General features: G+C 42.6%; 2 protein-coding genes across 2 annotated transcripts; one reads left to right on the top strand and one right to left on the bottom strand.

The window, feature by feature from the left end:
• Positions 1-14,490: 14,490 nt before the first annotated feature.
• On the top strand, positions 14,491-69,831 carry LOC142657901 (complement factor H-like). Its single transcript, XM_075833424.1, has 13 exons — positions 14,491-14,735; positions 25,742-25,924; positions 32,506-32,611; positions 35,533-35,609; positions 37,683-37,868; positions 39,545-39,736; positions 41,548-41,739; positions 47,615-47,806; positions 49,601-49,792; positions 51,587-51,778; positions 59,558-59,737; positions 65,018-65,255; positions 69,020-69,831. The coding sequence occupies exons 1-13, from the start codon at positions 14,660-14,662 to the stop codon at positions 69,054-69,056; spliced, it is 2,043 nt and encodes a 680-aa protein (XP_075689539.1). The 5' UTR covers positions 14,491-14,659; the 3' UTR covers positions 69,057-69,831.
• Positions 69,832-81,693: 11,862 nt separating this feature from the next.
• LOC142657199 (coagulation factor XIII B chain-like) lies at positions 81,694-103,074 on the bottom strand. Its single transcript, XM_075832250.1, has 9 exons — positions 102,970-103,074; positions 100,351-100,527; positions 99,092-99,259; positions 96,294-96,479; positions 95,372-95,551; positions 93,476-93,655; positions 92,731-92,931; positions 90,300-90,485; positions 81,694-81,911 (listed from the first exon to the last, which is right to left on the bottom strand). Coding segments are annotated over exons 1-9 (1,368 nt in total). The 5' UTR covers positions 103,058-103,074; the 3' UTR covers positions 81,694-81,909.
• Positions 103,075-124,269: the final 21,195 nt, after the last annotated feature.

Genomic DNA, 124,269 nt, shown 5'->3' with positions numbered 1-124,269 from the left:
TTAGGCTGGATTCACACACAGTGTTTTGCTGCCTTTTGGCTGCGTTTTTAGTTTTAAGTTTTAAATGTGTCCAGATATTACAATAAAGTATATTGTAAAATATCAAATGCACTACACACGACTGCATTTTGGTATGTGACTTTTTGAGACAATTTTGTGGTCAGTGGTGTTTTTTTTCCATACGCTGCATGCTTTGGGTATGGTATATTTCCCCCAAAAAAAGCATATACAAAATGATACCAAAGAAAAAATGCCACAAAAAAACACCACCAAAGACGCCTAAAAAATGCATGTTACATTTAAAAAATGCTGGAACTTGTGGCCGGATACCCAAGGGTCAGATACGCTGCCCGCATCGTATCAGATCTAGAACCCACAGCACATTCCGTCCGGAAAACCGCACCACATTGAGGTGCAGTTTTTCGGGAGAAATTTCCACTGCGGAAAGCAGAGCTAGAAAAAAAAATACCCTCCGTTGACATTTAGTCTGGCCTCCCGGGATGACGCTGCATCCCATGTGATTGCTGCAGCCTGTGATTGCGATTATGAGTCTCAACATTTGGCTGTTTGTTGCGGGCTTTACATCCCCATGGAATTCAATGAGGAAACCTATAACAGAAAAGCAATGAAAACTCAGCATAATTTGACATGCTGCTGATTTAAAATCTGCACTGCAGGTCAATTTATGAACGTTTTCGATGCATTTTTTCCCCGCAGCGTGGGCATGGATAAACGCCCCCAGGTCTGCCATCTGTGAACTCCTAATTAGTATTGCAGTATGCAAGAGATCCAATGATTACTGGTTCAAGTCCCCTAGGGGGACTAGAAAAAAGTTAAATACAGTTAAATAAAGTTTTTTAATTATTTAAAAAAAACTAAAAATATTAAAAGTTCAGAAAATCTCTCTTATACTATTTTCCCCCAAGCACAATGGGAAAAAAATATTAACATATCTGACATATCATCACCGCATCCCTAAAAGTCCGAACTATCACAATATAACATTATTTAACTCCGTAAAAAAAAAAAAAAACGCCAGAATCGCTGCTTTTTGGTCACTTCATGTTCCACAAAAAATGGAGTAAAAATTGATCAAAAAGTCAAAAAGTCTCATGTCCCTCAAAATTGTACCAATAGAAACTACAGATCTGCAAAAAATAAGCCCTCATATCGCTTAATCGACAAAAAAAAAAAGATATTATGGCTGTCAATATGTATTGACAAAACACAAATTTTATTTTTAACTATCAGTTTTTTTTCTTGTAAAAGTAGTAAAACATCAAAAAAACTTTAAAAATGTGGTTATGCCATAATCATATTGACCCACAGAATGAAGTTAACATAATTTTTACTGCTTGGCAAATGACGTCAAAACTAAACCACCCCCCAAAAAAACCATTGAGGAATCAATGTCTTTGACCCATTCCACCCCACTAAGAAATGTTTTCCAGTTTTGCACTACATTATATGGTACAATAAATGGTGCCATGAAAACCTACAACTTGCAAAAAAAAAAAACAACCCATCATACAGCTATACATACAGAAACATAAAAAAGTTATGGCTTTTGCAAGGTGGGGAGGAAAAGCAAAAGTGAAAATCCAAAACATGGTGACGGCGGGAACGGGTTAAAGAGCCCACACTTCCTCCTCCATGTGTTATGTAAAAGAAAACCACCTGAAGGCCACATGCGTCAGATTTGCTGCAGAATTTTCTGCAATTTAAAATCTGTTCCATTCAACTGAATGGGATGGTTTCTGCAGCAAGCGCATGAATTTGTGCACAATCCATTCAGATGAATTGGACTCTCAGAAATTTTGGAAAACTTTGCAGCTTGCAAGTTCATCCGTATTAGGTGTAAAGTGTTTGTGCTTGGACTACAGAAATGAATAGCGAAGTATATTAATTCTTTCCCAAACATCTATAGGAGCAGCACAGACATATGGGGATGTAGAAACATCCCTGAGGGTAGAAAACAGCAGTTTGGATAACTGGATGTCCATAAGAAGCTTCCCCAGAAGCTCCGACATCCAGTCTATAGCGTCTCACAATGGTTTGAGGAGTACTCCATGAGCTGCTCTGTAGATGTTTTTATCAGAATCTGAGCATGCTCAGCCCAAGATGCATCTGTTGCTCAACGCACATATAGGTATTGCTTCTTTAAGCTATCTTGCAAAATTAGGCTTGAATGTACGGCAGAGGTAGGGTGAGGAAGTATGGAGCAGGCTCACGGGGTGGGCCCGCTCCATAGAATGAGCGTGTCAGCTGTGTGTAATTCCCACTATAGTATTGACACTCCACTATTCCCCAGTACACTAAATGCAACACAGTTTTGGTGCGAGACAATATTATCATTTGTACTAGCTGAAGCTCACAACATAGTTTTTCATTTACCTTCTGGAGTATGAAATACTTTTTGCTGAATCTCGATATCTGTACCTACCAAGTGTGGTGGATGCCAGCTGCATATCACATGTGATTGAATATCAGTCACTGGTCTCCCAGAATGCCACTTTATTTTTTAGTATATTTCCAATAAAAGTTAAATTTTATGTTCACCAACAAAAATATTTTTCTCCACTACGTTCTTAGTGATACTGTTCTTTAATAGTGGAACTCCTTTATCTACTTCCCAGTGATACTGCTATTGTATTATGCTGCAGATTTTTCACAATGAAACACGTTGTGGAAAGTCCGCAGTATTTATCATATGTGTGGACATACCCTTTTTGATCTGACAGTGGGTCAGAAAGAGATTCTCTGACTTCCGAAAACCCTTATGTTTAAATAGTGCCCAAAGTCCAATAAGTGCAGCTTCTTTTCCTCATTTGAAGCAGGATTAGCCCAGAAAGTTGTCAGAACCATCTCCTGGTTGAAATTAGAGAAGAATGGGCGCTTTGATTTTAATGATTGCAGGGACCTCAGTATTACCTGATTAGGCAGGATCACAAGATATGGCTCTTTGCACACCAACAACTATACACAAGGTTTAAAACATATGAAATAGTCAGCTTACTCAGGAGTAGGTAATTGTACACAGATGGCAGCTGGCACACGCTAAAACTAAAATATCAGGGCCATATTTATTTGGTTTGTGCTGCCCTAGGCACTTTTCGTGCTGATGCCTCCTATAACTCCTGAAGTTACAGAAACAGCGTAGCTCACTGACAACACTCGACCCAGGAAAGGTAAGTATAATAATTGCTTTGCTTTTTTATGTTACATTTTTTTTTGTTTGTGTTTTTTTTTACAGGTTTGGTTGTTGGACTACTTTGGATTCTAGGACTACTTTGATGACAGCATTTTTTTATTCTCAATAAAACGGTTAACAAGGGTTGTGTGGGGGTTTTTTATTTCAATAAAATATTTTGTCTATGTCTGTGTTGTTTTTTTTACTGTATTAGGCCCCATGCACACGACCGTAAAAGCACCCGCAATTGTGGCCCGTAATTACGGGCCCATTCTGTTCTATTGGCCGCGAACATGTGCCGGGAATTATGGAGCATGTCAGTTTTTTCATGTTTTATAGACCGTGTTCTCATACTTTGTATGGGAGCATGGCCCAAAAAATGTGGGCGGCTGTCTGCAGATTACGGGCACGCCAACGCGATTACGGGCATGATCATGTGCATGGGACCATACTACTGCCTTAGTAATTGCCGTTATCTGAGTTACAGTGTCCATTACGAAGACGAGGCTTAAGGGCGTTTTACACAGGACAATTATTGGTCAGACGACCGTTAATATAACGTTCGTTGAGAGAGTGGCTACGGCAGCAGAGCGAGCGGACGCTTTTCCATCAAGCTCCTGCTCCATCTGCAAGATCTGCTGCCATCCTTCTATAGGGGGCATTTTGAAAGGCATCCCACCACTTTCCCTCACCTCCCCAGACAGAAACAAGCATTTTCATCTCTTTTGAGCTGAAGTTCAGACGCCATGCGACTGCAGCCTACACACACAGCCAAAGTCGGGGACTAAATTTTCGGACGGCTGGAGGTCCGCTTCCAAACGGCCAGAAAAACATCCCAAAAGCAGGGGATCTCTTCCTCATCTCCCCCTGAGACAGACCGCTGAGGCCCTACAGCTCTCACCCTCATCTGGGCTAGAAAATTTGCCTGAAAGGCGAGGTGCGGCCTCAATTTAATGCGAGACAGGCGGCTGGGTCCGTGTCGACATCTTCCTGCTACCTGGGTATCCGGGACTCCCCCTCCCTCGCTGCAAGACCGGAGGATTAACTCCAGATTAAGGTACCCCATCATCATCTGTTTTAAGCACTGTGAGACACATACTGCATATCCCCTGTGACATACTGCCTACCTAGGTCTCTGGGCCCTACCTGCAAAGCCTCGCGCCTCCCTGGCTGTTAAATGTGCCGTTATTACCACGAACACCTGCACTTTCAAATTTCGTTATACGGTCACCTTACCGTAATTAAAAGAGACACTTCTACTTGCATACCTCTGTTTCATCCATAGCTTTCCTCAGCTTCAAGATGGACATTTGATTCCTACCTATGTTCCAAAAATCTGTGTTCCTTATTGCATGAGCGCTTTAACTTTACAATGTGGACAAACCTAGAAAGGGTACCCAGAGAGACATACCCGAGACTCCTAAGCAGAAAAAGCATCAACCGGAGCTAGATAAATACCTACAAAAGAGATGGGCTACACCCCCACCTAGCCGCTCAAAGCTAGCAATGGAAAACCTTCATGACCAAGACATGCAGGATGGCTCGGATGATAATAGCTCTTATGCTAATTCTGAAGTGGCGGGGCCTTCTTCCACCATCTTTCGCTCTTTCCTGCCGAAAGCTCTTAGTAAGGCTCTAACGCCTGTTTTAAAAGAACTGGCAGACATAAAGGCTGACATTAAACACATCGGTCACCATGTGGAAGACTTAGAGACTACTCAAGCTGCCCATCTACAACAAAATGCAATGCTACAATCTAACCTCACGGCTCAAATAGACCACCTCAATACTACATACTTAATGCTGAAAGATCAGGAGAACAGGAGTCGACTAAAGAATATTCGGCTTCGTGACCTGCAAGAACCAGTTGCTGCGGATGCTCTACTCGCAGCTCGCCAAATATTTGCATCCCTCCTACGTCCTGATAGAGCGGAGCAAGTTGTTGTTGAAAGAATCCACAGGGCCCTCAGACCCAAGTCCAAATTGTCTGACCATCCACAGGATGTCATCTGTAGCTTGCTTAGCTTTGTGGATACAGCTGACATACTGCGTAAAGCAAGGGAATCTGTGGAGATCCTTATTGAAGATACAAGGATACAATTTTACCAAGATATTGCAGCCTCTATGCTTGCTAATATGATATTGATATTACTCCACTAGTCATCCCTTCCTGGCTACCAGTCTCTTGTGATAACTCTATGTCTGAAGTGCCTTCCACTCCACCGTGGACAAGCTGCCCCAGCAGCAGATCACCTAAGTCCAGGAAATCCACATCTGACCTCTCATACACCTGAGCATGCAAGTCCTGAACACAGTGCGGTTTGTTTTCACGGACTGTCATTAGGTGTAGATCTGTTTTTTTATACACTGTTCAAGCAATCGTGAAATGCCTTTGACCTGTAAGTTTTGTTGATTGCTTTGCTCTGAAGTCGTGGGCCCTGTTAACTTTTTCTTTTCAGATCTGAGATGTGAGTCTGGACTGTGATTGCTATATCATCTGGTTATGTTATGTATACACCTCAAACTTTTTGTTCTGCCTTTCATCTTTTCTCCTCTCTAGGAACATGGATGACGTCCATATCCATATGTGGTGCTAAATCTATTTCTCAAATTGTTCCGCCCCTCCCCCTAGTCTTTCTTTTAATTTTATGCTACAGACCTGGCTTATTAGTTAGTGAAAGCCTTTTCTCGTGCTCTTTGTTACTCTAGCTTACATTCTACAAAATAATGGTTATATGGTTACAATTACATCTTTCCCTGTTCACTATGTTATTAGTGGTAACTACTGAGACCAGTTCAAACATATTACTTCCAAATATGCTGTTTATTTATTATGGGTTCTATTAAAATAACGTCCTTTAATGTCTGGGGTTTTAATATGCACCAGAAACGTAGCCAAGTCTTTACCTTGCTGAGGAAGTCCAAGGTGGATTTAATCTACTTACAGGTGATGCATTTCCGGGTTAACCATATGTCTCCCTTATTACAAACTCCTTTTGCTAAATAGTACCATAGTGACTACTCCACTGCTTCTAGACGCACTGCTTTCGCATTTGCCCTCTAACTTTATGACAGCTCAATCAGATCCTGAGGGGCATTATCTTTTCCTCAAAGGCACTGTCGCAAATCAGTTGTTTACAATTTATATGCCCCAAATGTTAGGCCGATTTCCTGGCTGATAAAAGTTTTGGATGCTCTTGCCCCTTTTACAGAAGGTACTTTGGTGTTAGGTGGTGACTTTAGTACAGTCTTGAACCCATGCCTTGGACTCCTCGGCAACCAATCGCTCCCCTCCACATAAATTGCTCCGTAAATTTAAACTTTCCCTGTCATCACTGCACCTCAGGGACATCTAGAGAAGCTTACATGCCGACAAGAAGGACTATACTTTTTACTCAGGAAGGCATCAAACATATTATAGAATAGGTCACTTGTTCTTATGTGAACGAATGATGCCAACTGTCAATGACGCTGATATCTCGGTCTCCGACCACGCCCCTGTATCTATGACCTTTTGCCCCGAGGGTCTCCCGAAACGGGCATTTTAATGGGTCCTTAATGAAACTTTGATACAAGATTCTAGGATCTCCCAAACTATACGCGACTCCCTGACTGACTTCTTCTCTATAACCGTATTTTTCGGACTATAAGACACACCTGACCATAAGACGCACCCAGGTTTTAGACCACAGAAAATAGGAAAAAAAATATTTGTTAAAAAATTATTTATTCTGTTTCACCACATTCTGAGATCTGTTTTTTTATTGATTACACATGTATCCCCTATCCACAGGATAGAGGCTATATGTGGGATCGCGTTGGGTCCGACCACTTAGACCCCCAGCGATAAGGAGAACAGGGGACTGAAAGTCACCCAGAGCGCTACATGAGAAGCTTGAACTTCCGAGTTCTGTGTCCGGCTTATTTGTTCCGCAGTTCCATAGAGATCAATACATAACCCCTCGCGCATGCGCAGAAGAATCCCATTCATCTCTACGAAGCTGCCGGACACAGAATGTGGAAGTCAAAGCTTGTCATGAAGCGCTCTTGGTGAGTTTCACTCCCCGTTCTCCTTATCCTGTGGATAGGGGATACATGTGTTTTATGGCACAACCCCTTTAAACCTCCAGGAACAGCAAAATTGCCGTTCCTGGCCGTTAGAGCAGCATGTCAGCTGCTGACACCTGCAGTGTATGGAACGGGCTCAGAGCGTGAGCCCGCTCCATACATCACCCCCCCCCACGCCATGATGTGCCGGGAACATCATGGGGCGGGAAGGGGTTAAGTAATGAAGCGGTCAGGGGGCACGGCGATGCCGGGTCCCTTGACTGCGGACTATAAGACGCAGGGACTTTTTAGCAAGATTTATTCTTGCTAAAAACTGCGTCTTGTAGTCCGAAAAATACGGTGACTGCACTCCAGACGTCTCTGAGAATATTGTTTGGGAAGCACACAAAGCAGCACTCAGGGGTACTTTTATTAGCATAAGCTCAGGCCTGAAGAAACAAAGGGAGAAACGCATTAACTCACTTCTGTTGTAAATATCCACACTGGAAACTTTGAGTAAACACACTGCTGTACAGAATGCACAGGAAGATCTTTTACTGCTCAGGAAACAAATGAGGGACTTGTTGAATGTTAAGACAGCTAGGGAACTACATCTATGCAAATATAAACATTATGTACAAAGTCTATAGTTCGTATAGGTGTACCTGTGATAGCTTCAGACAGTAGCAATACAGGCTCGGGTGGGACTAGGCAGTAGGCAGGCACCAGGTGTGGTGAAGCAGGACAGGTGAGGTACTCAGCGCAGAAAGACTCCAAGTGAATACGGCACTTGGACCAGGATACAGGTTACAGGTAGCAGGAACAGGGAACACTGGGAACTGGAGACACTTAGGGGACCATTTGAATAGACAAACTTAGGTAACGACAACAACGCTCAGGCAATGCAGGGAGGGGCAGTGCCCTTCTTATAGTCCAGGGTGATCTGGGAGCAACCAGCTCAATCTCACACATGTGTGCGCTCTGGCTCCTTCATGCTGGACTGAGCTCGCGAGCGCACCCTAGTGGTCACTGCGGAACAGAACGGCTGCATGTGCAGTTATCTCTGGAGAGAAGGGCATCGACAGTATGGGAAGAGTTTGTAGTCAGCGACCACAGACGTTACAGTATCTCCCCTCTTACGCCCCCTCCTCTTGGGACAAAAGCGAGAGAGAAACTTCTTCAGGAGGTTAGGAGCATTGAAGTTCTCTTCTGACTCCCAGTACCTCTCTTCAGGACCAAACCCCCTCCAATCCACTAAATAAAAAGTTATTCCTCCTACTCGCTTGGTATCCAAGATCTCCTTCACCTCAAAGGTATCAGAAGAACCGCTGGACGCAACTGCAGGGCTAGGACTCTTGGTGTATAGCGGTTCAGTACCATCGGCTTTCGGAGGGAGACATGAAAGAAGTTAGGGATCTTGAGGGTAGGAGGCAGCCGAAGCTTGCAGAAGACAGGATTGATCTGCTGTAGGATCTCGAAGGGTCCGAGGAACCTGGGAGAAAACTTGTATGATGGCACTCTCATTCAGATATTCCCGGAGGAAGGCCAGACCTTGGTGCCTGGGAGAAATTGAGGAGGTTCTCTTCCCATTGTGTCTACCTACCATTTCATGCGGTCGAACACCAGCAGAATGGAGGATCGAGTCTGCTGCCAGATCTGCAGGAAGTCCCTAAAAGCAGAATCAGCTGCTGGTACCTCTGACATAATGGGCACCGGGAGAGGAATTTGTGGGGGTTGGCCGTAGACAATGAAGAACGGTGTATTTCTTGTGGACTCGCTAGTATGATTATTATACGAGAACTCAGCCCAAGGAAGAAGCTGCACCCAGTCATCATGCTGCTTGGATTTGAAGTGTCGTAGGTAGTTCTCCATGATTTGATTGATCCACTCGACTTGACTATTGGACTGAGGATGGTAGACTGAGGAAAAGTCCAACTTTACATTGAGTTGTTTACAGAGGGCTCTCCAGAACCTTGCGGGTAACTGAACCCCCCGATCAGACATGATATGCCGAGGCAAGCTGTGCAGGTGGAAGATGTGTTGGATGAAGAGGGCGGCCAGTCGAGAAGCAGAAGGTAGACCGGTCAGCGGAACGAAGTGAGCCATCTTTGAAAATCAGTTCACCCCCACCCAGATTGCACTGCATCCTGCAGAGGGAGGAATAACAAAGTCCATAGCTATATGCTGCTAGGGAGCATCGGGCAAATGCAGCGGCTGGCGCAGGCCAGCAGGTTTAGAGTGAGAAACCTTGTTAGCTACGCACACCGAGCAGGAAGAAACAAAGTCCATGATGTCTTAGGGCAGCGTGGGCCACAAGAAATGATGAGCAATCAGGTTTCGGGTCTTATGGGTACCCACGTGACCTGCCAGTCTGTAGCTGTATCCCCAGTGGAGGATTTTCCCTCTGTCTGCCAGGCGCACAAAAGTCCTCCCCGGAGATGTATACATCTCCAGTGAAGACATAAAAGAGAACCTGTCACTTTGACAGACCTATTATATTATACTAGTGGGTACAATTACACCCACTTGAAAACTCTAAAGTGCCAAAAGGGGGGCATGAAAAGAAAGCCCTTCCTGGTTATGTAATTACATGGTGTATACCATGATCCACCTGAAAGACTCAGCAGCTCTGAAAAAACTTTCCCCATGTGGGAGGAGACACGAGAAATCTTAGAGCCACTAGTTAAAAGTTGACAGCTCCTGCAGTACATACAAGGAACACAAGGAAAAAGAGATATGGTGTCAATAGCCATAGAAGGGTACTTGTGAGCTGTAGGAGCCGCACAAGTGATGTGAGGGACTGACAGACAGTCTATTGCATTAGTGGAGACAGCACTCTTTCACTTTAAACTCCTAAGTCCGACCCTGTGTATACGTTATTTGAGCTACGGATGTAGCCATCTTTAGCTTGGCTCTGATACCTTAAGTCAAGATTGTGTATTTAATGTGTTAAAAGTCAAGATAAAGACGGCTACATCTGTATAGCTTCTTTTTCTAAAAATGTATGTATTGTTCTCTTCATTATTACATTCAAGAAAGTTGCAAGACTCCTGAAATCTTAGATGGATTCCTCAAAGTTATGACTCAAGCTCGTATTTGGAATTTGAGTGCAAAGAGGACTATGTAATAAATAGTCCTATAATTGTTACGTGTGAGAATGGTCACAGTAAATAAAACATTAAACTAGACACTTAGAATTATTCAGTGTGTTGTAATGGAATAAATAAAAACTTTTACATTTCTTTCAGGCCATGTAAAATCTCCTCAGAAAATCTTGCAAAACACAACATTCAGCTATACTCATTTGATGATAAAAAATCATAAACATGGCACGGAAGCTAGTGGGACTGGGCCCAGGGCCGTCCCCAGAGGTGCCATGTTCCTGCCTGAACTGTATCTGCGTCCTCAGGACGCAGATACAGCTAAATCCAATGCTGGAGCAGGGAGTCATCTGTGTAACGCCAGCGATTAGCAGCTCGGTTCAGACAGGCACGATGCAGTGATGTCATTGCGCCTGTCTGCGCCGAGCCACACACTACAAATTACGGAGGAGCAGAGTGTTCTCCTCCACTCATCGTGGGAACGAGGTTAGGTGAGCATTATGTTATTTTCATTAGGCACTATGGGATTTATACTGCATGTGGGAAAATTTTGGGGGCATTATACTGTGTGGGGGCAGATGTAGGGGCATTATACTGGCTGTGGGGAAATTATACTGGCTGTGGGGGGCAGCTGTCTATTGCTGTGGGGGGCATTATGTTGGCAGTAGGGGTTTTATACTGGCTGTGGGGGCATTTTCGTTTGGGAGGAGTTATAGGGCCATTATACTATGTGGGAGCAGCTATAGGGAAGTTATACTGTGTGGGAGCAGCTATAGGGGCATTATACTGTGTGGGGCAGCTATAAGGGCATTAGACAAAAGTGTCTAAAGTTGTGCCAAATTTACCATCCAGCATGAGCCACTATGATAAATTTGGTGCATCTAGTCAAATTCTAAGCTGTCTGAATTTTACAGTATTAATAAATCTGCCCAATTATTTTTATTATTTAAGGATTCCTCACAGGAATGGTAAAAATGTACTGGTAAAAAGCTATTGTTATCACATTGACATTAACCCCTTCCCGCACATTGACGTAACTGCACGTTCAGGTGAGCAGTAACTTCGTGCACCTTGATGAGCAGTTACGTCTGTACTTTAACAGTTAACCGCTGGATGGTGCTACACTGCAGCGGCGGTTAACTGTATGGGGTGTCTTCCCTGGTCTCTGTGTTGCCGGCCAGCGGTCCTTTGCCGTTAATTTAGGCAATTAACTCCTTAGATGCGGCGATCAATTGTGATCGCTGCATTAAAGGGGTTTGTTGCACATCGGCAGGGGGAGGTGCCGATGGTTGGCATGGCAACCGGAGGCCAGTCAATGGACTCCGGGACTGCTATGAAGGGAACTCCGGCTGGTCCTGATAGACTTCCTGTTAGTGTGACTGTTAACGTCACACTGACAGTTATAATATATTACACTACATAGGTAGGGTAATATATTATAGCAGCGATCAGTGCTGCTGGTGTTCAAGTCCCCTAGTTTTTAAAAAAAAGCTTTTTCCCTATGGTAAGTCTTTTATTATAGGAAAAAACTTTAAAACGTTAAAAAAAGTACACATATTTGGTATCACCGTGTTTGTAACAACCCAAAGTATAAAATCATAATGCCAGAATTGCTATTTTTTGGTCACCATCCCTCCCAAAATATAAAATAAAAAGTGATCAAAAAGTTGCATGTACCCCACAATAGCACCAATAAAAACTACAACACGTCCCGCAAAAGACAAGACCTTACACAGCTTTTTTTGACTGAAAAATAAAAAAGTTATCGCTCCCAGAATATGGTGACACAAAAAATAAATTATTTGATAAAAATGTGATTTTATTGTGCAAACGCTGCAAAACATTAAAAAAAAACGATATACATATGGTATTGCCGTAATCGTATCGACCTGCAGAATAAAGTAAAATTGTAATTTATAGCCCACGGTGAAAAAATAATAATAAAAACATTGATAAAAGTGATAAAAATACATTGCATGTACCCCAAAATGATACCAATGAAAACAACAGATTGTCCTGCAACAAATAAGCCCTCACACAGCTCCGATAGAGAAAAAAGAAAAAAGTTATGGCTCTCAGAATATAGCGACACAAAATGTGCAGAGCATTCCAAAAGCGGATAAGATTAGGCGCCATTTATCAGTGCGATACTGGCCACATATCTGCGGATTATTACTTATTTACACCATTATTATACCCTCTTTATATGCCCTGATGTACTCCGCACAGCTTACATATGCACCCACATTATAAATTGAAAAGCCAGTAAAACCACAAACAGAACAACTACCAAGCAAATCTGCGCTCCAAGAGCCAAATGGTGCTCCCTTACTTCTGAGCCATACAGTGTGCCCAAACAGCAGTTTACCTCCAAATATATACCCGGGAGAACCCACTTAACATCTAATGAGGTATTTATCTTCAGTGGCACAAACTGGGCGTGCTGAGCCCGATCCATACGCTGCAGGTGTCAGCAGTGTATTACAGATGACACCCGGGGCTAACGGACAGGAACAGCAATCGTGCTGTTACAGAAGCTTGTAAAAAGACAATATACTGCAATACATTGCAGAATATTCAAATCTCATCCACTCTCCTGCTACTGTATTATGCTGGGAATACTGCGGAAAATCTGCAGTATTTACGGTACGTGTGAACTGACCTCAAAGGATGAGTGCTCACTGGAGCGCTCATGAGCCTTATCTACAGCGACGCCAAAAGACGTTGCTGTAGACTAAGGACCTGCACCACCCTCCATCAAAAGACAGTGAGCGGTCATTATAGGGGATGAGCAGAATACTTTAAATAATTATATAGATACCAGTAATCGGCATGGATTTATGAAAGGGAGGTTTTAACAAACAAAATTACATACTTTTTATGAAGTAGTAAGAACCAGGTACTTAGTGTTTGGCCCTGAAAAAATTGGTGATGGTGGGCTTGTGATCCACTAAAACATTAAATGGAATTAATAAGCATGACCACGGGATTACAGAGCTCGTCCACTTCTGAACTACTTTCTACCTAACCTCCTCCTTTCTTACCGTCTAAACCCATTTAACCCCATGGCCCCACCTTATTCCATACCACTTACCCCTCCAAGTAAAACACACGAGACAGTGGGTTAGAAAAATTCGGCCACAGCAGCCATTTTATTAACATATTTACATGAACATACAACATAACTTTATAAATAACATCACTAGGAAAGGGAAGTCCTTGGAGCTACAAAACTTTGGCGCCGAACTGCCCACCTGTATAGCTACTTACCCCCAGCCGTCTCCCTACAGGCTCAGGGGCACCTTTCTAATCCGCAGTTGGCTTGCCAAGTATGAAAAACCACTCCCCGGGACACCACTCAGCAGGAGGCCAAAATACGCCCATACCCATGAGCAATTATGTACTTGTTAGGGACCATACCTCTGATGAATCCCCCACTTCAAATTACCAACTCCAAGGACCCCCAATCCGCCACAACGCCACTGTGACTCCACCTTTACAGGTCACCAACAGCCGTCCCCTGTAAAAGAAAAAACACCAGCAATACCAAGAATACATAAAGTGAAAAACATAATACATAACATAAGGGAGGGAGGGCGGGACAAGGGCTTTTCCGTTATCCCATAGGAATGGCGCGGACCTGGAGCTCATCCCTTATATGCCCTCCATAACCTCGCCCCCTCAAGGCCACCCTCTTTTCCCTCCTCCCTCTCTTCACCTGAAATTTTGACGCTTTCCTTCCTTGCCTTCAACCCTGGTCATGTCTGCCTCCCCCAACCATTTCATGTTGTGTCTGGCCATTTCTTTATAAAAGATTGTGTATAAATGTTGGAATTATATAAGAATTATTTTGTCTGCTAAATTAGTTTTAATCTTCTGATTATCCCATTTGGGGCTTTATTTGTCTACGCAATCAGTTTTCTGAACTGTTCAATTATAATGCTGACTAGTTCAGTGTGGGAAGTTTAAGATTACAGCCGCAGTGTTAAGCTACAAGAGTTTTCCATGAGCACAGCGTATACTAGAAAACAGGAAATCATACTTTCCAAATAACCACACATACAAAGCCATTACTGTCTACTCGCAGATGTAGATCCCACAAGATGAAAATACCCAAAGTATTCAGATCCAGAAAACAGGAACACCCAGCAGACAAACACAGTAAAAGGCCCATTGTATTCAATTATTTATTATAGCTACGATTACAAAATCAATAGAAAAAGAGAACTTATAACAGATGTTAAAGGGCAGAATTTGCGAGGGATTTTGTATTTGATTGCCAACCTAAGGACTGTGATCAACTACCTAAAATCGTGCCAAGATGCATAGACTGGACCTCATTTTTGGCATGGTATCAATTATTTTATGCTGTTATGTTGCATTGCCATTTGATAAAGGTAAGATTGCAATGTGTTTAAAAATGTACAATGTTTGAAATATTTTTGTTTTCATTTGAGCAGGTTACTTGCTATACTTTTTGTTATGATAACTGACCTGCACTGCTGCATATGATATTAGTACAGGTTACCATGAATCTGATGGATACTACAATTTAATTCTTTAGCGTCTATAATTGGCTGCGAACACCAATGCCACCTAAGCCACTAAATATAAATAAATATGCATTACTGCTGAATCTACTTACAATACTGAGGTTCTTAGCGCACATTTTGATCAAATTGTGTGAGCCCACCTGCCACGACAAGGCGCCCTCTATAAGGTGGGTCTGCACGTACACCCAGAACTGGGACTAAACCTACATATATCTGCAAGATCTTAAAATGGAGGCAGTCACTAACCCCACATATATGCAATTCATAAAAAACACAATTTAAATTTGCAGTCAGAGCTGTTCTTGCACCGGTACACATGTTTTGTCTCATTTTGCTGGAATGTGCTGTTCAAACTTTAGTGTTTTTTATGTATTGGATATATATGTGGGGTTAGTGACTGCCTCCATTTTTTGATCTTGCACTCCTCCCATTTTGCCCTGGGTGATTTTAATTAGTTTAATGCTGGTTCCTACCATCCCCAGATATATATAGCCTTAGTCCAAGTACTGGGTGTATATGCAGAACAACGGAAACACTGACGTAGGTGTGAACAGGCCCTTAGTCCTCATGCACACGAGTGTATTAACATTTCATATGCAGTTTGTTTGCTTCTCCTTCATATTACGTGGAAATGTTAGTCAATAGTATTATACAAAAGTTCCTATGTTTAAAAGTTTATTCTTCATAATTCAAAACGCAGCATACTCATTTGGATATCCTTTATCAGACTGATTTTCCCCTCGAAGCACTGTTTTCAGTAACTGTGGAGAAAAACACGATCTGGGAAATGGAACCTCACTTAGTGGCCTTCAATATGATGTTTTGCACATAGTATTTAGGCGTGAAGAAATATAGTGGGGATATAGGCAAATGCTAAATAGAATGTAGTATACATCAAAAAAATAAAACCTTATAAAAATCTAAGTTAATAAAAATTGGTGTCATAACTTTATCTTGGATCAATCCTTTATCCCCTTCCCCACATCCGCCGTATATATACGGCGCACGCTGGGTGGGAGAATATGGAGCGGGCTCATGGGTTGAGACCGCTCTATAGAGCAAGTGTATCGGCTGTATCGGTCCGTCATCTTTGTACTCATATGAAGCCCTGCCTTCGGCAGGGCTTCATAGGAGACTGTCAGAAACGCAATATACTGCAATACATTAGTATTGCAGTATATCGTGCAAGCGATCTAACGATCGCTGGTTAAAGTCCCCTAGGGGGACAAGTAGAAAAAGTAAAAAACAGTAAAATAACGTTTTTTGAACAAATAAAAAAATAATAATAATTAAAAGCTCAAAAAAAAACCTTTTCCCATTTTCCCTCAAGCACAATGTAAAAAAATTAAAAAGCTAACATAACTGGTATTGACGCGTCCGTAAAAGTCTGAACTATTACAATATATCATTATTTAGTCCGCACGGTGAACGCCATAAAAAATTAAAAACATCAGAATTGCTGTTTTTTGGTCCCTTCTTCTCCCACAAAAAATGAAATAAAAAGTTATCAAAAAGTCTCACGTACCCCAAAATGGTACTAATATAAACTGCAGCTCGCCCCGCAAAAAATAAGCCCTCACACGGCTAAATCGACAGAAAAATAAAAACTTTATGGCTCTCAGAATGTGGCAACAAAACTCAAATTTTATTTTTAACAATCAGTTTTTTCCTTGTAAAAGTAGTAAAACATAAAGAAAACGATATATATTTAGTATCACTGTAATCGTATTGACCCGCAGAATAATGTTAACATGCCATTTGTACTGTACGGTGAACGCCGTAAAAACAAAACCACTCAAAAGGTTGAGGAATCGCTGTTTTTTCCTATTCCACCCCACATATATTTTTTCTTCTCATTTCCCACTACATTATTTGGTACAAAAAATGGTGCTGTGAAAATCTACAACTTGTCCAGCAAAAAATAAGCCCTCATACGCCAATATTGATGGAAAAATAAAAGAGTTATGGCTTTTGGAAAGTGGGGAGGAAAAAACAAAAGTGAAAATCCGAAAAATGGCTGCGGCGGGAAAGGGTTAAAATTAGAAAAAAATAAATAAAATACTAAACATAATAGGTATCACCGCACTCATATCGGCCTGAACTTTAAAAATATCACATTATTCATCCTGCAAAGTGAGCACCGTAAAAAAATAACAAAAAACAATGGCAGAATTTCCTTTTTTTGGTCACCTTGTTTCCAAAAAAATAGAATAAAAAGTGATTAAAAGATCGCAAGTACCCCAAAATGGTACAAATGAAGACTACAAGTAAGTAACATTACCTCAATGAAAACATTTAACTTTTAGTTCTAGTTCCATTACTCACATTTAATTTTAATATCTACCTATTCCCTCTCGGCAACACCTTCTCCTTTCGTCTGCCACTGTTCTTGCTGCATAGACCGACGTCCTCTGGCGTTTTGCGGTTCACCGTGCGTTCCATCTTGTTTTGGACCACGTCGGCCACCGTAGCATAGGTGGTCTCCTTGACAACCGATAACAAATCCAATCGGCACACGTAACTTCTCATATCTCAGTCACACAGACGTCCCACGATTAAAGTAAATAAACCACTATAAACAAATCATACACTACTTGTTCACAATCTGTTCCCTTCTGATATCATCAGCTAATCATGCAACGACAAAACATTGCCGTCCCTCACACACAATGTTTTTATCCAATCCCCCGATATTTTACATTCTTTATTTATGAACAAAATAAAAGTTCCCTACAGTGACAACTCACCTTTTACCTTTCCCATGGTTTTTATTGTGTTTTATTTTGTAAATACTATGAAATGTCATCGCAATGGATTGCACCACTTGAACTCTGACCTGCTCGAGTTTTTGGCGGTTTTTTTGCCCAGTCTGAACTGGCTCCAATCAGATGACCTCTTCTGTGTGTATATATACATGTCTTTTTCTTCTGTGTTTACCATGCCTGACGAGCAATAAATACTTTTACGTTCACCCAACGTCTGGATTTATCCTGTCCTCACCACACAGCAGCGCCGATAAAGATCCATATTTTCTCTCCGTGCATTCATCATACCCAAGCGGTCACCTCGGTGACCGGCCCGGATCTGGCAGCAGCTATTTCGTGGACTCCTTCATTCAACTTTCGTAACCTCACGGTGAGCATATATTATTTTCATTTCTCACCTCCACCTTCTTTGATCCACACCAAGTGGCGCCGTGGTTTCTTGCCCTTTTCTCAACTTTAAAAATATCACATTATTCATCCTGCAAAGTGAGCACCGTAAAAAAATAACAAAAAACAATGGCAGAATTTCCTTTTTTTGGTCACCTTGTTTCCAAAAAAATAGAATAAAAAGTGATTAAAAGATCGCAAGTACCCCAAAATGGTACAAATGAAGACTACAGTTTGTCACGCAAAAAAAAAAGCCCTCACTATGCTCCGTCAACCAAAAAATAAAAAACTTATGGCTCTCAGAATATGGTGACACTAAAACACTATTTTATTTATAAAAAAGTGTTTTTATTGTGTAAAAGTAGTAAAACATTTAAATACTGTATAAATTTGGTATTGCCGTAATCATATCAAACCGCAGAATAAAGTAAACATGTTTATACTGCACAGTGAACTCAGTAAAAAAATATATTAAAAACTGTGCTGGAATTTCTGTTTTTTGGTCTCTACACCTCCAAAAAATGTAATAAAAACTGATCAAAAAAATTGCATGTACCCCAAAATAATACTAATGAAAACTGCAGCTCGTGCCATGAAAACCAAGTGCTCACACAGCTTGTCAATGGAAAAATAAAAAGTTATGACTCTCGGAACACAATAATACAAAATTATGGCCCAGACTAATTTATATGTCCAGCAGTTCTTCACCTAAAACCCCACGTCATCATTTGCTACGCCCCACAGGTAGCCCCCATAAATACAGTGGAAACTATGACATTTTAGGGTCTTGTGTTGTATATGGGTCTAGTGAAGAAGTCAAAGATTAGGCAATACCTGAGTGTGGATATATTGTACAATACCACAGACACCCTTTATAAGTGTGAGACTCTCCCCCAAAAAACTGGCCTTGTGCATAAAGGATTGGTTTAAAGCGTACGTCACTATCCATGGATAATTCATTTTAGAATTTATATACCCCATTATTATACACTGATATACTCCACTAAGCTTACATGTGCTCCCACATTATAAACTGAAACACCAGTAAAACTCTAAACAAAACTACTACCAAGAAAAATCTGCTCTTCAAAAGTGTGCCCAAACAGCAGTTTATGACCACATATGGGGTATTGCAAAACATGTGGGGTCAAAATGCTCACTAAACTTCATGATCAATTCCTTAAACGGGTTTAGTTTCCAATTGGAGTCACTTCTCGGGGGTTTTCACTATACTGGTACCTCAACGCAATGCAACATGGCGTCAAAAAACTTTTTTGTAAAATCTTCACTACAAAAACTAAATTGTGCTCTTTCCATTTAGAGCCTTGCCGTGTGTGTCCAAACAGCAGTTTACAACCACTTATGGAGTATTTCCTTACTCAGGAGAAATTCTGTAACCCAATATGGAGTGTCTTTTCTCCTGAATTCCTTGTGGAAATGAAAAACTATAAGCTAAAACTACATATTATTGGAAAAAATATTTTTTTATTTTCACGGCCCAATTCTAATAAAATCTATAAAACACCTGAGGGGTCAAAATGCTCACTACACCCCTAATTTAATTATTTTTTGGGGTATAGTCTCCAAAATGGTATCACACCCGGGGAATTTCCACTGTACTGGTATTTTAGGGACTCTGCAAATGCGACATGGCCCTAGGAAATCAATTATGAAAAATCTGCGCTGCAAAGTCAAATGGCGCTCCTTCCCTTCTGAGCTCAGCAGTGTGCCCAAACAGCAGTTTATGACCACATATGGGTAAATGCTGTACTCAGGAGTAAATGCTGAACAAACATTGGGGTGCTTTTTCTCCTATAGTACTTGGGAAACCGGGGACCAAAAATTGCTTTCCATTCATATTTTTATGTAAAAAGAACTCCAATATTACCAATATACTTTAACTAACAATTCGGTACTAAATGGTGCCGTTCAAACCCGGGAACTGTTCCCGGATGTCCTGGAAATTTTTTAATATTGATGACGGCCCCACGTATTAGACTTTACTTAGTTGCAAAATGTCAGTTACATGTCCACACCAAATGGAGCTACAAGGTCCTGTGATAAAGTCAATCCACAAAACAGCGAAGTGCAAGTATTGGGTTTTCCACGCTATATTAGTCTACTTTGCTGCTACCCATGGTTGATCCCAGGAATATATGCTGTAGAGAGCTTTTCTAACTCAAATCCGTAACTCTTTATCCTGTCAGGCTCTCTGGTTCTGTTCCTGATTCCTGGGGTTACTCAGCTTCACAGATTTTGTGGTCAAAGGCCCTTGTAATGTGATCTCTCTCTCTCTCTTTCCTGCTTTTTCTCCTCAGTGAGCTGCTCCAGTCTGTCTTCAGGGGCTTAAAGAGGCTCTGTCACCAGATTTTGCAGCCCCTATCTGCTATTGCAGCAGATCGGCGCTGCAATGTAGATAACAGTAACGTTTTTATTTTTAAAAAACGAGCATTTTTGGCCAAGTTATGACCATTTTCGTATTTATGCAAATGAGGCTTGCAAAAGTACAACTGGGCGTGTTGAAAAGTAAAAGTCCAAGTGGGCGTGTATTATGTGCGTACATCGGGGTGTGTTTACTACTTTTACTAGCTGGGCGTTGTGTATAGAAGTATCATCCACTTCTCTTCACAACGCCCAGCTTCTGGCAGTGCAGCACTGTGACGTCACTCACAGGTCCTGCATCGTGTCGGCACCAGAGGCTACACTTGATTCTGCAGCAGCATCAGCATTTGCAGGTAAGTAGCTACATCGACTTACCTGCAAACGCCGATGCTGCTGCAGAATCATCTGTAGCCTCTGGTGACGACACGATGCAGGACCTGTGAGTGACGTCACAGTGCTGCACTGCCAGAAGCTGGGCGTTGTGATTTGTGAAGAGAAGTGGATGACACTTCTATACACAACGCCCAGCTAGTAAAAGTAGTAAACACGCCCCGATGTACGCACATAATACACGCCCAGTTGTACTTTTACTTTTCAACACGCCCAGTTGTACTTTTGCAAGCCTCATTTGCATAAATACGAAAATGGTCATAACTTGGCCAAAAATGCTCGTTTTTTAAAAATAAAAACGTTACTGTAATCTACATTGCAGCGCCTATCTGCTGCAATAGCAGATAGGGGTTGCAAAATCTGGTGACAGAGCCTCTTTAACTGCCACGTGCTGATCTTGCAGCAGAACTGCCAACCACTGCTCCAACTGTCAACTGGCACCAACTGCCACTCTGAGGGGGCACGGTCCACTATATATAAACTACCACTTTCTGGAAACTTCCAGGAAAATACCATCTTGCATAACATCATAAAATACAGTTGCAACATATTGTCTCACAAGTAGTGTTTTGGGGGACACTACATATCCAACCTTATGTCTATGTTTTTTGTACCATAGGTGTAAAAAAAAAAACAATTCTGAGGATGGTCTCCTGCTTCATTATTGGATATTTCTCCCACACAAAGGGAGCAATTCCAATAATAGGAGTACATACCTCCCAACTTTTGAATTCGGAAAAGAGGGACATTTTAAGCCACGACCCTAACCACGCCCAATATCCCGTATAAACACATCAAATCAAAGATCCTTCTGCAAATAACATGCGCACATTCTCACTGCGGATCTCTAGACTGTGTGGATATCACAGATATTATGGATCCGGTTATATCGTCTTTATGTTACTTTTCCTAACTTGGGTATAACATTTGCTCAACACGGCAGCAGCAGCTGCAGGACAAACGAAAAGGCTGAGAACAATGAAAGTCAAGAGGGAGACCCTGTGGTGGATGACTTTTCAATTGACAGGTAGCAGAGTTACATGATGGGGATTTTTCTTTCCAGTTGTGTAACTCTGCTACCGGTCAATGGAAAAATCATCCACCAGAGCCCCCCTGTAGATAGCTCCAGATACAGCCCCCCTATACATAGCGCCACACACAGCCCCCCCTGTAGATAGCTCCAGATACAGCCTTCCTGTAGATAGTGCCAGATACAGTCCCCCTGTACATAGCGACACACACAGCCCCCTGTAGATAGCTCCAGATACAGCACCCCTGTAGATAGCTCCAGACACAGCCCCCCTGTACATAGCGCCAGATACAGCCCCCTGTAGATAGCGCCACACACAGGCCCCCTGTATATAGAGCCACAGACAGCCCCCTGTACATAGCGCCAGATACAGCCCCCTGTATATAGCGCCAGATACAGCCCTCCTGTAGATAGTGCCACACACAGCCCCCTGTACACTATGTGCCACACAAAGCCCCCTGTAGATAACTCAAGACACAGCCCCCCTGTAGATAGCGCCACAAACAGCCCCCTGTACATAGTGCCAGATACAGCCCCTCTGTACATAGCGCCAGATACAGCCCCCTGTAGATAGCTCCACACACAGCCCCCCTGTAGATAGCTCCAGCCACAGCCCCCCTGTAGATAGCACCACACACAGCCCCCCTGTAGATAGCACCACACACAGCCCCCCCTGTAGATAGCGCCACACACAGTCCCCCTGTAGATAGCGTCAGACAAAGCCCCCCTGTAGATAGCTACACACACAGCCCCCCTGTAGATAGCTACACACACAGCCCCCCTGTACATAGCTCCACACACAGCCCCCTGTAGATAGCTGCACACAGCCCCCCAGTAGATAGCTCCACACACAGCCCCCTGTAGATAGATCCACACAGAGCCCCCCAGTAGATAGCACCAGACACAGACCCCCTGTATATAGATACACACACAGTCCCCTGTAGATAGCTCCACACACAGCCCCCCAGTAGATAGCTCCACACACAGCCCCTAGTAGATAGCTCCACACACAGTCCCCCTGTAGGTGCCACATTGCCGCCAGAGCGGAAAGCGGTAGAGGTAGCCTACTGCTGCCACTCTCCGCTCTGCTTTGACGTCACTCACCGTCAGAAGAAGGCAGGAGTCTTGCAACGGCGTTCTCACTGGTGTCGATGCCGGCCCCGGGAGTGGACCACTCCAGTCACCTGACCAATGAGGTCAGGTGACAGGTCAGGTGACTGGACCATTCACGGGCCGGCATCGATCCCAGTGAGAACACCGTCGCAAGACTCCTGCCTTCTTCTGATCGCTGCTGCTGTCAGCAGCGATCAGCTGTTTTGATGCAGCGCCCAGCGGGACATTTTGCAGACCGCCCGGGACGGCGGGACATCGGTGAGAAACCGGGACTGTCCGCCGGACCCGGGACGGTTGGTAGGTATGGGAGTATAGTACAGAATTGTAGCATATGAAAAGCCCTAAAGCTGATTTACACAGGTAGATATTCGCCCATATTCACCACCTATTACAATCGCTTGTCCCCATGTGTTTGCATCACATCAGAAGTACATCTCCCTGTTTACACAGGGAGACATGTGCTGCCGACTAGCGACCATTATTTTGGCCACATAAAAGATGCAATCAGACGGTGAACGGGCATTTGCACATTCATCGGTTGATATTTGCCCAGTTTACACAGGACAATGATCGGGAATGAACATTCATATGAACGCTCGTTCACCCGATCATTGGCCCATGTAAAATTGCCAGTGCAGGTTCACCTTTGGAGAGTTATATTAGAAGTGAATTCTCTAAGGACATCATTTAAACACTAAGTCTGAGTGTTTCATGTGCTTATTTAAAAAAATGTAAAAAAAAAAGCTTAGAGAAATTTTTTTACTTCCTCAAGCCTGGTGTCAGACTCCTTTCACACTACCGTTTAGCTCCGTTTAGCTCTCTTCCGTCAGTGGAAGAGATGAACGGAAAATATCGCTTCCATTAGAATTACAATTTATTTTAATGGTAATTCTTTTGTTTCGGATGCATTCCGTTTGCCTCCGTTCGCTAGGTTTCCGTTTTTTTTTCCATGGAAGCAAAAGTGCTGCAGACTGCACTTTTGCTTCCGTAAAAAAAACGGAAATCTAGCGAACGGAGGCAAACTAAATGCATTTGAAACAAGCAATGCTTTCCGTTTAGACTCTCATTCATCACTTCCTCTAAAGGAAGAGAGCTAAATGAAGCCTAATGGTAGTGTGAACGTAGCCTTAAAGAGGCTCTGTCACCAGATTATAAGTGCCCTATCTCCTACATAATCTGATCGGTGCTGTAATGTAGATAACAACAGTGTTTTTTATTTTGAAAAACTATCATTTTCGAACAAATTATGAACTATTTTAGATTTATACTAATTAGTTCTTAATGACCAACTGGGCGTTTTTTAACTTTTCACCAAGTGGGCGTTGTAAAGAGAAGTGTATGACACTGACCAATCAGCGTCATACACTTCTCTTCATTCATGCCCAGCTTGATTCACTGCACAGCGTGATCTCGCGAGATCACGCTGTGACGTCACTTTCTCCCACAGGTCCTTCACTGGAGCAATGGAAGAGACAACAGCTGGAGGTGATGTCTGTTGACTCTTCCATCGCTCCAGTGAAGGACCTGTGGGAGAAAGTGATGTCACAGCGTGATCTCGCGAGATCGCGCTGTGCAGTGAAACAAGCTGGGCATGAATGAAGAGAAGTGTATGACATTGATTGGTCAGCGTCATACACTTCTCTTTACAATGCCCACTTGGTAAAAAGTTAAAAAATGCCCAGTTGGTCATTAAGAACTAATTAGCATAAATCAAATCTAAAATTGTTCATAACTTGCTCAAAAATGATTGTTTTTCAAAATAAAAACCACTGCTGTTATCTACATTACAGCACCAATCAGATTATCTAGGAGATAGGGCACTTATAAACTGGTGACAGAGCCTCTTTAAGCTGGTTATACAGCTGCATGTTAGGCTGGATTCACACGAGCATGTTACGTCCGTAATGGACGGACGTATTTTGGCCGGAAGTCCCGGACCGAACACACTGCAGGGAGCCGGGCTCCTAGCATCATACTTATGTACAATGCTAGGAGTCCCTGCCTCGCTGCCGGACAACTGTCCCGTACTGTAATCATGTTTTCAGTTCGGGACAGTTGTCCGGCAGCGGGGCAGGGACTCCTAGCATCGTACATAACTATGATGCTAGGAGCCCGGCTCCCTGCAGTGTGTTCGGTCCGGGACTTCCGGCCGAAATACGTCCGTCCATTATGGATGTAATGTGCTCGTGTGAATCCAGCTTTATGGTCTGTATTACAGCCTCAACACTTGTACAACCGCAAGGTCAGACTTCCAAACTATAAGTATATATTATGAAAATAAAAAGCACAAATAATTTGACCTATTTTGAGTACTGTTTATTGGGAGCTCTGCTGGTACTATTGTTTAGAGGTGAGCACTGTGCCTGAACTGTTAATGGGGGGCAGACTGATGGCAACGTTAATAGTATTGTTAATGGAAGCACAAAGCCTGATGTTATGGGGATCAGGACTGTGTCCATCACATGACCATGGACATCATTTTATCCACTGGAAGTAAGCAATAAATGTTCCTACTGAAAAATAACAAGCAGAGATCTTGAAAACCATGAGGAGTTAATACAGAAAGAAAATTTGCATTTTTTTTGTACCTTTTAGTTATACAATGAATAATATTAATTTGCTGATACCGCACAACCCCTTTAATGACATTTGGTTGCCAATGCATAATTATTATACAGTATGGTATTCATTGTCAAGGATGTTCAGCAAAATGTGGTACCAAAATCTCATGCAATACATAATGCCAAATTTTAATTTTACTAAATGATCTTTTTATTTTTTAGTTACATGTGGAAAACCACCAGATATAGAAAATGCACAGTTGCTGGGTAACTGGGATGAAGAAACCTACCCACAAGGCCGCACAGTAAATTACAGTTGCCGTCCTGGATTTAGTTTGATTAGGAGATTTAAAAGGGTCTGCCTACAAGGAAACTGGGAGATTTTATCAAATGGGCAATGCAAAAGTAAGTTAACGGTTCAAGTAGAATGGTATCTGTTTTACCACATTGTATACTGATCACATGAGGTCTGAGATTTAGAAAGAATGTTCTTTCACCATTTACAGGACCATTATGCAGCCGCTATTCTGGAGTTCTGTAAAAAGGTGGCACTACAGAATAATACCTGTGAGTGAATGCTGTACAGGGTTAAAAGGAAAGTCTCATGTTTTACATTTTAGTTCCATTAATTACGTGTAAGTCTGAAGAAGAGAAATAATGGGGGGAATCTATTAACTTTTCTACACCACTTTTCTGTGTGCAGCTTAGCAGAATGGGTGGGGCTTGACACATTTACTATAATTTTTGCCAGAAACTGCAAGCGCCTCTTACAAATTTGCTGCATCCTTTTTTTGTGGCTATAAAATGACTTAGTAAATCTGTCCCATAGTGTTTGTTCTTTTTTTATATAATATATATATATATATTTTTTTTTTTAATAACTTCCCTGAGGCAGCTATATTGGAGGCACACACTTCCTTCCTCTATTGTCTGTATAGAGTGACAAGTGAGCTACAGAAAACAGGAAGTGTCCGACTATTGTGTTTGCTCTAGAAAGTATGAAAACTGGAATATTGAAAGTTTGTTTTATGATGTAAATAATGTTTATAATAATTTCCAAAGTTAAACTCTTGGTGACAGCCGACAAATGGGAATATGGGGAGGGCTCACTATTAAGCCCTGCCAAGCCAATAAAAATTATAATATACTGAAATACATAAGTATTGCAGTATATTGTGTGTAAAAAAAACAACTTTCAGATATTTATTTTAAAGTAATGTAAAAAAAAATTTACATAATTGGTATCGCCATGTCTGAAAAAGTAAAACTCCTGTTTTTCTGTCACCTAAACCCTATAAAAAATGGAATAAACAGTAATCAAAAAGTTGGATGTGCCCCAAAATATTTACTAATTAAAACTACAGCTCACCCCGCAAAAAAACAAGTCCTCATAACATTAAATCGATGGAAAAAGTTTTGACTGTCAGAATATGGTGACACAAATTATTTTTTTCAATACAAATCGTTTTTTTTTTTGCAATAGTGGTAAACATAAAAATACTCTATAAATTTGATATTGCTATAGTCATAGCAGAGAAAAGATAATATGTCGTTTCAACCACACAGTGAACACCATAAAGATAAAATAAAAAAAACAATGGTGGAATCGTTGTTTTTTTCCCGTTTCAACCCACAAGAATGTTGTTTTAGTTTCCCAGTACTTTATATAGTACAATAAATAGAGCCATTAAAAAATACAATTTATTCCGCAAAAAACTAGGCCCTCATACGCCTGTGTCGACAAAAAATTAAAAAAGTTATGGCTTCTGGTATGCGGGGGTGGGGGAGTGGCTATGTCTCCAAGGGGTTAAATAATATGTCATTTTCTAATGATACACTCCGTTAAAAGGGGTAATATCCTCTTATACTGTTATGGCATATGGCTAGGATATGGTAAAAAAAAATTGCATTTAATTGTGATGTGGTAAATCTTGCAAATTATCTTAATACTCCCTAGTACCACCCTAGCTAATCAGAGCACCCGCCTCAAAGGAGGTGACCCCCAATCTCCAACCTGACCCTAAAAAGCCCTTTTTTCCACCCTATACATGTAGGAGCTGATTTGGCAATATAGAGAAATAAGGGTGTGGGGAACAACCAATATAGTGAAAAAGTAGCAAATACAGTGAAGTAAAAAAATAAAAATAAAAAGAGACACAGCAAGCTAGACAGATTTGTCTACTCGTACCGTTACTTGAATTTGGTTAAGGACTTCAATTTATAATGAGAAAAATGTAATACAATATGGCAACATGCTATAAACAATTGACAGGCCGCAATTAGCATTACAACCACTGGGTGGCCACACATAAATACAAATAGCATAGACATCTCATGATAGAGTGTTGAAAATCTTGATTATTTTTAAGCTTATCATCTCGCGCCACACATTTAAAGGTATGTTGAGACAACAGGAAAGTTGAGGAAGTAAAACTATTTTTTAATAGAAAGCATTTATAAAGTTGCACCAAACACACTAAACTTTTTATTTAAAAAAAAAAAAATTCCCTTTCAAAGGTGTACTATAGCCTTTAATATTACCACCATACTGTGAATTTTACCACCAAACAGTGACCGATTAATATCACCATATTTGACTGGAAAATACCACTATGTCGTGACTGGATAATACCACCATACTGTGACTGGATATTACCACCATACTGTGACTGGATAATACCACCATACTGTGACTGGATATTACCACCATACTGTGACTGGATATTACCACCATACTGTGACTGGATAATACCACCATACTGTGACTGCATAATACCACCATACTGTGACTGGATAATACCACCATACAGTGACTGGGTAATACCACCATACTGTGACTGGATATTACCACCATACTGTGACTGGATAATACCACCATACTGTGACTGGATAATACCACCATATAGTGACTGGATAATACCACCATACAGTCACTGGATAATACCACCATACTGTGACTGGATAATACCACCATACTGTGACTGGATATTACCACCATATAGTGACTGGATAATACCACCATACAGTGACTGGATAATACCACCATACTGTGACTGGATAATACCACCATACAGTGACTGGATAATACCACCATACTGTGACTGGATATTACCAACATACTGTGACTGGATAATACCACCATACAGTGACTGGATAATACCACTATACTATGACTGGATAATACCACCATATAGTGACTGGATAATACCACCATACAGTGACTGGATAATACCACCATACTGTGACTGGATAATACCACCATGCTGTGACTGGATAATACCACCATGCTGTGGCTGGATAATACCACCATACTGTGACTGGATAATACCACCATATAGTGACTGGATAATACCACCATACAGTCACTGGATAATACCACCATACTGTGACTGGATAATACCACCATACTGTTACTGGATAACACCATTATACCATGACTGGATAATACCACCATACTGTGACTGGATAATACCACCATACTGTGACTGGATAATACCACCATACTGTGACTGGATATTACCACTATGCTGTGACTGGATAATACCACCATACTGTGACTGGATAATACCACCATACAGTCACTGGATAATACCACCATACTGTGACTGGATAATACCACCATATAGTGACTGGATAATACCACCATACAGTGACTGGATAATACCACCATACTGTGACTGGATAATACCACCATGCTGTGACTGGATAATACCACCATGCTGTGACTGGATAATATCACCATACTGTTACTGGATAACACCACCATACTGTTACTGGATAATACCACCATACTGTTACTGGATAACACCATTATACCATGACTGGATAATACCACCATACTGTGACTGGATAATACCACCATACTGTGACTGGATAATACCACCATACTGTGACTGGATAATACCACCATACAGTCACTGGATAATACCACCATACAGTCACTGGATAATACCACCATACAGTGACTGGATAATACCATCATACTGTGACTGGTTATTACCACCATACTGTGACTGGATAATACCACCATGCTGTGACTGGATAATACCACCATACAGTGACTGGATAATACCACCATGCTGTGACTGGATAATACCACCATATAGTGACTGGATAATACCACCATACAGTCACTGGACAATACCACCATACAGTGACTGGATAATACCATCATACTGTGACTGGATAATACCACCATGCTGTGACTGGATAATACCACCATGCTGTGACTGGATAATAACACCATTCAGTGATTGTATAACACCACCATACTGTGACTGGATAATACCACAATACTGTGACTGGATAATACCACTTATACTGTGACTGGATAATACCACCATACTGTGACTGGATAATACCACCATACCATGACTGGATAACACCACCATTGACCCCTAAATAAAATTCAATTAAATCAGACCACAGATCAGACAAATAAAAAAATATATAATAATCAGACCCCTCTATATACTTTCCTCTTCCCACTCCTGGCTTCTCTCTACCTTAGGGCAGCGGAGCAGGCAAGATTCTGACGCTGGCACCGCATACAATGTCCTAATGCTGGAAAGCGTCAAGACCTTGTGCTTTGGCCCCTTCTATTTTTCCTGCATAATCACCGACCTTGGCACTGGAGCTCTAATGCACAAAATAGAATTGCTCCCACTTTATATAGTGATCTATACGTCTAATAAGTATTAGTATGAGAGAATTGCTAAAATAGCAAATCTTTTTTGTACAAATGGAAGCTCAATAAATGTTCATTTTTGCTTTAAAGGGAACCTGTCACCAGCATTTCACCTATTAAACCAGCAATACCTGGTGGTAGTGGGTGAAAAATCATTTTTATGTAACCTATAATTGTCTTCTTAGTCGGCTCTGTAGCTTTAGTATTCAGTTTTTTAGTGTTTCTGCACTGTATGCTAATGAGCATAAAAGAGTCATGTCTTTATTTGAAAAGAGTCACATCTTCATTCCTCAAGCCTTACCGAGTTAACCACGCCTCTTTACTTTTGAGTGACAGCTTACTTTTGATTGACAGCATTCAGGTTGGGCCAGTTTTTGGTGGTGGGCGGGCATAAGAAGCGTAACGAACGAGATTGCCCGATTATTACCATGAAAGATGCAAAATGTTTGCAGACAGTTATTTACGGTCAGACGAGGAGTTTAAGAGCAGGGATAATGCCAATTAACTTTTGACAGCAGCGGCCAGCGAGGGGTGAGCAGAGTTCAATAGGTGAAATGCTGGTGACAGGTTCCCTTTAAGTATAGTTTAATTATAGAACAGTTTGATTGTGGTGAGGAAGTTGTACAATACATGCTAATATTATTATGGCCAAAGCTGAACATTTTGTGGTGAACAAATGCAGTTGCTGGAAAATATTAAGAACCACAAATGAACTTTGGTTACAATAATTGAGGAGAAAATCATGGAAATTAACTATTTAAGAACAAATGATCACTTGTTGTCTGTTTGAAAGCTGTTTATCTCTGTTCCTCTGTAAAATAGAACAGTTTCTGTTAATGGGATGAAAATATTCAGCTTCACCATAGGCTGCATAAAAGTAGATATTTTTCTCAGTCTGGAGCGAGTCTCCTTAGTGCTGCCATCTAGGGGCTATTAATGAAAACTGCAGTATTTGATAATTTTATATGAACAGGCATGATGAAGTGGAAAAGAAAATGCAAAAAAGTTTAAAAACAAGAGTAAATATTTGATGATCATGTCTGTGTAAGGCTCAGTTCACACAGACGTTTTTTTTTTGCAAGCAGAAGAATCTGCCTCAAAATTCCTTCAGGAATTTGAAGGCAGATTTTGACGTGCCAGCAAATTGTTGCCGTTTTTTGCAGCATTCTTTGGCCATGGCCATTGAGCGGCATGGACAAAAAACACAGCGAAAAACACTTTCTCTTTTTTTTAAATCAATGGGAGGCGGTTTCGAACATTTTTTGCCGCTGATTCCAGCGTGGTTTCCGCATCAAAATCAGCATGAAAAAATTCTGTGTGAGCTAAAAAGTCACCCAGAACGCAGATGGCAAATTAATACATTTCCAAATTTGCCATGAGAAGAATGAAAAGCATAAATGACTAGATCAAGGTGGTGATCCTTTTGGACACAGTGTGCCCAAATTTGAGATAATTTTTCTACGCAATTCTCTTGAACATCTGTGAAGTATTGAATATCTGTGAAGTTGAACTGCAGCCTGGACGCTGTTTTCCTCTTCATGGTCGGAGAGCTGCTGGAACACAGATAGGTAGAACGTGGTTTAGGGGCCCCATTCTAGAGATAGGTGCATGTCCCAGTGGTGAGACGCGCATCTATCTGACATTTTTGACATATCCTGTGGATATATCATAAATGTCCTTGATGGGAAAAACCCCTTTAAGTAAGTCGGAGAAGTTCTTTTCAAAACTTACCATTGCAAAGAGTCGACTGCGCTCCAGACTGGCCGACGTGGTAGCATCATCATCAATACCGGCTAACATCACACAACTCACCAAAAAGAAGCAGTTCCAGCCATCACATTAGGAGTTCATTAAATGTTTGACTAAATATAGCAGGGTAATTTTTAAGTTGATTATTTTGTATGGCCCCCGAATGATGTTATAAATATCCAAATGGCCCTTGGCAGAAAAAAAGTTCCCCACTTCTGTACTAAGGTACCAATAAGGCTCGGGCTACATTTCGACAGTAATTTATGGTAGAATGTGGCATAATCGTGGTCGTGATTAACCCCAATTATTCCCAATGGGGAAGAAAATTGCAAGCAACCTTGTGACTATTACAAACATTTTTACATAATGTACCCACAATAATAATTTGAAGCACCTGCCCAGGGTGACAACCTCGTAAAACTGATAGCCATGGACCCAAATATTTCCCCCATAACAGTGACAGCCACACAACCCAAATAACAGTGGCAGCCACGAATCCCCAAATCTAGCTTGTTGAATGACTAATTTTTATTTTTTTTACTCCTAACAGAGAGATCTTGTGGTCAACCTGGAGATATCCCATTTGGCACATTTAAACAAACAAATGGGCATGAGTTTGTATTTGGAGCCGTGGTGGAATACTCTTGTGATGAGGGGTATGTATAAACAATTGCTTTAAGATTTGAAGAGCAGTTTAATTATTTTTAAAGTTGGCTTTAACTCGTAGCTAAACTTACACCTTGTGTCATCTCATTGCTTCATATGATATACTTAGCAGACACAGGTGGACACTTTTATTTATTTTCCATACAAACTGAAAAGCAGATAACAAAAAACTGTAAACATTTAGCCAAAACTGGAATATCCTATTTATTCTTGTAAAAATATTATTTTTATAATTGCCCCAGATTGGGCACTACTAATCAAAAGATCTGCGGATAACACATTCGTAAAGATATAATTTATATAGTAGTATAACTTAAGAAAATGAAGGACATAGATTCAGTGGAAGAATGGTTTCACATAGCTGTAATATGGCTACGTTTCAGTGTCCGTATTATGGTACCCTTCCGAGGTTCTACTAAACTGAACTTAAACCTTTAAACATAGATCGTTTAGCCGTGTCAAACTGCCCATATTCTTTATTTCCCCATGCCAGGACAACGTTCTGATGTAGAAGTGTCTTCAAAAGCTTTCCTGAGATTAGGATTAGAGCGGTCCATCCCCTAAAATAACGTGCAGTGATTCCAATCATCAACGTTAAACTCCACTCAGGTGTCATTAAAGAATCACATGGGTCAGTCTCATACCTGTACTTTTTTTGCTGATTCTGTTACTAGATATTAGATCCACCACACTGTGGCCGTTGTATAGCTACAGTGGCACACTGAATCAGGCACCGGTGGCACACTTTCTCTACTAGACGCCTAATTCTTATGGAGAACCAACCCACAACAAATATGATCGACTAAGGCACACATTCAAAGAAAGATAGATACAAACAATTCTTTATTGAGATAAAAACATGAGACGAATAAAAATGGAAATAGAGGATGAGTCACACAGTAAAAAGGACGTCTAATCAATCAAGAATATCAGGTATGGATATTGTGTCCACATGTAGGCAGTATACAAATATTATAGTAATGGAAATACGTGCATGTAATCGCATAAGAAACTGTATCTAATGAAAAGCAGCACGAATTCAAGCAAGGTACATCAAATGACAACAGCACAATATCAAAAAAGTGAAATCAGGTACCGGTAGCTGTGGTGATTGTCAAGTAAGTATATGACGTCAGTAACAGTCACACATAGTTACACAGGTGGTATGAACCAAATTATGCAAAAAGTGTGCTTGAAATCAGAAGATGACCAGCAAGAAGTGAGCACAATAGAGCTATGACTGCTACACAGGACAGAAAAAGTAAAGCAACATACCAGTGGACATGATGTAACCAGGGATTAGACGTCCCAACCCGACGCGCGTTTCGGCGATTGCCTTCGTCCGGGGTCTGCCTAATTCTTATGGCAGAACTGTGTGCATGAGGTTGTACGGCAGCGCACGTCGTACCCTGCGGCTTCATGCTGAGGACACTAAGGGACTCCATGTGCCGCCTTGTGGCACTCCATCGCATGGTGTATGTCCAAGGTATTCTTCCCAGGAAGCATTTGATCCTAGAATATCTCAATCTCCATGGGTGCCCCATTATAGCTTCGTACAACACAGGGATGTAATAAGACCGTGTGTATGAGTTCTGAGAAAAATAATTTTCTCTTTTTGTCACGTAGTGGTTTTACTGATTAATTTTTATAGGTAGTCACATTTTCTAAAGCTTGGCAGTAAAAACCTTATACATAAACAATCATCAAGGTTTTTAAAATCCTATGAAAATAGTTTTGACCTTTGCTGTAATAGAGTTGTAATTTTGAAATCTATGAGTCAGTGAAATAAATAAATCAATGCCAATATGAATCCAAAAACTAGGATTATTCCTAGCAACTGACAATTTTGCTTTCAATCGGCTCTGTCATCGTACTGTGGTGTTCTGTTTAAGGGTAGCATAGTATGGGGACAGCCAGATCTCCACATAAGTCTCCTTCCACCCACCCCACCTCTCTCAAGAGTGACTGACAGCCACCACGTATCTGGCTGTATATACATGACAGCCATCAATCACTGGTGGGAGAAGGCCGGAAGAATCGAGAGGAAAACTCCCCTCATGAACATAGTACACATTTACAATATTTTGAATGCCGTTTGGGCTGATTGTACAGTGGATCTGTTCACATACTATGCTAGCCTCAAATAGGTTGGCATAGTATGGTAACAGATTTGCTTTAAATAGCTTTATTTAAATGAAACATAGCAGTGACCGCAATGTAGACAAATTACCCGAGATACTTCTAAATATCAATGATAGGGCCTCATAACTCCTGTAACATTTCTAACATAGTTATCTCTATGTCAATGACATTAATCTCTGCCATTACTTAAAGTGGTTTTCCACTTTCTGACAAGTCATGACCTATCCACTGGATAGGTCATCTGTATATGATCGGTGCGTGTCAGACCCCTGGACCCCGCACCGATCCCCCACTCCGGCTGCCTCCGTGCGCCGGACGATGTTGCCGGAAGCAGATGGCTACGGTCAAAATATAGCAGGCCGAGCTGCAGTATTGCAGCTCTGCTCCTATTCAAGTGAATAGGAGCAGAGCTGCAGTTCTGCCAAACGGTCGCTCTCCTTTTACCGGAGCCATCTGCTTCCGGCTCCAAATACTGCATCTCTTTCCAAACATCTGGTGCCCGGAGGCAGCCGGAGTTGCGGATCGGTGCGGGGTCCGGATGTCGGACACGCACCGATCATATACTGATGACCTATCCGGTGGATAGGTCATCACTTTTAAGAAAGTGGACAACCCCTTAATACTTGGACCATTATAATTTCCGAAATCAGTCCTACATGAATTCGTTCCATGTGGGTTTTCGTGTAGGAGTACGCATGCACCACAGGGTAAAATATTAAAGTACACATCCTAACTTTACTTCCATTTACTGAATGTGTTTTCAAACCAGGTATCAGATGGTGAGCAAACATAAAATACGAACATGCGCTGCACAGGGTTGGACAAATCAACCTCCTCACTGTGAAGGTAACTATTAATAACCAATTTATATGCTTTATTTCATACCTCAATGAGTAAATTATCGAGGACCCAGATCCAGGTCAGAGTTTTCTATGATGGATTTTCATTTCATTTGTAACCTATGTATACTGGCCTCTTTTTTGAGTGGACAACCCCTCTAGAACCTAGGCTCCCAAGCTGTAGCATCTAAAGGGGTAAATGCCACTGCATGGCTGGGTTCCCCCATTGTGTTGCGGTTTTTCAGACAGAATTTCTGCTACGTAAAGCAGCGTTGGGGAAAAAAAAAAGTTCATACTTACCCCCTCCTTCTCTCTTGCGCGTAGTTCAGCCTCCTAAGATGATGTTGCAGGCCATGTGAATGCTGCAGCCTGTAATTGGCTGTAGCGGTCACATGGGATGACACGTCATCCCAAGAGGTCGGACTGCAGGAAGAATGAAAGAGTTCTGGGTAAGTATGATTTTTTTTTTTGCTCCTGTTTTGATTTTTGTGGGGGAATTGCTGCGATTCCGTCGCAAAAGTTGCAACCCATGGCTTTCTGTTGCGGGTTTTGCATCCCTATTGAATTCAATGGGGAAAACCCGCAACAGAAAGGCAACGAAAAAACAGCATAAATTGAGATTCTGCTGATTTAAATTCCATACCGCAGGTCAATTTATTAATGTTTACGCTGCGTTCTTTTCTGCAGCGTTGGCATAAGATTTTCTAAATCTCATGCACTTTGCTGCTTCTGTAAATGCTGCGGAATTTAAGCGCAGACTTCCGTTGCGGAAATTATGCAGTATTTACGCTACATGGGAACCCGGCCTAAAAAAATTTTTATGCCATTTGCAATGCAGTTTTTGAGCCAAACCCTGGAGTGAATCCAAAAGAGAGGAGAAGAAGAAGTTTTTTCGCTATACTTTTCATTATTTTGGAATCCAATCCTGTCTTTGGCTACAAAACTGCAACAAGAATTGTACAAAAAAAACTGCACGTGTGAATTCAACCTAAAGGTAAACAATATGGACTTAAATACACGACTTAGCAGCTGACAAGCACAAAAACTTCATACCTGTACATCCTGTAATGATAAATGGTGCGGTACAGTATGCTTTGGACAATCTAAAAAGAGAAAGAAGACCGAGAGTTTTCATCTATCCCAGCTCGTGACGTAAACAGGCACTAAAGGGGTTTTCCAGCTTCTGACAACTGATGACCTATCCACCGGATAGGTCATCAGTACATGATCTGTGGGGGTTCGACACCCGGGTCCCCACACAGATCAACTGGTTCGGTGCCTCTGTGCAGCGGACGTACAAGCTGGAAGCAGATGGCTCCGGCCATGGAATAGCAGTCCGAGCTGCAGCTCTGCTCCTATTCAAGTGAATAGGAGCAGACCTGCAGTTCTGCAGCACGGCCGCTATGCTATGTACGGAGCCAACTGCTTCCGGGCTCTGTACATAGCATTATGAGCCCTAACATCAGGTGCCCGCATGCCACCGGAGTGGCTCATCGGTTCGGGGTCCGGGTGTCGGATCCGCACCGATGACATACTGATGACCTATCCGGTGGATTGGTCATCAGTTGTCAGAAGGTGGAAACCCCCTTTAAGAGTTCTCTATAATGCAAAAAAAAAAGGTTCCTCATCATGACATAACAACTGAATTCAATCTCCTGATTTAACACACTTGCATGTTTTCTCCTGCTGTTTTTCTGGCAGAAAAATGCATCAGAACTATTTGACACAATAGTGAATATGGATTAATTAAATTCTGTTTCACACTATGCATGATCCACCTTTCTGTGGTGTCTATGTGGCATTTCCTCCATTTACTTCAGTGGATAAAAGGCACAGAAAAAAAAACATATATGTAAAAACTCTTGTCCATAGAAGGTATGGAGAGGGGATATTCCTATCTTTCTGCAGACACCTGCCTTCTATTACAGTGCAATGTATGCAAAACGAGATTTCATTTTTTAAGAGCCCTCTAATGGGATGAAAATTTTAGGCCTTGTTCACACAGTGCATTTTTTTGTATTTAAGCCAAAACCAAGATTAAAAAAGCCCTTTCACTGTGGTGCTACTTGTTTCATTACAGCTCGCCTCTGTCCACCAGTGAGGGATGACAGTGTAAGAGTCCTGTCTAATGTGAATGATGATGAATTTTCCATGGGCCTCGTTATAACCTTACAATGCAAAAATCCGAAACATAGGCTTAGGGGGCCATCTAAAATTTATTGTACTGAAAATGGAACATGGAATATGGATCCTCCAACTTGTAAAGGTGATGTAATCCTTAAGAACATAGTAGGCAGAAACTTTATTGCCCTAATTTGAAAATGTTTGGAAACTTTCTTGATGTTCAAGACAAAGAAAAATGTTTTTTTTGTCTGGTAAACTCAAATATGGAATAAAAATGAAAATAATCTTATGGATAAAGATTTTATTGTTTTTCAGCATTTGTGCACATATTTAATATGGTGACCTGGGCATATTTAGAGTAGATTGAGTAGGTTATTATCCTATATTGTAATAATGTTGCCATCGGTAGGTTATTACGGATTTAGTGCTTTGACATTTCAATCACTTTGTGGTTGCTCATACTGTTAAGACACCGCATACCTAACGGTTGCAGCTTAAAGTAAAGGTTCACTTTTTCCACATTACAATTGTAATTATATACAGCAATTCCCTTATAAAGTGTATCTGAACTGCTTCTCCACATGGGGGAACAATTCATTAATACTGAGTAGTGTCTTTTCGAGCTATTATTCCATAAGTCTTTGAGCAAAATAAAGGTTGTCACTAAAGGCATTCTATTCTGGTGGCCTAACTATACAGGGTGCAGACGCACCTGGACTCTAAGAAAGACCAGAGACGATCATGCAGCCACTCTGCCAAATAAGAGAATAATATTTATCTCTGTACTGTGACATCACTGTGTGCATTATACTTGTGTTATGATACCATGTTCATTATACCTGTTTTTATCACTATGTTTATTATACTACTCAATACGCTTCACTCTATTGGCCTTAAGGACACTGCTCTCTCTTGGTTTTCTTCCTATCTCTTTGTTCAGTGTGTCATTTGCTGGTTCTACTACTTCTCCTCTTCTTCTTGCTATCGGTGGTTCCTCAGGTATCAGTCCTAGGTCCTCTCCTCTTTTCTCTCTACACAGCCCCTATTGGACAAACTATCAGCAAATTTGGCACCCAATTATATACCTCTTTCTGGGACATCACCCCCACTATAATAGAAAACACCAGTGATTGTCCGCTGTCTCTAGCATCATGTCTTCTCTATCTGAAAATTAATCTGTAAGCAACTGAGCTCCTTATGTTTCCACCATCTACCAACCTACCTAAATCTCATGTCTTCATCTCGGTGTGTGGTACTACCATAACTCCTAGGCCTGTTGACTTGGAGTTATGTTTGACTCCGATCTTTCATTTACTCCTTAAATTCAGTCACTTGCCTGCCCCTGTCACCTTCACCTCAAAAACATCTCAGGAATCAACACTTTTCTTACTGTGGAAACCGTCTTGAGTACTGTAACTCATTGCTAATCGGTCTTCCCCGCACTAAACTCTCCCCTTTCCAATCTATTCTGAATGCAGCAGTCAGGCTCATCTTTCGGACTTACCTCTACACCGATGCCTGTACCCTGTGTCAGTCACTTCACCGGTGGTCCATTAACTTTAGAATCCAATTTACACTTATTAGCCTCACCCACAAAGCTCTCCACAGTGCTGCACCTCCTTTCCTCTCCTCCCTCATCTCTGTCCACCACCCTACAGAGGTCAGATCAGGTAGAGCTAGCAATTTTCTGACAACTACAGCAATGCATAATAAAAACAAAATGCAAAACCGACTTCCTAATAGACAGTGCCTGCTTACAGACTAAGTTGCCTGAGTTGCATGTCAGTTCTTATATTGTTTTTATGTATTTTGCTACAGGGTTATGCACTTTACAGGAAAGTGACATGAGGAAAAACAATATACGACAAAATGATGATCGAGTACTACATATTGAAGACAATGCAGATGTTCAGTTTGAATGTGTTTCTGGATATAATATATCTGATCCAGCAAAGCTAAGAATACAATGTAACAGCGGTATTCTGACATATCCCACCTGCGACAAGACAGGTAAGAACAAATAATTTTACCTTTGCTGAATGACTTGCACTGGTCATATTATATGGAAATGGAAACTCACCATTGATTAATGGAAGATAGTTGATTTTCATTACTATAGAAGGTGTCACAGTGTGGTTTGGGTCTATATGCAGCTCACTAATCTTATTTGTGTGGTTCCTTTAACATTCGAATCCCATGACTCTCAAGTGGCCTGGTCTGGACTCCTGGCACCGTCCACATCTGTCTTTATGGAAACAGTCAAACATAGTACCCTTTTGACTGTTAGATTTCTCCAGATTGATTAAGTAGGACAGCAGAGATTGATACAGGAAGATTTGGTTACATGAAAGAATCTGCTTGCTGGCTGCATAAATATAAATGACTGAAGTGGAATAGTGTAGGATCAAGGAGGGCATACAGTCATGTAAAATAGTAAGGACACCACATGTAAAGATTTTATTTTTGAACACATGGACATATTAATATTTGTCTTAATTCAAACCGTATTTAAAGATAAAGGTGATATAATTGCACAAAGGACTCTAAGGTTGGATTCACATGACCGAGTGCAAACTCAGACGTTAATAAAGGCCATTTTTCAAGTCCAAGTTGCACCCGTCCGAGACCTGTTTTCACGTATCCCGCATAGACTTCAAGCTATCGAGGGATCCGTGAAAACGGAAGAAAATAGGACAGGTCCTATTTTTCAACCGACCCTTCACACGGTCCATTAAAACAACGGCCGTGTGAGTGGCCCTATTGAAAAACATGCGTCCGTTGATTTAACGGCCGTTACACAGACGTATACAAAGTTTGTGTGAAAAAGTCCTAAAGGCACATTTACACGGGCCAATTATCGAGCAAACAAGCGTTCATTTGTTACACCTAAGGGGGTACATGCCACTCTATGGCTGGGTTCCGACGGGTCGGATACGCTGTGTAAAAATCACTTGCCTGCCCCTGTCACTTTCACCTCAAGAACATCTCCAGAATCCACCATTTTGTTACTGTGGAAACAGTCAAAACACTCATTGTCGCTCTTATTTACTATCATGTTGACTACAGTAATGGCACATTTACACGGACCAATTATCGGGCAAATGATCGTTCCTGGAATAATTGCCATGTGTAAACACGGCAGCGATCAGCAGATAAACAAGCAAAAGCTCAATCATCTGCTGATCGTATCATTTTAAAAAAGTCAAATATTATCGTTGTCGGAAGCACATCTCCGTATTTAAACAGAGAGACGAGCTGCCGACATGATAATAATGGATTGGGACGAGTGATCGGAGTAACGAGTGCTCATCCCCATACTAGCTCCTTGTGAAAGTAGCAAACATGCGCTGATCAAGAAGCTGTCTCGTTGATTGGCACTCGTGTACACGGCCCAGGACGGGCCGTGTAAGGGGACCTTTACTCATTACTCATCGGTCTTTCCCACACTAAACTCTCCCCTTTCCAATCTATTCTGAATGAGGAAACGGCTCATCTTTCGGACTTACCTCTACACCGATGCCTGTACCCTGTGTCAGTCACTTCACCGGTGGTCCATTAACTGTAGAATACAATTTACACTTATTACTCTCACCCACAAAGCTCTCCACTGTGCTGCACGTCCTTACATCTCCTCCCTCATCTCTGTCTACCACCGTACAGAGGTCAGATCAAGTAGAAATAGCAATTTTCTGACAACTACAGCAATGCAAAATAAAAAGCAAAATGCAAAACCGACTTCCTAATAGAGAGTGCCTGCTTACAGACTAAGTTGCCTCAATTGCATGTCAGTTGTTATATTGTTTTTATGTATTTTGCTACAGGGTTATGCACTTTACAGGAAAGTGACATGAGGAAAAACAATATACGACTAAATGATGATCGAGTACTACATATTGAAGACAATGCAGATGTTCAGTTTGAATGTGTTTCTGGATATAATATATCTGATCCAGCAAAGCTAAGAATACAATGTAACAGCGGTATTCTGACATATCCCACCTGCGACAAGAGAGGTAAGAACAAATAATTTTACCTTTGCTGAATGACTTGCACTGGTCATAGTATACGGAAATGGAAACTCAACATTGATTAATGGAAGAGTTGATTTTCATTACTATAGAAGGTGTCACAATGTGGTTTGGGTCTATATGCATCTCACTAATCTTGTTTGTGTGGATCCTTTAAAATTCGAATCCCATGTCTCCCAAGTGTCCTGGTCTGGACTCCTGGCACCGTCCACATCTGTCTTTATGGAAACAGTCAAACAGTACCCTTTTGACTGTCAGATTTCTCCAGAATGATTAAGTAGGACAGCAGAGATTGGTACAGGAAGATTTGGTTACATGCAAGAATCTGCTTGCTGGCTGCATAAATATAAATGACTGAAGTGGAATAGTGTAGGACTAAGGAGAGCATACAGTCATGTAAAATAGTAAGGACATTACATGTAAAGATTTTATTTTTGAACACATGGACATATTAATATTTGTCTTCATTCAAATCGAATTTAAAGATAAAGGTGATGTAATTGCAGAAAGGACTCTAAGGCTGAATTCACACGACCGAGTGCAAACTCAGATGTTAACAAAGGCCATTTTTCATGTCTGTGTTGCACCCGTGTGAGACCTGTTTTCATGGATCCCTTATAGACTTCAGTTTATCGAGGGATCCATAAAAACGGAAGAAAATAGGACATGTCCTATTTTTCAATGGACCCCTTCACACGGTCCGTTAAAACAGCGGCCGTGTGAGTGGTCCCATTGAAATCCATGCGTCCGTGTCACGGCCGTTGTTTTAACGGCTGTTACACAGACATAAACACAGTTCGCGCGTGTGAAAAAGCCCTAAAGGCACTTCTACATGAGCCAATTATCTTGTAAACGAGCGCTCACTTGCTACACCAAGTGGGTACATGCCACTCTACAGCTGGGTTCCCACATGTCGGATACGCTGCATAAAAATCACTTGCCTGCCCCTGTCACCTTCACCTCAAGAATATCTCCAGAATCCACCATTTTGTTACTGTAGAAACAGCCAAAACTCTCATTGTCGCTCTTATTCACTATCGTCTTGACTACTGTAAAGTCCCTACTACATGTACCACTTATCGGGCAAACGATCATTCATAGAATAAACAGGGCAGCGATCAGCAGATGAACAGGCAAACGCTCGTTCATCTGCTGGTCGTATCGTTATAAAAAAGTCAAATATTATCGTTGTCGGAAGCGCATCTCCCCACTGCCGACATGATAATTGTAATGACGGGGTAGGGAAACGGACAAGTGAGCCCTAATCTACCCACCACTCTGTCCCTGCCTACTTGCAACGACCCGCCCTAGGCGACGGGGTACAACTTGGCGGCGGTCCCTATGCTCAGTAAGTGCACGAGACAAACAGACAAGGGAACACAAAGCAAAGGGAAAGGGGCAGTTGCCCACGGGAACACCGTGAGCAACAAGAATGGTGGACGAGCCGAGTCAAAACCAGGAGTGCACGAGGTACCAAACGCAGAGCAGGAGAGTAGTCAGCAAGCCAGGGTCAGTATGGAGCAGGATCAAATAGTCAGAAGCTGTAGCTGGGCCAGGAAACCACACGAGAAGAATCACAAGCAAAGGAGGAACAGGAAAGGCAGGTATAAATAGACAGAGGGCGGGAGCTAGCTCCGTCTGGCCAGGCTGCGATAGGCTCTCCCACTCCTAAGCCTGCCATCCTGAGTGGTGGAAGATTGAGTCAGTCTCAGAGACACATACTCAGGTGGGGACTGATTAGCTATGGGAGTATCCACAGAAGTTGTGCCTGGCAGATCCTTTACAGTACCCCCCCTTTTATGAATGGCCACCGGACCCTTTCTAAGTGGACCTGGTTTATTGGGGAAACGAAGGTGGAACTTCCTGACTAAAACCCCAGCGTGAACATCCCGGGCGGGTACCCAAGTCCTCTCTTCAGGCACGTATCCTCTCCAATGGACCAGGTACTGGAGGGAGCCTTGGACCATCCTGCTGTCCACAATCTTGGCCACCTCTAATTCCACCCCCTCAGGGGTGAGAATGGGAACAGGAGGCTTCCTCGAGGGAGCCAAGGACGGGGAGCAGCGTTTAAGGAGGGAGGCATGAAACACGTCGTGTATTCGAAAAGATGGGGGCAACTCCAGTCGGAAGGAGACAGGATTGAGGACTTCAATGACCTTATACGGCCCAATAAACCGGGGAGCAAACTTCTTGGACGGGACCTTTAGGCGCAAGTTCCTAGACGATAACCACACCAGATCCCCGACCATAAACAAGGGGTTAGCAGAACGTCTTCTATCAGCCTGAGTTTTTTGTACGCTCTGGGACGCCTCTAGGTTCTTTTGAACCTTGGCACAGACTGTGCACAGTTCCCGATGAACGACCTCTACCTCGGGATTGTTGGAACTACCAGGTGAAACGGAGGTGAACCGTGGATTAAACCCAAAATTACAGAAAAAGGGGGAGACCCCTGACGAGTTACTGACCCGGTTATTAAGGGAAAATTCGGCGAGGGGAATGAATGAGACCCAATCATATTGACAGTCAGAGATGAAACACCTTAAATATTGTTCTAGAGATTGATTAGTCCTCTCCGTTTGGCCATTAGTTTCAGGATGGAAGGCAGAGGAGAAGGACAGATCAATCTCCAACTTTTTACAGAAGGCTCTCCAAAACAATGAAACAAATTGTACCCCTCTGTCCGAAACAATATTGACAGGGACCCCATGGAGACGCAGGATGTGTTTGACAAACAAGGTAGCTAACGTCTTGGCGTTGGGTAGTTTCTTGAGGGGCACAAAGTGGCACATCTTACTGAAGCGGTCTACTACCACCCACACCACCGACTTGCCTTGAGATGGAGGCAAATCGGTGATAAAATCCATGGAGATATGGGTCCAAGGTCTCTGGGGAATGGGCAAAGAATGTAGTAAGCCCGCTGGTCGGGACCTGGGAGTTTTGGACCTAGCACAAACCTCACAAGCGACGACGTAGGCCTTAACGTCTTTAGGCAACCCAGGCCACCAATAGTTTCTGGCAATGAGGTGTTTGGTACCCAGGATGCCTGGATGACCAAGAAGTTAGCAATAAATCTCCTGTAATAATTAGCGAACCCCAAAAAACACTGTAACGCCTTCAGGGAGGCAGGTTGGACCCATTCCGCCACAGCCTGGACCTTGGCAGGGTCCATGCGGAATTCATGAGGAGTGAGGATTTGACCCAAAAATGGTATCTCCTGTACCCCAAACACACATTTTTCGGTTTTCGCAAACAGTTTGTTTTCCCGAAGGACCTGGAGCACCTTCCTGACATGCTCAATGTGGGAGGACCAGTCCTTGGAAAACATCAGCGAAGTCCTGAACAAACTCAGGTAGAGTATTCACCTCCTCAGGGGGAGAAATAGAATTAACAGAAAAACATGACGTCAAGCATTCATTACCCCATTTGGTAAGCTCCCCAGTATTCCAGTCAAGCGTGGGATTATGCAACTGCAACCAGGGAAGGCCTAAAACCAAATCGGAAGATAATCCCTGCATCAACAGTACAGAGCACTGCTCCAAATGCATGGAGCCTGCAAGGAGTTTGAAAACAGGGGTATGCTGTGTAAAATAACCATTAGCAAGAGGAGTGGAGTCGATACCCACTACCGGGACATGTTTAGGCAAATCAATCAAAGGCATAGCTAGAGACATAGCAAATTCCACAGACATGATATTAGCAGAAGACCCTGAATCCACGAAGGCACTGCCAGTAGCAGACCTACCACCAAAAGAGACCTGAAAGGGAAGCAACATTTTATTACGTTTCATATTTACGGGAAATACCTGTGCGCCCAAGTGACCTCCCCGATGATCACTTAGGCGCGGAAGTTTTCCGGCTGCTTATTCTTACGCCTAGGACAGGTGTTCACTTGATGCTTGTCATCCCCACAATAGAAGCAGAGACCATTCTTCCTGCGGAACTCTCTACGTTGTCGGGGGGACACGTAGGCCCCGAGTTGCATAGGTACCTCCGAGTCTTCCGTGGAAGAGCGAAGCAACGAGACCTCGGGAGGCATCATGGGGGAGTCAGAGGGAAAAACACAAAAACGTTCAAGCTGTCGTTCCCTGAGACGTCGGTCAAGTCGTACCGCTAAAGCCATAACCTGGTCTAGGGAGTCAGAAGAGGGATAGCTAACTAGCAGGTCTTTCAGGGCGTTCGACAGACCCAACCTAAACTGGCACCTTAAGGCAGGGTCATTCCACCGAGAAGCTACGCACCACTTCCTAAAGTCAGAACAATACTCCTCAACAGGTCTCTTACCCTGACGTAAGGTCACCAGCTGACTCTCGGCAAAGGCAGTCCTGTCAGTCTCGTCATAAATGAGTCCGAGAGCAGAAAAGAAACGATCAACGGAGGAAAGTTCAGGGGCGTCAGGTGCCAAGGAGAAGGCCCACTCTTGGGGCCCTTCCTGGAGCCGGGACATAATTATACCCACCCGCTGGCTCTCAGAACCTGAGGAATGAGGCTTTAAGTGGAAGTAGAGCCTACAACTCTCCCGAAAGGAGAGAAAAGTCCTCCGGTCCCCTGAGAACCGGTCAGGCAACTTGAGGTGGGGTTCAAGAGGTGAGGTGAGGGGCACTACCATGGTAGCGTCAGGCTGGTTGACCCTCTGAGCCAGGGCCTGGACCTGTAGGGAGAGACCCTGCATTTGCTGGGTCAGAGTCTCAAGGGGGTCCATAGTAGTGTCAGGGAGCAGGGTAGACTAGGTATATGGGCTTGTGATTATGTAATGACGGGGGTAGGGAAACGGACAAGTGAGCCCTAATCTACCCGCCACTCTGTCCCTGCCTACTTGCAACGACCCGCCCTAGGCGACGGGGTACAACTTGGCGGCGGTCCCTACGCTCAGTAAGTGCACGAGACAAACAGACAAGGGAACACAAAGCAAAGGGAAAGGGGCAGTTGCCCACGGGAACACCGTGAGCAACAAGAATGGTGGACGAGCCGAGTCAAAACCAGGAGTGCACGAGGTACCAAACGCAGAGCAGGAGAGTAGTCAGCAAGCCAGGGTCAGTATGGAGCAGGATCAAATAGTCAGAAGCTGTAGCTGGGCCAGGAAACCACACGAGAAGAATCACAAGCAAAGGAGGAACAGGAAAGGCAGGAATTAATAGACAGGGGGCGGGAGCTAGCTCCGTCTGGCCAGGCTGCGATAGGCTCTCCCACTCCTAAGCCTGCCATCCTGAGTGGTGGAAGATGGAGTCAGTCTCAGAGACAGAGACTCAGGTGGGGACTGATTACCTATGGGAGTATCCACAGAAGTTGTGCCTGGCAGATCCTTTACAATAATAATGTATGGGGACCAGCGATCGGAGCAATGAGCGCTTGTCCCCATACTAGCTCCTTGTGAAAGGAGCAAACGTACACCGACTAACGAGCTGTCTCGTTGATTGGCACTCGTGTACACGGCCCAGGACAGGCCGTGTAAGAGGACCTTTTCTCATTACTAATCGGTCTTTCCCACACTAAACTCTCCCCTTTCCAATCTATTCTGAATGCAGCAAAGGCTCATCTTTCGGACTTACCTCTACACCGATGCCTGTACCCTGTGTCAGTCACTTCACCGGTTGTCCATTAACTGTAGAATACAATTTACACTTATTAGTCTCACCCACAAAGCTCTCCACTGTGCTGCACTTCCTTACATCTCCTCCCTCATCTCTGTCTACCACCCTACAGAGGTCAGATCAAGTAGAAATAGCAATTTTCTGACAACTACAGCAATGCAAAATAAAAACAAAATGCAAAACCGACTTCCTAATAGACAGTGCCTGCTTACAGACTAAGTTGCCTGAGTTGCATGTCAGTTCTTATATTATTTTTATGTATTTTGCTACAGGGTTATGCACTTTACAGGAAAGTGACATGAGAAAAAACAATATACGACAAAATGATGGTCGAGTACTACATATTGAAGACAATGCAGATGTTCAGTTTGAATGTTTTTCTGGATATAAAATATCTGATCCAGCAAAGCTAAGAATACAATGTAACAGCGGTATTCTGACATATCCCACCTGCGACAAGAGAGGTAAGAACAAATAATTTTACCTTTGCTGAATGACTTGCACTGGTCATAGTATACGGAAATGGAAACTCACCATTGATTAATGGAAGATAGTTGATTTTCATTACTATAGAAGGTGTCACAATGTGGTTTGGGTCTATATGCATCTCACTAATCTTGTTTGTGTGGTTCCTTTAAAATTCGAATCCCATGTCTCCCAAGTGTCCTGGTCTGGACTCCTGGCACCGTCCACATCTGTCTTTATGGAAACAGTCAAACATAGTACCCTTTTGACTGTGAGATTTCTCCAGAATGATTAAGTAGGACAGCAGAGATTGGTACAGGAAGATTTGGTTACATGCAAGAATCTGCTTGCTGGCTGCATAAATATAAATGACTGAAGTGGAATAGTGTAGGACTAAGGAGAGCATACAGTCATGTAAAATAGTAAGGACACCACATGTAAAGATTTTATTTTTGAACACATGGACATATTAATATTTGTCTTAATTCAAACCGAATTTAAAGATAAAGGTGATGTAATTGCAGAAAGGACTCTAAGGCTGAATTCACATGACCGAGTGCAAACTCAGATGTTAATAAAGGCCATTTTTCATGTCTGTGTTGCACCCGTGCGAGACCTGTTTTTATGGATCCCTTATAGACTACAGTTTATCGAGGGATCCATAAAAACGGATGAAAATAGGACATGTCCTATTTTTCAAAGGACCCCTTCACACGGTCCGTTAAAACAGCGGCCGTGTGAGTGGTCCTATTGAAATACATGCGTCCGTGTCACGGCCGTTGTTTTAACGGCCGTTACACAGACATAAACAAAGTCCGTGCGTGTGAAAAAGCCCTAAAGGCACTTCTACATGAGCCAATTATCTTGTAAACGAGCGTTCACTTGTTACACCAAGTGGGTACATGCCACTCTACAGCTGGGTTCCCACATGTCGGATACGCTGCATAAAAATCACTTGCCTGCCCCTGTCACCTTCACCTCAAGAATATCTCCAGAATCCACCATTTTGTTACTATAGAAACAGCCAAAACTCTCATTGTCGCTCTTATTCACTATCGTCTTGACTACTGTAAAGTCCCTACTACATGTACCACTTATCGGGAAAACGATCATTCATAGAATAAACAGGGCAGCGATCAGCAGATGAACGGGCAAACGCTCGTTCATTTGCTGGTCGTATCGTTATAAAAAAGTCAAATATTATCGTTGTCGGAAGCGCATCTCCCCACTGCCGACATGATAATAATGTATGGGGACCAGCGATCGGAGCAATGAGCGCTTGTCCCCATACTAGCTCCTTGTGAAAGGAGCAAACGTACACCGACTAACGAGCTGTCTCGTTGATTGGCACTCATGTACACGGCCCAGGACAGGCCGTATAAGAGGACCTTTTCTCATTACTCATCGGTCTTTCCCACACTAAACTCTCCCCTTTCCAATCTTTTCTGAATGCAGCAAAGGCTCATCTTTCGGACTTACCTCTACACCGATGTCTGTACCCTGTGTCAGTCACTTCACCGGTGGTCCATTAACTTTAGAATCCAATTTACACTTATTAGCCTCACCCACAAAGCTCTCCACAGTGCTGCACCTCCTTTCCTCTCCTCCCTCATCTCTGTCCACCACCCTACAGAGGTCAGATCAAGTAGAAATAGCAATTTTCTGACAACTACAGCAATGCAAAATAAAAACAAAATGCAAAACCGACTTCCTAATAGACAGTGCCTGCTTACAGACTAAGTTGCCTGAGTTGCATGTCAGTTCTTATATTGTTTTTATGTATTTTGCTTCAGGGTTATGCACTTTACAGGAAAGTGACATGAGAAAAAACAATATACGACTAAATGATGGTCGAGTACTACATATTGAAGACAATGCAGATGTTCAGTTTGAATGTGTTTCTGGATATAAAATATCTGATCCAGCAAAGCTAAGAATACAATGTAACAGCGGTATTCTGACATATCCCACCTGCAACAAAATAGGTAAGAACAAATAATTTTACCTTTGCTGAATGACTTGCACTAGTCATAGTATACAGAAATGGAAACTCACCATTGATTAATGGAAGATAGTTGATTTTCATTACTATAGAAGGTGTCACAATGTGGTTTGGGTCTATATGCATCTCACTAATCTTGTTTGTGTGGTTCCTTTAAAATTCGAATCCCATGTCTCCCAAGTGTCCGGGTCTGGACTCCTGGCACCGTCCACATCTGTCTTTATGGAAACAGTCAAACATAGTACCCTTTTGACTGTCAGATTTCTCCAGAATGATTAAGTAGGACAGCAGAGATTGGTACAGGAAGATTTGGTTACATGCAAGAATCTGCTTGCTGGCTGCATAAATATAAATGACTGAAGTGGAATAGTGTAGGATCAAGGAGGGCATACAGTCATGTAAAATAGTAAGGACACCACATGTAAAGATTTTATTTTTGAACACATGGACATATTAATATTTGTCTTAATTCAAACCGAATTTAAAGATAAAGGTGATGTAATTGCAGAAAGGACTCTAAGGCTGAATTCACACGACCGAGTGCAAACTCAGATGTTAATAAAGGCCATTTTTCATGTCTGTGTTGCACCCGTGCGAGACCTGTTTTCAAGGATCCCTTATAGATTTCAGTTTATCGAGGGATCCATAAAACGGAAGAAAATAGGACAGGTCCTATTTTTCAATGGACCCCTTCACACGGTCCGTTAAAACAGCGGCCGTGTGAGTGGTCCCATTGAAATACATGCGTCCGTGTCACGGCCGTTGTTTTAACGGCCGTTACACAGACATAAACAAAGTCCGTGCGTGTGAAAAAGCCCTAAAGGCACTTCTACATGAGCCAATTATCTTGTAAACGAGCGTTCACTTGTTACACCAAGTGGGTACATGCCACTCTACAGCTGGGTTCCCAAATGTCGGATACGCTGCATAAAAATCACTTGCCTGCCCCTGTCACCTTCACCTCAAGAATATCTCCAGAATCCACAATTTTGTTACTGTAGAAACAGCCAAAACTCTCATTGTCGCTCTTATTCACTATCGTCTTGACTACTGTAAAGTCCCTACTACATGTACCACTTATCGGGCAAACGATCATTCAAAGAATAAACAGGGCAGCGATCAGCAGATGAACGGGCAAACGCTCGTTCATTTGCTGGTCGTATCGTTATAAAAAAGTCAAATATTATCGTTGTTGAAAGCGCATCTCCCCACTGCCGACATGATAATAATGTATGGGGACCAGCGATCGGAGCAATGAGCGCTTGTCCCCATACTAGCTCCTTGTGAAAGGAGCAAACGTACACCGACTAACGAGCTGTCTCGTTGATTGGCACTCGTGTACACGGCCCAGGACAGGCCGTGTAAGAGGACCTTTTCTCATTACTAATCGGTCTTTCCCACACTAAACTCTCCCCTTTCCAATCTATTCTGAATGCAGCAAAGGCTCATCTTTCGGACTTACCTCTACACCGATGTCTGTACCCTGTGTCAGTCACTTCACCGGTTGTCCATTAACTGTAGAATACAATTTACACTTATTACTCTCACCCACAAAGCTCTCCACAGTGCTGCACTTCCTTACATCTCCTCCCTCATCTCTGTCTACCACCCTACAGAGGTCAGATCAAGTAAAACTAGCAATTTTCTGACAACTACAGCAATGCAAAATAAAAAGCAAAATGCAAAACCGACTTCCTAATAGACAGTGCCTGCTTACAGACTAAGTTGCCTGAATTGCATGTCAGTTCTTATATTGTTTTTATGTATTTTGCTTCAGGGTTATGCACTTTACAGGAAAGTGACATGAGAAAAAACAATATACGACAAAATGATGATCGTGTACTACATATTGAAGACAATGCAGATGTTCAGTTTGAATGTGTTTCTGGATATAAAATATCTGATCCAGCAAAGCTAAGAATACAATGTAACAGCGGTATTTTGACATATCCCACCTGCGACAAGATAGGTAACAACAAATAATTTTACCTTTGCTGAATGACTTGCACTGGTCATAGTATACCGAAATGGAAACTCACCATTGATTAATGGAAGATAGTTGATTTTCATTACTATAGAAGGTGTCACAGTGTGGTTTGGGTCTATATGCATCTCACTAATCTTGTTTGTGTGGTTCCATTAACACTCGAATTCCATGTCTCCCAAGTGTCCTGGTCTGGACTCCTGGCGCCGTCCACATCTGTCTTTATGGAAACAGTCAAACATAGTACCCTTTTGACTGTCAGATTTCTCCAGATTGATTAAAGAGGCTCTGTCACCAGATTTTGCAACCCCTATCTCCTATTGCAGCAGATCGGCGCTGCAATGTAGATAAGAGTAACGTTTTTATATTTATGCAAATGAGGCTTTCTAAAGTACAACTGGGCGTGTTTAAAGTAAAAGTACAACTGGGCGTGTATTATGTGCGTACATCTGGGCGTTTTTACTTCTTTTACTAGCAGGGCGTTGTGAATGGGAGTGTATGATGCTGACGAATCAGCATCATCCACTTCTCTTCGTTACCACCCAGCTTCTGGCAGTACACAGACACAGCGTGTTCTCGAGAGATCACGCTGTGACGTCACTCACTTCCTGCCCCAGGTCCTGCATCGTGTTGGACGAGCGAGGACACATCGCCACCAGAGGCTACATTTTATTATGCAGCAGCATCGGCGTTTGCAGGTAAGTCGATGTAGCTACTTACCTGCAAACGCTGATGCTGCTGCAGAATCAACTGTAGCCTTTGGTGCCGATGTGTCCTCGCTCGTCTGACACGATGCAGGACCTGGGGAAGTGACGTCACAGCGTGATCTCTCGAGAACACGCTGTGTCTGTGCACTGCCAGAAGCTGGGCGTTGTGAAGAGAAGTGGATGATACTTCTAGTCACAACACCCAGCTAGTAAAAGAAGTAAAAACGCCCTGATGTACGCACATAATACACGCCCAGTTGTACTTTTACTTTAAACACGCCCAGTTGTACTTTAGAAAGCCTAATTTGCATAAATATAAAAATGGTCATAACTTGGCCAAACATGCTCGTTTTAAAAAAAAACAAAACGTTACTCTTATCTACATTGCAGCGCCGATCTGCTGCAATAGGAGATAGGGGTTGCCAAATCTGGCGAGAGAGCCTCTTTAAGTAGGACAGCAGAGCTTGGCACAGGAAGATTTGGTTACATGCAAGAATCTGCTTGCTGGCTGCATAAATATAAATTACTGAAGTGGAATAGTGTAGGACTAAGGAGAGTATACAGTTATGTAAAATAGTAAGGACACCACATGTAAAGATTTTATTTTTTAACACATGGACATATTAATATTTTTCTTAATTCAAAGCATATGAACACTCTTTTGCAATCATTACCCTGTGTAAACAGGGCAATGACCAGTCGATGAACGAACAAACGCTCGTTTATCGGCTGATTGTATCCTTTATGCTGCACAAAATATTGTCGTCACAGCACATCTCTGTGTAAAGACATGATGAAAATGTAGTAACGATCGCTTGTCCCAATATATTGCCGATCATAGCTCCTTGTGAAAAGAGCAAACCAGTGCTGATCAACGAGCTGTCTCGGTGATCCGCGCTCGTTTATATGGCCTGTGTCGGTTTTTATAAGAGGACCTTAACAAACTGACTTTGAGATCATTTATTAAACAAAGGATGCACAAATACAGAGTTGTCCTTCCTTAACTTATCTCTAAACCCGACATATACAGAGATGTGTGGCGCAAGATGTTAAAAAAAACATGTAAAATACTTGTATACTTACAGCGGATGTCCCCGACACATATCAACCGTCAGCCATCGTCACACATAGACTTATCCATTAAAAAACGTATATGTTTAACATATACATTTTTTTACTGGATGGCATGAGATTGTATTGAATTGGTATCATGACAAATTGTCTAACTCAACCCAATTTGAAAAAGGTTAAGTATAGAAAAATTAGATTGCACTCCTGGTTGAGATATATTCAGGTGCTGTGAGGGTTCGGGTTTGGGTAACCCACAATATTCATCAAGAAGATAACTCAAGCACTCAAGCGTATAGATAAGTAAGATTCGTTTATTATTTTGTTTTCAGTTTTATCTTCACTGAAGTAAATCTTCACAAGATTTCAGTAATTTTTTTACAGGCGATTTTTATTTGATGTTTCGGCCGAACCAGGCCTTTATCATAATCTCTTAAACTGTATAGAATCGTGGAGCTGGGTATTGAGGCATCTGCCAGACGCTCTGCATGTTTGTCTGCTTCCGTGTTGTGCGTCCCTTGGACTTATAACAGGAAGTGGGAGTACACTGAATTACACGGTGTACTGCGCATGCACCCACGGCGTTACGTGATTGTGTGCAGTGGCGTAACTACCGCCGTAGCAGCCGTAGCAACTGCTACGGGGCCCGCGGTATGAGGGGGCCGGTGTCGCCTGCCGGCACAGGCCCCCCACCATGGCCGCAGGCTCCGCTAGCAGCCGCTATGGCTGCTACAGCGGGACGCCACTGAACACTACGGCAGAGCAGGGAGGTATCTCCCCGCTCTGCCATTAAACAAAAGACATGTATCCCCTCTCCACAGTGATCGCTGGCAGCAATAAGGAGAACAGGGGACTGAAGTTCTCCATCACAAACCTCGGACTTCCGGGGTCTGTGTCGGCAGCTCCGTAGAAATGAATGGAGCGCCGGTCACGCTTGTGCGCATGCGTGACCAGCGCTCCTTTCATTTCTACAGAGCTGCCGACACAGACGCCGGAAGTCAGAGGTTAGTCATGGAGAACTTCAGGGGACTTTCAGTCCCCCGTTCTCCCTATCGCTGCCAGCGATCACACATGTATCCCCTATCCTGTGGATAGGGGATGCATGTTATTTGTAGGACACACTATAGGTCGCATTTTTTTTTGGGGGGGGGCACTGTATGGCGTTTCCTGCAGGGGGAGCTGTATGGCGTTCCCTGCAGGGGGCGCTGTATGGCGTTCCCTGCAGGGGGGGCGCTGTATGGCGTTCCCTACAGGGGGGGGCGCTGTATGGCGTTCCCTGCAGGGGGGGCGCTGTATGGCGTTCACTGCAGGGGGGCGGCACTGTATGGCGTTCCCTGCATGGGGGGGGCGCTGTATGGCGTTCCCTGCAGGGGGGGCACTGTATGGCGTTCCCTGCAGCGGGGGCGCTGTATGGCGTTCCCTGCAGGGGGCGCTGTATGGCGTTCCCTGCAGGGGGTGCGCTGTATGGCGTTCCCTGCAGGGGGAGGTGCTGTATGGCGTTCCCTGCAGGGGGGGGCGCTGTATGGCATTCCCTGCAGGGGGGCGCTGTATGGCGTTCCCTACAAGGGGGCGCTGTATGGCGTTTCATACAGGGAGGGGGCTGTATGGCATTCCCTACAGGGTGGGGCTGTATGGCGTTCCCTATAGGGGGGGCTGTATGACGTTCTCTACAGGGGGGACTGTATGGCGTTCTCTACAGTGGGGGCTGTATGGCGTTAGCGCCATACAGCCCCCTCTGTAGAGAACGCCATACAGTCCCCCTGTAGATAACACCATACAGTCCCCCTGTAGATAACGCCATACAGTCCCCCTGTAGATAACGCCACACAGCCCCCCTGTAGATAACGCCATACAGTCCCCCCTGTAGATAACGCCACACAGTCCCCCCTGTAGATAACGCCACACAGTCCCCCCTGTAGATAACGCCATATAGCCCCCTCTGTAGATAACGCCATACAGTCCCCCCTGTAGATAACGCCACACAGTCCCCCCTGTAGATAATGCCACACAGTCCCCCCTGTAGATAATGCCACACAGTCCCCCCTGTAGATAACGCCACACAGTCCCCCCTGTAGATAACGCCATACAGCCCCCTCTGTAGATAACGCCATACAGTCCCCCTCTGTAGATAACGCCATACAGTCCCCCCTGTAGATAACGCCATACAGTCCCCCTCCTTAGATGACGCCATACATTCCCCCCTGTAGATAACGCCATACAGTCTACAGGGGGGGCTGTATGGCGTTATCTACAGGGGGGCTGTATGGTGTTATCTACAGGGGGACTGTATGGCGTTATCTACAGAGGGGGCGGTATGGCGTTATCTACAGGGGGGACTGTGTGGCGTTATCTACAGGGGGGACTGTGTGGCGTTATCTACAGGGGGGCTGAAAAAAGGCCCTATCTACAAGGGGGGAGTTGTGTGACACCCAGGGGAGGGGGGGCCCCAGTCAAATGTTTGCTATGGGGCCCAGTCTTTCCTAGTTACGCCCCTGATTGTGTGGTGTGGGTAGTTGAAACGCACGCTAGCGGTTACCATAGAGCTGTGGAACGCATAATAGGATAAAACTACACATCCATTTCTGTCCAGGTTACTTACATCTAAATGCTCAGTTGTCTTGCCGACATCCCGATCCTATTATGTGTTCCACAGCACTATGGTAACCACTAGCGTGCGTTTCAACTACCCACACCACACAATCACGTAACGCCGTGGGCGCATGCGCAGTACACCGCATAATTTAGTGTACTCCCACTTCCTGTTATAAGTCCAAGGGACGCACAACACGGAAGCAGACACACATGCAGAGCGTCTGGCAGATGCCTCAATACCCAGCTCCACAATTCTATAGAGTTTAAGCGATTATGATAAAGGCCTGGTTCGGCCGAAACGTCAAATAAAAATCGCCTGTAAAAGAAATTACTGAAATCTTGTGAAGATTTACTTCAGTGAAGATAAAACTGAAAACAAAATAATAAACGAATCTTAGTTATCTATACGCTTGAGTGCTTGGGTTATCTTCTTGATGAAAAAGGTTAGGGGTAGAAACATCTGTATGCCATTTACTTCTGTGTGGGTCTCTAACACATTTTCTATATTTCGCCGTGAGAGACTTTTTTTCCCCACTCCTTCAAGAATTTTTTTTTTAGCTGTGTTTATTTGAGAAGTTTCTTGCATGAAATGCTCATTTTAAATTCTCCCAGAGCATTAGATTTAGGCTTTGACTAAGCAATTCAAGCATTGTCTAGTACAAGTAATTCAATGTGGATTATATGATGCGGAGCTGACCAGGCCCTGATGTAATAAATCAGCCTCAAACTATAGCATTTCCATCAACCTACTTTACAATTGTAGTTCGTCTAGTGAAATGCTTTCTTTGGCTTTCACCAAACATGTCTTCTGGTAATGTAAGTAAAGATCTCTATTTCTCTTGTCTGCCTAGAGCACATTGAGGGAGATTTATCAAAAGAAGTGCCAAGGAAAAGTGACGTTGTTACCTATAGCAACCAATCAAATTTCATCTTTCATTCTTCATAGACCCTTTGGAAAATAAAAGCTGATTGATAAATCTCCTCCATTGTTCCAGAAGTCCTAGCCTTTGCCTAATCTGGCCCTGATGTTCTTTCTGGACAGTAAAGTTTTCCTCCATGCACACTTTCCATGTAGATCTAATTTGTGCAGCTTTCTAATGCACTTTAACAGGAATAGGGGCAAGAGCTACTTGTAGGTTCCGTGAGACATTTTCCTGCATCTTGCTTTCTGCACTTGAGCTGATCTTGCTGGGACGGCCAGGAATAGGCAAGCAGACAGTAGTGGCGAAAGCTAACAGTAGGTGCTGTTAGGAAAACACCTGTTCCCTTAAGGTCGCTGTGACAACTTGCCTAGCCTCTGGGCAGTCCCTCTTTTACCTTGAGCCTATCTCTCTTCTCTGTCCTTCTGCCAATCAGCTGTGAGGTTGTATTTATACCTGTCTTCCTCCACCTGCCTGTGCTTGTGAATTTCCCTGTTTTTTGGTGTCTGATCAAGCTTACTACATTCCCTGCACTCCTGACTTCTGGACCTTTTGGAAACTGACCTCGGTTTGTCTCTCGTTAACCGCTTGTTTGTTGATTTTGGATTACATGCTCCCAGTCTGTTTTGACCATTGCTATTCCTGATAACTGCTTACCTTCTGATTTGGACGTTCTGTTATACCATTGGCTGTCTGGTTTCCTGCTCAGGTTAGTCTGCATTGCACCTCCAATCCAACGGTGAACTCTGCTAAGACAACCTGGGTCCTAAGCAGCAAAGTCCATTCCTGGTTGGACGCGATGTCTATTTACCTTCAAGACACCTCAGTAATGTTAATGTGGGTGTATGTGACTGCACATAGTGAACAATAAAGGATCACTATGTGCAGAGTAAATGAATGGAGAGAAGTGTATGACGCTGATTGGCCAGCGTCATACACTTCTCTCCACAACGCCCACTTGGTCAAAAGTAAAAACACGCCCAGTTGGGCATTAAGAAAGTCATTAGCATAAAGCTAAAATCGCTCATAACTTGGTGAAAATAGATAATTTTTCTAAATAAAAAACACTGCTGTTACCTACATTACAGCACCGATTACATTATGTAGAAGATAGGCCACTTATAATGTGCTGACAGCCTCTTTAAGTCATTTAACCCAAACAGTCATCCCAACTTAAGACTTTATTACATATGGCCCATTTATTGCCAACTAAATCATCCATTTTCATCCAGTATTATACTGGAGTGCAATATTATAATGGGACAAAAATATCATAAAATATATAGAGGATAAACAATACATTCCTACAAAAAGAGCAAGGTACAGCCGCAAAAGTTACATGCTGTGTAAGCTAAAGTCTGAATTTATTTGGTTTAGCATTACAAATACAGACAGGGGTATAAACATATAAGGAAACATGCTGATTTTGTTACAAGTTGTTATATCTCTTATATACAGTAGTAACCCCAGTGGACTATGATTGTAGAAATGATGTCTGCTTTAGCACAAAACTTCTGGATCTACTCACACAAATTTGCTAATATATAGGATCTAAAGAGTTTATATACTGTATGTTCTCTTCCTATGTTATATTCTGTATATCCTGGTCATAGTGTTTCTGGCATGTTCAAGATAAGAAAAAATAAAGTCATATGCAGACCTCATCTTTATATGTATTTTTTGTGAATTTAGGGTTTCTGGACCAGCAGCGCCCAGGTGGTAGAAAACATATAACAGATGCGCATAGCTAAGACTTTGGACTTGCAAGAAAATAGTTTAACAATATTTACATTGATCAAGAATTTGTATAATTGCCAAAGTTTTATGACCAAAATCATTTATAATATATATTCATAGGATATGACATAATGTCTGATAGGTAGGGTTCCAAGAGTTCTGGTAAGCCTTGCGACACAAGGGGGCCAGCAGTGGGTGCAAATAAGTACAAAAGCCAGAAAGAGCTGGCTGCTCATGTGGTTTTGGAAACAGCTGAGAAAGTGCTTGGGACGCTTTCTCCCAAAAAATAGAGGTCCCAGATCTCTCAAAGGACTTGCACCGATCAGACATTTATGGCACATGCTGTGGATATCCCATAAATGACTTTAATCAGAATACCCCTTTAAAGCTTTATTCACAATTAATGTTTTTACAGTAGTTTTGCCAGTGATGCTTTACGGCACAGACTATATTTGTTATGTAAGTAAATGAAGATATATGAATTTCCATTCACACATTGCATAACTGACCACAGTGATTATCAGGCATTTATACACCATATTGTATTTTTGTTGTTTTTTTGTTGTTTTTCTTCTTAAAAAGAAGTATGCTCCACTGCATATAAAAGTATAGTTCTAGGTAGTTTATACAACAGAAATGACTATTGCTTTTGAGAACCTGTCCTGAGCGTTTCATATGGAAGAGGTATACTTGCATGTTTTCTGAAATCGAAGTAGTAGAATTGTTTCAATTTCTTTCAGTTAACACAATCTGTAGCAGGCCTCCGCATATACCACATGGAGAAATAACAACCCCTATGAGAGACTCTTACCATTCAGGTTCATCGGTGAAATACAAATGTCCACATTTGTACAGACATCAAGGTCATCAAGTGATTAAATGTCAAGGTGGAATGTGGGGTCAACCACCCGTTTGTCTTGGTACGTGCATATGGTAACTCTTTCTTTATTTTTAGTGCTTATGGTAAGAAGCATTAGCAAATAATTTATTTTTAATATTATTTGATATTGTCAGAAACTAAGAAATATCATTGTGCAATTAACAATTTCTTTGTTTACCCTTTCTATTTACTATTCAAAGCAATGGGAATTTTTAATGTAACGGGGAAAATATGTTAAGGATACTTTCATAGTTTATCTGTTTAAAGAGATCCTCCTATAAAAGCAGGAACATTTTGTGTAACTCACTCTTAAAGTTATACTTAATGGGTTCTTGTCATTCTAAAGATCCATGGTGGTTTCATATAAGTGGCTCCTTCACCATGGCTGCCTATTTAGGTCCTGAGCTGTGGTTGCAAACACTCGCAGAGTTATTTCTTGTACAGGGACCCAGGTGGCCACTGCTTGTAACATATACAAGAAGCCATGTGAATGCTCGTATGAAAACCCCCTGGATCTCTAAAAGGGTGGGGACCATTTAAGTATAACTTTGAGGGTGGGGTGAGCGCCTTCCCTTGGGACAAAAGCAGCATTTTCAGCTTTTTTCAGGTGGGTCACTTTAAATACTGATTTAGGTAATACTGTATATAAGATACATGTAAGCTATAAAAGGTGCACTGCTGGTAAGAAAGTATTTAAAGCAAATTAGGGATCTGAACAGATTTTTTTTTCAGACATAGGGGAAGCTCTGTTAATACTAATTCACATTGCAAGCAGTGCTCAAGTACCCCCAACATCCATGCAGAATACAACTGAATAATCAATCGAGTGCATGCCCTGTTGATGAATCTGGCTTATTTTGAGAACTGATAGTTTGGACAAAAAAGTTGTTTCTCTATCCTTTTCTGACAAGAAATGAGGATAAGAATTTAATAAACAAGTCGTGATAGGCCCAACTCTGAAGCCTTGATCACTTTTCATTCATTCATATTTTGAAACAAAGTGGCAAATGTGTCTCATAAATATAGTGCTTAGTCTGAAGATTATATTTGTCAATGTATTTAGGGCAGACAACTGATATAAATACATTAATAAATCTACTTCAAACAGCTCCAAATCCCCTGTTTCCCTTTGCACGGTACATGATTAATCTCTAGCTGTCTGAGGTCACCACTAGGCGGAGCTCGTGCATATGGATTTATACAGCTTCTAAAGAACACAATGGAAGCTGTTAAAATTCCTATGCAGTAAGCTCTCTCTAGAGGCACCTGCAGGAAAATGTTGTAATTCTTTGTCAGAAAGGGGATGAGGAAACAGGTTCTCTGGTGTGATGAATCATATTCCACAATTTTGCAGTCTAAATCTGGGTTTGTCAGTTGCAAGAAAACGCTACCTATCAGAACGCATAGTACATACTGTAATTTGGTGGAGAAAGGATACTGGTCTGGGGCTTGGGCAGGTCTCTTTCCAGGGTCAGGGTCTTACAAAGGACTGCTAATTAACAATCATGTCTGAGTAGCCACAGCCTCTGACCCAGTGGCGTAACTACCGCCGTAGCAGCAGTAGCGGCTGCTACGGGGCCCGCGGCATGAGGGGGCCCGTGTGGCCCGCCGGCACGGGCCCCCACCATGGCCGGAGGCTCCGCTAGCAGCCGCTATGGCTGCTACAGCGGGACGCCACTGAACACTACGGCAGAGCAGGGAGGTATCTCCCCGCTCTGCCATTAACTGGTTCCCGACCGCTGGCTGAATTTTTACGGCCAGCGGTCAGGGTCCTTAAAACCCGAGCCATAGACTTTCTACGGCTCGGGTTTTAACTTGCTGCCCGCGCGATCGGGCAGCTGAATGTCGGGTCTCCGGCAGTCAGTGACTGCCGGGGACCCTGAGGAGAGGATAGAAGCAGCTTTCGCTGCTTCTGTCTTCTCCGATCACTTGTACACAGCGTTCAATGAACGCTGTGTATAGGAATAGAGACAGCAGCAGCGGCGCTGTCTCTATTCCTCCCGGTGATCATATGACTGGTCACATGATCGCCGAGTGCCGTTAGTGGCAGGCTGCTGCTGGGTCTAACTAGACCCAGCACAGCCCAGTTAGTGACAATCGTCACTATGAGAGGGCTGATTTCCCCTGTAACTGGGGCTGCTGTGCAGCTCCAATTACAGTGGAAAGACATGGTGTGAAAGAAAGAAAAAAAATATATAAAGTTCCCCAAAGGTCTTCTTTGACCTTTGAGGGACAGACCATAGTAATAAAAAAATAATAAAGTAAAGTGCAAAAAAAATGTAAATAATAAATACACATAAAATACCCACCCCAAAAAAAAACGTTCCCCCCCCCCGCCAATCATTGTTGTAATGCTAGCGCTGACCCAATTACCCTAATATAGACATGTAATATATAAAAATTTACGGTAGACAATGGCGATCACAAATAAAAGGTCTATTTTAGGGTAAAACTATGTTATTACCAAAAAAAAAATTGCTGAAATGTAAAAAAGCTTATTTTTTTACTATTATTTTCAAAGTTTATGAATAAAAATTCTAAAATAGCAAAAAAGGTGTGTATAAAAACGATAAAAAATGAAACCTGCATTGTCTACGGAAAAGACGTCGCAAAAATCACGTCATTAGCCCAACAAATAAAAAAGTTATAGCCATTTAACTAACATGTGCTAAAAATGGCTAAACGGTGTCTGGTCCTGAAGGCGCAAAATAGAACAAAATACATGTATCCCCTCTCCACAGGATCTCCACAGGACAGGGGATACCTGTGTGATCGCTGGCAGTGATAAGGAGAACGGGGGACTGAAAGTCCCCTGAAGTTCTCCATCACAAACCTCGGACTTCCGGGGTCTGTGTCGGCAGCTCCGTAGAAATGAATGGAGCGGCGGTCGTGCTTGTGCGCTTGTGTGACCAGCGCTCCTTTCATTTTTATTGAGCTGCGCAGACGCCGGAAGTCAGAGGTTTGTGATGGAGAAGTTCAGGGGACTTTCAGTCCCCCGTTCTCCCTATCGCTGCCAGCGATCACACATGTATCCCCTATCCTGTGGAGATCCTGTGGATAGGGGATACATGTATCTTGTACGGCACACTGTAGGTCGCATTTTTTTGGGAGGGGGGACGCTGTATGGCGTTCCCTACAGGGGGGAACGTTGTATGGCGTTCCCTACAGGGGGGGGGGTGACTGTATGGCATTCCCTACAGGGGGGGAGCTGTATGGCGTTCCCTACAGGGGGGGGCTGTATGGCGTTCTCTACAGGGGGGGGCTGTATGGCGTTCCCTACAGGGGGAGCTGTATGGTGTTCTCTACAGGGGGGGCTGTATGGTGTTCTCTACAGGGGGGGGCTGTATGGTGTTCTCTGCAGGGGGGCTGTATGGCGTTATCTGCAGGGGGCTGTATGGCGCTATCTACAGAGGGGGGGGCTGTATGGCGTTATCTACATGGGGGGCTGTAAAAAAGGCACTATCTACAAGGGGGGGGGGTTGTGTGACACCCAGGGGAGGGGGGGCCCCAGTCAAAAGTTTGCTATGGGGCCCAGTCTTTCCTAGTTACGCCCCTGCTCTGACCTCCTACTATATAAACTTTGGCACTGCGCTTTCTCCTTGCCAGATTATTACAGGGGTGTTCCCATCAGAGACATTTATGACATATCCACAGGATATGTCATAAATGTCAGATAGATGTGGGTCCCACCTCTGGGACCCGCACCTATCTCTAGAACGGTTCCCCCTAAACCCCATTTTACTGCTCTGTGTTGTAGTTGGATCGTGTAATTTAAGACCATGAATTACAGAAACAGCGTAGCTTGGTAAGCTACGCTGTTTTTGTAGGTCCCATAGAATGGTAGTTACAAAAACATCGTAGCTCGCATGCTGCGCTGCTCTCATAATTGCCATTCACTACTATGGGAGTTACGGAAACGGCGTAGCTCACCGAGCTACGCTGCTTCAATAATTCATGGTTGATAATCTCACGCTTCAGCTACAACAAAGGGCAGTAGAATGGGGTTTAGGGGGCCCCGTTCTAGAGATAGGGGCAGGTCCCAGAGGTGGGACCCGTATCTATCTGACATTTATGACATATCCTGCGGGTATGTCATAAATGTCTCCGATGGGAAAAACCCCTTTAAGCTTGCTGTCTTTACGCTAGTTCATTACTGTTTCTCTGCCTTATACTACAAACTGTTGCTGTTTATCTGTTTACCGAACTTGAAATTATTCTGATCAAGTCTTTGCCTTATTTTACAAACTGTTGCAGTTTATCTGTGTACCAAACCTAGAATGTTACTTGACTACTCTTTCCTAAAGGGTCATAGTGACATGTCAGAAGTTTTGACTGGTGGGGGTCCGAGCACTGAGACCCCCACCGATCTCCTGTGAGCGCTTAGCCGCTTCGTTTCTGTTCTGCTTTTTCCGGTAAGCCGATGTAGAAGTCTATGGGCTTATAGACTTTCTATTTAGTCTGTACACAGCTAAATTGATTTCTGGAAAAAGCAGAACCGAAACTAAGCGGCTCAGCGCTCACATGAGCGCTTCTGCCGCTTAGTGTTAGCGATTGGTGGGGGTCTCAGGGCCCGGATCCCCACCTGTCAAAACTTCTAACGTGTTCACTATGACATGTCAGAAGTTTGTTGAACGTTTAGTTACCCTTTAATCACACATCCTTCTAGATTGTTTCAGCCACTGAACCCTAAATCTGCTTTCAGACCCTCACACTAATAATAGTGACGCTAGTAGCAGAGGCAACATCATGACTTCCTCATAGTCTATTTATTAAAAATAGAGTGGTTATTACACTTGCTAAATTAATTATATGGATAATCTCAGAAACAATCACGTAGACCAAGTAGTGCCTAGTGTAGTGTAATTATCACAAGCAGTAAAATCCCCCCGTAACATGGTGTGTGGGTTGTAACGTGGTCATGTGATGAACACAGTTGCTGAGCTGATTAGAACAGTACAGTTATCATATCAGAGCGCTGTCTTGTTAGAAGCCATGCACTTGTGTGTCCATCACATGACCAGACAGATTTTTATCCCCTTGAAGTAAGCAATGAAGGATCCTGTTGAATGACTGCAAGCAGAGATCTTGAAAACTGTGAGGAAAGTATATTATAAATTGTATAACTTTTTATTATACAAAGAATATCCTTTATTTGCTGAAACTGTAATATCCATTTAAGTATTTTTGTTCAAATTATCTATGAATATAGTATTCCAAAGAATGGAACTATTAATTCCTAAAATCTCTATTTACTCTATCTTCATTTATTGAACACTAACCATATTTATTTTTGTAACAAAAAATTATCTTTGTTTCTTAGAGCCATGTACTACAAATGAATTACAAATGAAAATGAATAATATTATGCTGATATGGAACCATAGCAGAAAGCTCTGTGACAGAAATTCTGACAAAAGTAAATACGCAAAAAAATGTTATGTTCAGCATAATGGTACAATTAGGTTTGCATGCCTGCCTGGATATAAAATATCTGATCCCAAAGACTTAAGAAGCCAGTGCAATAGAGGAAATCTTCCATATCCTAGATGCTTTAAGAGGTAAGCGCAATCCAATTACAATATAACACATTTCAATTATATGTATTTGATACTATTCACTTAATTTTATTGTTATATATAATTAAATATATATATATATATATATATATATATATATATATATATATATATACATATATATATATATATATATATATATATATATATATATATATATATATATATATAAAAGTTCGTCCCCCCTGCTCTGTGCGGGCCAGTCAATTCTTCCACACCAAACTCACCAAGCCATGTCATAAATGTCAGATAGATGTGGGTCCCACCTCTGGGACCCTCACCTATCTCTAGAACGGGGCCCCCTAAACTCTGTACTACCTTTGTCTGCTATCGCTGCGTCCCGGCCACTTCCTGGTTATATGGTTGAGAGTTAGTGAATGGCAGTAATGGAAGCAGCGTAGCATGCGAGATATGCTGTTTCCGTACCTGCCATTCAGTTCTATGGGATTTATGGAAACAGCAAGCTACGCTGTTTTCGTAACTCCCGACCATATAACCTTTTTCATGATCGGAATTCACCTGCTTCAGCTGCAACACAGAACGGGGTTTAGGGGGACCCGTTCTGGAGATAGGTGCGGGTCCCTCTGGGACGCACATCTGTCTGACATTTATGACATATCCTGTGGATATCCTCAGAAAAAGCATAGTGAACAGCAGCACACTCCCAAATTTCAATCAATATATTCCTTTATTGGTCAAACATCCAGTAAAAAATGGCAATTTTTCGCCCCGTGACAAGTGGAGGGTCTTCCAACCATGCTTTTTCTGAGGATTATATTACGTCAGAATGGGTTTATCTGATTTTACAGCGTGACACCGCTCCTTATATCGGCATTTGTGCTGCTTCAAATATTTTATTTTTTGGATTATATCCTGTGTATATGTCATAAATGTCTCCTATGGGAAAACCACTTTAAGATTACCTTTCACTGGAAATAAGGGGCCCAGGCCAACCCCTGAAAAACAACCCCATAGCTTTATGACAACCACAATGTTGTTTTTAGTCTCACTATGTCCTTAATGGGAAGCCACAACATGCAGTCAGGTGAAAATGTTGTCAAAAAAATTCCATGACACTCAGTATTGCTGCTCAATATTTCGTATTCTGCTCTTTTATTAAATGGACTTCCCATTAGTCCAAACTTCCTATTAGACACGGTAGTAGACACGGTATTAGACACAATATGGTTAATCCACTCGAGAGCTATTATATTAGAAGAACCATAACAAGTGTACCAGACGTTTCAGTCCTCCCAGACCTTTTTCAATAATCTATGGCATCAGCTGTCAGATGAACACCTAATGTAAACCTTTTTCTTTTTTTAACATACATGGACATATCAATATTTGATCTTCATTCAAACAGTGCATACAGATAAAGTGGTATTTCACACTGACTTTTTGGCGCTGTTTTTGATGTGGAAACCGTGTCGGAAACAGCACCAAAAAACTTCCGAAATCGCCTCCCATTGATTTCAATGGAAGGCGGAGGCGGTTTTTTCCTCAGAAAAAAACGTTCGATAGAAAAAAAAGTATCATGCTCTTTCCTCCGGCGTTTCTGTCTCTGACCTCCCATTGACATCAATGGGAGGCAGAGAAAGCGTTTTTTTTGCAGCAGCAAAAAACGCATCAAGAAACTGCAGCCAGGTCAAAATCTGCCTCAAAATTCCTGAAGGAATTTTGAGGCACATTTTTTCTGCCTGCAAAAAACTATGTGTGAACATACGCAAAGGGTGTGAAACTGAACAAAAAACAATAACAAATTGACTATGCAAGAAATTATTAAGCAAAAAAAATCCATCGATATGCCATCTTCTTAATTACCTAAAATCCAAATCAGATTCACCAGATAACGTTTAAATGATTAGAACATGGTTAGAGCGGATCTCAGAAGAACCTGCCCTCTTTAAACCTTGTGGAACAATAAAAAAGTAAAGCAGCACTTCAGAGGGTGACATGTTTTAAGTGATTTTTATTTAACACTTTACAATCATGTCCATAGAACACCACTAGTATATTTATATTGCAGAAATGTTTCGGCTTAAAATATAACCATTCATTAAGCAGCAGGAAGAGTGGTCAGCCGACCGGGAACAAGCGCCCACACTCAAAGGAAAGAGAAGAGTACTGCCTGTATGTGGTTAATTACTATTTGAACTTCAGACATTTAATTTAGTTTGCTGTTGAAATGTGTGGTAACACCATGCCTAGATCCAAAAAGTTCTCTGACACATTCAGAAAGAAAAGTATAGATGCCTAGGAATCTGGAAAGTGATTTAAAAGGATCGTCAAACATTTGGATGATCAGGGGGAAAGAGATTTGAAACAACTACCCACTTGCCCTTTCAGGCACTCCTAGCTAATTCAGCCCAAGAACCGAGTGCAAGATTCTGAAAGAAGTCTCTAAGAACCCCAGAATTACTGTTCATAAAGGACATCAAGACAAGACTAAAGTTTCTTTATGAACACCTAGGAAAACACTAGGACTTCTGGAACAATGAGGGAGATTTATCAAAACTGGTGCAAGGAAAAGAGAAAAGGACCATATCAACCAATCCAAAAAATTTAACTTTTTGGAAATAAAAGCAGAAACCTGATTGGTCATATGGTTAACTACTCCACTTTACCTTGTAACACTTTTTAAAAATCTCCAATTTACTCTAGACAGACAATTGACTGATACTACAGTAGCAGAAGACATATGGTGCCCATCAAGATGCTGGGGAGTATTTGAAACGGGCTGTGTATGAAAGAAACCCCTTAAACATCACACTAAAAATTATCCATTGTTAAGGAGTTTTAAGAAACGCCTGCTGGAGGGTGTTTCTGCCAAAGGGCAAAATACCAAGCATTAGACCATAGGGTTTACTCACTTACTTTTTCACAGAAGAAAATTGTTTATCTGTGAATTTTTTACATACATTTTTGCAAAGTTAATTTGCTATTATTATTATTATTATTTTTCAATTAAATTAGCTCTATCTTTAAATATTGTGTAATTGGAGATTCATTATTATCATGTCTCACGATCTGTGGGTACATGGACCCACTGGGCCGTACCGCCGTAGCAGGATAGCAGCTGGCCAAACAGTGTACCAAGTTAGTATATATAGTCCAAGCACAAGGGTACCTGTGATAGTCCAGACAGTGCCGACGGATAGGCACAGATAGGATCTTGATGGCAGGTGATGCAGACGAGACAGATGACACCGGACATGGTGTAACACAGCAGATGCAGTAGGACACGACTCCAAACACTAACAGGCTCAGGAACAAGGGCACAGGACGGGATACAGAATACAGGTAGCAGGGCACGGGTAACAACGGGAACAGGATAACACTAAGGGACCATTTGCAAGACGAACATGGGAATACTAAGAACGCTCAGGCAATGAGCAAAGGGGCAGGGCCCTTCTTATAGTCCAGGGGAATCATGGGCTAATTAATGATGTTTTACATGTGCTGGGCGCGAGTGTGCGCACCCTATGGGACACAGGAGAGTGGAGCGGAAGTCAGCGCTGGTGTCTCCTGGGAAGGAGATGCGGGCCAACGATCACCAGACCATGGCTGTGGCCATCGAGTGGTGAGTGACCCCGACGGTCCGCGGCCATGGAGGTGACAACATGTACATAAACTTTACTTTTTCACATGACTAATATTAAAATAACAGTATGACTCTGAGGTTCAGTGTACTAAGTGAAAAATGTATGTTCATAATGTCTATAATCTCACATTTTGTTTTACAGAAACAGAACAAATTCCACTTTAGCCTCCAGATTGTAACATAAATTAATACATGAAGATGATACTGCTATTGCTTAATGAAGAAATCTGGCATTTAGAAACAATTAACAAAACAACATAAATGTGATAAGTCTGTTATATAAATTCATCAAATTGATCAAATGTCCATCAAATTCAACCTTTCAATTCAACCAAATCAACCAGATAAATTATACATAAATATTGCTAAATCACTAAGAACGGCCAATGCCATTTGTCATTAGATAAGCATCTAGCCCTTTTTTAAATATTATCATTGTATCTGCCATTATTACCTCTTGGGGTAGGGCCTTCCATTGTTTAACTGTAAAGAAGCCTTTCCTATATTGATGTCTGAAACACCTTTCTTCCACACGCAATGTCCCCTGGTCCTTTGCAAAGTCCTTCGAAAGAATAAATCATATGCCAGTTCTTTGTAATGACCGTACATTTGATATACGTTAATTAAATAACCTCTAAGGCACTTTTATTTCTGCCCAATTTTTCTAGCCTTTCATTGTAATACAGCCCTTATTTAATAATCTAATTGCCCCTAAAACACTGCTGCTGCTTAGCTTGTAACCGGAATACTCAGTTTTAATTTACTGTTCTGTTATCCACTGTTTTAATCAATTTAATGCAAATGCCGTAATATTATTACGTTACTGCGGCGTAGCTGTACTACTTTCCCTTTAACAACATTAAATTTAATCTGCCAACTTCTTACCCAGGCTGCCAACTTATCAAAATCTTTCTGTAATATTTTGCTATAAAAAAATTATATTTTCTGAATCATTGCACGTTATGTACTATTTTAAAATAAATATATTTAAAACTTTCTCTAATTACTTTTAATTTTTTATTTTATTAAATAAGTCGAAAATTACAGTGACAATTCTTAACAAAACATCTTTCTGCACATAGTTACACAGGTTGAAAATAGACAGAGGTCCATCAAGTTCAACTTTTCTCAATCAATTACACTTCATTAATGCTGCCGTAGTATCTTATATTACTACCTCTTGGGGTAGGGAATTTAATAGATGGACTACTCTAACTGTAAAGAAGCCTTTCCTATATTGATGTCTTAAAAGCCTATTTTCCACATGCAATGAATGTCCCCTGGTTCTTTGTAAAGCCATTGAAAGAACAAATCATGTGCTAGTTCTTTGTATTAACCACACATATATTTATACATGTTAATAAGATCACCTCTAAAGTGTCTTTTTTTTCCAAGCTGAACAAGCCCAATTTTTCTAGCCTTTCATTGTAAGAGAAAATTCCCATCCCATTTAATAATCTAGTCCCCCGCTTTTGAACCCATCACCAGCTCTCCCATATCCATTTTACAAAGTGGAGTCCAAAACTAAATCCCACTTTACAAGGGATTTACAAAGTGGTAATATTACATGAGTTTTTATCTCTATTTTTATACACTCTAAGGGGGGATTCACACGAACGTGTATTGGGTCCATGCGGGCCGCGTGGTTTTCACGCACCACGCACAGACCAATACAAGTCTATGGGGCAGTACAGACAGTCCGTGCTTTTTGCGCAGCGTTTGTCCGCTGCGCAAAAATCGCGACATGCTCAATATCTCCGCGTATTTTGCTCATCACGCACCCATTGAAGTCAATGGGTGCGTGAAAACCACGCAGGTTGCACGGAAGCACGGAAGCACCGTGCGAACCGACTGAAACAGCGCACCAGCTGTCAAAAGGATGAATGTAAACAGAAAAGCACCACGTGCACCAAACATCCAAACGGAGTGTCTTTGAGATGAGCGAACCCGGACAACCGAACCGAACTTCACCGGGTTCGGCCGAACTCGTTTTGGTCGAACTCGGCAAAAAAATTTCCGGTACGCGACGTCAGGAGATAGTCACTGTCCAGGGTGCTGAAAGAGTTAAACTGTTTCAGCACCATGGACAGTGACTTCCGATCCCAATATACATGAACCTGTAAAAAAAAACGAAGTTCTGACTTACCGATAACTCCCGGCTTCTTCCTCCAGTCTGACCTCCCGGGATGACAATTCAGTCCAAGTGACAGCTCCAGCCAATCACAGGCCAAGCACAGGCTGCAGCCAATCACAGGCTGCAGCGGTCACATGGACTGCAGCGTCATCCAGGGAGGTGGGGCCCGATGTCAAGAGAGGCGCGTCACCAAGGATGCGTCACCAAGGCAACGGCCGGGAGGGAAGTTCTCGGTAAGTACGAACTTTTTCTTTTTTTTAACAGGTTGCTCGATATGGTGTTCGGCATTCACTGTCGAGGGTGCTGAAAGAGTTACTGCCGATCAGTTAGCTCTTTCAGCACCTTGGACAGTGACGGGCGTCGACTAGCCTCATCTCTATGATGGCGGCTGTGCGAAAATCACGCAGCCGCGCATCATACACGGATGACACACGCAGCTGTCAAGTGGTTTTTGCGCGCGCAAAACGCCGCGTTGTTTGCGCGCGCAAAAACGCAACGTTCGTCTGAATCTGCCCTAAAATTGTATCTGCTTTTGCAGCTGCTGCTTGACATTGAGTAACTGCTGCTTTGCTTACTTGTAACTAGAATTCCCAGGTCCGTCTATTGTTCTGTTATTGCCAGTTTTATTTCATTTACTGTATATGTATTAATACTATTACTGCCTACTAGGTACATTACTTTAGATTTAGCAACATTAAAACTCATCTTTTTGCCCATGCTGTCAGCTTATCTACTTCTTTCTGTAATATTTTATAATGAAGCTGAGTTTCAAGGATCCTACAAATTTTTGTATCGTCAGCAAAAACTGACACCTTCCTATCAAACCCATCCAAATAGTCATTAATAAACAGATTGAAAAAAATTTGGGCCTGACACTGACCCTTTTGGGACCCCACTTCTGACTAAGTACCATTTATAATGACTATTTGTTTTCTGTCGCTTAACTAATTCTTTGACAACATGCATAGTCCCTGCCTCTGTAGCTTTATTACAACACTGTTTTGGGGTGCAGTATCAAATGCTTTGCAAAATCCAGATGTCACATAAGTTGCATGACCAACATCCAGATTTGCATTTACCTCCTCATAGAAACCGAGCATGCAGTAAAGCACAACTTGTTTTTAATGAGTCCATGCTGGTTATCAGTTATTAGCTTATTCACCACTTCACACTTTTGCAGTTCATCTCTTAGAAAACTTTCAAATATTTTACATACCACAAATGTGAAACTTACTGGATGGTAGTTACTCGGTTCCACCTTCTTACCCTTCTTAAAAAAGTTTACGGCATCAGCAGTCCTCCAATCCTGTGGCACTGATCCTGTTAGGATATGAACAATCATTTTTATATGATTACTGGCTTCCAGGGGATGTTTCACATACTTAGGTACAGGCCTGGTTCTCAGCTTGATTCTGGTGATGTAGTTATATTATGAACTTGGTTCAAGTAATAAATTTATGTACTGAGCGGAAATATTGGGCGGAAAATCCGCAGCGTAAGACTGCAATTGCGGATAGTATAGAATGCATGCTTTCCTAAGGGTCAATGTACTCGACCAATGTTTCAGCATTTGCGGTCTGGGCTCATTGAAATCAATGCACATCTTCTGTGTGCATGGTCCCTGATTGCGGACGGCCCGCGGATGTCACTCCACAACCCATCCTTGCCATAATCACAGTCCTTAGACACAGCTACGGCCGTGTGCAGGAGGCCTAACTGCCACGTGTGGCACATCACATAAAGGCCCTCTAAGGCTTTATTCACATGACATGGTCCGGGTGTCGGCCGATGAAAACAGCCGTTTTGGTCAGTTTTTCTTGCCCGTTTTGCATCCATTCCGTTTCTCTCCTGGGCCACATTTTTACCGGCCAATTGTGACATGCTTTGCATCCGTTTTTTCCTGTTCATTTCAAATATGGGTGAATTTCATTTGTACATTTTTTAGGTGCCAACCCACTAACAACATACACAGGAAGGTCACATGATCGCCCAGCCACAATATTCTCTTGCTTTCAGAGTATAGAGAGCTTTGCTTCTTTGCATTGGTTTCTGGCCTTTTTCTCTGCTTTTTTTTACTTGCTACCTTATCCTCATAACCATTGAACCATGTACTGCAGCTTTGGCTGATTTCTCAATCGCAGATGTTGATGCCATCTGTAGATAATGCCCCAGTGCCCCCTGTAGATAGTGCCACAGTGCCCCCTGTAGGTACTGCCATAGTGCCCCTGTAGATACTGCCACAGTGCCCCCTGTAGATACCACCACACAGTTCCCTGTAGATAGTGCCACAGTACCCCCTGTAACTCATTGTAGGAATGGAATTCCTCTGGCTGGGGATTTCTCTTCAGGAGTTGCCGCTAATGTCACTGTCCATATATGGATAGTGACATCAAGGACTTCTCCAGGAGCGGAATTCCCAGCCACAGCGTCGGCAACACTGTGGCCGTGGATTTCTCTTCAGGAGTTGCCTCTGATGTCACTGCGCATATATAGATAGTGACGTCCGTAACTTCTCCTGGAACGGAATCCCCGGCCACAGCGTCAGCAACTCTGTGGCCGAAGATTCCGCTTTAGGGGTTGCCAGTGTTGTTACTGTCCATATATGGATAGTGATGTCAGGGGCTCCATCTAGAAGCAGAATCCCCGGGCAGAGGGATTCTGCTCCTACAGGGACTACAGTGGCACTATCTACAGGGGGGGTCATCTACAGGGGTTTCTATCTATAAGGGGACTGTGGCACTACCTACAGCACTACAGCAAAAAAATCTCTTCCTCCTCACCTGCATTTCGCACTGTGAGGAGGAGAGAGCGAGTGGCAGATCGTATCACATCCAAGTGACGGCTATGTTTTACACGGACCCATAGACTTCTATGGGAGCCGTGTGGCGGTGGGAATAGCCCCATTTGGGGTCTAATGTTTTGACTGCGGCCGTATGATGGCCATCAAATAAACGTCTGTCACACGGCCTACTATCCCTGCCGTGTAAATAGGGCCTAAGAATTTATCACTCAAGGGCCCACATAAACCAGGAGCCGTCCCCCCTTAGGCTTCGTTCACATCTGCGCTAGGGTCCCGTTCCGACGTTCCATCGGAGCTTTCCGATGGAAACCAAGGTTTTTCGTTTCCATCACCATTGATTTCAATTGTGACGGATCCGGTGCCAATGGTTTCCGTTTGTCTCCGTTGTGCAAGGGTTGCGTCGTTTTGTTGGAATCAATAGCGTAGTCTACATACATTCGGGTGGTCAAAAAGAAGTAGGGGCAGCTGAAAGAGGGTATGACTGCAGGATTAGACTATAAATGAGACGCTCTGACACTGTGGACAGTGTCAGAGCGGCTTCTGCTGTGTATTCTCTCTCTGCTGCGTGTGTGCACACGCACTCTCCTTTCTTCTGCTACTGTCAGCAACTGAAAAGAAGACTGTGTAATCTCACGAGAGAGGAGGAGAGCACGGGGTAGTGAAAGGTTCTCTTTAAGAACTTCAATTTCTCATGAAAGAAATTCAATACAATATCGCAACATACTAGCAAAACCCTTAACAGGCTGCAATTCAGTCGGGGCGCTGATCTTATACGACCCTATAAATACTCCTGGTTGCTAGTTCTGCATCGATAGGTCACTTAAGAGAACCAGCGATGCAGCTGAAAATTATGGGCGGGTTACAGCCGTGGGCTGTGAAGAGAATTTGGGGGGGACCCAAGAGAAACGTTTGCACTAGGGCCCATGAGCCTTGAGTTATGCTCCTGGCATTAACCTATCTCTCAAAGTGCTGAGCATACAAAGGGCTCCACAAACAGCTTCTGATGACATCATCTGTGTAGTACCTGGATCTTTATATGCAGTTCTATGTAGTAACTGGATCTTAATAGGTGGTTCTATGTTGTTCTTGAATTTTTTTATGTCATGTTTTATCTGCCTTAAAATCAATGGTCAGTGGGAAAAAAACATTGCAAAACTGCGACAGAGGGAAAAAAAGATTTGCTGCAAAAGGCTGCTACCTGGGACAGGAAACTTAAGACAGTTTTTTACAGCATGTATTTGACATGTATTTTGGTACGTTTTACGCTTCATTAAGCTTCCCATTCAAATCAACGGGAAAGCGCACAGTTAGTCTATTTTAACTCCTTAAGGACGCAGCCTAGTTTGGGCCTTAAGGCTCAGAGCCCATTTTTCAAATCTGACATATTTCACTTTATGTGGTAATAACGTCGGAATGCTTAAACCTATCCAAGCGATTCCGAGATTGTTTTCTCGTGACACTTTGGGCTTCATGTTCGTGGTAAAATTTGGTCGATATATTCAGTCTTTATTTGAGAAAAATTGCAAAATTTAGAGAAAATTTAGAAAAAATAGCATTTTTCAGAATTTAAATGCATCTGCTTGAAAAACAGACGGTTATACCACCCACAATAGTCACTAGTTCACATTTCCCATATGTCTACTTTAGATTGGCATCGTTTTTAGAACATTATTTTATTTTTCTTGGACGTTACAAGGCTTAGAACATAAACAGCAATTTCTCATATTTTTAAGAAAATTTCAAAAGCCTTTTTTTTAAGGTACCTGTTCAGTTCTGAAGTGGCTTTGAGGGGCCTATGTATTAGAAACCCCCATAAAGCACCCCATTTTAAAAACTAGACCCCTCAAAGTATTCAAAACAGCATTTAGAAAGTTTTTTAACCCTTCAGGCATTTCACAGGAATTAAAGCAAAGTGGAGGTGAAATTTGCAAATTTCGTTTTTATTTCTGAATTTCAATTTTATTCTATTTTTTTTCTGTAACAAAGAAGGTTTTACCAGAGAAACACTACTAAATATGTATTGTCCAGATTCTTCAGTTTTTAGAAATGTCCCACATGTGGCTCTAGTGCGCTCGTGGAATAAAACACAAGCCCCAGAAGCAAAGAAGCACCTAGTGCATTTTGGTGGTGCTTTTTTATTAGCATATATTTTAGGCAGCATGCCAGGTTTGGAGAGGTGTTGAGGTGCCAAAACAGTAGGAATCCCCCAAAACTGACCCCATTTTGGAAACTACACCCCTCAAGGAATTAATTTATGGTTATTGTTACCATTTTGACCCCGTAGTTTTTTCACAGCGCGTATTTGAATTGGGCTGTGAAATTAAAAGAATGACAATTTTTCCAATAAGATGTCATTTTTGATCAGAATTTCTTATTTTCACAGGGAACAAAATGCCCCATTTTGTTGCCCAATTTGTCCTGAGTGCGGCAATACCCCATTTGTGGTGATAAACTGCTGTTTGGGCCCATGGGAGGCCTCAGAAGGAAAGGAGCGCTATGTGTTTGTTGGAGTCCAGATTTTACTGGATTGGTTTTCGGGTGCCATGTCGCATTTGCAGAGCCTCAGAGGTATCAAAGCAATGGAAACCCACCAAAAGTGACCCCATTTTGGAAACAAAAGCCCTCAAGGAATTTATTTATGGGTGTTGTGACCATTTAGACCCCACAGTTTTTTCACAGAACTTATTTGAATTGGGCTGTGAATTTAAAAAGAAAAACTTTTTTCCAATAAGATGTAGTTTTGGCTCAAAATGTCTTATTTTCACAACGAATAAAATACCCCATTTTGTTGCCAAATTTGTCCTGAGTGCGGCAATACCCTATTTGTGGCCATAAACTGCCGTTTGGGCCCATGGGAGGTATTAGAAGGAAAGGAGCGCTATGTGTTCTTTGGAGCACAGATTTTGCTGGATTGGTTTTCGGGTGCCATGTCGCATTTGCAGAGCCCCAAAGGTATCAAAGCAATGGAAACCCACCAGAAGTGACCCCATTTTGGAAACTACACCCCTCAAGGAATTCATTTATGGGTGTTGTGACCATTTAGACTCCACAGTTTTTTCACAGAATTTATTTGAATTGGGCTGTGAATTCAAAAAAATGAATTTTTTTCCAATAAGAGGTAGTTTTGGCTCAAAATTTCTTATTTTCACAAGGAATAAAATACCCCAATTTGTTGCCCAATTTGTCCTGAGTGCGGCAATACCCCATTTGTGGTGATAAACTGCCGTTTGGGCCCATGGGAGGCCTCAGAAGGAAAGGAGCGCTATGTGTTCTTTGGAGCCCAGATTTTGCTGGATTGGTTTTCGGGTGCCATGTCGCATTTGCAGAGCCCCAAAGGTATCAAAGCAATGGAAACCCACCAGAAGTCACCCCATTTTGGAAACTACACCCCTCAAAGAATTTATTTATGGGTGTTGTGACCATTTAGACCCCACAGTTTTTTCACAGAATTTATTTGAATTGGGCTGTGAATTAAAAAAAAATTTATTTTTTCCAATAAGAGGTAGTTTTGGCTCAAAATTTCTTATTTTCACAAGGAATAAAATACCGCATTTTGTTGCCCAATTTGTCCTGAGTGTGGCAATACCCTATTTGTGGTGATAAACTGCCGTTTGGGCCCATGGGAGGGCTCAGAAGGAAAGGACCACCATGTGGCCTACTGGGAATTTTCTGGTGCTAAGTCGTGTGTGCAGAAGCCCCTGAGGTATCAGTACAGTTGAAACCCCCGAGAAGTGACCCCGTTTTAAAAACGACACCCCTTAAGGAATTCATCTAGAGGTGTAGTGAGCATTTTGACCCCACAGGTATTGTGTAAAAGATAATGTGCAGCAGTTGGTGCAGAGTGAGATTTGCAATTTTCTATATATATGCCATGTCAGTGTCCGATATATTGTGCCCAGCATGTGCCACCGGAGACCTACACCCCATAAACTGTAATGTTGGCTCTCCCGGGTACGGCAATACCCTACATGTGGCTGTTATCAGCTGCCTGGGCACACAGCAGGGCTCAGAGGGGAAAGATGAGGAGGGGTAAGCTGTGCGAAGTGGATCAGAGCGAGTAAAACTGGGGTAAATTAAAAATAAAGGGATGGATGATAAATTTGAAAACACTCTTTCATACAGAGCTCTGGTTTTTCGGGACACGCGTCACATTGATATATTGTGTCCTTCCTTATCCCCCTCTTATAGCAGACTCTGCACCTCTTTTGACTTTTTACCTTCTTGCCAGTTTGGGGAACTTCTCCTAAAAAGTGTTGCCCTGGTACGATGCCTGTGGCCCCGCTTCCAGAAGTACTGTAAGGCTTCAGGACTTGATCTGACAAGTCCACCCCTCCCATGTACCTATTGTAGTCCAGGATGCAGTCTAGTTTGGGGGTCCCTGTACTGGTACCTCGTACAGGTACATGGGTACTGGTGTGGCATCTCCCTGGTCTTGTACTTGACACACAATATGTTGCTGCTAGATTGTGCCCTGCTCTCACCCCTTCTGAGTGTTTGCCCAAGCAGAGTCGTAGGGAGGCCTCTCAGGTTTCTTCTAGCAGTGCCGCATGCCGCAGGACTTCTGGAAGCGAGGCAGTTGAAGAGTGGGACGCTGGTATAAAAATTATCCAGGTAGAGGTGGTAACCCTGGTCCAGCAGTGGGTGCACCAAATCCCACACAATTTTTGTATTAACTCCCAGTAAGGGGGGGCATTCTGGGGGCTGAGAACTGGTGTCCTTCCCTTCATATATCCTAAATTTGTAGGTATACCCGGATGCACTCTCGCACAGCTTATACATCTTCACGCCATACCTTGCCCTCTTACCCGGCAGGTACTGGCGGAATTGAAGCCTCCCTTTCAATACACTTCTCGGGGGTGAATGCTGGGAAAACCGGGCACTGAAACGGTCTAATAGGGGTCCCCGTTTATACAAACGGTCAAAACTGGGGTCATCTCGGGGTGGGCACGGCTCATTATCAGTATAATGTAAGAAGCGAAGTATTGCCTCATTTTTATTTTATTTTTTAGTTTCCAGCTCAGTTCTGAAGTTGCTTTGAGGGGCCCATATATTAGACACCCTTATCAAACACCCCATTTCAGAAACTAGACCCCTCAAAGTATTCACAACAGCATTTAAAAAGTTTATTAACCCTTTAGGCGTTTCACAGGAATTTAGAGCAAAGTAGAGGTGACATTTAATTAATTTAATTTAATTTATTAGGCACCATATCCGGTTTGAGGAGGTCTTGTGGTGCTAAAACAGTGGAAACCCCCCAAAAGTGACCCCTTTTTGGAAACTAGACCCCTTGAGGAATCCATTGTAGTTTTCTTGGGGTGCATGCGGCTTTTTGATCAGTTTTTATTCTATTTTTAGGTGGCGTGGTGACTAAAAAAACAGCAATTTTACTATTGTTTTTTATTCAATTTTTTTTACAGCGTTCACCGTGCGCTATAAATGACATATTCACTTTATTCTGCGGGGCGATACGATTACGGCGATACCAGATGTTTATAGTTTTTTTTTATGTCTTATGGCGTTTGCACAATAAAATACATTTTGTAAAGTATAATTTACTTTTTGTGTTCCCTTATTCTAAGAGCCATAACTGTTTTATTTTTCCATCAGGAAAGCCGTGCGATGACTTATTTTTTGCGTAACGAACTGTAGTTTCGATCAGTACCATTTTTAGGTACATGCGACTTTTTGATCTGTTTTTATTCCATTTTTTGGGAGGTGAAGTGACCAAACAATTGTGATTGTGGTACGGTTTATTATTATTTTCTCTTACGGCGTTCACCGCGCGGGATAAATAACGACATCGTTTTGTAGTTCAGGTCGTTACGGACGCGGCGATACCAATTATGTATAGTTTATTTGTTTATTTATATATTTTTATTAATAATAAAGAACTGATAAGGGAAAAAGGGGGACTTTTACTTTTATTACTTTTAAATCTTTTATTTTCTTATTTTTACACAACTTTTTTTTACTTTTTTACACTTTTTTTACTTTGTCCCACTAGGGGACATGAGGGCAGGAGGCTCTGATCGCTATTCTAATACACTGCACTACATGCGTAGTGCAGTGTATTAGAGCTGTCAGCTGTTCGCTGACAGCAAGCATAGTGGGTCCTGATTTTGTCGGGACCCACTAGGCTTCCGTCGATGGCGTAGCCAGAGTCCATTGTTAGGATTCTGGTTGCCATAGTAGCCATCACGGCCCGCTATCGTGTAGCAGGCCGGCGATGGCAGCTTAACCCCTAAGAAGCCGCGATCGCTATTGAACGCGGCTTCTAAGGGGTTAATCGGCGGGGACCACCGCGATCGGTCCCTGCACACTAAGCTGTGATAGCCTGCTGTCGGAAACAGCAGGTATCACAGCTCAAACACGCGCCGGGGAAAGATGGCGCCGTGTTTACTCAGGTCAGTAATAGTACTGACCTGAGCGCGAACGTTCTACTTAGCAGGACGTACTATTACTGACCTGAGCGCGAAGGGGTTAAAAAAGCGTAGTGTAAAAAAGACGAATCTGGTTGATTCTTTGATGTGTAAAACGCGCCGAAAATGCACCAAATGCTCTTATAATCAATGGGAGTCCTAATTGCGCACCAAAACAACTTGAAAAAAGCGTGCAGAAAATACGTAAAAAACACGTGTAAAACATGCCAAAAACCGCTGTATTTTAAAAAGCGCTTCACTAGAAACGCTAGCATATTTGACACATTTACACGTCGTTTTTTTGACTGCCGTGTGAACATGCCCTAATAAATCTGTATTCTTCTGGTACCTATTAGGGTATGTTCACACGGCCTATTTACGGACGTAAATCGGGCGTTTTTGCCCCGAATTACGCCCGAAAATAGCGCCTCAATAGCGCTGACAAACATCTGCCCATTGAAAGCAATGGGCAGACGTTTGTCTGTTCACACGAGGCGTATATTTACGCGCCGCTGTCAAATGACGGCGCGTAAATAGACGCCCGCGTCAAAGAAGTGACCTGTCACTTCTTTGGCCGTAATTGGAGCCGCTATTCATTGACTCCAATGAATAGCAGCGCTAATTACGGCCGTAATTGACGCGGCGTTCAAGCGCCTGCACATGCCGGTACGGCTGAAATTACGGGGATGTTTTCAGGCTGAAACATCCCCGTAATTTCAGCCGTTACGGACCCCCGCCGTGTGAACATACCCTTAGGGTATGTTCACACGGCCAAATTTCAGACGTATACGAGGCATATAATGCCTCGTTTTACGTCTGAAAATAGGGCTGCAATACGTCGGCAAACATCTGCCCATTCATTTGAATGGGTTTGCCGACGTACTGTGCAGACGACCTGTAATTTACGCGTCGTCGTTTGACAGCTGTCAAACGACGACGCGTAAATATACTGCCTCGGCAAAGAAGTGCAGGGCACTTCTTTGCCACGTAATTTGAGCCGTTCTTCATTGAAATCAATGAAGCACGGCTCAAGGTTTACGAGCGTCTCAGACGCCTCGTAAATTACGAGGAGGAGCTTTTACGTGTGAAACGAGGCAGCTGTTAACAGTCTGTCTTTTCACACGTAACTGCCTCTCAGCGTGTGAACATACCCTTAGTGGCAGCCTCGCACTGCAGAAAATGTATGTATTTGACAAATTGGTGTATACATTGAATGAATCTCTGTATCAAAGAAACAGAGGTAACAACCTGTTTAAAATACAGTAATAAACGAATCAGTGTAACCTAGTACAATCACTTATACAAAAAGAAATGGATTAATAGTGAGCGACAGTTTTCTTACAGTTTACAAGTTAAATTAATCTATTCACAGCAGGTTTAAATGGAATTTCATTTTCTAAATTGGAGGTCATTGGAATTATTATAGAACCACATGTATTTCTTTTACATGGTTTTATTCCACAATCAACACTAAAGTAGTACTGTATATAATGTTATATCAAATTAAAAGCAAGCAAGCAAATGTTACAGAATAGACTTCTTCCGCTTTTCTTCAGTTCTTGAAATTGATAAAACTGGAAGTATTCTTAATATAAACTTATTACTACTAAATGGATGAATATTATATTTTGATCAGGAAACATTCATCTTCAAAGAGGGCATTCTTTCAGTTTTGTTGATTCTGTAGAGTAGAATATTTTTAGAGAAAACAAAAGCTTTAATATTTTAAGAAGACTGAAACATTATGATTTGGAGCTTTTTCCTAATATAATGTACTTAATAAGGCTATGGTACCCCATTTGCTCAAGGCTCAAATACTGACTCCATCAGCAGGGCGTCCTGTCATTTTTCCAATCTGTCTACCCTGTCAATAAAGTTAACGTGTTTTATGTCCTCAAATTTTCTCCTGAAGGATTTTTCTAGCTAAGACACTACTACTCTTTTTTTAATGAATCCCAAAATCCTTGAGATGCTCTTCTGCCAGTTTGAGGCATAGTAACTCTCATTTACAGAAGTTGGAAAACAGACCTGCAGAAATATCTCACAAGATTGAGGTTGCAAACCACTAGAGGTGCTTGACTTAGAAAAAAACACAGTGGGTGAAGAAAGTATAAAAAACCTATTGTGCTGCATTACTAGATCAGTATTCCTTACTGTCTTCCACAAGGTTGGTAGTAAAAGGTAGTAATGTTGATCTGAGACAGTAAAACATAGCAAAATCAATATCATGGGCAGATGAACCCAAAGGTGTAGTTGTAGGGGGTACATAGGTAACAGTCACACCAGGCCCTGGTGCCTGAGGGTACACAAAGGTCCTACTGCCACATAAGAAGTATTATAAAGCACATGGTAGGTGGTGGCCCCATCATAGATTTTGTGTTGGGGCCCAGAAAATTCAAGTTACGTCTCTACAGTCGTCAGCCAGAATGTCAGATGGGATGTAATTGCCTCTGCAAAGAGAACAAATGTGGTGGAAGCACATCATGTATTGTGGCTGAGTAGGTGGTTTTGAGATTTCAAATTGCCTCTTTTTTTTTCTTTACCTGTCAACCAAGGGTGATTAAAAGTAATGACAATGTGATATATATCATAAAGCACCAATCCCTGCCCACACAGACCCGGTCAGCTTTGCTCTGGCTGGGGATTCCACTCCATATATAGACAGTGATGTCAAGGGCTTTCCAAAGAGGAATCTCCGGCTAGAGCATTGGCAACACTCTGGCGGGGATTCCGCTACAGGAGGAGCCCCTGACTTCACTGTCCATATATTCATAGTGTTGCCAGGTGCTCTTCCAGGAACGGAATCCCTGGCCAGAGCGTCGGCAACACTCTGGCTGGTGATTACTCTCCAGGAGGAGCACCTGACGTGATGTTAGGGGCTTTGAGATGCAGGAAACCCCAGCCAGAGCGTCAACAACGTTCCGGACGGGGAATCCTCTCCAAGAGGAGCCACTGACGTCACTGTCCATATATGGACAGTGATGTTAGGGGTTTTAAGATGCCAGAATCCTCGGCCAGAGTGTCGGCAAATCTCTGGCTGGGTATTCTCCTCCGGGAGGAGCCACTGATGTCACAGTCCATATAGGATAGTGACGTCAAGGGCTTTCCCAAGACAGGGGTCCCTGGCTAGAGAGCTTGTGTTGCTCTGGCCGGGGACTCCATAGTTGAAACTATATGGACAGTGATGTCAATTGCTTCTCCAGACTCAGCACTTAAAGAAGCGCTGTTCCCGGGGAGTCCTCGACGAGTGGAGGAGATTCCCTCTGCTCCTCCGCTCTGTACTTTGAGTGGCTCTGCACAGATAGGCGCGATGACGTCACTGCATTGCACCTGTCTGTGCCGAGCAGCTCACGGCTGCTTCACACAATGAATGCTCAAGCAGGGAGCTGACGGTTCCTTGCTTTAGCATTGAATTCAACTGTATTTGCCTCCTGTGTATGCAGATACAGTTGACACCGAGACATACCACCGGCCGCCTGGTACAGAGCGGAATACTGCCCGGAATCCGGTACTGTCCTGCTGAATCCAGGACGGTTGGAAGATATGGGACATGGGCAGAAACTGGAGTTTTAAAACATCCCCTGACACTAAATGGGTTCTTTAGCTCTGTATATACAACTGAAGAAAGAGCAGCTGATGTAGCCGGTGCCAGTGCTGTTAATATATCAGTTGATATACTGAATTGGATGAATGTAGATATGGTCCAAGCTAAATTAAATAAAATAAATGTGCACAAGGCCCCGGGACCAGATGGGTTACACCCTAGAATTCTTAAACAGCTTAGTTCAGTTATTTCTGTCCCCCTGTTCATAATATTCAGAGAATCTCTAGTGACTGGTATAGTGTCAAGGGACTGGCGCAGCGCAAATGTGGTGCCTATTTTCAAAAAGGGCTCTAGGTCTTCCCCGGGTAATTATAGACCAGTAAGCTTAACATCCATCGTGGGGAAAATGTTTGAGGGGCTATTGAGGGACTATATACAGGATTATGTGACAAAAAATAGTATTATAAGTGACAGCCAGCACGATTTTACTAAGGACAGAAGTTGTCAAACTAACCTAATCTGTTTTTATGAAGAGGAAAGCAGAAGCCTAGACAGAAGGGCCGCTGTGGATTTAGTGTTTTTGGACTTTGCAAAGGCATTTGACACTGTCCCCCATAGACGCCTAATGGGTAAATTAAGGACTATAGGTTTAGAAAATATAGTTTGTAATTGGATTGAGAATTGGCTCAAGGACCGTATCCAGAGAGTTGTGGTCAATTATTCCTACTCTGAATGGTCCCCAGTAATAAGTGGTGTACCCCAGGGTTCAGTGCTGGGACCACTGGCGTAGCTATAGGGGTCACATCGGTCGCAATTGTGACCGGGCCCCGAAGCCAGGTGGGCCCACGGCCCCCCGCACCACATCAATAAAAAGTTACTATAGTAACTCGGCCGCGGGCCCCTGTTACTATAGTAACATACTTTACTTACCTTCCTGGTTCCGGATGGCAGCGGAGGTCCTGACGTCAAGCGCTGTGCGCAGCGCATGACGTCACAGCGCTATGCGCCGCGCACAGCATCGAGACGACAGAACTCCGGCCGCGGCCGAAGAGGAAGGTAAGGTTAGCCCTGACTGGCGGGGTCCGACTCCAGGGACCCGCCAATCAGCTGTTTTGAAGGGGCCGCAGCACTCGTACGAGAGCTGCTCCCCTTCATTCCTGTCACTTCATTCCGGTCACACTGTGAATCCGTGTCGGCGATTCACAGTGTGAGCAAGTAGTGAAATGAAGGAGAAGCAGCTCTCGTACGAGTGCTGCGGCCCCTTCAAAACAGCTGATTTGCGGGTCCCGAGAGACACATCAGCTATTGATGGCCTATCCTGAGGATAGGCCATCAATGTTTAGGGACTGTACAACCCCTCAGCCTACGATGTAGCAGGCTTAGGGGGCCCATGAGACAGGATCACAGATTGTGTGATCCTGTCTGCTGGGCCCTGTATCTAAGCCAATCACATGGTAGGCTTAGATACATGGCCCATGCGTGATCCTGTCTGCTGGGCCCTGTATCTAAGCCAATCACATGGTAGGCTTAGATACAGGGCCCATGTGTGATACTGTCTGTGGGACCCTGTATCTTAGGGCATGACCACACGTGGCGGATTTCCTCCGCAACTGTCCGCATCAATGCCGCACAGAATCTGCGTTGCAGATTCTGCTGCGGATCTGCACAAAATGTGCAGTAAATTGATGCGGACTAGCTGCTGCGGACTGCGGTAAAAGTACTTCCCTTCTCCCTATCAGTGCAGGATAGAGAGAAGGGACAGCACTTTCCCTTGCGAAAGTCAAAGAATTTCATACTTACCGCCCGTTGTCTTGGTGACGCGTCCCTCCTTCGGCATCCAGCCCGACCTCCCTGGATGACGCGGCAGTCCATGTGACCGCTGCAGCCTGTTATTAGCCTGTGATTGGCTGCAGCCGTCACTTAGACTGAAACGTCATCCTGGGAGGCCGGACTGGAGACAGAAGCAGGGAGTTCTCGGTAAGTATGAACTTCATTTTTTTTTACAGATAGATGTATATTGGGATCGGTAGTCACTGTCCCGGGTGCAGAAACAGTTACTGCCGATCGCTTAACTCTTTCAGCACCCTGGACAGTGACTATTTACTGACGTCTCCTAGCAACGCTCCCGTCATTACGGGAGCCCCATTGACTTCCTCAGTCTGGCTGTAGACCTAGAAATACATAGGTCCAGCCAGAATGAAGAAATGTCAAGTTAAAAAAGCAAGACGGATCCGCAGCACACATAACATGTGCATGACAGCTGCGGACTTCATTGCGGAAATTAGAATCTCCATTGAAGTCAATGGAGAAATTCCGCCATGAGTCCGCCACTGCTCCGCAACAGACAGAGCATGCTGCGGACACCAAATTCTGCTCCGCAGCCTATGCTCCGCAGCGGAATTTTACGCCTCATCTAAACGAACACTGCTAAATTAAAGTGTAAGTCAATGGACAAACGGCTCCGCTGCGGATTAACGCTGCGGAGTGTCCGCAGCGGAATTTAAGTGAAATTCCGCCACGTGTGAACCCAGCCTAAGCCTACCACACTGTAGGTTTAGATACAGGGCCCCAGCACACAGTAATCTTATACTGTATAAGATTACTGTCTGCTGGATCCTGTATCTAATCCTACGTTGTGGTAGGCTTAGATATAGGGTCCCACAGACAGTATCACACATGGGCCCTGTATCTAAGCCTAACACAGATGTTACTAATAATTTTTTGTGTGTTTTCTTACAGGTTCGGTCGTTGGACTACGTCGGATTCCAGGACTACTTCGATGACAGCTTTTTTTTTTATTATCAATAAAATGGTTAATGAGGGTTGTGTTTTTTTTTTTTTATTTCAATAAAATATTTTTTCTATGTCTTTGTGTTTTTTTTTAAACTATATTACTACCGCCTTAGTAATGGCCGCCGGCTGATTGACAGCATCCATTGCTAAGGCGGGGCTTAGTGTTAGCCGGTGCAGAGTCTAACACTAACCCCCTTTATTACCCCGGTACCCTCCGCCACCAAGGGTGCTGGGAAGAGCCGAGTACGATCCAGTACCTGACCATCTGTAGTGATGGTCGGCCACTGGGGTGGCCGCAGGCTGGTATTATCAGGAGGGGAAAGGCCAGATACAGTGGCCTTTCCCATCTTGGTAATACTAGGCTGCTGCTGCTTTATTGTATCTGGCTAGTTATGAAAAATGGGGGGGACCCCACGTCATTTAAAAAAAATAAAAAATTGGAAAGAACGATGTGGGGTACCCCCCCAATTTTCATAACCAGCCAGATACAACACAGAAGCAGCAGGCAGCATTACAAGGGTGGGAAGGGCCCCTGTTTTTGGCCTTCCCCAGCCTAATACTACCAGCCTGCGGCCACCCCGGTGCCTGACCGTCACTACAGATGGACGGGTACTGGTTCGTACCCGGCTCTTCCCAGTACTCCTGGTGGCGGTAGGTATCGGGGTAATAATGGGGGTTAGTGTTGGCCTCTGCACCTGCTAACATTAAGCCCCGCCTTAGTAATGGAGGTTGTCAATCAGCCAGCGGCCATTACTAAGGCGGTGATAATAAAGTTTAAAAAGATACAAGCACATAGAAAAAATATTTTATTGAAATAAAAAAACACAACCCTCATTAACCATTTTATTGAGAATAAAAAAAACGCCGTCATTGAAGTCCTCGAATCCGAAGTCCAACAACCGAACCTGTAAAAAAAACACAAACACACAAAAATAATCAGTAACACATAAAGAAGCAAAATTATTATTCTTACCTATCCTGGGTCCAGCGCTGGAGCCGCAATGTCAGCGAGCTGGGCCCTGTATCTAATCCAATCATGTGTGATACTGTCTGCTGAGCTGTGTATCTAATCCAATCATGTGTGATACTGTCTGCTGGGCCCTGTATCTAATCGTATCTTGTGTGATACTGTCTGCTGGGCCCTATATCTAATCCGATCATGTGTGATACTGTCTGCTGAGCCACTGTATCTAATCCTATCATGTGTGGTACTGTCTGCTGAGCCACTGTATCTAATCCTATCATGTGTGGTACTGTCTGCTGAGCCACTGTATCTAATCCTATCATGTGTGATATTGTCTGCTGGGCCACTGTATCTAATCCTATCATGTGTGATACTGCCTTCTGAGCCACTGTATCTAATCCTATCATGTGTGATACTGTCTGCTGAGCCACTGTATCTAATCCTATCCATAGTGTATAGGGTCGTATTGCTATAGATATGCTATGCTGTCTCCTATACACACATTTTTTTTTGGGCGGACACATATGTATTGGGGCTATTTCCCCTGACATTTTAAGCCCTGAAGGTATGTTCACACGGCAGCGTCTGTTACGGCTGAAATTACGGTGCTGTTTTCAGGAGAAAACAGCACCATAATTTCAGCCGTAATGGCATGTGCAGGCGTCTTTTGCTGCGTCCATTACGGACGTAATTGGAGCTGTTTTTCCATGGAGTCCATGGAAAACGGCTCCATTTACGTCTGAAGAAGTGACAGGCACTTCTTTGATGCCGGCGTCTTTTTTACGCGCCGCCTTTTGACAGCGGCGCGTAAAAAAAATGACCGTCGGCACAGAACATCGTAAGACCCATTCAAATGAATGGGCAAATGTTTGCCAACGCTTTTGAGCCGAATTTTCGGACGTAATTCAATGCTAAAACACCCGAATTACGTCCGTAAATAGGGTGTGTGAACCCAGCCTTAGTGACGCCGCGGCTGCTAGTGCTGCATTGTTGGGTCACTTAGGAGGCCCAGCGATGCAGCTTAAAGCTGCGGACCGTCGGCCATGAGAAGTTTGCGGGGGGGGGGGGGCCAGTAAGAATTTTTGCATCAGGGCCCATGAGCCTTTAGCTACGCCCCTGGCTGGGACCACTATTATTCGACTTATTTATTAATGATATAGAGGATGGGATTAATAGCTCTATTTCTATTTTTGCAGATGACACCAAGCTATGTAATATAGTTCAGTCTATGGAAGATGTTCATGAATTGCAAGCGGATTTAAACAAACTAAGTGTTTGGGCTTCCACTTGGCAGATGAAGTTTAAGGTAGATAAATGTAAAGTTATGCATCTGGGTACCAACAACCTGCATGCATCATATGTCCTAGGGGGAGCTACACTGGCGGATTCACTTGTTGAGAAGGATCTGGGTGTACTTGTAAACCATAAACTAAATAACAGCATGCAGTGTCAATCAGCTGCTTCAAAGGCCAGCAGGATATTGTCGTGTATTAAAAGAGGCATGGACTCACGGGACAGGGATGTAATATTGCCACTTTACAAAGCATTAGTGAGGCCTCATCTAGAATATGCAGTTCAGTTCTGGGCTCCAGTTCATAGAAAGGATGCCCTGGAGTTGGAAAAAATACAAAGAAGAGCAACGAAGCTAATTAGGGGCATGGAGAATTTAAGTTATGAGGAAAGATTAAAAGAATTAAACCTATTTAGTCTTGAAAAAAGACGACTAAGGGGGGACATGATTAACTTATATAAATATATTAACGGCACATACAAAAAATATGGTGAATTCCTGTTCCTTGTAAAACCCCCTCAAAAAACAAGGGGGCACTCCCTCCGTCTGGAGAAAAAAAGGTTCAACCTGCAGAGGCGACAAGCCTTCTTTACTGTGAGAACTGTGAATCTATGGAATAGCCTACCGCAGGAGCTGGTCACAGCAGGGACAGTAGATGGCTTTAAAAAAGGGTTAGATAATTTCCTAGAACAAAAAAGTATTAGCTCCTATGTATAGAAATTTTTCCTTCCCTTTCCCGTCCCTTGGTTGAACTTGATGGACATGTGTATTTTTTCAGCCGTACTAACTATGTAACTATGTAACTGTGCTCACACCTAAGCATCTAGAGTTGGCTGGTATAGGCTAGTGATGTCATTCAACAGCATCTGCCTTCCCACTTTTCATTGCAGCAACAGGAAGTGGTGTCTTTTACTAGGGAAGTGTAGATTCCGGGTTCTGCAAGCTGAAGTCAATAATTAGATTTTTCTGAATTAAATGAACACTAAACATAAATAATACACAAAAAAATAAAATATATCCCTGCACTTCCTTTTTTCATCTCGTTCATTTCACCCAATTTGTCTTATGTTACAATTAATACTGAGAAATATATAAGAAATCTTCTCTATGTGTCCCAGGAACTCAGCCATGTCCCCCCTGCTCCTCACTGACCTGTGCCTTGCTGTAAGACAACTGGCTGGAGAAGGAGCCTCCTCCACTAAGCATCTGTAGTAAAGCGAAAGATGGTTAAGTCCTGCCCCATGGTGAAGGCCCACCTCCACTGCCGTTCTCCAGACGGCGGTGGAGCAGATCAGCAGGAGACTAGTCCATGTCTTTTCTACAGGATGTCTACAAGACTGTTTATTTCAGACACATGCAGAAAATCTTGCACACAGACAAAGGTTGGGGGGGGAAATATATCTCCTGTTTACTTTTATCATTCATTTCTAGGTTTAGTGTACCTTTAACACAATTTAAAGTTTTTATATCTACTTACATATTTCTTGGCAAACAGGGTAGAAAATGTCTTCTTTAATACATAGTCCAGTTGTATCAGTTCCTGAGTATCCTGCTTTGCACTTAAAATGAATGATCTCTTCATTCTCAAAATATACTTTATAATCAAAGTTTGGAAGTTCCAAAAAGTTTTCATCTAATCTTTCTTGGTTTATCCGGCAAGGTTCTACAACACATATGAGCATTATAAAGATACATTTTGATTCTGGGATGGCTATTAAAGAATTTCTGTCACCAAAATGCAGTTTTCTCCGTCTTTTGATCAATCATTATAGAATTATGTGATATATATATTCTGCTCTATGTGACTATGTGATTTTCTTCCAGTAACTTACATTGCATCTGTCCTGAATCTCTGTATCTAAACAAAAGGGCCACTGATAAATATTCATGAGGGGGTCCACCCTTGTCCTTTTGGAGTAGAGTATTTAGCAGTTTATTGGTGAGCTCCAATAAAGTGGCAGCATTTGAGATACTCAGAATTCTCCCTGCACTTAAAGGCAATTCAAAAGATGTGCCCCACCCCCCCCCCCCCCACCCCAAGCAAATATACTATCTGCCAAGTCTTTTATAGAGTCATTTTTAAGTTTGATACTGTTTACAGTGGAGATGACAAAATTAACCCCATTATACTCGTGTATATAGGGTGGTTAAAGGGTATGTGTCTTCAGAAAATGACCTCTTGTTTAAATCAAGTTTTCATGTTAAAGGTATTTTTTAAGAATTTTTGGGGATTTTTTCAAAATTGTTCTATGCTATTATCAATATTAAAAAAATAATCCTAAAGTATTGCAGTTTTCCCTCTGGCCACTGAGCCTTTTCACCCGTAGTGATCACTTCTCAGCAGTCATCACTTTATCATCAGAGGCAGGATTACAATAAAAGGTGACAATTATACATAGATAACACAAGATCCACCATTAACAATAGGTGATGGACACAGATCCCCTCCTATCACTTCCTGCACAGTGACTTCTGCACAGCTCACTGAGCATGCCTAGAACACTTTCCCATAGCAGTCAATGGGTCGCCTTCTGTTCACAGGTTCATATGGTCCATGTGGCTGTTGTAAAGTATATTTCTAAGGCTACATTCACACGAGTGTGACAGATAAAAAAACGCGCGTAAATCTGATCTGTGTTTTATGCGTTATGCATCAGTGTGCTTTGCAAGTGGCATGTGTTTTTCCCGCACTCGCAAAGCTCTTCTTTTTTTTTTTCCAATGGATTTGATGCTCAAATAATGCACAGCACACAGATGTGCATCCGTGTGCTGTGCGTGGTTTTCACGCACCCATTGACTTAAATAAGCGTGTAGGTGCGTGAAAACACACCAATATAGGACATGCAGTGAGTTTCATGCAACGGATTCTCGCTGCGTGAAAACTCACGCATGTGTGAACAGCCCCATTGAAATCAATGGGTCTGTGGGCTGTGAGTGATTCCACGCACAGCGCACCGACGAGTTTTACGCTCGTCTGAATGAGCCCTTAGGCGTCGCTCACGTCTGCTTTAGGGCTCCATTCAGGCGTTCCATCTGAGCTTTCTGTCAGGGGAACCCAGGAACGGAACCCTGAATGAAACAAACAGAAACCAGATTTCAATGGTGACGGATCCAGTGCAAATGGTTTACGTTTGTCTCTGTCGTGCAAGGGTTCCGTCGTTTTGATGGAAGCAATACCGTAGTCGACTACGGGATTGCTTCCATCAAAACGACGGAACCCTTGCACAATGGAGACAAATGGAAACCATTTGCACCGAATCCATCACCATTGAAGTCAAAGGTGATGCAAACGGAAACCTATGATTTCCGTTTGTTTCAGTCAGGGTTCCGTTCATGGGTTCCCCTGACAGAAAGCTCGGATGGAACGCCTGAACGGAGGCCTGACGCAGATGGGAACGATGCCTAACTGCTTTTAAAAGCACTTCAGGCAAGATGGCTGCTCCCATATTCATATAAAGAAAACAGAATAAAAAAAATCTACAATCGAAACATAATAAAAGATTAGAAAAAAGAATGATGTTGGACTATCTTATTTTAATTAGGAAAAAAAAAGGTGATACATTCCCTTTAAGGGGTTAGTTATAATATTGTTGGTAATATCTCCAGTGGTCTAGGGTTCATATCTATTATCTCAGGTGGTCTACGGTGGTAAAGGGTTAATAAGTAATATCTGTGGAGCTCTAGTCTGGTTATGGGTTTAGACCTATATTACTAGTGGTCTAGGGTGGGTTAGAGGGAAACACTTAATATTTGTGTTTTTTTCGGATGGTGAAGTTAATGGTATTATCTGTGGTGGTCAAGGGTATAAAAGCCTAAGGTGTACATATAATTTATGTTAACACTCTACTACACATGCATGTCTGCATTATACAGATTTGACTAGACATAGTAAACAACAATGTACTTACTCTCCTGAGTGCATTTCGCATAGATCATTTTTCCATTCAAACATTCCACTGTCAAAGTTGGGGATGCACGAAAATAATTGGTTTTACATCGAGCAGGAATTCTTTCACCATTGCGATAGACTTTACCCATGGATGCACTCTTTGGCAGCACTAAATTATTCTGTGCAATTTTATCTAATGCCAGTTGGCATGAATCAGAATCTAAAAACATGAAGCAGAAATAGACATGTAGAACTCATGGATCTCAGTTGCTACCGTTATCCATATAATCAAGCTTTGAAATTAAAATTGGAGGAATACTGAAATGCAACACAAGGAAAAACATATTTTCAGAAAGGTGACTTCTATGGGTTAGTCTTCCAGCAGCTGTTAGGGAACACATTTAGTTAAAGGTCGTTATGTGGGGCCCAAAAATTATTAGCACTGGAGTATGTGAGTACATTGCTAATATACATTCCGGTCCCCCGTCGAGCTGATTATTCGATTTTTTACAGCGCCTCCAGGGGACCGGAAATCTAGTGGCACAGCCTAACTTCATGACGACGCGACTCTTCGTTATGTGACCGGCCCCGCTGTACTCTATATAAATATCATAATCAGCGCGATGGGGGACCGGAATGTATATTAGCGAGCGTAGTCACATACTGCAGTGAGTACACTGCTGATAATTTTCGGTCCCCACATAGCCCCTTTAAAGAATTTAAGAATGCTTCAGACAGAGATTTGGCTATTGTTGAATATTTACCTGGGTTAATGCATTGGGGGTAATGTATTTTTCCATCTTTACATGTAGAAAGTGACTGACTTGGAACCATATCTCCAATGCACTGAAATTCCACACTATCCCCTTCTGAAATTTTAAAGGGGGCATTTTCCACTCTAATACTGTTGTGCAACATTGCCTCTTTTGATAATACGCAGCCATCTGGAAATATAATGAATTTTGTGTTCATTTTAGAAGTATCAAATTATCCTGCAATATACTGCAATATACTCGATAAATTCCACTGCCAAGAGTGATGCTGTTCCTAGACAAAAGCATTCGTGTTTATTTTAATTTCATAAACCCCTTTAACCCCTTAAGGAACTTTTTCGTTTTTGTTTTGAACTCCCCGCGTTCCAAGAGCCAAAACTTTATTAACTCTATTTTTCCATCAATAGAGTGGTGTGAGGGCTTATTGTTTGCGGGAGGAGTTGTCGTTTGTAGCATTTAAAGCACCAGATAATGTTTTGCGAAACTGCAAAAAAATTATTTGCGGCCTGAAATTGGAAAAAGCTGCAATTCCTACATTGTTTTTTTTGTTTTACCGCTTTCACCGTGCGGTAAAAACGGCAACTTAATTTTATTCTATGGCTCAGAAGATTACGGTGATACCAAATTTATATAGTTTTTTTTATATTTTATTACTTTCAGGATACAGCCACACGGAGCGGCCCTGACACGGTCGCAATGCGGCCAACAACGCTGTAGGAGCGGCTGTCAAATACCTCGTTAAGGGGTATTCCGGTTACATGCTCATGTGCACTGCCGCTCCATTCATTCTCTATGGGAGCGTCGGAGATAGCCGAGTGCAGTGTTCGGCTTTTTACGGCGCTGCCATAGAGAATGAATAGGAGGTAAGTTGTTGTAATTTTCAAAATCGTGCGGCCATAAAGGGTGTATTAATTAATGGCCGCCCCTTCTTTTCAACGCTTCAGATGCTGTGGTCGCGATTGACCGCAGCATTTAATGGGGTTAAACGGCTAGGAACAGCGCGATTGCTATTCCTGGCTGTTAGTTCCGGATGTCATCTGACACCCGCAGCATATGGAGCGTCAGAAGCCCATGAGCGCGCTCCATACTTCCCTATGACGCTTATCACGTGTGTGCGTGTGTGTGTGTGTGTGTGTGTGTGTGTGTTTGTGTGTGTGTGTGTGTGTGTGTGTGTGTATGTGTATATACACATGATAATGCGTCAAGGGGTTAAGAATATTTCTAAACTAAAATCTTTTACGTCAAGGACAAGAACCCAAAGCCAAGAACAGACTGTTAGATGGCTATAAAACATTTGGAGGCAATAACATTTTTCTCTATATAATATAATATAGGAATAACATCAAATTAATAAAAGATGTGTACCTCTATATCCACTTACATCTAATGCTTCACAACAAACCATCTATGATTGACACGCTCTTGCAGGAAACACATCTAGCGACAGTTGCAGTTGCATCAATCAGTGGCCAAATGTAGTGACTGAGGCTGGATCCACATATACATTTTTTTATATCAGTTATAATGCAATTTTATTACCCAACGTCAAGAGTGGATCCAAATGGTAAGAAAATTATTAAGGAAATCTTTATACATTTTCTCCTTTGTTTGGCTAAAAAACTGCTACAAAAACTGTATAATGTGCTCACAAAATTCAATGCATGTTGTCGGTATTTGCAAAGCAAATGTATCTTATGGAATGTGTTTTGTGCAATTGTGCCTGATATGTTTTAGTCTTACAGTTTGTCTTTTATTATATATCAGCCAACATCTATTCCTTCTAAATTTGCATTCTTCAAGGAGCTGTGCTGGACAGCAGCCCTACAAATTTGAAAGAATTTTAAGGCTTATTGTGGAGATGATACATTTTCAACATAAAATACTTACCCCCAACACAAGCAGGAGGCAGAGACCAGCTTCCATTGATGCAGACGGTTTCATGTAGCCCAGTTATTTCAAAACCAGTATTACACTTATATCTCACAACACTTCCACTATGATATTTAGGCTTTATTGTCGCTGAATCCAGTGTCCCAAACAATATAGAGGGAGGATCATCACATTCACCTTGATTCAAAAATACAAATATTTATTTTTCTATTTTAATTTTGTCACATGAATCTTAATTTTGTCACATGAATCTGCAGTAGTCTATGTTTCTATTACTGTATATACTGCTGCGAATTTCTACAAGGCAGACTATATTACTTTAAACCAGTACTTCTCAACTGGCCTTACTTACTCATTGTATATTGACCTATGATTGGCTTAATGGGATGTGTCATCAGCCAATAATAATTAAAATGATATTATATTATTTGAATATCCATATAAAAAAAATCTTGAAATATTTCAGTTTTTACACTGACCGTTATCATAGCTACAATAGGCTGACAATTCCTGTTTTCTGCAGCTCACTTTTCAGCCTTGCTGTGTAGATTGGGACAGAGTCAGCAGCGAGCAGGAGATTTAACGACAACTCTTTTGTACAGCTAAAGGCCTAGATAAGGCTATACACTATATGCACAGATAAGACCCTGTATATATCTTCCCTACAACTCCCTGGTTTCTGGGGGAGGTTGTTGTACAACATCTCTTCAGGGTAACTGTAACAATCTGTGACATTTCATGACAGTATATTGACCTAGATATCTATTGCCAGTGGTGTATTGGATTTCAGTAAAGGATTAGCCAATTTAATAGAACATTTTGTAAATTATTTCTGGATCTCACAGGTATTGACCTCAGAAATGCTCAACCAACAAAGGCTTTATACTTGGTGTAATATTTAGAATATTTCCCAACTTACGAATACATTGAGGTGGTGATGTCCATTGTCCATTTTTACACATTATAGATTCAGCACCATTTAGCTGAAAACCAGGTTTGCATTTCATCACTACTTTGTCTCCATTAAAATAGTCACTTTTGAGCTTAATGACCTGTATATTCATGGGCTGTGGAGAGGGAGGACACTTGTCTCTTTCATCGAAAGCTGTAACAAGACATTTAATGAATGAGCAGTGATCATAACTGCCTGATACTGAAGTCCATAATAATTATGCACAGAAGTGTCCAATAAATATGAGTTGTGATGTTGGATTCCCATAACAGGCTTACGTACCAATTGGTCAGTGGTGCTTTGCCCGATCCAATACATAATACCTATCTTAAAATTTCAAAATAGATTTTGGGTTTCAGTCACATGATCACAGTCTTTTAACCACTTATAGCCGCATTCAGAGAGTCATAACTATTTTATTTTTCCATCGACGTAGAGTATGAGGGCATTTTTATTGCGGGTTAATTTTTTTTAATACAACGGTTATCGGGTGGACATAAATCATTGATTAAGTTTTATTATTTTGGAAAAAAAAAGCAATCTTGCCATTGATTTTTGTTTTGTTCTTTTTTACATCGTTCACTGTGCAGTTTAAATGATGTGTTAACTTTATTATATAGGTGGTTACGATTGCGATGATACCATATATGTTTTAATTATTTATTTTTTTACCACCTATAGAAAATAAAATTACTTTTTATGGAAAAAAAAGTGTTTGGTTTTCTTTATTTATTTACTTTATTAAGCTCAAATTTTTTTATTTTGTCCCACTTGTGGATTTTACAATGCGATCTACTGATCATTTTCATAATGCTTTGGTATACTGCGTATACCAAAGCATTATTGCCTGTCAGTTTTATACTGACAGGCAATCTGTTAGACCAGTGTCTTCTCTGTGACTACTGCTGTATAGTAAGAGCGCTGTAAGGCCCTGCTCACACTCCGCAGCAAAACTGCGGCAAAAAACGTCCCATGGATGTTACGGGAAAAAGAAGCAACATGCCATTTCGTCAGGCGTTTCCATCTCTGACCTCCCATTGACATCAATGGGAGACAGAGAAAGCGTTGCTTGCTGCGTTTTTTGACTGCGGTGCTAAATGGCTGAGGGCAAAAAATGCTGCCATAAACGATGTGAAAAACACGGCAAAAAGCGTGCAGGCAAGTCAAAATCAGCCTCAAAATTCCAGACGCAATTTTGAGGCAAATTTTTCTGTCTGCAGAAAAACTCTGTGTGAACAGGGCCTAACAGGATTTGCAGCACCACTTGGCGCCGCAGAAAGTTAATATGGCCATCGTTTAAAAACAGTGGCTCACAGTTATCTGCATCATATATAGTCATTCAGCGGTAGGCAAGTGGTTATTTACTCCATTTGGGAGAAAATGCAGGGTTCTTAGACAAAGATTTCCAGGTACGTAGGTATCCACAACAAAGACAGGAAAATTAGTGACAGTTTTTCACTTGTGTTCTAGGGTGGTGAAAGAACTATTTCTGGAATATATTATCCACAGTGGTCTAGGATGGTTATTGATTAATATTTTAATAGCCTTGGAGGTCTAAGGTAGTTTAGTGGTTAACACCTAACATTACATTATAATAATAATTATACCGTTTATTACTAAATTGTTTAGGATGGTGTAGGGGTTAATAGTGGTGGTCCATGGTAGAAATACGTACCTATAATTTAACTATATTTATTCAATATTTATGCATTTTACACAACCATCCAGCTGAATGTTACATTTCTGCCTGTAGCTGTCACTAGCGGTTGCTCACTGCACAGAAACGTATACAGCGATCATTTAGCTGCGATTCACAGTTATTGCAGCATTTTTTTTCCCATTGGATTTAATGGGAGAAAAGGCTGCAATACCTGTGAATCGCCACTAAATGCATGTCGAAGATTCACAGTGAGCGCTGTACCCCCTTCAAAACAGCTGATCGGTGGAGGTCCCGGGAGTTAGACCCCGACCCATCAGCTGAGGATAGGCCATCAATTTTTCCTGGCTGGAAAACCCTTTTAACTCCTGTTTTTCTCAGAGGGGGCAGTGTTATGGGCACTAACCCCCCTCCAAAATAAAAAAATGTAAATTGGCCCATGCCTTTTGCAATCTAAAGAATGCCTTTTCTTATAGTACACATTTAAAAGGTATGCATTGTTCTTTGAATTTGGCAGATGAATGAAGTCCTCACAGCTACTATAGAATAGATAGACATATTATGGATATGGACTTACCTATCCTCTTCTCTTCTACCTTAAATAAATAAGCTACAAGTATTCTGTAAATGACTAGACCTTGCCTCTACTTGGGTTTCAGGACTTTTATTGTCCAAGTCTCAAACTATGTGCCTAACTCCCCATGCCTCCCTTTAGTTATCTGTTCCAGTCTGGTCATCTAGGGTCCCATAACTGCCATTACTTGTGCCTTGCACCTCTTGACTTCTTAACGCTTGTGATCTATGACCTTTGACCTCAAAGGTACAAACCCTGGCTTTTTGACCACATCTCTCTCCTGATTGTACGTTGTACGAGTCTACCATTTCAGACCCAGACTGCTAATAAACACACGTTTATATTTTATTCACATGATCAAAGCTATAAACTATTGTCAGATTTACTTATTAAACCACAAACAGTTTCTGGTGGACAAGAACTATTCTTATCTCGACACATCATGCAACGTAATATATAACCAGTGAGTAAAGGAGCATGTTGACATGTGATTTATTATCTGCAAGATAGAATTTAAAAATATTTGATATTTACCTTCACATGTTGGTAATGATGGATCCCATCCATAGTAGTAACACTGACTGATTTCTGATCCTTTCAATATAAACCCATCATTACATGAAAACTTTGCCACTGGGCCATTGGAATAAACCAATTGTGGTTTATTTGAACCAGTTTTTTGTTGGAAAGAACAGGTGATTCCTTAAAAGAATAAAAAATAGGCATCTGTAAATTTCATATTGAAGCCTCTCACTGAAAAAAATGCATTTAAATTTGTAAATAAAATGTAATACCAATCTATGCTAATAGCATCCTTTACTATAAAGAGTCCATTTAAGATTAGCTTCCTAATTTTTTTTTATATTATTTTTATAAACTCTATAGGAATGTCTCACATGGTAATCGCAGCTTACATCAAAGATAAAAAAAAATCCCCTAAAAAGACAAAATAAATTTGCAAGGCCCCTGCCAATCTTGCTACTTGCTTTAAAGAGGACCTGTTACTAGGACATATAATTTGAACTGACCTGAATAGCGTTGTCTCCCTGATTCCAGCACTGTTTTTCTTTTTATCCTAGATTCCCCCATTCCAGAGATATGGTCCACTGTTGTGTTGGCGCCCTATTGGCTAATTTGCTGTAGTTAGCCAACAGAGTGGAACTAGCTTCCCTGCCTCTGATGCTGACCAATCAGCGTGAGGCAGCTTCAGAGTAGTTCACGCCCTGTTGGCTTTATTATATTTTGTTCTACATAGTTTTGCCTTGAAAATATACGCTGGTCTCTAAACCATCTACAAGACTATTTTGAAAATAGATAGAAACCATGGATTCTAATGCTAACCAGTGTACACTAGAAACAACTTTTATTTAGTCCATATATATTCCAATTATTGATAAACACCACTATTCTTTATCCATGTGCAAATATGTTCCTAACAACTTAATATTGTCCTCCGATGTATCTGCCTTTCACCCTCTAGATAAGAATATAAGCCTATGCATGGAGGAGACCATAGTTCACTAAACTATAGTGATGAATCAGCTGAGCGCTACAGTGTTTCTGCTATCTCTTTAAAGGCAGAGAAATATTCTGCACATTAGGAGAACCTGTGTGTGACTTGGGTTACTAATACATTATGCATGTGCAGATGCCACATGCCAGCGTAAATGCAAAGTTATTTTTCTAGACCTACAGGAAAAACAATTTTTAGAGATCTAGTAGTTTGACCAGGTGAAGAAAATTGCTACATCGCAATGCTAAAGTAGCTTTATCAACTGGTTTATGCACAGTACCAGAACACTGAGGAACTGTTGACCATCCAGAAGAAAGGCATTGTACTTGCTCCACAATGTTCCTCTGTGTAGTCATATAGCCGTCATCACAGTGATACTGCAGCCACTCTCCAACTTCATAGGAAACTTTATTTGGCACATGGTGTCCATTCCCCAGAACTGGTGCTTTACAAGTACCTATGATTAATACAATACCATAACTTCTTATGTATTCTTACACATCTAAACCTAAAAGTTCTAATTTAATAGTTTTGAAAATACAGTCAAGATGTTAGAAAATTTCCAAGGATGTATTTTGTACTTTATATTAATTTATAAATTAATTTGAAGGGGCTGTCTCATCAAAATAATCCCTTTCTGTATGACCTCATAGAGGGGGTACCCTGCTTGGGACCTTCTATATGAGTCGGAATGGACAGCTCCTCTTAAAGAGCAGCTGCAGGGAAAATGTCTAGCTAGCTAAATGCTGGGGCTTAGAGAAGCTGGATAATAAATACAGTGATGTAAAGGGGGTTTTACACTGGGTGATTATCGGGCAGTCAAGCGTTCATAGAACGCTTGTTGCCGATAATTGCGCTGTGTAAACAGGGCAAAAATCAGCAGATGAATCATCTGCCTGTCGTATCGTTTTAAAAAAGTTAAATATTATCGTTGTCGGCAGCACATCTCCCTGCGTAAACAGGGAGACACGCTGCCGACATGATAATAATGTATGGGGACGAGCGATCGAAGTAACGACCACTCGTCCCCATCCATAGCCCCATGTGACAGGAGCAAATGAGCACCGATCAACGATGTCTCGTTGATTGGTGCTCGCTGCCTCGTCCGATTATTGGCCGTTGTAAAAGGGCCTTAAGGGTACAAGGATAATAAGTATGGAGATGCCAAAGTATAGGTATAACAAACACAGGGATGTCACAGTACAGGGATAATACAGTGATATCACAATACAGAGATAATAAACAGTGATATCTATGCACAGAGATAATAAAGATAGTGTCACAGGAACAGGGTGATAACCACAGTTAAAGAGGTTGTCCACTACCGGGCAACTGATGACCTATCCACCGGATTTAATTTGAAAAAATATTTATAAAATCACCATTCAGTATAAACCCTAAAGAGGTTGTCACCTGTTTTTCTCTGTACACCTGGAAGAATAAATCGGTCTGATTAGGCTTCGTTCACATTTGCATACTGGGTTCCGTTATTCCGCTCCGTCGTTGAAACAGAACAACGAGAATACCAGAAATACCAGATGTGTCGCATGACGAATACCAAAAACACCCAACAAAACTGATGGAATGTATGATGGGGTGCCTAACCGAGGCTTTCATCGCAGGGAGTTATGCAGTGACACTTTTCTTACCATCTATAAGTCCATTGCTTGGTTGATCAGGAAGAGGAAACATGTGGCAGCCTTTTGCCGAAAAGTAATGTACGCACTTTCACAAAAAACCTAGTTATATATTTTTTAAAAACATTAAAAAATTGTATATACAGTGTATATATATATATATATATATATATATATATATATATAATTGTTTTTTTTGTTCAACTGCCCTAAAAAGCTCTTATTTTGGCATACTAGTCAAAGAATTATAATTCAATTCTTAGGGTAAATCATAGTCTTTACCCCAGATTTAGTTTTACTTAACCATGACACTTGACACTACTCATCAATATATAAACCCTGTAAATCTGTACAGATGTAGTCCTGCTCTGCTCTGAGAAGTGCATTCAATGTATCCAGTATTGGTAAGGCTCTGTTCACATCTTGTTTTTACTTTCCGACAGAAGACTGCGATGTATACCACAGCATAGGCATATATTGGCGATAGACGCTTATTGTAAAAGAAAATTTTTTTACCGCACAGTTTACATTTTTTTATTGCATGCAAAACGTTTGCATTAAACTCCAAATATGCCTTGAAAACACTTTTGAAAATTTGACGCCGCTGTATTAAAAAACAAAACATAAAATTACGTCTCATAAAAAAGAAGTGCATGTCACTTCTTGAGATGTTTTTAGGCAGATTTTGACAATTTCCCATGGACAATGCCAAAAACACTTTAGAAACACTTCAAAAATGTTTGGCAAATCTGCCCCAAAAACTCCTGCTTTTCAGAGGCTATTTTCTCTTGAAAACAGCCTCATATTTTTCTGCTTCATGCAAAAGCCATGTGAACATAGCCCTATACTCTGTGAGCTAAGCATCCAGGACTCCTGACTGTTATATTGTACCAAATTATCAGTGAGATTTGTGTAGCTGCTGCTGATGTATGAAAGTGTTCACTGACAAAAACATTATTAAAAACTCTCACCAGCAACACCATCTCCCTAATAACATTCATTAATTTGTCAGAGTTTTAAAAATATTTTATAATCTCCATACAGTAAATTGTTTAAATTCTGGAAAACATGTTACAAAAAAAATTCCCTGCTCTTATACTCAGTAAAGGCACTTGAGATCTTGGACAGATAAGCTGGTTTCCCTTTTTTGCTGTAGGACATTGTGAAAGAAAGATGTTGAACTGACAACAATGAAGTGTTGTCGCTATAAATAAAAAAAATGACAACAGAATATTTGGTTACTATCCATAAATAACATTTACCTTTTTTATTGTCACGTGTAGAAGATGTTCCTTGGCATGTTATTATAATAGCGGAGCTAAGGAGAATAAAATGTTCCATAGAGATCATTCTGCTTCCAGCATAACAGTGTAGCTGACAAAACAGTTTTAGGAGACGTAATCATCTCTTTTCCTGTTTGATATTTCCTGTTCTGATATGTTATGACATTTTAAAAAAAATATATATTCTGTTTTTTTGTCTCTGCTGCACTTCCAAAGACACAATAAGTTACAATGAAGTAATGATTTGTGTAAAGATGGAGGCTGTTTTCTTACTTTGGCTAAGCAGAAATATTCATCTTCAGCCTTTCGGGCCCCTTGAAATGGAATGAATCTGTTATCTATAGTCGTGCTGGAGTACTGACTCTATAGCAACAATAAAGTACTATTGCTAGTTACACAAAGACGGTGTCGAGAGAATGCTGTTCCAACCCAAAAGAGAAGTACAAAAAAAGTGAAAAAAGGAAGAATTGAGGGTTGAATATGCTTGACTACTTTTCTTACCTTAGCCCATCAAGTGCACTACATGGCCAAATATGTGGACACCCCTCCTAATTATTGAGTTCAGGTGTGTCAGGTACACCCTGTTACTTTTGAGACCAAAGAAGTACTGTAGATACTTTGAGCTGCAATTGGCTTGGCGCAGGCTAATATACGAAATATATGGAAATGTCAGCGCACCCTCCTAGGTGCACGGAGAAGACAGCGATCTCCACGCTGTAGAAACAACAATCCTGAAGGAAAAGGTTCAGCACTCCTTGTGGAATATGAAAAAATCTTCTTTATTGGTTAAAATAGATAGCCAGCAGAAGACTGAACAGCAAATAGTGGACAAGAAACATAAAACATGCATTCCCTCTAACGCGTTTCTAGCTCTCAAGAGCCATTACTCACAGATATCTAGAAACGCGTCAGAGGGAACGTATGTTCTATGTTTCTTGTCCACTGTTTGCTGTTCAGTTTTCCGCTGGCTATCTATTTTAACCAATAAAGAAGATTTTTTTCATATTCCACAAGGAGTGCTGAACCTTTTCCTTCTGGATCGCGGGCTAATATAGGCTGCAGAGTTTAAGGAATCTGCTCGTAATCTCCACTCTTAACCTTCACAAGGAGGTATGGACTTTCCTAGTCGGATTCCCGCAAAACCAAGGGACAGGAGTGTAATCCAGAAAAAAGGCCAAAGTCAAGATCAGCATCAAGGTCAGGAACAGAGTCAAAATAGTCTGTTCTGCAATTTTTTCTCCGTACGTAGAAAATCAAATTGTGCCTTAACCCTATGGGCAGACTAGAGATTCAAATTCTTGTGGTCAGTGAAGATAGTGACAGGAAATTTAGCACCCTCCAAGAGATAGGGGCATTCCTCTAAGGCAAGTTTAACCGCCAGCAGCTCATGATTACAGATAGAATAATTATTCACTACAAGGGAACATTTCTTAGAGAAGAAACCACATTGAGTGCCCATGCTCTTTTCTGACTGTAAAGAGAGATTTGCACTAACATCGACTGAGGAGGCATTGACCTTTAGGAAAAATGTCCAGTCAAAATCCAGATAGTGGAGAACTGGAGCAAAAGAGTAGCAGGAATTTAGATGGTTGAAGACTTGCCCTGCAGAATCTGTCCAGACTCGAGAATTCACTCCTTTCTTAGTCAAAGCAATAAGAGAGGAGAACACTTGAGAGACATTTTGTATAAATTGTTGATAAAAAAAATGGCTGATGCCAGTTATGGATAGCAGATACCTTCTCTGGATCTATTCAAAGGAGATGATTTAGCCAAGGAATGAAAACATGTGTTTCTTTTACACACATTTCACCAAAGTGGCCTGAACAAATATGTAACCATTGGGTCTTCAAATCCTAAGTATATACCAAACAATAAAAAAAAAAACATAGCATTATAATTTTTCCAAACAGACCGCTATTTCTGATTTTAAAAAGTTTCCTTTCCAAGCTGTGTGTATATATATATATATATATATATATATATATATATATATATATATATATATATATATATATATCGTTATTTGATTATAATGTATAACAATGTAGCATTCAACGATTAACGCAGTTACCTGACTATATTCTATAACAACTTAGCATTTTTGCGACCTAGGACCCCAGAGCCTCTCTATGGTGATCTTTTCAATTATAAAAACCACTGCGATGACCTAGGATTTTTCATGTGTTTTTTAGCCTGAGGAAGAGACTGATCCGGTCTCGAAATGCGTTGATGTTTGAAAAAACTTTAATAAACCTATGGACTTTTAATTCATGGTTGCAAGATCTTTTTTTGTTCATGTGAGTCGATCAATTTGAAAATTCTAAAAAGACCACAACAAAAAAGACAATCTGCTAAGAGGCACTGCGCAAAGAATGGATTTCCACCCCATTTGTCACAATGGAACCCTGGTGGTCCTGTTTGAATTCCGGGCTGCAGTCCCCCTCACCGTTGCCCTTCTGTTGAGGGGTTCCGTCTGAGGTTTTCGTCGGGTTAACCCCTTAACAGAAAGGCAAATGGAAACCCAAGCTTCTGTTTGCATCACTATTGATATCAATGGTGACGGAAACATTGCTAAAGGTTTCTGTTTGTCACCGTTGTGACAGGGTTCGTCGTTTTTGACGGAATCAATAGCACCGTCAACTGTTGGGTCTATCTTCCACTAATGTAGAACAATGTTTTGTTTGCTCTGAATACTTTTGGTGCATCTTATAGAAATAAATAAATATTTAATAAGAATGTTGGTAAATTTGAAAATCAAGTAGAATGTAATTATTATAATAGACTCATCAGCATTGCCGTGGATAAAATTTTATATACAACCAAAGTGATTGATAAAGAAGTGGTTTGAAATCCAGGTAATAGCAAAAACTGAGGGTGCAATTTATAAATTCTTAGCTATAATATGGCTTTAGTACGACAGAACCATATTTTCTAAATATTTTGCGACCGGGCCCCTAAGCCTGGGGGGCCCACGGGCCCTCGTTGCCATACAGCATGCTTGTTAAATAAATTTTCTGTGCCGTGAAGCCGGCACTTCCTGGTTACGGTCACATGGTACACCATGTGAGCTGCAGAGTCTGTATTGTAATGTAATGTAATGTGTTGTGTTGTGTTGTGTTGTATTGTGTTGTCTTGTAATGTAATGTAATGTATTGTGTTGCCTTGTAATGTATTGTGTTGTATTGTGCTGTTTGCGGTGGAGAGGGGGGGCCCGTTAAATTACAGCCCCCCCTCCTCTCTCCACAGCAAACTGCACAATACAACACAATACATTACACACTGTGGGTCGCGTCCCCCTGGGGATTCATGTGAAGACCTCCGGGGGGTCGCGAGTCACTCACCAAGGTCCCGGTTCCAATCAATGCTGGATCAAGGAGCTGACGTCTCCTTGATCCAGCATTCACTGTGCCCTGAGCGGCTCGACACAGGCTGGCAGGATGTAGCAACATCATCGTCCCGAGTCACTTATAGCACACACCGGAGGAGGCGAAGGATCCTCCACCTGGCGTGGGAACGTGGATAAGTAAGTAATTGTGCTATTTTTCTATTATGCACACATAATTTTCTATTATGCACACATCAATAAAAAGTTACTATAGTAACTCGGGCCGCGGGCCCCTGTTACTATAGTAACATACTTTACTTATATAACTGGTTCCGGATCGCAGCGGAGGTCCTGACGTCAAGCGCTGTGCGCAGCGCATGACGTCACAGCGCTATGCCGCTGCGCACAGCATCGAGACTACAGAACTCCCGCCGCGGCCAAAGAGGAAGGCAAGCTTAGCCCTGACTGGCGGGGTCTGACTCCCGGGACCCGCCAATCAGCTGTTTTGAAGGGGCGCAGCACTCGTACGAGAGCTGCTCCCCTTCATTCCTGTCACTTCATTCCGGTCACACTGTGAATCGGTGTCGGCGATTCACAGTGTGAGCGAGTAGTGAAATGAAGGGGAAGCAGCTCTCGTACGAGTGCTGCGGCCCCTTCAAAACAGCTGATTTGCGGGTCCCGGGCGACACATCAGCTATTGATGGCCTATCCTGTGGATAGGCCATCAATGTTTAGGGACTGCACAACCCCTAAGCCTACGATGTAGCAGGCTTAGGGGGCCCATGAGACAGGATCACAGATTGTGTGATCCTGTCTGCTGGGCCCTGTATCTAAGCCAATCACATGGTAGGCTTAGATACATGGCCCATGCGTGATCCTGTCTGCTGGGCCCTGTATCTAAGCCTACCACACTGTAGGTTTAGATACAGGGCCCCAGCACACAGTAATCTTATACTGTATAAGATTACTGTCTGCTGGACCCTGTATCTAAGCCTACCTTGTGGTAGGCTTAGATACAGGGTCCCACAGACAGTATCACACATGGGCCCTGTATCTAAGCCTTAGGGTATGTGCACAGACACTAATTACGTCCGTAATTGACGGACGTATTTCGGCCGCAAGTACCGGACCGAACACACTGCAGGAAGCCGGGCTCCTAGCATTATACTTATGTACGATGCTAGGAGTCCCTGGCTCGCTGCAGGACAACTGTCCCATACTGTAAACATGTTTTCAGTACGGGACAGTTGTCCGGCAGCGAGGCAGGGACTCCTAGCGTCGTAGATAAGTACGACGCTAGGAGCCCGGCTCCCTGCACTGTGTTCGGTCCGGTACGGACGTAATTAGTGTGTGTGCACATACCCTAAGGCTGGGTTCACACGACCTATTTTCAGATGTAAACGAGGCGTATTATGCCTCGTTTTACGTCTGAAAATAGGGCTACAATACGTCGGCAAACATCTGCCCATTCATTTGAATGGGTTTGCCGACGTACTGTGCAGACGACCTGTTATTTACGCGTCGTCGTTTGACAGCTGTCAAACGACGACGCGTAAAAATACAGCCTCGTCAAAAGAAGTGCAGGACACTTCTTTGGACGTTTTTGGAGCTGTTTTCTCATAGACTCCAATGAAAACAGCTCCAAAAAACGGCACGAAAAACGCAGCGAAAAATGCGAGTTGGTCAAGAAACGTCTGAAAAGCAGGGTCTGTTTTCCCTTGAAAACAGCTCTGGATTTTCAGACGTTTTTGGTCACTACGTGTGCACATACCCTAACACATGTGTTACTAATTATTTTTTGTGTGTTTTCTTACAGGTTCGGTCGTTGGACTACGGCGGATTCCAGGACTGCTTCGATGACAGCTTTTTTTTAATTAATAAAATGGTTAATGAGGGTTGTGTGGGTTTTTTTTTAATTTCAATAAAATATTTTTTCTATGTCTTTGTGGTTTTTTTTTAAACTATATTACTACCGCCTTAGTAATGGCCGCCGGCTGATTGACAGCATCCATTGCTAAGGCGGGGCTTAGTGTTAGCGGATGCAGAGGCTAACACTAACCCCCTTTATTACCCCGGTACCCACCGCCACCAGGGGTGCTGGGAAGAGCCGGGTACGATCCAGTACCTGACCATCTGTAGTGATGGTCGGCCACTGGGGTGGCCGCAGGCTGGTATTATCAGGAGGGGAAAGGCCAAAAACAGTGGCCCTTCCCATCCTGGTAATGCTGCCTGCTGCTGCTTTATTGTATCTGGCTGGTTATGAAAATGGGGGGGACCCCACGTCATTTAAAAAAAATAATAATAATAATTGGAAAGAACGATGTCGGGTCCCCCCCAATTTTCATAACCAGCCAGATACAACACAGCAGCAGCAGGCAGCATTACAAGGGTGGGAAGGGCCACAGTTTTTGGCCTTCCCCAGCCTAATACTACCAGCCTGCGGCCACCCCGGTGCCTGCCCGTCACTACAGATGGTCGGGTACTGGTTTGTACCCGGCTCTTCCCAGTACCCCTGGTGGCGGTGGGTACCGGGGTAATAATGGGGGTTAGTGTAGCCTCTGCACCGGCTAACATTAAGCCTCGCCTTAGTAATGGAGGTTGTCAATCAGCCAGCGGCCATTACTAAGGCGGTGATAATAAAGTTTAAAAAGATACAAGCACATAGAAAAAATATTTTATTGAAATAAAAAAACACAACCCTCATTAACCATTTTATTGAGAATAAAAAAAACGCCGTCATTGAAGTCCTCGTATCCGAAGTCCAACAACCGAACCTGTAAACAAAACACAAACACACAAAAATAATCAGTAACACATAAAGAAGCAAAATTATTATTCTTACCTATCCTGGGTCCAGCGCTGGAGCCGCAATGTCAGCGAGCTGGGCCCTGTATCTAATCCTATCATGTGTGATACAGTCTACTGAGCTGTGTATCTAATCCAATCATGTATGATACTGTCTGCTGGGCCCTATATCTAATCCGATCATGTGTGATACTGTCTGCTGAGCCACTGTATCTAATCCTATCATGTGTGGTACTGTCTGCCTAGCCACTGTATCTAATCCTATCATGTGTGATACTGCCTTCTGAGCCACTGTATCTAATCCTATCATGTGTGATACTGTGCTCAGCCACTGTATCTAATCCTATCCATAGTTTATAGGGTCGTAGTGCTATAGATATGCTATGCTGTCTCATATACACACTTTTTTTTTGGGCGGACACATGTATTGGGGCTATTTCCCGGACATTTTAAGCCCTGAGGGTATGTTCACACGGCAGCGTCTGTTACGGCTGAAATTACTGTGCTGTTTTCAGGAGAAAACAGCAACGTAATTTCAGCCGTAATGGCATGTGCAGGCGTCTTTTGCTGCGTCCATTACGGAAGTAATTGAAGCTGGTTTTCCATGGAAAACGGCTCCATTTACGTCTGAAGAAGTGACAGGCACTTTTTTACGCGCCGCCTTTTGACAGCGGCGCGTAAAAAAAAATGACCGTCGGCACAGAACATCTTTAGACCCATTCAAATGAATGGGCAGATGTTTGCCGACGCTTTTGAGCCGCATTTTCGAACGTAATTCAATGCTAAAACGCCCGAATTACGTCCGTAAATAGTGTGTGTGAACCCAGCCTTAGTGACGCCCCGGCTGCTAGTGCTGCATTGTTGGGTCACTTAGGCCATGAGAAGTTTGCGGGGGGGGGGGGCCCAGTAAGAATTTTTGCATCGGGGCCCATGAGCCTCTAGCTACGCCCGACTGTATGAGTGGCTGATATTGCGGGGGGGGGCATTATACTGCATGGGGGGCTGATAAGATGGGGGGCATTATACTGCATGGGGGCTGATATGGGGGAATTATACTGTATGGGGGGCTGATATGGGGGGGCATTATACTGCATGGGGGCTGATATGGGGGAATTATACTGTATGGGGGGCTGATATGGGGGGCATTATACTATATGGGTAGTTCATATGGGGGGCATTATACTGTATGGGTAGCTCATATGGGGGGCGTTATATTGTATGGGGAGCTCATATGGGGAGATTATACTGTATGGGAAGTTCATATGGGGGCATTATACTGTATGGGGAGCTGATATGGGGGCATTTTACTGTATGGGGAGCGGATATGGGGGCATTATACTGTATGGGGAGCATTATACTGTATGGGAGCTGATATGGAGGGGCATTATACTGTATGGGGGCAGATATGGGGGCATTATAATGTATGGGGAGCTGATATGGGAGGAATTATACTATATGGGGAGCTGATATGGAGGGGCATTATACTGTATGGGGAGCTCATATGGGGGCATTATACTGTATGGGAAGCTCATATGGGGGCATTGTACTGTATGGGGAGCTGATATGGGGGGCATTTTACTGTATGGGGAGCTGATATGGGAGCATTATACTGTATGGAGAGCCGATATGGGGGCATTATACTGTATGGGGGCTGATATGGGGGGCACTATAATGTATTGGGGCAGCTATGTGGGGCATTATATGGTATGGGGCTGTTATGGGGGGGCATTATACGTTATGGGGCATTATACTGTGTGGGGGCAGCTATGGGAGCATTATACTGTGTGGGGGCATTATACTTTGGGGGCTTTTGGACAAGGCGTCTGGGCATAGGTGTGTGCAGGGGTCTGATGATGGTGGTGTTGGGGAGGGGTAGGGGGGCCAAGCTGAATTCTTGCACCCGGGCCCATGAGCCTTTAGCTACGCCCCTGCTGCTGGATACTTTGAAGCAAGCATCAGTGCATGCCACACACTCGCAGCATATTCACGTGGTATTATCAGTAGCTGTATGGTGGTATTGTTCAGTCCCTGTATGGTGGTACTATCAGTAACTGTATGGTGGTACTATCAGTCGCTGTATGGTGGAAGTCCTCAGTCCATGTATGGTGGTATTATCAGTAGCTGTAAGGTGGCAGTATTCAGTAGCTATAAAATGGTATTATTCAGTAGCTGTATGATGGTATTGTTTAGTAGCGGTATGGTGGTATTATTCAGTAGCTGTGTGGTGGTATTGTTTAGTAGCTGTATGGTGGTATTGTCAGTAGCGGTGTGGTGGTATTATCAGTAGCTGTATGGTCAGTGGCCGACACACTCTCCCCATATACCCGGTGGCGCTGCTAGCAGCCGATATGGCTGCTACAGCGGTAGCAACGCTACTACGAGGCCTGTGCCGCTGAGCCTCAAACATGTATGGGCCGAGCCACACATGCCCTCTCATGCCCGGGTGCGTCGCTAGCACCGGATGGGGCCCCAGTGCTAGTGACAGCCACCCCCTCTTGCAGTAATTGTACCTGCGTCTATAGCACGCAGGTACAAATACTGTCAGGATTCTGTTGTTGTACTGCAAAATTACCACTAGTGGCCGCTGTTTTACACTTTGAAGAATTGTGCTGCACCTTTACTCCTTACCACTGGAGGCTGCTGTTTTGCCCTTAAACTTGCCCTTAACCAAGATGGCAAATGTTGCATCGTGTGAACCATCTTGTTTCCTGTTTGGGCCTACTTCAGACCACATGGAATACCAAACAGTGCTTGAGTATTGTGACTTGTTCCAGTCTCCTGCTCCTGAGAACTGTCTTTGCCAGACTGTTCCTACTTCCTTGCTGCTACTACTACTACTCGTGTTCCACCCTCCAAGCACTGTTCCTGGGGACGTCTCACCGGGTTCTGCACTGTGCTCCGCTCGCTACTTCTGACCATAGGATTCCAGCAGTGTTCGCCAGTATCGTAACAGGATACTCAAGCCATTTCCATGGAATCCGCCAGAGAAGCAAGTTTGGAGGTTCGTGTGAACAATATGAACTGTTTGCTTACTAACATCTTTGCTGACATGCAAACTTTAAAGACTAAATATTTGGCGTTTGAAAATCAAACAACCCATGATGTTCAAGTTTATGGACAAGCTACACAGGGTTTACAAGGCATGGTGGCTCAGCAAGCAGAGCTGATCCGGGAACTTCAGAATCGAGTTGTGACCCCAGCCTCTTCATCTACCCTGCCGCTTCCACCATTCAGGTTTGGTGGGGATCGTGACAAATACCGTGGATTTATAAACCAATGCAAGTTATATTTTAGTGCACATCCTGCTCACTTCCCTACTGATAATTCAAAGGTGCTGTGTATTATTATGCTTCTGACACATAAGGCTGTAGCCTGGGCAAGCCCTCTTATTGAAACCAACGATGCTCGGCTTGATGACTTGGACGCCTTCCTAGCAGCCATGAGCCAAGTATTTGATGATCCTAACCGGTGTACTACAGCAGAAGCAGCGTTGATGGCTCTACGTCAGGGCAGACGCTCTGTTGCCGAATATGCCACAGATTTCAGACAGTGGGTGATGGATACTGAGTGGAATAATGCTGCAATGACTATCTAGTGCACTTAAGGACGAGTTAGCACGGGCTGAAGCTCCCACAGAGTTTGATGATTTTGTACACCATTGTATCCGAATAGACACTCGGCTGTCAGAGCGTCGACAAGAAAAATGGGGTTCTACCTGGTCCCGTAATAATAACTATTACTCGTCTGCTTCAGCTCCCACTCCTAGAGACTCTGAAACAAAGAATTACAAAGAACACTAAGCTGAACCTATGCAAATTGACAGTATACAAAAGCGTGAAAGTGCCGACAGAAGAGAACGAAGGTTTAGAGAAAATCAATGCTTCTATTGTGGTAAAACTGATCACTTCCTTATCAATTGTCCATGTCGTCAACGCAAGATGGTCGCGGTAGTAGCAGATCATGAATTCTCTGATGTAGAATCTGTTTCTTCTGAACAAGTGCCACCAGTGCATGCACTCATTCATTCAGTCTCCTGCACAGCACCCAATATTAAAAAAGAACACAAAGGCACTCATTGCTTTATTCCCATCAAGTTTAGAATTGATTCTCAATGGATATCCGCCTCTGCCATGGTGGACTCTGGAGCAAATGGGAACTTTATGGACATTTCTTTTGCTAATAAACATGGTGTAAAATTTCAAGAGAGACTGTCACCCATTCTTATGGAAACTGTAGATGGATCCCCTCTGAACTCAGGTCCAGTTGATCAAGAGACTGAACCATTGGAGATAATTATGAGACCTAATCACCATGAGGTTCTATCTTTCCTATTAATTTCATCCCCACATTTTCCAATTATTTTTGGACTACCATGGCTGCAGGCTCAGAACCCTACAATTGACTGGGAAACCAAAGAAGTGTCTTTTCCATCAGAGGTCCCCTCCTCAGAGTCTTTACCAGAACAATCTCACGAAAAGATTGAAGGGGAGCTTGAAGTATCTCCTAAATTACCTCCTCTATATGACGAATTTACCGATATATGTGACAAAGAGAATGCTAATAAACTTCCTCCACATCGACCTTACGATTGTCCGATTGAACTGTTGCCTGGAGCAGCTATACCTTTTGGATGCATCTACCCATTAGCAGAGCCGGAACTGAAGGCTCTTAAAGAATACATAGATGAAAATTTAGCTAAAGGTTTTATTCGTCCATCTTCATCGCCAGCAGGTGCACCTATTTTTTTTGTTAAAAAGAAAGACGGCTCTTTGAGACCTTGCGTGGACTATAGAGAATTAAACAAAGTCACAATTAAAAACCGTTACCCTCTGCCATTGATTCCGGAGTTGCTGGATAGAGTTCGTCAAGCTAAAATATTCACCAAATTGGATCTTCGAGGTGCATATAATTTGGTTCGCATTAGACCAGGTGATGAATGGAAGACAGCGTTTAGATCACGTTATGGACATTATGAATACCTAGTCATGTCTTTTGGACTTTGCAATGCTCCTGCAACCTTTCAGCATTTTATTAACGATATCTTCAAGGACTTGTTAGATCAGTTCGTAGTCATCTATCTGGATGACATATTAATCTTTTCTAATTCTACAGAAGAACATCAGAATCATGTGAGAATGGTGTTGGAACGTCTGAAAGCATATCAACTCTATATCAAGTTGGAGAAATGTGAATTCCATCAAACGGAAATACAGTTCTTGGGTTATATCATTTCTCCCCTAGGGTTACACATGGATTCTAGCAAGATTCAAGCAATTAGAGACTGGCCAACTCCAAAAAATGTGAAAGAGGTCCAACGATTTGTAGGATTTGCTAATTTCTATAGACGTTTTATCAATAATTTTTCGGGCATTATTACACCAATTACCCAATTAACAAAGAAAAGGATACCTTTTGTGTGGTCTCCTCAGACACAAGATGCTTTTTTCAATTTGAAAACAAAATTCACAACAGCCCCTATACTGGTTCATCCTAACCCTGAAAAAGCGTTTATTGTTGAAGTGGATGCTTCAGACTGTGCAATAGGGGCTATTCTATCACAGAGAACTGGAGAGAAAGATTTGCTGCACCCTTGTGCTTACTTTTCTCGAAGTTTGACTTCTGCTGAAAAGAATTATGACGTGGGGAACAAGGAACTCCTAGCCATCATTGCTGCTTTCAAAGAATGGAGAAATCATTTAGAAGGCACAGCTCAACAAATAGTGGTTCTAACTGATCATCGTAACCTTGAATTTGTTAGATCTGCCAAATGTTTGTCTCCCCGCCAAGCCCGGTGGAGTCTGTTTCTAAATCGTTTCAACTTTGTGATCTCTTACAGGCCTGGTTCCCGAAATGGTAAGGCCGATGCCTTATCTAGGTTGTTCTCCAATGACTCCTCCTCGACAGTACCACCAACAACTATTCTTTCCGAGTCCAATTTCCTGGGGGTGATCCATAGCAAGGACTTGCTTGATGAGATAAAGGAAGCCTATGAGACCGACCCAATTCTTTTGCACCCACCAGAGGAAGTGTCCCTAACTTTCAAAAATCAAGTATGGACTAACAAGCACTGCATTTACGTTCCAGAAACTGTAAGATTAAACGTGCTAAAATTAATGCATGACTCTAAACTAGCAGGTCACAAGGGGATTCAGAAAACACAAGAATTTCTTTCCCGCTTCTTTTGGTGGCCCAATTATCAAAAAGATGTGAAGAAATATGTTTCTTCTTGCAACACCTGTGCCATGTACAAAACTCCTCGTACCTCACCCATGGGATTATTGCAGCCTCTGTCAATTCCATCTCGCCCTTGGGGATCTATCTCTATGGACTTTATTGTCGACTTACCAGTCTCCAAAGGGAAGAATTCCATCTTAGTAGTGGTTGATCGGCTCACTAAAGCAGCCCATTTTATTCCTTGCCCTGGACTACCTTCTGCTAAAGAGACTGCTGATCTTATAATTCAGAATGTGTTTCGTCTTCATGGAATACCAGATGAAGTGGTTTCGGATCGCGGAGTACAATTCACATCAAGATTCTGGCGGAGTTTTTGCACAGCACTCGACATAAATGTCAGTTTGTCTTCTGCTTTTCATCCCCAGTCTAATGGTCAGACTGAGCGCACAAATCAAACGTTAGAACAGTATCTCCGATGCTACATCTGCCATTTACAGGATGACTGGGTCGATTTGCTTCCAATGGCGGAGTTCTCCTACAATAATTCTCAGAATGCCTCCACTAAACAAACACCGTTTTTTGCAAATTTGGGTTACCATCCCAGTATTCTTCCCAATCTTCCCAGAGAAACTTTTATTCCTGCAGTGACTGACAGAATACAATCACTTCAACAGAATCTGGAAATGCTAAAAATTACATTATCAATTGCCCAGGAGAAATATAAAGAAACAGCAGATAAATCTCGTAGACCTTCTCCAACCTTCAAAGTGGGAGATGAAGTATGGCTTTCCACCAAGAATCTGAAACTTCACTTACCTTCAGCAAAATTGGGCCAAAAATTTATTGGTCCTTTCAAGATTATTGGACAAGTAAACTCAGTGGCTTTTCGTCTCAAACTTCCCAGACCAATGAGAATACATCCAGTGTTCCATGTATCCCTATTGAAACCTGTTGTTTCAAATCCATTTCCAGGACGCCACCTGCCTCCCCCTGATCCTATCGAAGTTGATGGACAAGAACATTATACTGTTGAAAACATCCTGGACTCCAGGATATTCAGAAATCGGTTGCAATATCTAATAAAATGGCAAGGATATGGCCCTGAGGATAATTCGTGGGAGCCCGTAGGCAATCTCAATGCTCCTCGACTGGTTAGGGAATTTCACCAAAGATATCCAGATAAACCAAGTCAAACATCGTCCTGAGGCCGCTGTCGAAAGGAGGGAGTAATGTCAGGATTCTGTTGTTGTACTGCAAAATTACCACTAGTGGCCGCTGTTTTACACTTTGAAGAATTGTGCTGCACCTTTACTCCTTACCACTGGAGGCTGCTGTTTTGCCCTTAAACTTGCCCTTAACCAAGATGGCAAATGTTGCATCGTGTGAACCATCTTGTTTCCTGTTTGGGCCTACTTCAGACCACATGGAATACCAAACAGTGCTTGAGTATTGTGACTTGTTCCAGTCTCCTGCTCCTGAGAACTGTCTTTGCCAGACTGTTCCTACTTCCTTGCTGCTACTACTACTACTACTCGTGTTCCACCCTCCAAGCACTGTTCCTGGGGACGTCTCACCGGGTTCTGCACTGTGCTCCGCTCGCTACTTCTGACCATAGGATTCCAGCAGTGTTCGCCAGTATCGTAACAAATACATGCATTAGCGCTGGATAGCCGGGCACGTTCTGTGCCTGACCATTTTGCGCCTTACAATGACGCTGATTGGCGGGGCAAAATGACATCATCGCGCCGCTTCCGTGCTTGAAAGGAGCAAGACAGGGCAAGTCATTCTGTGCCGCCAATCAGCACCTTTGAACGACGCGTCGCTGGCGTCGTTCAGCTCCAGAAGACCTGCTCAGAAGAGAGCAGATCTGCATTGCCACCGGACAGCACGGGAATGGGATCAGGGTGAGTGTGTAATTTATTTATTTATTTCTACTAAAATTGAGTGGCATTATCTACAGTGGGGTTCTCTATCTACAGGGGGGGTCGTCTATATGTGGGGCTGTGGGCCACTATATACAGGGGGTGTCTTTAAGTGGGGATGTGGGCCACTATACAGGGGTGGGCTATATGTGGGACACTATATACAGGGGTGGGTTACCTGTGGGGCACTATCTACAGGGAGCTATATGTAAGGCACTGTCTACAGGGGTGGGCTATATGTGAGGCACTATCTACAGAGGTGGGCTATTTGTGGAGCACTTTCTATAGGGGAAGCTATATGTAGGGCAGCACGGTGGCTCAGTGGTTAGCACTAATGCCTTGCAGCTCTGGAGTCCATATGTGGGCACTATCTACAGAGGGCTGTATGTGGGGCACTATCTACAGGTGTTTCTATGTAGGGCGCTATCTTCAGGGGCTCTATGGCAGTCCTATCTACAGGGGGCTATGGGGGCACTATCTACAGGGGGCACGGTGTGTGTGGGACACAGTGTATGGTACATTTATAATCAGGAACACAGTGTATGGCGCTATTATAGTTAGTGGTGCACTGTATGACACTTTATTGTATTTAGGGGTGTTGAGAATTTTAACTTCGTTTATAGGTGCAGAAATGTTTTAAAAGTGAGAAGCTGAAGACATCTGAGCGGAAAACTGCAGAAATGGGTCATGGCTGGGATGATGGGTGGTAAGATTGTTTTTTTGAAACAGCATCTGCCAGCATATCCTTACTACTATTCGGGCCATGCTGGGAGCTGTAGTTTTACGCCGTACAAACCTATACGGCAGGGGTTGCACTAAATTGAGCTGTATTTGTTCTGGTGTTGTATATATGTACCGAGCTTGGTTCTGAGACTGTATATAAGTATTGATCTTGGTTCTGATGCTGTATTTAAGTACTGAGCTTTGTTCTGGTGCTATATATATGTATGAGCTTGGTACTGAGGCTGTATATATGTACTGATCTTGGTTCTGATGCTGTATTTAAGTACTGAGCTTTGTTCTGGTGCTGTATATATGTATGAGCTTGGTTCTGGGGCTGTATATATGTACTGATCTTGGTTCTGATGCTGCATTTAAGTACTGAGCTTTGTTCTGGGGCTGTATATATGTACTGATCATGGTTCTGATGCTGTATTTAAGTACTGAGCTTTGTTCTGGTGCTGGATATATGTACTCATCTTTGTTCTGGTGCTGTATATATGTATTGAGCTTGGTTCTGGAAATGTATATACGTACTGAGCTTGGTTCTGGTGCTGTATGTATGTACTGAGCTTTGTTCTGGGGATATATTTATGAAATGAGCTTGGTTCTGGGGCTGTATTTATGTACTGATTTTTCTTCTGGTATTGTGTGTATATATATATATATATATATATATATATATACTGAGGTTGGTTCTGGTGCTGTATATATGTTTTGTGATTCGTTCTCGTGCCATATATATGTATGAGCTTTGTTCTAGTGCTGTATATATGTACTGAGATTTGTTCTGGTGTTGTATATATGTACTGAGGATGGTTCTGGTGCTGAATATTTGTATGAGCTTGGTTCTAGTGCTGTATTTATGTACTGAGCTTTGTTTTGATGCTGTATATATGTACTGAGCTTGATTCTGGTGCTGTATATATGTCAGAGCTTGGTTCTAGTGCTGTATTCATGTACTGAGCTTGGTTGTGGTACTGTATATATGTATGAGCTTGGTTCTGGAGCTGTAATTATATAGGATATATTTATAATAACAAAATTGCAGGGCAGATGTAATTATTTAAATTCATTGTATATTTTATGGGAACCTGTCTGGTAGTTTTAACCCCTTGAACCACCACCATGTGGTAATACATGACCTGACAATATTTCCAAATGTATGTTTTTTTCAGATACAGCAAAATCTTTAAAATCCACTTTTAAAACGGCGCACACTAAATCCTAATTACTCATTAAAGGGTCATGGGGCGGTGCTGCTATCCTGAAGAGTCACATAGTCCTGCCTCCAAACCCACCTTTCCATGTTTGATTGACATCCCCCTGGCTGATACAACTTTCTCGGATGTGCCATTGCCTTGTGACACTATACACAAGGTGGGCTGTATGGCACTATATACAGGGGGAGCTGTGTGGCACTATACACAAGGGGGAGCTGTGTGGCTCTATACACAAGGGGGAGCTGTGTGGCACTATACACAAGGGGGAGATGTGTGGCACTATACACAAGGGGGAGCTGTGTGGAACTTTACACAAGGGGGAGCTGTGTGGCGCTATACACATGGGGGGAGCAGAGTGGCACTATATACAAGGGGGGATGTATGGCACTATTTACAAGGGGGAGGGCTGTGGCTCTATCTACAGGGGGCTGTGTGTGGCACAATACACAAGGGGGAGCTGTGTGGCTATATACACAAGGGGGAGCTGTGTGGCACTATAAACATGGGGGCTGTATGGCACTATTTACAAGGGGGAGGGCTGTGGCTCTATCTACAGGGGGCTGTGTGTGGCACAATACAGAAGGGGGAGCTGTGTGGCTCTATACACAAGGGGGAGCTGTGTGGCTCTATACACAAGGGGGAGCTGTGTGGCACTTTACACAAGGGGGAGCTATGTGGCACTATACACATGGGGGAACTGTGTGGCACTATATACAAGGGGGCTGTATGGCACTATTTACAAGGGGGAGGGCTGTGGCTCTATCTACAGGGGGCTGTGTGTAGCACAATGTACAGGGGTCTGTGTGTGGCACTATCTACTAAGGGGGGGCTGTGCAGCAGTATCTACTAAGGGGGGTTGTGTGGCACTATATACAAGGGAGGGGGCAGTGTCCCACTATATACAGTGGGAGCTGTATAGCGCTATATACAGGGGGTGCTTTATAGTGATATCTACGGGGGGGGTGTATGGCACTATATACAAGGGGGAGGGCTGTGGCTCTATCTACAGGGGGCTGTGTGTGGCACAATGCACAGGGGTCTGTGTGTGGAACTATCTACTAAGGGGGCTGTGCAGCAGTATCTACTAAGGGGGGTTGTGTGGCACTATATACAAGGGAGGGGGCAGTGTCCCACTATATACAGTGGGAGCTGTATAGCGCTATTTACAGGGGGTGCTTTATAGTGATATCTACAGGGGGGTGTATGGCACTATCTCCAAGGGGGAGGTGGGGAGCGCTATCTACAAGTGGGGTGTGACACTGTCTATAGGCGGAGCTGTATAGCACTGTCTACAGGGGGGCTGTATGGCACATTCTACAGGGAGCACTATCTATAAGGCGGGCTGCTTGTGGCACCTGGGGGAACCCCAGTCTTTCCTAGTTACGCCCCTGTGAATGGTGGTATTGTTTAGTAGCTGTTTGGTGGTATTATCAGTAGCGGTATGGTGGTATTATCAGTGGCGGTGTGGTGGTATTAGCAGTAGCTGTGTGGTGGTAATATTCTGTAGCTGCATATTGGTATTATTCAGTTGCTGTATGGTGGTATTCTTCAGTCCCTCTATGGTGGTACTGAATGATTCAATCTCTATATGGTGGTTTGATTCGGACACTATGTGGTCGTAATATTTGGTCATAGTGTGGAAGTGTTATTTGATCCCTGTATAGTGTAATTCTTTGGTATCTGTATAATTTAGAGCCTTTACTATGCTTTATAGATTAGTGTTTGTGACTAGCCGTGGTTTAACTGCACAAATACATAACTTTTATTTAGGGGATAATGCAGCCTCAGTGCCTAGAGTAGCAGGAGCTGTAAATATGGCCCTACTCTTATCTCTACTGTCTCGTACCTCACTGTGTCGCCTGTTGCCCACCTATAATGCCAAGTGACAATCCTTCTGCCTGTCAATTGCAAACCTTTAGACTTTACCGTTATTGATACAGATTGCTTCTACCTATCAGCCTGTCAATCAGCAAACTTTTTTTCAGATTCGCCAATACATAAATTACAAATAGAGAATTGATTTGCCTATCATTTCCATAACTTTACGAAAGGAGAACCTCAAAGTTGATAAATCGGCTTGCCAATGCATCCTAAAGGCTGGAGAATCATAAACTGAATTGAGAATCAGTAAATCTGAATCTTGACAAAATACTTTGCTTATCTCTGCTCATGACCATTCTTTGTCTTGTAGCCAATCAACTGTAGCAGGATCTACAACTTTTGCTGTGCAACCTGTCTTGCTGGCCTTGTTCTTCTCTAGATACCATAGTGTTTATGGATAAGGGTCTGTTAACATCAGCGTTGAGCTTCCGTTCATCGGTTCCGTTCCACCTTTCTGTCGGAGGAATCGATGAAGAGAAAGCCAAACAGAAACCATAGCTTCTGTTTGCATTACAATTGATTTCAATGGTAGTACTTCCGTTGCAGTTGATTTCCGTTTGTTTCCGTTCCGTAAAGTTTTGATTTTTTTTCTTACTACGCTATTGCTTCCACTAAAAAAACGCTGCTTTCTTTCAGCTCCCAGTCCCCATCACTGCAGCTTTCGTTCGGCACTTTGTAGAGTGGCACTGACTCTGACCCTTGCAGTCTTAAAGGGCAAACGTACGTCAAATATGCTACCTAGCTTTTTCTGGGTATAAAGGGACCTCCTTTTGTTTTTTTCCAAGCCTGCTGCTGATACCACACACTATACTTTGTTTTTGATGTCTTGTGATTGACCTCTGCCTGTACTGTTGACTATGCTTGCCTGCCGCCTGCCCTGACCTCTTGTCTGTCACCCGTGATGAACCTCTGCCGCCTGCCCTGACTATTTGCTCTACCAACCATGAGTGCCCGTCTTTGGCCTGCTGTGACTTTTGCTATACCTGTGACTTTTGCATACTGTGTGAAATATATGTACCACACCTGTTTACGTCAGCTGTCGCCAAGTGGGATTGCTCTGGGATTAGCGACCTAGGGTTCCCCATGAGTTAAGTCCGCATTCTTGTATAGGAGTTATTTCCTGGGGCCCTTTTTGTTTCTGCTCCCCAGTTTAGCTCTACGTCAAATCCCTTGTTGACCCAATAGGTTCACACCATCCTCTGCAGGCTCCATGACACTAGACCATTGTCCCTGATCACCTGTTTTCATCTAAGGTATCATTATTGGTGTATAAATGGCTGTGATTAAAGCTCTATATTTACATAAATCAGCAGTTCATCATTGGCAAAGTTTTTTCCAAAACCTGTATGTGTTCTGTACATCTTCACCTAACTACATTGTAGCATGTTCCTCCAAACTACTTAGTCACTTCATGGCCTATCCTCTTAACATTTGATTTCAGAGGCACAATAGAAATAATCATTTCTTATCTTCAACTTGTAAAGAAATTCTATATAGTTATTTTAAAATCCAGATTTGGAAATCCCCCTGGAATTTTTCTGTACTTCCCCTTACTGTATGTCCAGGAAGAATTTGTATCTTATAAGAATTTCCTTGAAAGATAAAAAGGAAGTTGCGCACACACCAGATACACATGTCCTGATTCTTAGGAAGCCATCTGCTCATATTCATTAGAGTCACAAACGTTATGATATATTTCTGAATGTAGCAATTAATGCAGATGGAATGAAGATGAAAAAACACATATTAACAATGACTAACAAAGATTCAAGGATTTAATCCTATCTATGATTTCAGTCTTATCATAATCTGTGGGCATGCGGACCCACTAAGCCGCACCGCCGTAGCGGGGTAGCAGCTGGCCAAACAACAGTGTACCAAGGCAATAAGTCAATATAAAGTCTGAGCACAAAGGGTACCTGTAATAGTCCAGACAGTACCAATGGCTTAGGCACAGATGGGACCTTGGCGGTACGTGATGCAAAACGTGACAGAGGACACTAGATGTGGTGTAAGTCAGCAGGCATAGTAGACGGCACAACACGACTCCAACACTAGAGATGGCACAGGAACAAATACAGCACGGAATACAGGATACACGTAGCAGGGCATGGAAACACAGGGAGCAGGATACGACCAAGAGACCATTTGCAAGACTAACAGAGGAATACAAACAACGCACAGGCAAGGAGTAAAAGGAAAGAGCCCTTCTGAAAGTCCAGGGTGATCATGGGCTAATTAGCGATGTTTTACATGTGCGCGTACTGGCCCTTTAAGGCCATGCGCAAGCGTGCGCATGCACCCTACAGGACACAGCAGGGTGGAGTGGAAGTGAGTGCTGGTGTCTCCTGGGGAGGGGATGTGGGCCAGCGCTCACCAGACCATGGCTGCGGCCGTCGAGGTGTGAGTAATCCCGACGGTCCATGGGCATGGATGTTACAAGTCTTTTGGGAGTAAATATATTTGCTTTTTGGGAAAATTTTCATATCTATAAATTATAGAAAAATATGTTTTACTCATAAACCTATATTGTTTAATTACACAAACAATAAAAAGGACAATCCATTTGCATATAAGAATTAATAATATAGTGTTGGGAATCTAGCCATAGAAATGAAATGGGGTACACATTGAGTAGACAGAATGTCAGAATATTTGATTCATTAACAAGAGTTTAAAAATTTGAGTAAGAGGCATGTTATATAGCCCAGCCAAGAGCAAAGAAACTCCACTTATGACCAGATTGATATCAAATCAGGGCGGATATAACAGAGAGAAGAAGTCAGCAAGCCACAGAAGAGGAACTGTGAAGCTGTGTTGCATATAATCAACTATGATAGAAGGCAGCTAACTTATTGCACTGCAGACAGCTCAAAATTCAGCTGGGCACCAACAATTTTTTAAACCTATGTGGCAGATTTTGATTCTGCCATTTCGTGTGCCTTTTTTCTTGGCGCACATATTGTTGGCCAAATTAATTAATGCGTGCGCCAAAAATAACCTTGATTTGAGACATGCTCGCCACTAAGAAAATGGTCTTGGATTTGTTGAGTCGTGAAATGCGCCAAAATTATCACTGGTGCACCAGTTTTGTGTAGCAAAATACTGGTTAAGGCTGGGTTCACACGACCTATTTTCAGGCGTAAACGAGGCGTATTATGCCTCTATTTACGCCTGAAAATACTGCTCCAATACGTCGGTAAACATCTGCCCATTCATTTGAATGGGT

Source organism: Rhinoderma darwinii, chromosome 7 (assembly GCF_050947455.1).
Source record: "Rhinoderma darwinii isolate aRhiDar2 chromosome 7, aRhiDar2.hap1, whole genome shotgun sequence".
Lineage (NCBI taxonomy): Eukaryota > Metazoa > Chordata > Amphibia > Anura > Rhinodermatidae > Rhinoderma > Rhinoderma darwinii.
Note: the sequence above shows the minus strand (reverse complement) of the source record. Positions and strands in the feature narration are given on the sequence as shown.

Bases quoted from the DNA above. Each gene is read 5' to 3' on its own strand.
- LOC142657199 (XM_075832250.1), bottom strand. From the start codon at position 103,057: ATGATCTCTATGGAACATTTTATTCTCCTTAGCTCCGCTATTATAATA. The intron at 100,528-102,969 runs GTAAATGTTATT...TATTAATCATAG, and splicing joins TACACGTGACAATAAAAAAG to GTACTTGTAAAGCACCAGTT. The intron at 92,932-93,475 runs GTAAATATTCAA...TCATGTTTTTAG, and splicing joins CCCCCAATGCATTAACCCAG to ATTCTGATTCATGCCAACTG.
- LOC142657901 (XM_075833424.1), top strand. From the start codon at position 14,660: ATGCATAGACTGGACCTCATTTTTGGCATGGTATCAATTATTTTATGC. The intron at 35,610-37,682 runs GTAACTATTAAT...GTTTCATTACAG, and splicing joins TCAACCTCCTCACTGTGAAG to CTCGCCTCTGTCCACCAGTG. The intron at 59,738-65,017 runs GTACGTGCATAT...TTTGTTTCTTAG, and splicing joins TCAACCACCCGTTTGTCTTG to AGCCATGTACTACAAATGAA.